The sequence below is a fragment of the Spermophilus citellus genome (assembly GCF_964194105.1).
Source record: "Spermophilus citellus genome assembly, chromosome: 18".
NCBI classification, from domain to species: domain Eukaryota; kingdom Metazoa; phylum Chordata; class Mammalia; order Rodentia; family Sciuridae; genus Spermophilus; species Spermophilus citellus.
This window is the reverse complement of record NC_138200.1, coordinates 41,708,463-41,839,413: the sequence shown is the minus strand read 5'-3', so window position 1 is coordinate 41,839,413 and position 130,951 is coordinate 41,708,463. Positions and strand designations below refer to the sequence as shown.

Sequence of the window (130,951 nt, the reverse complement as noted above, 5' to 3'; positions counted from 1 at the left end):
AATACCAAGGAGTGAGCATTTGCATATATATATATATGATCATGACCACAGATAAAGCAGGTTACTGAACATCACAAGTTGTTGCTATTAAGATAAACCACAAAATTCCTGGGGTGGAAGGGACTTCAGAATTCATCCAAAGCAGCTCTTCTCTCCATGGCCAAAGAGTGGTCATTTACCATGTTCTTGAATGCCTCCGAAGACAGAGCGCTTGCTGCTCCTGAAGGAACCGATTGCGCCCTTCGACGTGTGAGATTGTTAGCAAGTTCTCCAGGTAAAAGGTCTTTCTCCCTCCAGAGTCAACTTTCTGGTCCCAGGTTTAGCAAGGCCTTGGATCTCCCCACAAAGAACAGTGATCCCTACCCTGCTGATACCTGGAGATGAGAATAACGGCTCCCTCCCCATCAGCTCCACCCCCTGCCTGTGTTTTCTCCTCTCCGGGCCCTGCTGCTTCTAGGGATGTCTTAATAAGACACTGGTTCCAAACCAGAGCTCCTGCCATTGCCTTTGGAATTCAGCAGCTGCCAGGGCCATCAAAGCTAATTGCTGAGGAGGCCACGGGGGCACATTTCGTCTTGCCTCAGCCACTCGCTTCCTCGGGTCTCCTGGATCTGGGAAATGTGAACATCTGCGCCCCTTCACCGCCTTGAGAGATGTGCCTCTTCTCTCTCACCAGGGACAGGCCTTCAGCCTTGGGGATCACTGGGGAAGGTGCCTGGGAGTCCCTAAGGCAGCTGTGGCATTGCCCAGCCAGATGTTCAGGGTGGATTGCGGAAGGAGTCACCTCTGTTCCGGGAATCACCAGCCAGTGCCTGGCGGCCAACTGGAGCCCGCTTCCTGTTGTATTTGGTCCGCTCGCTGCTGGGCACGTCAGGAAGATCGACATCAAATGCCAAGTTTCTGGCTTCTCCCAAAGCATCACAAGTCCTGTCTGGACCCCGAGTTTGGAAAGAGCCTGAGTCTCTCCCGTCGACCCTGGACTTCTTACTCCTGCCTGCCTCGCCTTTCCGCCCGGGCGTTTGAGACCTGGCACCCCCTGCCCTTGACACTTCTCCCACTCGGCATCAGCACTTCCCCGAGAAACTTAGCACTTGGCCCTTCCGTGTGCATCCGGAACTTTCCACGCCACCCACTTAGCCATGGCTGGCCGTCCACCTGAGCTTCATGAAACAGGAGCCGCTGTTTCATGAAGTTCCTGCTCCTGGCCTCTCCCTGCCTTCGCACATGCCTCTCTGTCGCCTGAGGCGCCCTCTCCTGCCTGCCACTTTCTTGTCTGCTAAACAAACATCCCTCCCGCATCATCAGCTTCTGGTCCTTCCTCAGGGAACAGGGCTGACCTTTCCTGCCTTGGCCTCCCGCAGCAATGTTTTTTCTCTCTTTCTTTCTTGTTTGCCTTTGCATCTTTTCCACAGAAGATAAGAAGAAGCAAAGCTCCTGCTGAGAGCAGGGGTTGCTATCTAGTTAGGGATCTCCCATCTACACTTGTAAAACCAGAAAACCATCTGATAAAAGGATCCCTGTTAAAGGGTTACTCTGAAAGGACTTTGGGATTTCCATGTGGGCTCACGTTCATGGTGACCTTTAGGTAAAGGACAGAGGTAAAATTGGGAGGCAAATGATAAAAAGTGAGACCGGCTGGACAAACCAGAACTGGACACTTGAGTGACCACTTGGGAGGGGACATTGCACCTCTTGTGGCTGGGCTCCATGTTGGGAGCTTATACAGCTAGATTGGGGCTGGCCCAGCTCAGTGCACCCTGAGTCCAAAAAGCCTGGCCCTAGTGACCCTAGTGACCTGGACAGAATGCACTGAGTTCTCTCCAGGGCCCAGCCCAGGATCTGAGACAGCTACACTTTGGGGCTCAGAACAACCTTGGAAACTTAAGCCCCAGGATATCCAGCTCAGACCCAGGGGGTGCTTAGTAACAGGCAGTTTCTCTACTGTCACAGGCTAGACACCAGCCAGAGACTGGGGACAAGCTCAAACGGATCAGTGGTCTCTTCGTGTTGGTAGAGGAGGAAAGGGGTCCCCTGAAACCACAGCCTTTACCACTCTGGGGGAGCAGTAGTTCTGAGCCCAGGCTGGAGTTGGCATTGCTGCCTCACCGTGACCCACCTCTGTTCTAAGAGGGAAGACTTTGGTCTTATTTCTAAATCTTACAGACATAAAGCAAGTCCTTACCCTTTGTTTGGGGAGTGAACCCATGAAAACCTCAAATGCAGGTACAAATGAGCATATCTTGACCAGATCTTGCCCAGTAGAAGGACTGTTTTCCCCCAAAATATGGAAGAAGAGAAGCTGCTGCTTTTGTAACAGGTTTTCTTCCTTTGATCCTCCCTCCTTCCCTCCCTCCTTATCCTTCTTTCTTTCTTTCCTTCTTTCTCTTCCTTCCGTTCTCTCTTTCATTTGCCTACCATGGATCATAACCTTAGAAAAATATTTCTCCCATACAGCCTCTTGTTAGTCCGTTCACTCTTGCTATAGCAAAATACCTGAGGCTTGATACTTCATTTAAAAATGAGGTGTATTCAGTTTACTTTTGGAGACTGGACATTCAAGATCCGCTGGCCCCATCTGTTCTGTCTCTGGGGAGGGCCTCATGGCGGCTTCATGGCCGGAGCCTTGGTAGCAGGTCAAGTTCTTCCTGGGGTGGCTCCGTCGCTTTGAGGCACAGGCTCATGGAGAAGCTCTTCCTGATTTATCTGAAGCTGGGATACCTGAGCAGTAGAGGGTGGGGTGATGCGGGTGATGACTGAGGAGGGTTTGGGGTTTGATCAGAGCAAGAGGAAGCCTGAAGAACAAAATCTTGATCATCAGGAAAATATGGGCAGAAATAGGCACCTCATTCCTCCTGGTCAAAACCCCGGACAGAGGTCAAAGTCCTGGGGTCTGCATTCTTCACTGTGGAGAACGTGAAAGCTCTTCATCTGTGGGGTAAAGTCTGGAGCTGTCCACCTGGCCGCGAGCCTCCTTCAGGTCAGGCCCGGCATTGTTTCCAGGTGCTTCTCTCCCCTTCCGCCTGCCCACGGCCCTCATCCAGCCGAGCTGGTCCTCCTGACCCCCCCACCAGGCCCAGGCTTGCTCTGCCACCAAAAGTCTTTCTCCTCTGCTTGGAGGATCCCTCTTCCTCGGGTCTCAGTCCCGTGCCTCTGCCCAACAGACTGGATGAGAAGCCCTGGCACGTGTCCCCATGGCACTCGGGAATTCTAGTCCCAGGCTCATCCACGTGTCATTAGGGCCAGATCACCATATACTCCCGGCTGCCAGCCCCCGTCTCTGGGCTTGACTGTCCGCTGGGCGTTCAGGTGTGACCAGAGGTGGTACTAAACAGGAGGACGGAGTAGGGATGGACGCCCTGGGTTACCTGATCCACCTGCACCTTGCCCAGTTGCCCTGAGACAGCAGGGGCACTCACTTCTCCAGGATCCTGAGGACCTGGAGGGCCATGGCTGAAGCTGGTTGCTCTGTTTGGAAATAAAACATCTACTAAAAGTCTGTGCGATCCCTCAGGCTGTTAGAACAGAGCACCACGAACCAGTGGCTTCAAACAATGGCAATGTGTTCCAGAGGCCAAAAGTCTGAAATCAAGGTATTGGCGGGTCATACGCCTCCGAGACCTGTAGGTGAGCCCTTCCTGGCCTCCTCCAGCCTCTAGGTGGAAGGAAATCTTGGGTTTTCTTTGGCTCATAGCTGCGCTGCTCCAATCTCGCCCTCCATCACCATGTGGCCATTTCATTCCTGTGTGGACCTGTGTCAGGATTTCTCTTTTGATGAGGACACCAGTTGTATTGGATTAGAGCCACCCTGAAGGCTCCTCTTATGTTACACCAAGAGCATCCTTATTTCCAAATAAGGTCCCTTTCCTGAGGTGCTGGGGGTGAGGACTTCAACATCACTTTTTGGAGGATACATTTTCACCCATACCCAGCACCAGGATCTCTTTCGCTTCCAGCTATCGCTGTCTCCTAGCTGATGGCCAACGGTTGACCTCAACCACAAAAATCAGCCAAGCTGTTGCCACGAACGGACCAAGGCCAGCAGAGCCCTCAGACCCTTCCGGTCCACCCACAGGTCCATTAAGGGAGGGCTTGACGTGCCATCTGTGCCATCTGCTAATCCTGTTTCATCCGTCTAGCTTGACTCTGGCCAGGATGCCCTAGTACACCAGACCTGCTGGTCCCGGGGGCTGAAAGAGGCTGGGTAGACTCGTTTCAGGGTGCCACATTCTCTTCCCCCCCTTAAGGAAGAGTCACTGGTTCAAGTTGTTCCAAGTGTGAGCCAGAAGCTGTCTGGTGGCTCCTCCTGATCTCAGCTGAAGAACCCTTGACTCAGATGACGTCCTCGGGTGTGGTCATTTCTCATGGGACTCAGCTTCAGCCTGAGACCCCATCCCTTCCGTTCAAGTCATGCTGTGACATTTTATTTTTCTAATATACTAGTTGTGAGGTGCAGGGCAACAAGTTGATTCCTATTGCATTGGATCGATTAGTGGATAAGCCAAACGCTAAAATTTAGGTTTGCTTTGTAACTCAAGGGGAAAAACACCCAACTGGTTCAATTCAAGCTCTAGAAAATGAGCTCCATCCCCCCCTCCCCCGCCCCCCGCCACCAGCCCCAGTTTGGAGCTAGAACTTGCTTCACAGCATATGATTTTCAGACTCCTTAGGATTTGTCAATAGGATGCTGAGCACCCAGAACATGGTAAGCACCCAGTACGCCCCACCCCACCCACTGTCCACACTGCATTAGGGCTATCGATCCAAGGGAGTTCCTTTGTTCCTTTTCTCTGTGGCTGCTGGTTGGAGTTGGGTGAATGAGCACCCATCTCTCCCAGTCTCCTGGTCTACCTCTGCTCCTCACCACACATCTGTAAAATGGGTATTTCAGGATATTAGAAAGTCAACCCGGGCAAGGTCGCCTCTGAGCCCAGAGACCCTCGGGAGAAAACTATCACATTATTCTGGAGTTTCCAAAGCTCAGACAAGGATGTCGGCTTTAAAGGAGAGATTTTACCCGGTGAAGGGGCTTACACCCTCGGCTTTTCTCTCATCGTCTCTTCATTCTCCTCTGTTTCTGATTCTCTGTTTTGTAAGCCAGCTGTGTGTGTGTGTGTGTGCGCGCACACACACACACACACACAGACACACTTGATCTGAAATAACACTCATGAAATTTCAGTAGTGTATGTAGAAAATGTCATATCCCCCATACAGATGGGGAAACTGAGTCCCAGGGAGGGAAGGAGAGGATGAATCAGTGGGTGAACGCAGGGACCAGCACCTCTGGGTCCTGGGCTTTTCTCTGCATCATGGTCTGCTTAGAGGAAGCCGAGCAGAGGTGTAGTGGGATGGGGGACAGCAGAGCTGGGGACCCACTTGCAGCCCTTTTGGGTGCAACCCTACTTCCCAATGTGCACCGACGTCCTGGCCCCAAGCCTGGTGATCGGGCTCTCTGGGATAAACAAGGCTTTTCCTCCTACCCCAGAACACTCATCTCCCCTCTCTGACCCTTGGTGCCAGCCCCACCCGGGGAGCCTGGCGTCACCACAGTCGGGGCGCTGGGGCTTGGTGACCTCTGCAGGAACTCATCCATAAACGTGCAAACAATGGCTCAGGAAGTGCAGCCCTTTGAAGTGCCCACGGGACTGGGGGCTCCTTTAAAGTCAGATGGACCCTTCTCCCCTCCTGTCGGGCTTCAGAGCCCTGTCCGACCTCAGCTCTCGGGTCTCTCCAAGGCCCTGCGGTGGATAAACCATGGTCATCATTTCCTTTTAGAGATGTAGAAACAGACTGAAGTGGCTCTGTGGTGGCTGCTGCTGACCTAGGAATTAGGGACTTGGCCTCCTAGGCCAGCTGTCTCTGGGGCTGTGGAACCTCTGTCCCCGTAGTTGGGACCAAGCAGTCCCTTCTTCTCAGTGGGCTTCGGTTTCCTCATTTGAAGAAGCTATTGCTTCTTGTGAGACACCGCGAGGATCCAGAGAGGTCAGCCTCTTTCCAATGGCACTTTGAGAACCACTCAAACAAAACAGAATGAAGCCAACTTTTGGGCCCCGTTATTCCAATGACCTGGTAAGTTAATGCATGAAAGAAGACAAAGCCCAGGTGTATCCATAGGTATTTTGAATGAGCCTGAGCTTGCCAACAAAATCCTTCTCCTCTGAGGATCAGGGACCATAGAACTGAGCAGAGGACCCACCATTTGTTTCCTTCTCTTCTGAGTCACTCCTGGGTGGTGTTTAAATATTCCACAAGTTCTCTGTTTGCCAAGCTTGTTAATGAGGTCCTCAAAGTGGGCATTACAAGAGGGAGGGAGTCCTGGTAGTTTCAAAGGCAGCCTGCCCAAGATTGGCTTTCTATTTCTGTATCATTTAAATAAACAGCCAAGTTGACATTGGGGAAAGTGACAACATCACTTTTCCTTCAGTATTTTTAGTGTTTTGTCTTTCCACAGTTTTTATGATAAAGTATTTCGTTACTGATTTGTACAGAGCGTGGGTAGGTAAGGTGAGGCCTACAAATTGACAGAATTTGGATAAGAAGGACATGTAATCTGTAAAGACAAAATCAATGTAGCGTAATAGGGTTGATGGATTGTGGAATAAATGTTATATTTTGTTGCAGTGTATTAATCAGTTCTTCCTTACTATGACAAACTACCTGAGAAAATCAACTTACAAGAAAAAAAAATTTTATTTTGGTCATGTTACAGAAATTTCAGTCCATGGCTGCTTGACTCTGTTGTTGCTTTTGGGCCTGGGGTGAGTAGCATATCATGACAGAGGCTCATGACAGAGGAAAACAATATACCCCACCGTGGCCAGGAAACAGAGTGAATGACAGAAAGGGGCCAGGCTGCATCCCAATAGTGCCAAACTGAAGACCAAGCCTTTAACCAAGGGCCTTTGAGGGGAACTCCATAGCCAAACTGTAACAATCAGGTGGAATCTATTTCCTGAGAAAACACCTATTTTCAGAGAAATAAGCTAGACCAGAAATTTCTTACAGCCTTCCGTACTTTTCTATCTTCGTTTTATTGGAGCTTTGACGGGTCGTCTGCTTTTCTCCTGCTTGTGAATTTGAAAGTAATTCTGAGTAAAATGAGAAATGATTTCAACCCCATCCATGCTGTTCACAGGGCCTGTGTTAATGTCTTAAAAGAAACGGAGGCAGCTCTCCTTCTCCTTCTACTTCTTTCATTTTTCTAAAAGTTACACCAAGCACAGAGAGAGTTTGCTCCAGCAATCTCAACTTAATTAGAGCACCTTCCAGCTTGAAGTACCAACAAAGCAGATTATGGAGTCCATGAAATCTAGAAAAATGTTCAAGTTTTTTTTTTATTGACAAAAACTTTATGTGTATATGTGTATAAAATGAATTTAGGGGGAATGCTACCATGGAGAAATGGATTGAAAATTTGTAGTAGGAATTCAAACAAGTCCTCAGCAAGGGGTCCTGGCCTCTCTCAACTCCAGCTCCCTAAATTTATCTTTCTTTGGGGCCCATATATGTGCAATGATTTAGGAAGCTACCTCACTTTTGGAGACTGAGATCCTACAGTAAGCCCCAGCCAACCAGACCAAAAGGGAACCACTCATGATATGCACCATGGCACCAAACTAAAACCTTAAGGGAGTAAAGACATCCTCAAACAGATCAGTGCTTCCTAAAAACAGGAGATTCACAACAACCAATCAAAAGGGTCTCAGACAACCTAGGTTGGCATATTAGTGAAGTTCCCTCTACTTTAATCCTTACAAAGAGAGTTACCTGAAGAAACCTGATATTAACCAATCATTTTATTTTTATATTATTCTGTTTCCTTGTTCCTGCTCAATCTACCTTATAAACACCAACTTCTGCGGTGCCCAAGAGAATGTCTTTCTGTTTTTGTTTTTAATAGACAGGGTGCTGCCTGATTCATGAGTCATTAAGAAAAACCAGTTAGAGATTTGAAGTCAGGTTGTTGAAATCTTTCCTTTCAACAGAAATGTAGAAAGACTTAAAATCAAGACTTTAAATGTCCAGATGAAGTAGCTAGAAAAACTATAAGCAAATGAAAACCCAAACCGGAAGAAAGATAAGAATAAATATAACAAATAGCACAAAATCAATGGGAAAGGAAAAATAAGCAACAGTTATAACTAACAAAGGCAAAAGTTTCATAGAAATAACAAAATGAATAAAGCTATTAATTTTACCTCTTAGCAAAAAATACTCATTAATAAAAACCTGATAAGACCAACAAAGAATGGGAAAATGGATTGCCAACATTAGGAATAAAAGGCTTTCACTAAGACTATATAGAAATCAAAAGGATAAAATCGGAATATTAATGAACATCATTGCAATAAATTCAACCGCTTAGATGAAACTGACAAATTCCTTGAGAAACACGACATATTAAGTTAAAAATACTAACACCACCAAATATTAATGAGACTTTAGAGCAATCAGCGATCTTATCCACAACTGATGGGAACATCCTTCAATATGGCTACTTTGGGGAAAAGTTTGGCAATTTCTTATAAAACAAAACCTACAGCTACTCCATACCCAGCAATTCTGCTTCTCGATATTTGTTCAAAAGAAGTAAACAATCACATTCATGAATATTCAGAGCATGTTTATTTATCATGGTAAAAATTCAGAACAATGTAACCATCTCTCATCAGGAGAATGGGTGAACAACTTGAAGTTTACTTAGTGGAGTGCTACTCTGCAATAGAGGTATTCATCACTGTGTACGAATCCCACACATTTTGCAAAAGAAGCTGGACGACAAAGAGGATCTTTGTGTGTCTACTGTATTGATATGAATTTCTAAAACAGGCAAAGTTCATCTGTGGTGATAGACATTAAAACAGTGGTTCTCTCTGTGGTGATGGGGACTGTGGAATGCAGAGGAACTTGAGGGAAATTGTGGGGGTGTGGTTCTGTAATGTCCACAGCCCACTTAGGCTAGGGCGGCATGATCGAGGGCCAAGAGACCAGAGGATGGGAGATGAGATAGGAGGCTTACTGAGAAATGCTCACTGGCGGGATCCATGGGTAACAGGCTGGACAGGTATTTCACCAGAAAGTCCAGTGGCGATGGACTGGAGAGTTCACCTCCATTTCACACAGTGCCTCCATGCCGCCATGATGCTTTGTCCAGGGGCAGTAGGGGGAGCACTTCTGCCTCCATGATGTTCTGATCTGCCCCACGGGGGGCTTCATAGGTTAGGTTTCAGAAGCAGCACCAGCCAGGCTGGCTTGGTCACCCCCCCCAAGGATGTCAGCCTGCATGTAAGAAAGTAGGTGTCCACAGATGGCCCTCACTTGCCCTGATTCCCAGCACACAGTGTCCTTCATGATAATGTGCGTCTGGACATTCCGTCCCAGACTCCCTCTCACTGTTCCCTTAACTTGGCTGGAAATTTGAGAACAGAAAAGGGCATTTTAGAACACAGTGTTTTACGGTCCTCCTGATCTTCAAGGAGGACGCAAGTTTACATGAGTGCGTCCCGCTAGAGTTGCACATTTCAGTGTGTACAAACTTCTACTTAAAAGAACTATAAAATTAACAAAAAAGCATGAGCAAACTTTTCATTCAGGGTCAAATTTTATAGCATTCCCCTTTGTCTTCATATTTCTATTTCCTAAGCTCATGCTTAAAAACTTTTTATTAACCACCCCGCCACAACATTGTTTCTTGTTTGAGACTTAAAGCTGTGTTAATACTGTTTTCTCTATTGAGTGTGTTGAATCAAATGTATTGTAAATTTTTCACTAATACCAAATATGAAGTTAAACTTTCTTTGGAAATGTGTCTTTTAATGAGAAGGTCAGGATTTCTTTCTAATCAACTCACTTATCTATTCATGAGCATCGCTTATTGCTAAAAAAAAAATGACTGAAGGCCCCTCATCAATAAATATATTTTTATTCATATAGATGTAAACCCTGAACAAAATATTTCCATGTATAAGAGATGGGAATGGAAGGATTTGTTGCAGAAAAAAATTAATTACTACCAAATTATTTGCCAAAAAATCATGCCGTGATCTATTATTTGTAATGACCTACCAGCTACCAAGTTGTCTGTTCTCCTTTAATTTTATTGGAAAGAATCAGAACAATATAATTTACAAAAAAAAATGTTCCTTTGTTCCATACCTAGGAATCTCTTACTCCCCAAGGTAAGGTATGGTCTTAGGCTTCAGGGTAGTTGTGAGGTATGCTTCTTTTTCTGTAAAGAATTAACAGGAGACATAAATGTGGAAAGGGTCTTTTATTGAGACCCCTGAAAGCGAGGCAGATTAATTTTAAGAGGTCATGCTCTCCCTTTTCTCTCTTCCCCAACCAAGCTAGATTTCTGCTGGGTCCATGGCTAAGCCTTGCTTTTTCCTGAATAATTTTGTTCAACCTCAAGAAACGCTCTTCTCCACTCTAGCGGGTATGCATTTCTCCTGCCTCACAGCATAGAGGACACTTCCTCACTTGGCATTAGGCACAGATCCCTTTTTACATCTTAGTACAAAGTGCATCTTATTTTGTTTTTTAATTCATCATTATTTATTGCCGCAGTCCGGCTGCAGCAAAATAACCGGGGGTGGGTGGTGACGAGCAACTTGTGCACATTGATACAGCAGGAGTGGGAGCCGTTTATTGTAGGACAGGAGGGGTATATATACATTCCACACAGCTTATCTTAATTAACATAAACTAGATACAGCAGTCAACCAATAAGGAATCTCCACACTTACTGGCTCGCTGGCGCCACCTCACAAACCACTTCCTCTGGCATTTTGCCAGGCGCCATCCTGACTTGTTTACAGACTCTAACGTTTCTCTGGCAAAATGCCAGGCACCATCCTGATTTGTTTACTGCCACAGTCCAGCTGCAGCAAAATAAGGGGGAGGGGGTGATGAATAACAACTTGTGCACATTGATACAGCAGGAGTGGAAGCTGTTTATTGTAGGACAGGAGGGGTATTTATACATTCCACACAGCTTATCTTAATTAACATAAACTAGATACAACAGTCAACCAATAAGGAATCTCCACACTTAATGGCTCACTGGAGTTACTTCTCAAACCACTCCCTCTGGCAAAATGCCAGGCGCCATCCAGACTTGTTTACAGACTTTAACAATATTCCTCTTTCCCTGTTTTTGCTTCTGAGGCACAGTAAAGTGAGCAACTTTCTCCACCACATGGGCCTTGACATGTGCCACAGGCCCAAAAGCAGTGGGACCAACCAACCATAAACTGTGGAAACTTTAAAACCGTAAACCACAATAAACCTTTTCTCTTTCAAGTTTATTTTCTCAGGTATTTTGTAACAGTAATGAAAAGCTAACTAACACAGTGATGATACTATGGTTTTGCTTTCTAATGTTTATAGAACATTATTATAGGCATAATAATGACCCCCTAAATTTCCATTTCCTATTTCCTGGAGCCATTGAATATGCCACATCACATGGCAAAGAGGAATTAAGATGACAGGTAAAATTAAAGCATGAATCAGCTGGTATCCTGGGTTACTCAAATGGACCCTTGAAAGCAGAAAAATCAGAGAAAAGAATTTAGAATGATATGATATGAGAACAATTTGATCATCTTTGAAATCTTTAAAGATGGAGAAAGGGAGCCATGAGCCAAGGACTGCAGGTAGCCCTAAGAAGATGCAAAAGGTGGCGAAATACATTCTCTTCTAAATCCTCTAGCAGGGAAAAATGCAGCCTTGTTGATACCTTGATTTTAGCCCAGTGAGACCCAGTAACCTCCAAGATTAGATCAATGGGTGTTATTTTCGTCACTAAGCTTGTGAGAATCTGCTATAGATACCACTACAAACTAATACAGCATTCATTTAATTACACAAAATATATTTTCTAATATTAAATCTTCCTTTAAATTCTGGATGAATTCAACATGATCATAAATTAATTTTTATCATACAATTTTGAATTGTATTTAAATCTATATTCACAAATAAAACAAAATAATTATTTGTTATTTTATTATTGCCTTATTGGGTTTTGGTATCAAAGTTATATTCCTATATATTACAATATAATATTAGAATTATCTACTTACTGAATATTTAATACTTGTAACACCACCTGTGTTCTTTTTGAGAGTTGGTTTTTGAGAGTCCAGGAGGTTGGTTTTGACTACTAATTGAATTTCTATAATTATTCAGGTTTTTATTTCTTCTTTTAAAAATATTTTTAATTGATACAGTATAATTATATAGTTGTGAAATACAGTGTGACATTTTAATATATGTATACAATGTATCTCCTTTAGTTTTTTCTTAAAAATATTCATTTGATCTGAATTTTCAGATATATTGACAGAATGTGTCTCACTGTGTTTCCTTATGATTTTTAAAAATTTCTTCTCACTATGAGGTTAGTATTTGTATTCCTAAAGTGGGTTTTCTGTTTGTTGATTTTTCCCAGACATTTTAAACAACTGATTTTTTTATTTGGAGATAACTATAGATTTGCAAGTAGTTGTAAGAAAAACTACAGGGAGATCCTCTGTATGCTTTATCAGTTTCCCCACACTAATGTGATGGGAGGTTACAGCACAAATACAGCCAGGATAACTCATCAACACAAGAAAGAGGCATCAAGGGGAGGACTCTCCCTGATGCTGCATAGCTGCTCTGCTGTCCTTCTACCCCCCTTAGACTCTGAAGCCACCAATCCATTCTCTAGGTCCACCATTTGTCATTCAAGATTATTGCACACATGAAATCATCAGTGTGAAAGTTTGGGGACTGGCTTTTTTCACTTAGCATATACTTCCCTGGAGATTCACCTGGGCTGGTAAATGTATCTATATAGTTGGTTCCTTCTTCCTCCATGGCGCGGAGGTATTGACGGACAGCTGCAGTGTTTCCAGGCTTGTTACACAGGCCCATAATCCCAGCGGCTCAGGAGGCTGAGGCAGGAGGATCACGAGTTATTATGAATTAAGCTGCTGTAAACATGTATAGGTCTTTATGTGAACAGAAGATTTCATTTCCCTAGGATAAATGCTCAGAGTGACTGCTTGGTCATAGAGTAGTTCATGTTTCTTTCTTTCTTTCTTTTTTTTAAAAAAAAAAAAAAAAGAATCTGCCAGTCTGTTCTCTGTAGCAGCTAGACAATTTTACATTCACACCACCAGCATTGTACAAATGATCTAGCTTCTGCACATCCTGTCAGTATTTGGTATGGTCACTTATTTTTATTCTAGCCATTCTGATAGGCATGTAGTGGTATCTCATTATGTTTTAATTTGCATTTTCCTGATGATTAATAATGTTGAATATCTTTTCATGTGCTTATTCATCATCTGTTATATCCTCTGCGGTAAAGAATCTGTCTAGATCTTTTGCACATTTTCTAATTGGATCCTTTCACTTTTACAGTTGTTTTTTGAGAGTTCTTTATGTATTCTGGATACTACTTTTTGTAGTATTGATTTGCAAGTATTTTCTCCCAATGTGTAGCTTATCTTTTCAATTCTTAATGAGGTCTTTCACAGAGCAAAGTATTTTAATTTGGATGATGTCCAATGTATCCATTTTTGTTTTATGAGATCATGCTTGTCTTCTCTTTACCTACTCTTAGAACCCGCTATGGTTTGGTTGTGATTCATCCCACAAGGATTGATGTGGGAATCCTGGTCCCCAGCATGGTGAGGTTAAGGGATGGCAAGACCTTTAAGGGGTGGGCCTGCTGGGAGATTGCAGGTCATTTACTTGCCATCAGAAAGGACTGACGTGCTCTGGGACTCCAGTTCCTCTTGGGATTCCTGTCTTGGATGTGAACTCTCTTCCCGACTTGTGCTCCCTCCACGATGCCGTCTGCCATGAGGTGAGACGGCCAGGGCTCCGTTACCTGAGCTAGCACTATACTGTTGGGACTTTCAGCCTCCAAAACTGTAAGCTAAATAAATCCATTTCTTTCTGAGTATCCCACTGCAAGGATCTAATTATAGTAACAGAAAACAGACAAATATGAAATGAGATGCCCAGACGTTCTTTTGAACACTAATCCACGTGTGTGTGTCTGCGAGGGTATTTCTAGATGAGATTAACATTTGGGTCTGTAGAATAAGTAAAGCAGATTGCCTGCTTTAAGTGTGTGGACCCTATCCAGCCTGTTGAAGGATCGGAGAAAACAAGAAAACTGAACCTGGGCCCAATTAGAAGAAATTTCCTCTTGGCTGGTTGGAACATTGGTTTTCTTTCTTTCTTTTTTTTTTTTTTTCTATTCTTGCCTTCAGACTTGATCTGAAACATTGGCTATACTAAAGTCTCCAAACTGCAGATTATGGGACCTGTCAGGTTTTATAATTATATGAGCTGGCTCTTTATAATAAATCTCTATCTACCTATTACCTATCTATTTGTCTATCAATCATCTATTGTCATCTATCTATCATCTGTCATCTATCATCTGTCATCTGTCTATCATCTATCTCATCCTCTCTCCTCTCTCTCTCTCTCTCTCTCTCTCTCTCTCTCTCTCTCTCTCTCTTTCTGTAGAATCAACTAACATTTTGGCACTGGAAAGATTTTAAAGGAAGAATTTTAAGGATGAGTTTTCTGAAATTATATTTGGGTTTCCGAAATTGACTTTCTGATGTGGTGGCATTTATGATGGTAATGACTATGTTTTCAGTGATAAACAGAGCATGTATAGTTCACAGCTTGATCTAGAAATGGGTATATTGAAATGTCAACACTGGATATTGATAAGAAGCAAGGAGCTGGGTGACTGTGTACGTGATACTTTAGACAATTTTTCCCAAACTGACAAATAGAATGAGAAGAACTGTTTGCTCCTAGTGTCACTGGTCAAAGGATGGAAAGCAGAAGATGATCCCAGAGATTTGCAATCCTGGCTCCATCAACATATAAATGACCTAAAAACTTATGTGTGTGCCCTGAAAGAGACCCGTATCTCATGTAGCTGCAGGACCGAGACTTCTGAAAATTGAACGCAGAGTCTTATTCTGCAACTTGTGGAATTACATCACAAGTTGAACTCCCACCTTTGTTCAGTGTCTACTGTTAAGGTGAAGGCATTCATTGGGAAGGAATGGGGTCCTAAAAGTTAGAATAGGGACATGTGGAAAAACCCCACCAAAAGGGGGACATTTGACCCCTAATTCTGATACATTGCCAAAAATCTGTACTGGAAATCTTTCTCTCAATCTTCTCCACAAGGACTTCTTTTTTTTTTTTTTTAAATCAGGGTGACTGCATTGTGGAAAAGTGACAGACCTATAGAGGATGACTGGGACATTGGCTCTGAAATGAAAATGATTTTAGAAGACTCAGAACATCACTGGGTTCACTAGTCAGAATAGAGGCTTGTTACACATGCCCATAATCCCAGCGGCTCAGGAGGCTGAAGCAGGAAGATCACGAGTTCAAAGCCAGCCTCAGCAAAAGTGAGGTGCTAAGCAACTCAGGGACACCCTGTCTCTAAATAAAATTCAAAATAAGGCTGGGGGTGTGGCTCTGTGGTTGTGTATCCCTGTGTTCAATCCCTGATACCAATAAAAAAAGAATAGAGGCTTATGGAGATCAGGTGATCAGTAGTGAAGTTTAGTTCAGTTCCATCTCCCAGGGGGTCCAGTGAGTCCCCGAGCCGAGCCTGTGGGATGATTCTAGAGTGCATGATCTGAATAGAGGTATCAGCACGGGTAGAAACCTTGCATTGGTTCCCGAACTGTGGAGTGAGAGCTGGCATGGTGAGAAAGGCCAGTGGCTGCCACGGGGAGAATGACCTCTGCCTAGGACAAGAGTGAACCCCAAGCAAGATTGCATTCCTGGAGGAACTGCAGAGATCAGAATCACCGTGAAGGTCTGGAGAGAGGCAGGGGTGGGGATTCCCATCACATCTCCGGTCAACCCACCTTTGGGGCCTGATGGAGGACAGCCGACGATGGTGTCATTAACCAGGAGGGTAACCCTAGTGGCATCTTCTAGACCAGGTGTGATTTCATTACTTGAGCAAATGATCACTGTCACCCATGCCTTGTACACAGCTAACACTCTGACAAATGCTTTTTCCCTGTTCGTAAGAAGTTTGCTTTCAGACGGCAAAGCGGGCAGCTTCTCAGCCCTACCTCGGGGATATGTCACAGTTTAGTTTTCAGGGATCCTTAGCGCCTTTCCCTTCCCTAAGATATCATCTTATGGGTCATCACATTGGTGATATTATCCTGACTGGACTCACTGAGTAAGAAGACACTACTCATGTAAACTTATTTGTAAGAATTGTGCATCGGAGGTAGAAAATAAATCCGACCCCAAAATTCAGGGACCTTCTATCCCAGTGAAATTTCTAGGCGTCTAGTGGTGTGTGGGACATATAAAAATATCACTTCTGGGGTGAGAATAAGTTGTTGTATCTCCCCTACAACCAAGAAAGAGGCTCAACACTTAGTGGGCCTCAGCGGATTTGTAGGAAGCATTCTTTATTTGTCTGTGTTCCGCCGGCCTGTCTACTGAGATCATTGAGAAGCTGCTAGTCCCAGAACAAGAGAAGGTTCTGGATAGGTCCAGGCTAACTGTGCGAGTGGCCGTAACACACAGGCCAAGTGGCCTAGATGGTCCCATGACTTGAGTGGCACTGATAGATAGGGATGTTGGCTGAAGTCTGTGGCAGGGATTGGGTAGACCACGACACATACCTTAGGGTTTTGGAGCAAAGACTGCTATCCTCTGTGGTGACTACTTTTCTTCTGAGAAATAGCTTTTGGCTTCTACTATGCCTCAGTAGAGACTGAATGCTTAACCATGAGCCATAAAATCACCATGTAACCTAAGCTGCTCATCATGAACTGGGTGTTGCTGGACTCACCAAGCCATAATGTTAGGTGAATACAGCAGCAGTTCATCAAGTGGAAGGGCTGTAGGTGGAATCAGGCTCAAGTAGGACCTGAAGACACAAGTAAGGTACAAAACGAGGCCCACATGCCCCGTGGTACCCACCCCAGCCACAGTGTCCTCCCTTTCCAGACTGTACTTCTAGCCTCGTGGGGGGTTCCCTATGGTCAGTGGACAGAGGAGAGATTCAGACCTGGCTTATAAAGGGTCCTGTGTGATCAGCAGGCACCACCTCACAGTGCCAGCCATGGCACTACTGCCCCTTTCTGGAAATGCAGGAAGGATGGTGGTGGGGAAAATTCTTCACAATGGGCAGAACTTTGAGCCGTGCACTGGATTATTTTGTTTTGACCAGACATGTGATTACAGACCATTCCCAGACTGTGGCCCATGCTTCGTCTGGATGACAGTCAGGGACTTGGAAGGAACACAATTGGAATACCAGTCACAAGGAAAACTGGGAAAGAAGTTTGTGGTCAGATCCCTCTGAACAGGCCAAATATGTGAAGGTGTCTGTGTTCCCTGTGATTGCACACTGGAGAGAGAGAGCTCAGCAGAGGAGTGTTTTAATCATCAAGTGGGTAGGATGACCATTTGTGGATTACAGTTAACCACTACACCAGCCATTCCTGACGTTGCCCAGAGGGCTCATGGATAAAGTGGCCAGGTTGGCAGGATACACTTGGGCTCACCAGTATGAACTTCCGCTCACCCAGGACAGTCTGGCTATATCCCATCTGCTAACAGGTGACAAACATTTCGTCTCCAGCATGGCTAATTCGCAAGGTGATCAACCTGGTGAAGGTTTTTAAAAGTGTGTCGCCCACGTCCCCAGCGGGCAACAGAGTCAGGGTCACCCCGCGTGAATTGGGCTGGCAACGAAAAGACCACACAAACACAAAGTACCTTTTTGGGGGGTCAGGGACAGTTCTGCAACCTCAGGGGTCAGCTCCACACTGGGCAGTACTGGAAAGAGCAAGAGAGCAAGCACACACACACACACACACACACACACACACACACACACCCAGCCCCTATTTACTGGGAAGAAGACATTAAGAAGACAATAAGGCAAGGGGTAGATCTAGTGTTTTTCTATTAAGATTTATTTGTTTTAATATAAATACAACAGTTTCCCTTTGTTCAATATTAGCATGGTATATCCCCTAACCTTTGATATTCAACTTTTCTTATAACTGTTGCAAACTGTATAATATTGGATTATTAACTTTAGCCACCTTGATTATTTCTTGTAATTTAAAAGTTTAATCTAATCTATGTTAATTTTATTATTGGCTAATTTGGATTCATTTTTACCATTTTTTTGGTGTGTATGTGATATTTACCCTTTCACCACATTTATCTCTTTTATGCTTTCTAATTTGCTTAATTTTAAAATTCTCACAACACTTTGCATATTTTACCTGCCATTTCTGTTCTTTGAGTGTTTCATTTAACATCTGATATGGACAATTAATAAAATCTTACATAACCCGTATCTCAAACTTCCTCCTGACCAAGATTTAACACTGATCATTCCCTTCTCTTGGTAAATGTTCTGCATGTGGAGGATTTCAGTTTCCCTTTTGATGGATAGCCTGTTGCTGCCTCCACCTGCTTCTCCTCCTTCTTTAAAGTTAACATTTAAAAAAAAAGGTTTATCCACCTGTCTACCATTTCATGTACTTACCATTCATGTTCTTCTGAGCTTGTTTCCCTTTCTCTTCAAGTATATACTTTAGAGGTTGCTTGAAGAAATTCTGTATGTGACAAATTCTGCTTTCATTTATTTGAAAATAACTATTGCTAATCCTTTTAAATAAGCTTAGTAGGTGTGTTAGCTTTTCATTACTGGGATCAAAATAAGCAACAACAACAACAACAAAAACAGCTTAGAAGAGAAAAATGTTATTTTGAGGGGCTCATGGCTTCAGAGGTTCGGTCCATGGTTGCCAATTCCATACTCTGGCCCCAAGGCAAGGCCGAACATCATGGCGGAAGAGGGGGATGGAAGAGAGCTCCCACCTTATGGAGGTCAGCAAGCAGAGAGAGAGAATGGGAAGGGGCTGCAGGACAGATGAACTAAGGCAGGTCCCAAGTGACCCACCTCCTGTGGCCACACCCCACCTGCCTACAGCTTACCAGTCAGTTCATTTAAGATAGATGGACTGGTTGGGGTATAGCTCTCCCCGCTCATCATTTCACCTCTAAATGTCCCTGCGTTTGGAGAACACTCATGTCCAAGCTAGAACAGTAGGACACACATTCTACACTAACAATTATTTTCTCTTAGCCATTTGAAGACACTATTCCAGCCTTCCTGATTCTGCGGTTGCTGCTGACAAGTCTTTCAATGCTGTTCACAAGCCTCTCTCACGGTAAGGAATGTGTCTGCGTCAGGATGCTTTCAGGAGCTTTGTCTTTTGTTTTCTGCAATCTATGATTTTGAATTGAGATTTAAATTTCGTTTTGTAAGTTATCCTTGGGGTCCACTAAGGAACACAAGGGGTTTATATCTATCAGCGGTAGGATATCGTTGCCTTGTAGCTCTTCACATAAAGCCTTTGTCTCATTCTCACTACTCTCCCCTCCAATTCCAACTGCATTTGTGCCAGCTATTTTTATTCTTTTACCTTCCTTTTCACATTTCCTCTTTGCCTCCAAATCCTCCTTTCTAGTTTCTTTATATCTATTATCAGTTTCCTGATTCCTTTTACAGTTGTATCAGTATTTTGAGTTTTACTTATTTATTTAATGTAACATATTTTCCTAAAAACTCTGCTTCTAGAAGTTTCTTTAGATATAGCTGGTGTTCTATGGTAATATGTTGTTAGTTGCTCATATTTTTCATCTTGTATTTCCTTTAAAAAATTTGAAGTCTTATTTCAAATTTTACATTCAATAATTACAAAATCCAAAGATTCTGAGATCTTTTCCTGCTTTTGATTTATGCTGATTCTTGCCTTATTTCCTTGCATGTTCTGTAATTTTAGAGCTTTGGTTTGGCTGGGCTGTACTCAGTCATCCTACACAAGTTAGGTTGAAGATCTGTCCCTCCAGAGAAGACCTGCATTTGCTTCCGTCATGTATCCCAGTGAATTTCTTAATTCTCAGTTTAGGGTTTCACAGACAATGCCAATAATCTAGATTTCAAACCTCAAATATGCATGAGGCTAGGTCTGTTTTAAAATCGTGCGTGAGTGTGTGTGAGTTCCCGCACATGTGCAGGCACGTGTGTGTATGTGGAGGTAGATGGAGTAATTGGTACTGGCCCGGCCCTCCTGCCAGAGCATACCATTTGAATGGACAAGATACACAAAAGGACTATTGTTAGACTCTGGGCAAAGGCAATACCAGATTGTCATCCTTAAGAGAGAAAACAAATGTGGAGAGAAAATGTCTGCAGTGGATCTCTGTCTAGAGAATTTTCTGGACTGTTTTCTGGGGTGGAAGGGCCCACAGAGAAGTATCACTTAGCTAAGCAGACAGAGATGGAGCTTGGGGAGGCTGCCCTGGTTGAAGTGTGGGGTGTGCTGTTTAGATAAAGAGCTCCAGAACCTGCACAGGAATCCCTCCGAGCTTGGTGGACTACTCCTATGGACTGAACCCCTAAGCCCTCCTCCCCAAACTCATATGCTGAAACCCTAACATCCTGCTGACTGTCTTTGGAGATGGGGCTTTTAGGAGGGTCATTAGGGCTAACTAAGGTCATAAGGGTAGGGCCCCATGCAACAGGGCTGCCGTCCTCATGAGGAGGGAAGGACACCTGAGTGTCCTGGTGCTCCTGATGCACTTGCTCTGTCCCTCTCTCTTCCTGCACATAAAGAGAAGCCTCGTGAGGGCACAATGCAAAGGCAGCCATCGACAAGCCAGAAGAGAGGCTTCATCAGGAATCAACCCCGAGGGACCAGAACTATGAGAAAATAAGTTCTTCCTGTTGAGCCATCCAGCCTCGGGTATTTTTGCAGCCTCAGTGGATAAATACAAATACCAAGCTGCAAAGGCTGAAGGCAAGCCTTCCTGAGACCAGACGAAGGACACCTACTGGGGAAAGAAAAGCTACAGAGGTAGCTGTTAGCCAAGTATCTGCGGAGCTCACCCAGGTGGGGCCAGGTTGCACTTTTGAATAGGCAGAGTGGAGAGACCTCGCTAAGTACTTAGGACTTCAAAGAGACCCAGAAAGTCCACACTTTGGGAACAAGGCCAATCTACTCTTACAGTAAGGGACTCTACAGACGCTTTCTAACAGCGGTTTAAACCAAACCGTAGAAGACTCAGACTGATCAGCATATTAACTATCTGGATGAACAAAACTCAACGCCCTCTAAGGATCACAGCCAAACGTGGACACCCAGTAGACAGCATCTATAATGTCCAGGATACAACGTGAAATCATTAGACAGGTGACAAAGGAACTGTGACTCATGAGTAGGAGAATAATCAGCTAATAGAAATAAAACCAGCAGTGAGTGAGAGAGAGAGAGAGAGATGATAAAATAGGAAGCAAGGGCTTTGAAACTATTATTATAAATACATCCAGAAATTAGAAATCTGTGAACATAATGAGGCCAAACAGAAACTATTATTATTAATAATATTATTTATATAATATTATAATATTAATAATATTATAATAATATCATTTATATAATAATATATAATATTAGCCAAACGGAGACTATGAAAATAACCACATGAAAATTCTAGAAGAAATATAGTATTGGAAGGGCAACACTTATACTGCAGAAGAAACCATCAGTGACATTGAAAAAAAAAAGAGTAACAGAAATTACAGAAACCCAGGCACACAGAGAAAGAAAGTTTGGAAAAAACTGACCAGAGATTCGGTGTGTTAACTTTCTTTCTGTTGTTGTGTCAAAATACCCAAGAAAATCAATTTAAAGGAAGACAGATTTTTTTGGCTCATGGTTCTGGAGGGTTCCGTCCATGGTTGGCTCAGTCACTTTTGGGCTGGTGGTGAGGCAGGAGGTCAGGGTGGCTGGAGTGTGTGGTGGAGGGGGCGGCCTCTGGGGGAGGCCAGGGAGTCAAGGGCAGCCTCCAGGGGCCTAGATTCCTTCCAGGAGGCCCCACCTCCTCCCACAGCACCACAGGCTGGGGACCAGGCCTTGACCACATGAGCTTCTGGGGCACATTTAATATCCAAACCATAACACTCAGTGACCTGTGCGATAATCCAGGGGGTTTAATTGTATAATTGGAGGAGATAAATGAGAAATATTAAGGGGAGAAAAACATTATTAAAACAAATAAAAACTGAAGTTTTTTTGTATTTGATGGAAATTCTAAACCTAAAGATTCAAAAAGTTTGGTGGGGGTAAACAAAGGAAATCACACCAAAGCAAGCCATGAGAAATTTCCTAAAGCCAGCAACGAAGAAAGAAGGTTAAAAGTAACCTGGCAATAAAATTATCTACAAGAATGATGAAAAGAATCCTTGTTAATTTCTCCTATGGGCAGATAAGGGAAAGAGTCACTGGAACCTTTTAATTCCTCAAGGGCTATGTGTGAATAATTATGAATTTAAAAAGAAACCTAAAAATAAAGCCAATCTGGAATTATCCAGCAATATTCTTCAGAAGATAAAAATAAAAACACATTTTGACAAAAGAAAGCTGAGAGAATTCATTTTCAGCAGGTTTATGCTCGGAGAATGGTTCAAGGAAGCTTTTCATGCTGAAGAAAAATAATGGAAAAGTGGAATTACACAAAAAAAGAAGTGTGCCAAAACCAGAAAATATGTACATTCTTCTTTTTTTTTTCTCTCAACTTTTTAAATTCTCTTACGGGTAACTGACAGTTTAGCACAAAAATGATAGAAGTGTCTCTTGGGACACAGAGGGAATGTTTGACAACAGCCCAAATAATAGGGTAGGATAAAATCAAAGTACATTGTTGTCAAGATTATACATTATAAGTAAAAAAAAAAAGTCTATTATTATTTGAAAATAAATGTATTAAAATAAAATAAAACCATTGAAACTAAACAAATGAATCATTAAAATAAACAAAGTAAATAAGCCAAAAGAAAATATAAAATGATACCACTCTTAAAAATTAATCCAAAAGAAATAGAAAAAGAGAAGGAAAGTTCCAGGCATAGATACAACTAATAGAAAACAGAAAGCAAGAGAGTAGACTCAAACCCAACCACGTCAATAACTACATTAAATGTGAGTTGGAGAGAAGATGCTCCCATTCAAACACAAAAGCTCTCAGAGAGGATTTAAAAACTCAAGACCTGGCCTGGGGATGTAGCTCAGTTGGTAGAGTGCCTGCCTCATATGCACAAGGCCCTGGGTTCAATCCCCAGCACCACAAACAAACCACAACAGCAAACTCAGGACCCAAATGGGCCACCAAATACCCATTTGAGATGTATATTGCAAATAAAGATACAGACAGGTTAAAAGTAATAAGAATAGAAAAAAAAATCATGCCAACTGTAATCATAACAAAGTTGGCACGACTATGAATGATATGAATTACAGAATAATAATAAGAGAATTAGAGGAACATCTCATGAGGAACATCTCATGATAAGAGAGTTAACTAGTCAAGATTACATAAAAAATAAAGTGATCATAAACCCAATGACAGAGCATCAGAGCAGCTGACAGCTGATAAAACCACAGCATAGTTTGAAACTTCATATTCCTGTGTCCATAATGCTGAACAAGTGGACCAGAGAATTATTAAGAAAATACAAAACTCACATAGCACCATCAACCAACTGCCTCTGTATTTATAGATCACGACATTCAGTAATTGCAGAATACACGTTCTTTTCAAGTGCACACACTCACTCACCAGGATGTAACACAAATGGACCAGAATGAGAGGGTTAAAACTTTAAAAAAAAAAAAAACTGAAATGGAAAAAAATGAATCAGAGGTTTCTGCTCATTCTAGAACTCAGGCCAAGACAGAAAAACTCCCTCATTGTCTTTCTTTGCCAGAAGACAGATCTCTCCAGTTCAGGTTTCTCCACTGTTAGCTCAGCCCCTTTCAGTGTCTGCTTTTCTCCTCTGAAATCTCAGTTCCCAAGTCCCCACCTGATATAAAAACCTCATCTTTTGTCTCCCGTGGCCACAAGACACCAACCCTGTGTTACTGAGGTTGACAAATGGCTACAAGACAACTAGCCTTTACACAGTTTTTGGCTTTCATTTATTTAACAATAATTTTTTCTTTTTAGTTGCCAATGAACCTTTATTTTATTCATGTACGTGCGGTGCTGAGGATCGAACCCAGTGCCCCACACATGCTAGGGAGTGCCTGCCACTGAGCCCCAGCCCCAGCCCTCAGATTTTCTTTTTGTCTGAGGAACATTTCCCTCCATCTTGCAGGCTCATCTGAGCCTTTCAAAATATGCCTGAGATATTTTGTTGACCATTCTAAGGATTTTGTGGCCAGAGGGTTCTCAGATTATCTAGTTTACTTCTTTCTGGAACTGAAATAAAACCTGACATATAATTCTTTAGTTATTTGATGGGTTCAAATTACATTGGCTTAATCAAAAGTTCCCTCGGTTAGTGCCAGACAGCACTGGATTTGAATTCCAGCCCTGGTATTCTCCCATTATGTAATTCTGAAAAAGGAATAAGACTTCTCTGGGCTTTGATTTATAAGAGTTTTAGAAATCATAACTCCAGGTTTTCAAGTTTGCTGTAAAGATTTTCTCTATACTCACACCATAGGACACACAAGAAGCAGAAGCAATGATACTATCATTCATTCATTCATCAAATATTAAGTGCTCACTATATGTTGGGGAACCTTTTACGTACGAGAATGTAATAACTTAAGTTTGCATGCAACCGGAAAATAATTCCAGATAACTTTAAGTACAATAACAAGAAAGGTAATAGGATTGAGAATGTCTGTAGAAACACAGTAGGCTTTTCTGATCCATGATGGGTAATTCCTATTTGATGATATGACATTTGATTTAAAATCTGCAGATGAAAATGTTCTAAAATTAGATAGTGGTGATTGTTAAACAAATACACTAAATTGTATACTATAAATGGGCGAATTATATTCCAATAAAGTTACTGCATAAAAATGAAGGAAGAGAAAGTGGGGTGAAAATCTTGGGGAAAGAGCATGCCTGCTGAGGAACAGAATAGACTGAGGCTGGAATTGGGCTCAGCCAATTTGAGAGAAAGAAAGATCTGATGTTGGGAGTTCCGTGATGGCGGATTTTGAAAAGCAGCCGAGATCTAGTCTGCAAGCTGAAGCCTGACCATACAGGGCTTTGTAGGCCATGGCGAGTATCTGGATGTTATCCAAGTAGCAATGGATAGGCTTTGGGTGGGGGGCTGGGGAACAACCTGACTGAGAAGAGATACCTGGATTATGCTCTGGAATGGTCATTGTGCTTTCTACAAGTCAAGAGAACTGATGAGAGGGGGAAAATTAGAAGCAGCAAATGAAGATATTCCCCAACAGCTGAAGATGAAGGACCTCATGGCAATTTTGACTTTGTCCTCAGCCCTCAAATTCTACTTTATTGATTACATACTTATTCTGAAAGCAGAGGTGTGACTAAAAAAGCCAGGACAGGAAGGGACCATTCATGTTGCACCACAAGGAAAATGATTAGCTTAGTATCCTGAAGTTCATCTTCCTTTGGATTCAGAGTGACCTGGACTTTATCCTTATGGGAAGGTCACGGTATCTTCAGCTGACCTCACCTGGGCCACAGAGGGTCAGGAGTGTCACCCTCACTGGACTGATTTTTCAGTCTTGTTCCCATCTCCACCGCTGATTTCAGAGCCCTCTCAACCACCTCTGCTCTCTTCCATTTAAGAACCAAGTCAACATTTGATATCTGGAACCCTTAAGTAAGAAAATACTTGGCAGATGTAAATCTATAAATTCTATAAAACATGCTGCTTTATAAACTTGGTTAACAGTATTGCCTCTGGAATCAGGCAAAATTTGGTTTAATTCTAAGCTCTTCCATTCAATGAATGACCTAGGAACAGTTCTAAATTTTGTCAAATAAAATTAGGGAGAAAAATATCTATGCTTCACTGAGTGTTCAAGTGAGTTGTTTCTGTAAATCACTTAGCACAATGAGTGATACAGAGCGAGTGCTTCAAATGGTAGCTATTATTACAGTTTGTGTTACTTTTACAAGGGGAAAATAAATATTATAAAAAGATAAAATCCATTTACCTTTAATCCCTACATGAAGTTTAAATCATCATACTCTATGTAATCTAGGATAAAATTCAATTTTTTCCTGTAATAAAATTCATTTAAAATAAATTTTAACAATTACAAAATCTTTAGTAGATTAACTTAACATTGACAAAGTATAAATAAGTCACTTAGCAAACTATTTCTAATTGTGAATTACTATGAAGTATTGACGTGTATGTTTTGAATACTCCCAAAATGAAAATCTAACTCCTGTGTTCAGTGTTAGATGAATGTCACACATAGTTACATATACATATATGTACATGTGTTATAGATTTCTGAAGAAATATTAGGTATTTTTAAGATTTACTTTAGAATTTTTAAAATTCTAAAGAATATGACATTAAAGAATTCTATAGATTTCTGAAGAAATATTAATTTTAGAATTTATTTTATTTATTAATTCTAAAATTTATTTTGGAATTTTAAAGATTTTAAATAATTTTTGTGACATTAAAGAATTTTAATGACATTGAAGTTATTGTACAAGTAAAAAAGAGGACATTATTCAGCACATACAATGTTATTTTGAGAATGCAAGAACATCAAGACAGAGGTGAGATAAAATGTGCTAAACGTATAATAACAATTGATTTAAGGTGGTAGAAGTAAATGTGATTTTTTTTGTTTATTCTTTTCTCCACTTTTTCTCTTTTCTAACATGCATCGATTCTTTTCTAGTAACGATAAGAGAATGATGCAGCTAATATTGCAAAAACCAACAAGCTGAGTATCAAAATGCAATGGAAATAAATTGTTAGAATATATGGATCTCCACACAGATACTTGGAAACTGTGCTGGGAGAGAATGGTTACCTAGACCCAAGACTTAACAATAAATGGGATAAAAAGGACCAGGACTCTTCCAAGTTTTCTACCAGAGTTTGTGATATGTGTAATGAATATGTATCAAGAACTCTGGGAGCGCCTTCATCCCATCAAGCAGTAACAGAGCATTTAATTAATATGCCGATGTAATGATTCAACAAAAACAAATAAGAAAGTTTATCCAAGTGAGTAGGAAAGAGAAAAAGCCCAAGATTGTAAGCAAGTTCGTTTCCTAGGGAATGGTGTTTTAGTATGTTTTGATCTTCTTTGCTGATTGTTATACAAAACACAAATATCCAAGGACCTTTGTAGTAGAGAGCCCATCGATCCCAATAATTACCTTCAACTAACCACCTTGCATTTGAAGAGTCTGAAGAGGAGGGTTCCTGAGTCTGGGAACCTCATGCAGAGAGCAGAGCAGAGCCTTCTGAAAGGGAGGCAGTCTCCTCCCTCAGAGGAACCACCAGGGACTGGCACATGCTGTCTCCAAAATGCCAAAAGTAGCAAAGGAAGTTTAAACATGCATAATACAAGCACCCTGGTCTGTAAGTCTCCAAAGTCATTATCTTTCAATAGAACTGTTTGGACTAGAAATTTTTCTGATTTATAGATTTTAGGGCCTAGTATTTCTCTCTTCAAAGAAAGCAGCACAGGGCATTTCACGCTGCATAATTGTCACCCTGGCATTAAAGTACATTCACAAGTATTCCTTACAATCTAACCTTGCACCAAAGACAGCTTAGTAATAAATGGCTTTTAAGTAATACCAGCATAATTAAAAAAAAAAAAAACTTCACATAATGGTCATGCCTTACTTTTCTGCAAAAAATTTGGCATAAAATCTATGACAATTATGCAGTGAAATACCCTCCCCAAATTAGTATATAAAACCACAGAGCATTTAACAGATTTAATAAACTTAATTCTTCACTTTAAATCTTAAGAGGAGAAAAGTGTTTCTGGAAGAAGTCACTGTTAAGAGGGACATGAGGAGAGGCCTGTCCAGTTGTGATGACTGCTGACCACAGCCTGCGTTGGGGCACATCCAACCCCTGCAAAGCCAAGTTCTGTATGAATAATAAGGATTGCTTCTTGAGGGTAATAAGTTTTTACCGTGTCTGACATTTCATGAAGCTAAAATGCAAATAAAATGACTCATCAACTCCTCCAAGTGCAAACACATCTCACACATGATATTAAGAAGCATAGTACATGGCGACAAAACGGCAAAGTCAAGAATGTTAACTGTGGCAAGTTGGTTTATTCAGCAACAGAATCATAAAATAGAAACATTACATTCAAAAGTGGAAGTAATGAGCATAAACCATTATTTTAAAACAGAAAAATAATAGGATCATTTTAAAAAGCCCTACAGAAAGAAAGCCTTAATTTATAATGCTATTCTTTAATGATTAATAAAAATTAGGTGGTTTTTTTTCCATGATAAAATATCATGGTACCTGAGTATTACATACATTCATCACATATGACAGACACTATTAAAATTATTTAGTAATTATTTTACCTAAGCAATTGTTTCTACTCACCTTAACACCTTTTCTTAATGCTTTCAACATGTAAGTAGTAAATAATTACATTTACTTATAGATGAAATTTTCTGGTGTTCAGTTATCCAAGTACATATTTATCCATCAATTTAGAAAACTAACTTCTTACTATGTAAAAACTAGTTTAAAATCCTGATACTTGATCAAATATAATCTCTGACATTCTCATGATACTTCTCAGCTTCAAAACTGACTTTAAAAAAATAGCTTGGGGTGAATCATTAATACATTCTGAAACATAGCCAAAACAAAGAGTTTGGTGTCAAAGACTGAATTCAGAATAAGAACAAACTATTTATGTACATTATTTTAATAAATTGGTTCTTTGTTCAAAATCTCAAACATAAGTGATATTAGCAATATGCATACATGAGACCTAATACAAATGGCACTTCAGGGAAATTATTGCTTAACCTGGAGGGAGAAATGTGACCATTGGATTCCTGCCTGGGGCATAAACTGTGGTTCTGCATTAATAAAGTAGGTTTTTCAATTCTCTGGCATTTAGTGACACTTTGGAAGCTTCATGCTTTCCATGTAGATATTTCAGACAAGCTCTAAAATTGGAGAAGACACTTAACAAATAAAACTCCCTCTTGGATGATAAAATATATTAATTCTACTATCACATAAATAGAACCAAGCTGATTTATTTATCAGACAAGTGCTACCTTCTGAACCATCCAATCCAAATTAAATTCAACTCTGTGACAAACAATTCATTTTCTCATTAGGCAATCAATGTTCCCTTCAATCACCGCGATTCCCACCTAGCCTCTGGCACAGCAGTCAGCTTTCAAACAAGTCCTAACCCTGTAGATCACGTAAAAAGATATGATTTCCTTAGAAGTGGGTTGAAAGAAATCTGCAGCAGAGATGCATGTTAAAGAGAAAACGAGCCCTCCCTCCCCATAGTCAGTGATCCAAGAAACGAAATTTAGATGAAAAAATGAATCTGTGGAGTGCAAAGATACAACATTTTGCCATGCTTCTCAGACTCTTCTTATTTTCAGAAAGGGAAGGAATTAGAGAAACACAGTATTACTGGTTTTTAGAGGAAACTGGATTAAACAGTGTTTGTATTTTTTAAAACTCTTTCCAGTGTTGATTATTGCTGACCAGTAACTAGGATGGCCAGTGTATTCATTCAGTTATGCTAATGAAATTGACAAATCCATAAAAATATACAGTATTTATCACTGACAAACAAACCAGTAAAGCATAATATAACATAGAAGAGAAGAAATGTCACTTCATATCTGCTGGTTAATAAAAGCATTTTTAGTAAGAAATCTTATCATTTTTATAAAAAAGCTTCCCATTTTAAATATCATTCCTCACATGCACATTGGAAATACTATCAATAAATGCTTTTATACTTTCAATATTCTTCATGGGGCACTGCTTTCAGTCATCTTTTTTGTCCGAGGTCCTATCTTCATGATCTTCGGGACAGACTTTATTACTTGCAACCGAGGCAGCTGTGTGGACTTCCCTGGGCAGTGAGTACACATGGCTTGTCTGGAGGTCTAAGTACGTTGTAAATATCTTAGCATATTCTGGATGTCTTAAGGCAAAACCTTTGAATTCCTCTGGAAGAGGAGGAAAGAAAATCCAATCAATTGGGTGAACCTTCTTTCGATAGGATGTAGATTAACAAAGGACTTTAATCATACAGCTGGAAAACTCTGTCACTCCACTCGCACACATGGCTCAGGGGAACATAATTTATCCATCGCTTTGGAAGACAGCTTCCCATTAGCTACTCAAAGTGAAGATACACGTACTCTGTGATGCATTAATTCTATTCTTAGATACACCGCCCAGAGAAATCTGTGCAAATGGTGTTCTTGGGGACATGTAGGAGAATATTCATAGCAACATTATTCATAAAAGGTAAAAAAAATGGAAATAACTCAAAGGTCTATCAACAGCAGAAACTGATAAATTTTATGTTCATGGAACATAATAAATATTATACAGCAATGAAGAACAGCCATGTGACAAAAACATGTGGGTGAATCATAAAAGGGTAATGCTGATTGAAAAAAGCCAGATACAAAAGAATACATATTGTAAGAGTCCATTTATATGAAGTTCAAAAAACTTAGACAAGACTAAAATACAGCATTTAAAGAAGCACACATCTGTGGTGCAATGGCAAAGCAGGGCAGAGACTTCCTGTCTGTTGTCTCCCTACGCTGCCCAGGCTGATCTCAAGCTCCCAACTCAGGCCATTCTCCTCTCTCAGCCTTCTGAGGAGCAGACTATGGGAACCCAGTGCCCAGCTCAGAGATGCCCCCCTCCTTTTTCTCCTTTTTAGTACTGGGGATTGAACCCAGGGGCACTCAACCACTGAGCCACATCCCCAGCTCTTTTTATGTTGTATTTAGAGACAGGGTCTTGCTAAGTTGCTGAGGCTGGCTTTGAACTCTTGATCCTCCTACCTCGGCCTCCTGTGACACTGCACCATTTTAAAGTCCGGGCAACAGGCCCCTCCTTTACAAGTGAGGAAGGGGTTGTGGTTGGGAAGGGGCACACAGGGTTCCGGGATTCTGGAAAAGCTCTATTTCTTGATCTGAATGGTAATTACATGGGTGTTTGCTTTATAAAACTTCATTTTGTTCTGTTTTATTAGTGGCTTTGAAAGCTATTTTAGCCCTTAACTCTGGTATAGAAAGATCAGTCTTGAAAAGCTGAGCCCTGGCTTATCATTCACAACGGCTTGGAAGGCATATAGAATAAGACCTCTGAGGACTGGACTTTTTTTTTCTTTTTTATCAAATGTTTTAGATTTAAGAGCTGAAACAGAGGTGTGGAAGGCTTACTAAGGTAACTACCAGGATTTGAATCTTAAGTCTCTAGTGAGCTAGGGTTTTGTAAAATACAATATTGCCCTCGAGTTTGAAGTTTCACTACCCTATTTGATGTGAGTCTATTTTGCTGATGGAGAAGAGGACTAAGTGACTTTCAGGGTACCGGAGCTTGACAGTGGATTTACAGAAAGAACTTCAATTTAAGACTTGAACTAAAGTTCAAAAGATTAAGATCATCTGTTGGGACATCAGTGGCCTTAAAGAGGATCTCATTTCCAGTTGGCTATGAGTTGGCTCTAAGCGGAATTTGGGTTTTGACTAATGGAAAACCAAAAAGAGTTTAAGGGATCACATTCATGACACATGTCAACACCTATTTTTAAAATAAAATTATCAAGTACCTCAAACATTCCTTAAAAAAAAAAAAAAAAACTGGACTTGTATAATATTGGGGAAAGAGACATTCTGTGTATTCTGAAAAGAACAAAAAAATGACTGAACTTCATAAAACAAAGCATACTTCCCTAAAAGGACAAATCATTTTTAGTATTATTTTCCTTTGAAATACTTAGGCTGAATAGTTTTTCAAAATTTGGTAATTCAGAGTAATAAAGGATTTTATTTGTGAAAGGAAAACGACCACAGAATTAGTGTCCATGGGTTTACGGAGTTTCACCCTGGTACATAGACTCCCTCCTTTTCATCCTTTCTGTGTTTTTAATGCACTCAATAGATTAAGGGCCCTAGGCACTTAATTACCTAAAAGGAAATGTGGGGCAGCCCAAATAACAGTAGTTAAAAGCCGGTATGAGCTGCTTTCCCATCCCAGGGAGTCAGCAAGCTGAAACTCTGAACATCCTACAGGGAGGTAATGAAGTAATTAAGGAGCCCCCTCTGGCCTGGGGGGGGGGGGAGACTGGGGAAGATAAGCCAGCCCGACTCTTAGGCCACATCAAAGCCTGGGCAGGAATGCAAACGCCAGGGGAGCTAGCTCCCTGTCCTTCAGCCCTCCCTGCATGGCCTTGTGGACCTGGGCTATCAGGAGAAGGCACAGGCATCCACCACAGGCCTTCCTCCATGATGCTCCCCCCCTCACAGGGGCTGCAAAAGAGATGGCGTGAGACACGAATGTGCAGGCTCACACAAGCTGCCATGTCAACATCAGTGGCGGTGACCGTGTGACTCCTATCATTGTTGGTCCCTTGGTCCACACCCTCTACTGGGGATGTAGTTACAACCAGTTTCCTTAACGTGTTCAGGGTTGTCACGCCAGGCTGATGGCTGTCACATGCAGCAGATCTGAGAGGCACCAAGGTACAGTCAATAGTTCAGGCTCTAAGGCCACTCTATCTTGGGTTTTGAATCCAGGCTCTGATGTTCTTTGGCTCGATGATCTTAGAAAATTTACTTATATTCTTTGTCCTCAGTCAAATAAAAGTAATTAAGAACACTGATTAAACAGGCTTGCTGTGAAGATTAATTGAATTAACATATAGAGAATGGTCACAAGATGCCCAGTGGTCAGTAATCAGGTATTGCTTCTGCTGTCACACCACTACCTCCACCACCATCGTGGTCACAGTTATTGCTACTATTAATCTATAAGGTAAGGGAAACACTGCCGTATGAGCCTCGGTTCATGGTCTAGACTCCCTCCGAGTAAACCAGGAGCTCCTACTGCCTACTCACCATAGGAAACAGAGTCTCCTTGGGCAATCTCCTTGAAGAGACCAGAAACATCGAGGTTGGGCAGCCCCAGGGAAGCCTGGAGAATGGTAGAAAACTCTTCCTTTGTTATATAGCCATCCTCATCAATATCAAAGAGCTGGAGGAAAAATGAAATAAAATATAAGACTTTGCTCCTTGAGCCCTTGAGGTATGGAATGATCTTAGAAAATAAACTCTAATAATTCAAACATTCACGGTGCCCGGGCAAGATATATGAATGAAGAAAGTTTGGGCTCAGCTACTCCAACACTTATAGTAGTAGAACCAGAATTAAAATAGAGGCACGGGGACATGTGAATCCTGTGGGGAACCTGATGAATCCACCCAAAGAGGTCCAAGAAGGCTTCCGGAGGAGTTGATATTAGAGCTGACTCTCAGAACATGAGGAGATGTCCCAGAAGATGTTAGGAATGGCAGGTGACTGCCTGGGGCTCAAGTCAAGGGCCCGAGAGGCAGATCGCGATCATGGTAGATATAAAGCGTGTCACCTAATCCTGCAGACGACGATGGAGGGCAGGTGAACGGAAGGCAGACTTGGAAGTGGGGTGTGGCAGGAGGTGAGTGAGGCTACCGACAAGAAAACCAATTAAGTTTGGGGTAGATAAGCAGGAAAGGCAGAAGGGGCAGAGCTGATAAGCAGCAGAGACAGGACCTGCAGAAGAGGTGTGCAGACGGAGAGGAAGGCTCCAAAGACGTCTGAGGCGCTCTAGGCGGGCAAGTGGGTGAATGCAGGTTATGTGACCCCAGAGAGGGAACGCAGAAGAGCAAGGAGCCAGCGAGATCAAGAGCTGGACCTGGGCAGGTTAAATTTGAGCCAGTGAAGCCAGGAGTAAATGAGGGATTCAGATACTGCTTTAGGAGGCTGGTGAGGCATGAGCTATGAATTCAGTGAGAACTGAAGCCGTGGGTGTGTCTGTGCTTACCTGTGGCGAACATGCAGGTGGGCAAAGCCCTGGGACAGCGGCAGGCGAGGTGTGTGAAGAGCAGAGAGACAGACAGATGGAGAAGCAGACATTGGAAGGAGATCAGGAAGAAGAGTGCATAGCCTGGACGCTAAGGGAGGGTTTTCATGCTGGGGAAAGAGGTTCTGATGGTGGTAACGGCCACTAGAGAAAAGTGCTGTAGAAAGATCAAGCAGGAGGTAAAAAGGTTTGCTCGGATTTGGTGATGGGAAGACGGCGATGGCTTCAGTCCACAGTTTCAGGGAACTGGAAGCCACGTGGTCCTGGGAATCAAGGGATGGACAGAAGAGAAAGGCAGCTGGCATGACTGGGTCTTTAGGAAATTAGCAGTAAAGGGTGGAGATAACTAGGTAGCAGCCAGGCACAGAGGGAGGCTGTCTTCAGGAAGTCAGGCACAGGTACATTCATGGTGGAGGGAAAAGGCAGCCGAATGGGAGAGGCTGAAGGTCAGACACAAAAGGGGGCAACTGAGAGGCAATTCACGTCCCAAGGTCCAAATCATCTCCTAAGACTTCAATGGGGCCAGCACCGACTCTTCACAGGCACTGACCAGAAGTTTCCAGATCATTCTGCATGTGTTAGCTCTTAACCGCCCCCCACAGTCCACGTTCCGTGAGGGCCACTGTCAGCCCCAGCTACAGACAGGAGAGAGGGAACCCAAGACACTTAGGCACCTTTTCCCAAGTCACACAACTTGTAAGTGGCAGAGCTGGCTTCAAATCCAGGCAGATAAGTTCCTGCTGTTGAGGCCTAAATAAGGTTGAGGTTAAAAATAAGATCAAAACCAGAGAAAATCAGGAAAAATATGGTATGAAAATTATGAAAAGAACAACAGGCTCACAGCGAGTAGTGTTCTAATCGTTCACACACATGGGGCGGGGCATAACTTCTGGTCCCCAGAGCTGACAGCACTGGATTCTAGGCCGTTTCCCACACTGGGCTCTTGACCAGGCAGGAGATGGTTGGAGAGTGAGAAGTGAATCAGTGCCTGAAGAGCCCCGGTCCTTATGCACCTTGGACTTGGGACGGTAACTGCGGGATGCAGTGAGGCCTTCCACTCCTGAGCAACCCCCACAACTCCTCTCCACAGCCCCACCCCTGTCACATGACGTTGTGGTGACCCTCCCTCTGCGTAGGCTCCCTTCACCTCCTCTGCCTCTCCCACACCTACCCAGGTCCCTCCCTCACCATGGCTCCAGCGTCTCCCTGCTCCAGCTCCCAGACTGATGGGAAACCCGCCATCTGTGCCCTGGTGCAGAGTCTGACACCCTGGTTTCTTCTGGGGGAATGGTACCCCCACACACTGTACAGAACCCTGTAGGACTCTGTATCCACACGTCCCGACTCTCCCACCAAACACGTGGCCCAAGGCCATTCAGACCCTCCCTGGAGGATGAAGTATGAACTGAGCTGCAGCCTGTTCACTTTAACTACGGTGGTGCCCAAGGGAGGGTTCCCCAGGGCCGCAACAGTGATAGCTGCTGGTGCCCAGCTCTGAGCACTCCCTTTCCACTCCCTGACCCTACAGCTAATGCCACTGTGGTGTCGGCCAGCCTCTCTGTCACTCACCATGAAAAATTCCACTAATATTCTATCTCTAAAGGTCACTGTGAAGGTGAAGTAAGGTAAAAGACAGCAGTTACTGTGGAGGCAGCCCAGGAAAGGATGGGAAAGGGTCTTGTGTATAAAAGGATCCTGCTAACTGAGAAACAGGAGTATGTAAAAACATCTCCCAAACAAACACACCTGAAAACAAAGGTTAAAGAAGGATAAAAAACAAACAAACAAAACAACAATGTGAAGCATGACTCCTCCTTACTGGAAAAAAGAGCTAACTATAGCTCTAAGTCTTCCTTTCTTCCCTCCCCCACCTCCAAACCAAAGTCTAGGCTAGACAAAATTCTCACGACTTCTTTAAAAACAGTAATTACTGTACTTAAGGGTCAAATTTTCTATCAGGTCTTTCATTGGTAAACCAAAGGTGACTCTTTGCCCAGCTAGACTTATAATTACACATACAATCCCATAACAGAAACAGAACTCTCTGGATTGGAATAAGTTAGTTATGTGTGTAATTTTAGGGTTTGATGATGCATAAGTCTATAAAAGCTGAAGGTTTTAAACTTTTTCTAAAGTTCTGGCCCTTGCCTTATGACCATCTGCTAAGAATCAACCACTTAGGTTGGTTATAGGCCCCACAGTTAACTGAGTTTAAACCAGCACAGGATAAACAGTAAGCTCAGGGAAGCTGTTATCAATGATGGAGCACATGAAATTCCTGAGGTTTTCCTTGGTGGCCTCCAAGACATGAGAAAGAGCTCTGGGTGGCAGAGCCCTGCCAGGAGTCACCGTGCGACAGCCTTCTCAGATACAGTCAGGAAGAGAAGAGCAGAAAGTGGTCAGAGAAGGTCCACAGCAAAAAGCAAAGAGCATGCGTGAGTGTCCATGCCCACAGCGTGGCCAGCCAGGAGTGAGACGGAGACTATGCTTCACCCACAAGGGGATCACACAAGATTGGGACCCGCAGGAAACATCATGTGCAAATACAAACACTGAAGCACCTTTACTCTCACAACGAAACACACCTCTCAGTTTCTACTTGTGAGTGGAAAATGAAGTCTGGGTCCCCACAATTCATACTTTCATCAAGTCCTTCTGGGGGCCAGGGACACAGATTTTACTCATTTGCTCCAAGTTAGATCCCTTGTCTCCATGAAAATAATGTGCTAACACAGGAAGGTGGGAACATGAAGATCCATGAGGGTGTCTCTGACATCACGACAGCAATGTGAAGTCCACCTCAGCTGCCACTTAACATATTTCTGACATACAGAATGAGAAAATAAGGGCAGGTCAGAATTTTCCAGATAGTGAATCAGAATGACTAGTGACAAATGGTATTTATAAGCCTCACTTGATGGCTTCAAAATGGAAATACTGAAAAGAAATAATCTTTAAAGTTAATTTGTTAAATCACCCATTCTTCCACCTAGATGTTGTTTCCTAGCTGCTTCCATTTTTGCTTAAACGAATGAATACTTGTGTTTTCTTTATTCTCAGGAGCAACTGACTTAATCACATTATTCTCCTGTAGATGTCACAGTAGATCTATAAACTCGCAGGACAGATTCACTGATTTTCAGATAATACACTTAGCGTCAACACTTGTTGACCAAGGTGCTATCAGTGGGGTTGACAGTACCTTAAATGCCACCTGGATGATCTCCTCTGTGTTGGCTGGGTGACACAAGACGGCCAGGCCAATCACGTACTCTCTGAAGTCGATGGTGCCATCATGGTTCTGTGAAAGGACGGAGGAAATCGATTAGGCAGGTCACTGTTGAAATACTGCTAATCATGTCACACGGTGAAATTGAAATATGCCACACATCATCATGGTGCCCTGAGCCTGTCTGGAGGAGAGTGCCCACTTGGGTGGAATGACAAGCACGTGGCCCCGTCATTCCCAATTCAGAAGAAAATTGCATTTCCTATTTATCAATAAATATAAGTATTTTATTAATGAGGCCATTTACTGTGGCCCTCCAGCATCCAGTGTGGGTCCCCAGCTCAGTCTCACCTTGACGGGCTCCCCTGTGGAGGCAAGGTCTAGGACTGCCACACTTAGTGCGAACAAAGCACTAATTTCACCATTACAGGTGCTCCTTTCAGGATGGCCAGCACCAAAGGGTCACCAAAGGGTGTTGTGGGCTACTGAGCAATCTGCCACATCGAGAAAATGGGAAGGGAAGGAAAAGGTAAACGAGGCCTGAGTAGAGGCTATATTCTTCCTCTCCTTCTGCTTTAATTTGCAGTAAACCATCAGCAATTGGAACAAACTTGGGCAAACTGGAAGAAACGGTTCAATAGCCCCTTGGGAGAATCAGGTCCCAGAAGATCCTGTGTTTCCAAGCCAATAAAAATGAGCTGTAACTAGTAATGATACACCCCGGAGGGCAGTTCATGATAGCAACATGAAAGAAGAATTGCTCATTCCATTCCAGGCTGTGTGAACACACAGTCTTCCTTACACTTTCACCTGGACAGGAACTCAGAGAGGGTGAGGACAGAAGAGAAAGCTCAAGACAAAGACAAAGCAAAGAGGGATGAGGCGGAAACCGAGGGAGGACAGACTGGAGAGAGACTGGAGAAGGAAGAGGGCTACGAGAAAGGGAAAATGAGAGCAAGAGAGAAACCTGGAGAGAGGGAGTGAGAAGAGGGGAGAGAGAAAAAACCCGTCAACAAGTGCAGTGATTATGTTTCCAGGTATTAGAATCATTTTGGCAGCAAAACCTTTAAGTAATAAATTCTCAGAAACACTGTGAGCCAGTAAGAACAGGGCTAGAGCCTTACTTCATTTGGTAGATTAATAAATGATGTTTGGCAATGACAAGAAGGTGATGTTGGACTGTGACTAAGTATCTGCACTTCAATCAAGAGCTCCTTAATGGCAAGGACTGTGTTCTTAGTGTGGCAGTGTATTTCCATTGCCTACACACAGACAGTTGCTAAAATTAAAAAAAAAAAAATTACTTTTTTCTCATCTGTCCTTACCTACCACTCTGAGATCAGAAATTCACTTTAAAATGTATGGCAAGCATTCTTCATCGGGGTTTCATGAATGAACTTGAGAAAGGAGGAAGCTGTGGAGCATCTGAAAAGGTGTATGCACATGTTTTTTAAATATGTATTTTTTTAGTTGTAGGTGGACACAATGCCTTTATTTTATTTTTATGTGGTGCTGAGGATCGAACCCAGCACCTCTCGTGTGCCAGGTGAGTGCACTACCACTGAGCCCCAGCCCCAGCCCCAGCCCCAGCCCCAGCCCTGTGTGTACATTTTTCTTAGGGAAAAATCTGGTAGCTTTCATAAGCTTCTCAAAATAACTAAGGCTCAAAATGTCAACAATTGCTTTCACCATATTGCTTTATCTTACTGCAGGGTGGAAACGAAAAGGAATGATAATTTAATTTCACTTTCCTACTAGAGAAGATAGAAACAGAGGTTTCAAGATTTCCCTAAAGTAACAGGGTTTATTCCCAAGATGAAAACTCAGGTCATGTGACTGCCATATTTGTCTGGAAGGTAGACAAGTAGGGAGCTGTCTTTTTTTTCTTTTCTTTAATCAAGTTTATTGAGGTATCTTTTACATTCAGTAAAATGCATCCATTTTAAGTGCGTTGTCTGATTGACACATGGTGCCCCCTGGCAGCCACCAATCAATACTAACATTACATCCCCTGAGAAGTTTCAGGAGGTGGTTCTAGGGAACATAATTTCCTTCTAGGGCCACCACCGTTCAATTTTTTTCTGTGCACCATGGAGGGCTGTTTTTAAGGAGTCTTAGAGATTGAGGGGCTGACCGAGTCATAGCCATATAGCCGAAAGCTTTCGGTGGCTCTTCCCACTAATCAAAACAGAAGTCTTACATAGAAGTTCTGAAGAATAGATCTAAAAATGATGTACAAACGCTTAAATTACAATAATAGATTGCCTGCAGGATTGGAAATACTCCTTTGAATTTACTTTGTACCTCTATTATGAGATATCCAAATTTTTACCCACACTCCCAAACCTTATGCATAACAGAGGTCAAGAATAGGATCTCACTCTGAGGGAGAAGGGGAACAATAATAGGTCCTCGCTATTACCATGAGTCACAGAACAAGGTAAAATTCTAGACCCTTAATTTTCACTAACAGTCTCTTATTTATGAGTAGTTTTGACTGACAAAATTATATTAAGGTAGACCCTTGACTTAGTCACATTAAAAAGTCTATGGAAGTTTTCTTTCTAGCAATGTTCAGGGGAAAAAAAAAAAACAGCCACGTAAATTATTCTAAGGGATCATCTTAGTGTATTATTTTATATAAAATAAGACATTGCAAAGTTTCTAATTTCATAATAAAACTTGGAACTGGAAGGAATTTTACAAATCATCCAATTTCTTCATTTTTACTAATAAAAAAAACCCTGAGATATATATTTCTCTTCAGGTTACAAAACTCACTATTGCTCTAACTTCAACTATAATTTAGGTAGTCTGAATGCCAGTCATTCAAAATAAAGCAAGTGGCTTGATAAAATATATTTAAAAACAGATAAAAAGTTAATAGCAACATACACCGATTTTTATACTTATGAATCAGTTTCATGACACAAATTAATTCATAAATCTATGGCTCTATCTTTTAAATACTTACCAAGTTCCCTTGGAAGAATTATAAACTTAATAAAAACATCTAGACTTGAAAATCTTTTCAGGGCCATATTTCAAAGAAAGAGACCAGCTATTTGGAGGCAGTCCCTAACCCATCTATAATTTGTCCCAACCTGTCGCTCAGGTACAACGCAGAGTTGGAACCAAGGAGTTACTTTGAGTCATTGCAAAAAGATGTGTGACAAAGCTCCAGGACGTGGGCCTCATCCCCTTCCTTCAGGTCAACAAGATCAGATCAGAAATGCCCGTGTGTCACTGTGAGCCCCTCGCCACCCAGCTCCTTCCATCTGCTTAGCTTCCAGGGCCAGAGGAAGGTTCTAGGCTGCTTGTTCATTTACCGCCCCTTCAAGGAGTAAATGGCCTGATTCTCAAGTTTCAATTCTCTAAGGTTATTTCACAGTTGGACTTATTCAACGTTTTTATTCATATGGGATAAGATAATCTTTATAACTTTTTAAGTCTAGCAATATTTAAGGCTATGTTTGGTATACATTTGGCAATGAAAAACTCCAAAGAATAGGGACTATTTTCATTTTATTGTGTTTTTATAATTGATATAAAATTGTGTCTGCATATAGAGATAATCAATGTTCTCAAAGTAAGTTTAAATGTTTATATAAAACAGATTTTACCAGCCAGCAGCCAATAAAAGTCTTCAAGTTGTTGAAGGTAAACTACAATTCAAAGAAATGGTATCATTAAAATACAGTAAATTCTCAGTTATCCAAAGAATCAGAGAAGAGAAGTCTGTTTACTGGGATTGAGTCTGTTTCTACCAATTTTCTTGGAATTAAATATTTTTAATTTACTTAGCATTAAAGCAAACACTTTAAAAAAGTAATTCTGGAAGTTCTTCAAGATCAATACACATTAACATCAGTACCCTGCAGTTGCTTCCACAAATATTTTTTACGTCCCCATTCTGAGTATTTGTGCAATGCTGATAAGATTTCTGACTGAGATTGCTTTGATAGTCAGCTTTCCAAAACACATGCAGTGCTCCTCAAAAATATTTAAAAAGTGACCTTGAGGATGACGTAGGAAATTTAAATGTTTTTGAAAGTTTGCGGCTCTTAACCACAAAGCTCCCTGATCCTTTCCCTGCTTTATCGGGTTGAAGAATTTAGTGGATTACATCAAGACGAAGTTATTGTTTTCAAAATCACATGGGATATTTTGAAATTGAAAGTATAAATGGTACAACTTCACATATTTTATCACTAGTTTCAATTTACTACATTGATTAATATTATAAATTTTAAAATAATGGAATAGATACACCAAAGACCTGCGTCTTAGGCTATAGTAGTCTTCCATATAGAAATGGACAAAGTTTTAAAACACTGTCAATTAATACTTCTTCTAACATTGAAAATATTCCTCCAAAACATAAAAGATTAAATGAAAACTAAGAAATTCAATCACTTAGGTTTGGACTGAAATTTTTAGTAGCCATGCTGGTGACTACATACAAACTTACACAAATTTTACCCAAACTTAGAAAGAACAGAAAATACACTGGGGTTACTTCAGGATGCTTTCCCACCTGCATGCTGGAGAATCATAGGCAATCCCTCAACATGAGGAAGAGGGGAAATAACACCACCACTAATGTGAGATGATTGTCTTACCTTTTAATAAAGCAGTTTACAATGATGTTTGAAGCAAAAATTTAACTACACATTGTCCTTCCCACAATCATCATGTGGGAAAATTCAATTAAAAACTTGAAATATTTTGAGTCCTTAGAAGACATCTTGGCAGCCTTTTCCTTTCCTGGCTGCTCCAGACCTGACATATTCCTGGCTTCTTCTCGAATATTAATGTGTGGTTGCTGGCAGCAGCCTCATGCTTATATAACCACACCTGGTCTAAGTAGCTTACCAGACCAAGTTGAGTTATAAGTCCCTTGAGGAAAGTGGACGTGCTCTCTGTGCTTGGCTCAGCTCAAAATTACATGTGTGTGGTGTTTCATAAATATTAAATGATGGTGATGATGGTGAGCACCCAGGCCCAATGCCAATCTCTCTCAATTTCTTTGGGGATTTCTAATAGGCCAGTTACATCACTGCAACAGTTACAACTTTCTTCTGAATGAGTCAAAGGAGGACCCTGCGAAGAAGCCTGGGATAGAGGGAATGCATTAAAAAACAGCAGCAGAAGGGATGGGAACCCATTCAATAGCAGCCAGGGGAGCTGAGCACTTGCAAATGCAGCCTGTCTTGCTGAGCAGACTCACCAGGGGATCCTGGATTCTGCATACTCCACTCTAACAGCCTGTATCCAAGTTACAAAACCAAACTAAGGGTCATGCTCAAGAAAGGCACAACTATCTCACCTCCTGGGTGGCAATTTGTCAGCATCCTATCTTCCTTCTCCTGGACGTAGGCAACACTGACTTTCCTGTTTGGCCTGTTTTGGCTGAGAAAGATTTGAAAACTATTACAAGGAGACAGCGTACTACAAAGTAGCAGTTAGGGCTGTCAATCTTGGCTGCTCCTCAGAATCCCCAGGGGAGCTTTCAGAATATCCATCTGCACGCCCCACCTCTAAAGAGACTATTTTAAGGTATTTGGAGTTGGGCTCAGGCATTAGTATTCCTAAAGACCTCTCTTAGTGAATCTAAACTTCATTCAGTCAGGGCTGAGAACCACAGCAACATTTGTTCTCTATATTGCTTCATATTCCATTTAGCTAATTACTATTTGTTTTCTTTGTTAGTTTTTCCCCCTGCCTACAGTTTTAAGATAAGCAAAAGAATTTTCCTTGCTCTAAGGTAAGGCAAGACATGACAAGCACTGTCTAAGATCAACTAGGCACGCCTAACTTTGCATGATGTACATTTAAGAATGATCATTTTGATTCATTAAGGCAACTGAAGACATTTTTGAACTATGGGCATATCCTTTTATTCCTCAATGCCCACGACTTTAAAATAAATAAATATATATATATATATATATATATATATATATATATATATATATATATAAAATAACCCTAAATTGCTCTGTTTCTTTTACTAGAAAATAGAACTAAAGAACTCTAGAATTTTAGCATCGTTTTTTTTTAAATCTACCTTTACATAAAATCCCTTAATTTCACATTTCTGAATCTGTTTCTATATAATTAAATAGGGTTCCTGGAAAGTACCTTTTATTTTTGTACATAATGAAAAGACCAGATGTGAAATTATGAGAAAAACAGATTTTAAACTTCTCTCCTTCCATTTTTAAAAGAAAATATACCTCTGGAGTGCTCTGTTAATTTATTTCAGGATTAAAAAGAATTTCATTATTAACAACAGTCACAACAAGGACAAAGTTCCAAATGGCTGGAATTCATTCGCCTAATAAGCAACCACGCCTTAAATTCTACTCCACTAGAACTCCCCCCACTACCTCCCCACTACATACATACATCTGCGTACACCTGCTATCTCCCGGGCTGATATACGAACCACTGAGCAGTTTTCATAAAAAAAAAATCTATTTTAATTAAGGAGCTAAGGGTAGCCCGTTATCAGAAATGTGCAGGGCTCCTAAGAGGGCTCCTCTGGAAGTGACAGCTGTTGGGCAGGGTCACAGCAAGCGTGGACAGAGTGGCAGGACCTTCAGCAGTCCTGTCCTTCAGGGAGCCTCCTGGTTTCTCTGCCCACTTCAGGAATACATGGTCAGCTGCAGCCATTCTTGGATGGACACCTGAATCAGGCCATCTGCATCTCTGTCCAGGGACTTGAAGGCACGGAACATGGCGTCCAGGCGGACCAGGCAGCTGATGAAGTCGTTGAAGTCCATGCCCCCGTCCTCGTCGACATACCGGCGGACGATCATTTGGTAAAGCTGTTCGTTCAGCTGGAAGCCCGCTGCCTGCAGAGCTTCCCGCAGCTGGGACTTCCCCAGGGACCCTGAACCGTCCCTGACGTACTGCAGGTAGACGCACTGCCACTTCTTGATGTTGTTCCACAGATACTTGAACTCCTCGAAGCCCAGCTTCCCCGTGGTGTCGCTGTCCATGACAGACACGATGCTGCGGCAGGTGTCCAGGCTAAATCTGGCGGTCTTCAGATACTTGTGCTTAGCCAGGACTTTGTTGAGAATGTTCATCAGGTCAGTGGCACCCACCTCCATGTCGGGTCCAGCCAGCTGCGCAAACTGGTGCCGAAAACGCCTCACCTCCTCGCTCTCCGAGGCTTCCACGGTGGTGAAGTGCTGCTGGGCGGGAGGCGGCGGCTCCGGGGTATACTGAGCGGCAGCAGCCTCGCTGATCAGGTTCACAATGCCCCCCACGATCCCGCCAAGGCTTCCTCCTCCTCCTCCTCCTCTTCTCTGGACACCTCCTCCAATGAGACCTCCAAGAGCTTCTCCAAGACCTCGATCGGCCCCCTCCAACAAGGCCTTTGCAAGAAACATGCTTTCAACAAGCAAAAGTGTAAAAAGTTCAGCAGCGTTTATCTCCTACACCTGGGAGACGGTATAGGGAGAGCGGGGGTGGAGCGCAGGTAGCTCAGGTGTGGGAGAACTGGCTTTTCAGACCTGCTCCACAGCACCACGCCTCCCCTAGGGAAGTCTCATCCCCACCTGAAGTTGCCTGATGCCACCAGGTCCTAGCACCTGCCATACTTTTAGAGGGCCTCAATAAAATTGTTTTTGACTCTTCCAGATAAATATTGATACATTATAGTACTGCCACACGAGAGTATTTTACAGAAAAAAATGTAAAACTATACATTTCTACCTGCCATTGCTTTCTTAGTTCTTTTTCTCAGCACCTGAAAGGCAGTATGCAGTTTCCCAGGAGGAGAAGGTAAATGACTCAAAGAAATCATCGATTTCTTTTTCTAAGGGATATTTGTTATAAGGGGAGTGTCAAAGAATTATTGAGCATTGGAAAGATACTTACCAATACCCTGACTAGAGCAAAGATTTTCAAAGTCCAATGTTCTTAAGAAAAACCTGGAAGAGGGTTTTTAAAATGCCAGGTGCCCAGGTCCCACCCTCAGACATTCTGATTCTGGAGCCCTGCTTGGGCGGGGTCCATGATTATTTGGGGATTTTAAAAAAGAGTTCCATTGACGGTACATATCTGTCACAGCACCCAGATCCAGAAACGAACCTCACCAGCACCCCAGAAAAAGCTTCTTTCTTCAAAACTTCTTTCTTCTTATTCACCTCTGCCAAGGTAACTGATATCCTGACATCTAGCACTATAAATTAATTTTTGCATCTTAATGAAATAATATAGTATATACTTTTCATCTTCAATTCACTCCTCCTCTCATCCTAATTCTACCTCCTATCTCTATGAATTTGACTACTCTGTATGGCTTATAAAAGTGGAAGTATGTAGCATTTGTGTCCTCTTTGTGACAGGTTTACTCCACTTAATGTCTCTGATGTTCACCCATGTTGTAGTATGTCTCAGGATGTCATTCCTTCCTGGGGATGAATGATATCCCATTGTGTAAACATGCCAAGCTCTGTCTTTCCATTCATCCGCTGGTGGACACGTGGGCTGGTTCCCTCTTTTGGCTATGGTGAAGAATGCAACTAAGAACATGGGTGTACGAACACCTGTTTAAGTCCCCAGTGTCAATTCTTTTGGGTATGTGCCTAGAAGTGGAGTTGCTAGAGGATATGATAATTCTATTTTTATCATTCTAGGGAACTCCCATACTATTTCCCACGTTGGCTGCAACATTCTGTCTCCCCCCAGAAGCTTGATGTTGAACATCTTTTCTCCTGCTTACTGGAAATTCGTTTTATCTTCTTTGGAGAAATGTCTATTCAAATCCTTCGAACATTTTTAAATTTTTTTCTTTGAATTATTATTATTGTTGAATTGTAAAAATTCTTTAATATTGTGGGTACTGATTTCTGATCAAATATATGATTTATAAATATTTTTCTCCCATTCTGGGGGTTACCTTTCTGCTCTGTTGTTCTTAGATGCGTAAAAGTTTTAAATTTTGATGTGGCCTTTTGTTGTCTGTGCTGTTGTTGGTAATATATCCAAAAATCATTGAGAAATCCAGGGTCATGAAACTTTTACAATCTGTTTTCATCTAAGAGATTTATGGTGTCAGTTCTTTTGACTCGTTTTGGGTTAATCTGTTTAACAGTGTTTTAGTCAGTTTGGTTTTTGTTGTTGTTGTTGTTGCAGTGACCAAAAGACCTCACAAAAACAATGTAGAGGAGGAAAAGTTGACTTTGGCTCACGGTTTCTGAGGTCTCAGTCCTTAAATAACTGACTCCATTGCTCTGGGCCCCAGGTGAAGCAAAACATCAGGTAGAGGGCATGGAGGAGAAGAGCAATTCTAGACATGGCAACCAGGAAGCAGAGAGAGCTCTGCTCATCAAGGACAAGATAAAGCCCTAAGGGCACTTCCCCAGTGATACACTTCTCCAACCACGCCCCACCTGCCTGCATTACTGACCACTAATTACTATCATTGGATTAATACACTGATCAGATTAAGGCTCTCACAACCCATTCATTTCACCTCTAAACTTTCTTGCATTTTCTCACACATGAGTTTTTTGGGGATGCCTCATATCTAAACCATAACGTGGTATAAGGTAACTTCATTATTTTGCACATGGATACAGTTGTTGAAACTCCATTTGTTGAAGACTGTCCTTTCCGCATTGAACAGTTTTTGTACCCCTGTTGAAAATCACTCTATCATATATACAAGGGTTTATTTCTGGGATTTCTATTCTATGTTATTGGTTTATATGTCTCTCCTTATGCTTGGACTATTTTGATTACTATAGATTTGTAGTAATCATAGTTTTGATATCAGGAAACGTGAGACCTCCAACCTTGTTCTTCTTTTCAAGATTGTTTTGGTTATTTCTAGATAACTTGAGCTGTAATATGTATTTTATAATTGGTTTTTCTATTTATTTTTCTTTAAGTGCTTCTTCTCCTGTTTTTCCAGTTTCCTGCCTGAACCACTGCTTTCTTCATAACGTCCAGATTCTTCCGTGGAATCTCGCCAGTCTCACAGAAGGACAGCGCTGCTCCTCCACTTGTCCTTGAAGCTTCTTCCCCAATACACTCATGGGAACATAGAGAAACACTCGATCTGTGAGGTGATACTGCATTTGTTTTCCAGGTACAGGAGATACAGCCTTTGTTCCCAGCAGCTGCTGGGCCAATGAAGGTGGAGTGGAAAAGGAGTCCCTATTTTGGTGTGTTACCCCTGGTCTTCAGGGCTCTGGAAATTGGTCCCCTTGCTGGGCCCTGGGAATCACTCAGACACCAGGACTGTGGTTTTTCTATTTCTGTAAAAAAAAAAAATCATTGCTGGAATTTTGTTTTGGTAATACTGGCATCTTAAAATATTAAGTCTTCTAACTCATGAACATGAAACGTCTTCCTATTTATTTGTCTTTAATTTCTTTTAGCAATGCTTTGTAGTTTTCAGTGTACAGGTCTTTTAACTTCTTAGGTTTATTCCTAAATATTTTATTGTTTTTGATGTTACAATAATGAAATTGTTTTCTTAATTTCCTTCTCATATTGTTCATTGTTAGTGTATAGAAATGCAACTGTTTTTATGTAGTGATTTTATATCCTGCAACTTTGCTAATTCATTTCTCAGCTCTAACTTTTGTGTGGAATCTATGAGGTTTCTTCAAATACAATCATGCCACCTGTGAACATGGATAATTTTGCTTCCTCCTTTCTAATTCACATGGCTTTTATTCCTTTTCCTTGTCTAATTGTGTTGGCTATGATTTCTACACTATGTTGAATAGAAAAAGAGAAAGTGGATTTAGTAGTCTTGTTCCTTGTCTCAGAAGAAATACTTTTGATCTTTCTCCGCTGAGTCTGACATTGTCTGTGGGATTTTCATATATGGCATTTATTATGTTGAGGAACATTTTTTTCTATTCCTAGTGTGTTGAGTGTTTTTATACTGAAAGGTATGGGATCCTGTAAATGCGTTTTCTGCATCAGTGAGAAGATAACGTAACAATGTGATTTCCCCCACTTCCTTCTCATAATGTTACGTATTACTTGGGTTGATCTTTACATATTGAACCATTCTTGCATTCTAAGAGTAAATCCTATTTAATCATGGCGTACAATTCTTTTAATATGTTACTGATTCTGTCTGCCAGTATTTTGTTGAGGATTTTTATATCAATAGTCATATGGAACACTGGTCTATAGTTTTCTTTTCTTGTAGTATCTTTCTAGACTATGTTAATCAGGGTAATGCTGGCCTCACAGAATGAGTGAAGGGATCTGGCCCCTAGCTTTTCTTTTGGGGGAAGTTTTTGACTACTGATTCAGTATCCTTTCTAGTTTTACAGGTCTTTTCAGATTTTTTTTTTTTCTTCAGGATTCAGTCTTACTAGATTGTGTATTTCTAGGAATTTGTCAGTCTCATCTAAGTTATCCAATTTGGTAGCATATAGTTGTTCATAGCACTTGCTTATAATCCTTTTTATTTCTATAAAAATTGATATTATGTTTCCTCTTCTATTTCTGATTTTTTGGCTTGCTTCCACACTTGGATGCTTTCTTCAACATTACATGTGAGATTTGATTTTCTATTTTTTTTTATTGATTATTCAAAACATTACAGAGCTCATGATATATCATCTTTCATACATTAGACTCAATTGGGTTTTGAACTCCCATTTTTACCCCAAACACAGATTGCAGAATCACATCTGTTACATACTCACATTATTGCATAATGGCATATTAGTGACTGTTGTATTCTGCTGCCTTTCCTATCCCCTATTATCCCCCCTCCCCTCCCCTCCCCTCCCCTCCCCTCCCATCTTCCCTCTCTACCTCCTCTGCTGTTGTTCAATTCTCTCCCCTTTTTCCCACTCCCCCTTGCCCCTCATAACCTCTTATGATTTTGTGTATCATTGAAGGTCTCCTACCATTTCCATATGCTTTCCCTTCTCTCTCCCTTTCTCTCCCCCCATTCGTCTTTGTTTACTGTTAGTCTTTTCCTCATGCTCTTCCTTCCTGTTCTGTTCTTAGTTGCTCTCTTTATATCAAAGAAGACATTTGGCATTTGTTTTTTAGGGCTTGGCTAGCTTCACTTAGCATAATCTGCTCTAATGCCATCCATTTCCCTGCAAATTCTATGATTTTGTCATTTCTTAGTGCTGCATAATACTCCATTGTGTATAGATGCCACATTTTTTTTTATCCATTCATCTATTGAAGGGCATCTAGGTTGGTTCCACAGTCTAGCTATTGTGAATTGTGCCGCTATAATCATTGATGTGGCCGTATCCCTATAGTGCGCTCTTTTAAGGTCCTCAGGGAATAGTCCGAGAAGGGCAATAGCTGGGTCAAATGGTGGATCCATTCCCAGCTTTCCCAGGAATCTCCATACTGCTTTCCAAATTGGCCTCACCATTTTGCAGTCCCACCAGCAGTGTACAAGTGTACCCTTTTCCCCACATCCCCTCCAACACTTATTGTTGTTTGACTTCATAATGGCTGCCAATCTTACTGGAGTGAGATGGTATCTTAGGGTGGTTTTGATTTGCATTTCTCTGATTGCTAGAGATGGTGAGCATTTTTTCATGTACTTGTTGATTGATTGTATGTCCTCCTCTGAGAAGTGTCTGTTCAGGTCCTTGGCCCATTTGTTGATTGGGTTATTTGTTATTGTTTAATTTTTTGAGTTCTTTGTACATTCTGGATATTAGGGCTCTATCTGAGGTGTGAGGGGTAAAAATTTGTTCCCAGGATGTAGGCTCTCTATTTACCTCTTTTATTGTTTCTCTTGCTGAGAAAAAACTTTTTAGTTTAAGTAAGTCCCATTTGTTTATTCTTGTTATTAACTCTTGGGCTATGGGCGTCCTATTAAGGGATTTGGAGCCCGACCCCACTATATGTAGATCGGAGCCAACTTTTTCTTCTATCAGACGCAGCATCTCTGATTTGATATCTAGCTCCTTGATCTGGAAAGGGGTATATATCCCCCAAAGATAAACTTAAAATAACCCTTTTTACTCTAAACTTTTTAAATTTGGATTCATCAGGGCTTAGTGCTGTGGAAAGACATTTGTACCCAAAAAATGCACATAAGCCTAAGGTACTTTGGAAGGATATTCTAACAGGACAATGGAAAGGTCCGGACCCAGTGATAGTCTGGAGTTGGGGCTCTGTCTGTGTTTTTCCACAGGAAGAACAGCAGCCGATTTGGATTCCAGAGAGATTAACCAAAACAATTTCTACAGAAAAAGAAGATGATTTGACTCAAATCCATAACAGCTGATATCCAGAACTCCAGCTTGGCTATTCTTACATCTGCGACAATGATCAACCAGGATGCTTTTTTCAATATCTATTTTATTATTGCTTTTTCCCACATCATAAAGTTCCATTTTATTTTTGAGCTCATACAGACATAAATTAATGTTTTTCTGATCAGTTTTATTTTTTGACTATGGAGTTTTTAAACATTGCAATGGAGATTTCACCTAGATAAATCTACAAGGCCTTTACTATTGTCTTATATGTTGTATGTTACGTGTGCACATTTCTGTTTTGTGTGGTATGTCTGTATGTACGTATGTCCATATATCATATATGAGGAGCACTCATAAAAATATGGATCCCAATTTTTTTTTATTATTCACGTGATTTTAATGGTTTAATTTAATTTGGGTAAACAGCTGTTGAAGACTGTTTTAAAATGTGTACAAATAAGCAGGTTAACAGATCTGTTTGTCTACTTTCACCTTTCCTTTTCATTATATTTAATAATTCTGTTCAGGATAATGTAAATTGTTCTAAAAATTGTTTTCTTAATACCTGTTGAAATGTTACATTTTTTTCTTTTCTTAACATCATTGTCAATCCCTATTTTCATCCCAGTGCCGGTGAAGACAAAGATGAAACCAAACTACAACTTCTTCAGTAATTATCAGAACAAACTGTATAAACTGATGCATCAATGAATAATAACTCAACAAGTAATGCTCAATCACTGAGTCGATTTATTTTGGGAGGATATGGACATATTGATAGATTCCTCCACTTTGAACTGCTTACAAAACTTGCCTGGACTATGTATCACTTGTATGCATTGTGCTCTATTTGTTGATACAGCGAACTATGGAAGTGCTGGCGTATCTTTGCTGATGTGTCACCAGTGATGCAATTTTTCCTAAAGAGCCGTCTATTGACTTGACTTGATGTCGTGGCATTTCTGTATCCTCCTCCCTTCTACTAGTGATGGTCTAATTTTGGGGGCCAACTGAGGTGAGGCAAAGAACCTCACCCCCCCCACACTGGTGCATAGGCCTATCCACAGGTATGGCTATATACTGGACCAGTAGTCAGTGACGGGTATGATTCAGTTGCAGTGGTATCAAACTAAGACAGGAGGCTGACGCCTAGAGGTCAGTTTTCCGATGACGGGTAAGAACCATATGTTGAATTGGACATACCTAACAGGCACAGTCCCTAGCCACATTGCCTGTTGCTTAATTTAACAGAAGGGGGCAGATGCTAGGAGCCACAACCAAATAATATGATGCATGGCACTTTTGGTTGTAAGGTGACGCCAGCTAGCCATTGAGATGATATGATTATGTTAAGATTTATATTCATATGGAAGTTGGACTCCTGCTGTTCACCTTGGCCTGCTATGGGACTCATGTTACGGGACTCCTGGAGAGTTCCCATTGGTTGGGGAAGGACAGTAGGAGGGAATTCCGGGGGAGGTGCTGGGCTCCGGTTCCGGTAGACGCAACCGCGTGGGTGGACCGGTTTGCTTGCCGGGCACGTACGGAGTATTGGCGGCATTTTCAAAAATAAAGTTTTGTTCCTGCTTGAGTGGCTCGTGATTCTGTGCCCAGCTAGACTGCGGCATTGATCCATTTTCAGTTAACTTTTGTGGATGGCGAGAGAAAGGGATTCAATTTCATTTTGTTGCATATGGATTTCCAATTTTCCCAGCACCATTTGTTGAAGATGCTATCCTTCTTCCATTGCATGTTTTTAGCCCCTTTATCAAATATAAGATAGTTGTAACTTTGTGGATTAGTCTCTGTGTCCTCTATTCTGTACCATTGGTCCACCTGCCTGTTTTGGTACCAGTACCATGCTGTTTTTGTTACTATTGCTTTGTAGTACAGTTTGAACTCTGGTATCGCTATACCTCCAGATTCACACTTCCTGCTTAGAATTCCTTTTGCTATTCTGGGTCTTTTGTTTTTCCATATGAATTTCATGATTGCTTTATCTATTTCTACAAGAAATGCTGTTGGGATTTTGATTGGCATCGCATTAAACCTGTAGAGAACTTTGGGTAATATCACCATTTTGATGATGTTAGTTCTGCCTATCCATGAACAGGGTACATTTTTCCATCTTCTGAGATCTTCTTCTATCTCTCTCTTTAGGGTTCTGTAGTTTTCATTGTATAAATCTTTCACCTCTTTTGTTAGGTTGATTCCCAAGTATCTTATTTTCTTTGAGGATATTGTGAATGGAGTGGTTTTCCTTATTTCCATTTCAGAGGTTTTGTTGCTGATATACAGGAATGCCTTTGATTTATGCGTGTTGATTTTATAACCTGCTACTTTGCTGAATTCATTTATTAACTCTAGCAGCTTTTTTGTAGACCCTTTTGGGTCTGTTAAGTGTATTATCATGTCATCCGCAAATAGCGATAGTTTAATTTCTTCTTTTCCTATTTTTATGCCTTTAATTTCTTTTGTCTGTCTAATTGCTCTGGCTAGTACTTCGAGAACTAAATTGAATAGAAGTGGTGATAGAGGGCATCCCTGTCTTGTTCCAGATGTTAGAGGGAATGCCTTCAGTTTTTCTCCGTTTAGGATGATGCTAGCCTGTGGTTTAGCATATATAGCTTTTACAATGTTGAGGTAAGTTCCTGTTATCCCTAGTTTTTCTAGTGTTTTGAACATAAAGGGATGCTATACTTTGTCAAATGCTTTTTCTGCATCTATCGAGATGATCATATGGTTCTTGTCTTTAAGTCTATTGATGTGGTGAATAGCATTTATTGATTTCCGTATATTGAACCAGCCTTGCATCCCAGGGATGAATCCTACTTGATCATGGTGCACAAGTTTTTTGATGTGTTTTTGTATTTGATTTGCCAGAATTTTATTGAGAATTTTTGCATCCAAGTTCATTAGAGATATTGGTCTGTAGTTTTCTTTCTTTTAAGTGTCTTTGTCTGGTTTTGGGATCAGAGTGATGTTGGCCTCATAGAATGAATTTGGAAGAGCTCCTTCTTTTTCTATTTCTTGAAATAGCTTGAAAAGTATTGGTATTAATTCTTCTTTGAAGGTTTTGTAGAACTCCGCTGTATACCCATCCGGTCCAGGGCTTTTCTTGGTTGGTAGTCTTTTGATGGCTTCTTCTATTTCTTCCTTTGTTATTGGTCTGTTTAAATTGTGTGTGTCTTCCTGTCTCAATCTGGGCAGATCATATGCCTTAAGAAATTTATCGATATCTTCACTATCTTCTATTTTATTGGAATATAGGGTTTCAAAATACTTTCTAATTATCTTCTGTATTTCTGTAGTGTCTGTTGTGATATTGCCTTTTTCATCCCGTATGTTGGTAATTTGAGTTCTCTCTCTTCTTCTCTTCGTTAGCATGGCTAAGGGCCTATCTATCTTATTTATTTTTTCAAAGAACCAACTTTTAGTTTTATCAATTTTTCAATGGTTTTTTTTGTTTCAATTTCGTTGATTTCTGCTCTAATTTTAATTATTTCTTGTCTTCTACTACATTTGCTGTTGTTTTGCTCTTCCTTTTCTAGGTTTTTGAGGTGTAGTGTGAGTTCATTTATTTGTTGGTTTTTTCTTTTTTTGAGGAAAGAACTCCAAGAAATGAATTTTCCTCTTAAAACTGCTTTCATTGTGTCCCATAGATTCCGGTATGTTGTGTCTGTATTATCATTTGTCTCTAAGAATTTTTTCATCTCCTCCTTTATGTCTTCTGTAACCCATTGATCATTCAGTAACATATTGTTCATTTTCCATGTGATGTAGGATTTTTCCTTCCTTCTTTTATCATTGATTTCCAATTTCATTCCATTGTGATCAGCTATGGTGCATGGTATTATCTCCACGCCTTTATACTTACTAAGAGTTGCCTTATGGCATAATATATGGTCTATCTTTGAGTAGGATCCATGTGCTGCTGAGAAGAACGTGTATCCACTTGATGATGGTTGATATATTCTATATATGTCAGTTAAGTCTAGGTTATTGATTGTGCTGTTGAGTTCTATAGTTTCTTTATTCAGTTTTTGTCTAGAGGATCTAATGGCAAGAGCAGTGTGTTGAAGTCACCCATAATTATTGTGTTGTGGTCTATTTGACTCTTGAACTTGAGGAGAGTTTGTTTTATGAACGTTGCAGCTCCATTGTTTGGTGCATACAAATTGATAATTGTTATGTCTTGTTGGTGGATGGTTCCTTTTAACAGTATATAGTGTCCTTCTTTATCCTTCTTGATTAACTTAGGTTTAAAGTTGATTTTATTCAATATGAGAATGGCCACTCCTGCTTGCTTCCGAGGGCCATGTGAGTGGTATGATTTTTCCCAACCTTTTACCTTCAGCCTGTGTATGTCTTTTCCTATCATATGAGTCTCTTGAAGGCAGCATATTGTTGGATTTGTTTTTTTGATCCAGGTTACTAGCTTATGTCTCTTGATTGGTGAGTTTAGGCCATTAACATTTAAGGTTACAATTGAGATATGATTTGTACTTCCAGTCATGCTTCTTTATTTATTTATTTTAGTTTGGCTGGTTTTACTTTTTGGTTATTTTCCTCCCCCTTTACTGAGATACCTCCTGCTGTTAGTTTTGGGCACTGTTTTTCAATTCCTCTTCTTGTAGTATTTTGCTCAAAATGCTTTGCAGTGCTGGTTTTCTTGCTGCGAATTCTTTTAGCTTTTGTTTATCGTGAAAGATTTTAATTTCATTGTCAAATCTGAAGCTTAATTTTGCTGGATACAGTATTCTTGGTTGGAATCCATTATTTTTCAGCATTTGGAATACATTGTTCCAGGATCTTCTCGCTTTCAAAGTCTGTGATGAGAAATCAGTCGTTAACCTAACTGGTTTACCCCTGAATGTAACCTGCCTCCTTTCTCTCGTAGCTTTTAATATTCTCTCCTTGTTCTGTACGTTGGCTATCTTCATAATTATATGTCTTGGAGTTGGTCTATTATGGTTTTGAATGTTTGGGGTCCTGTAGGCTTCCAGGATTTGGCAATCCATTTCATCTTTCATCTCTGGGAAGTTTTCTAGAATTATTTCATTTAATATGCTGTCCATTCCTTTGGTTTGAGTCTCTGTGCCTTCTTCTATCCCGATGACCCTCAAATTTGGTTTTTTTATGACATCCCATATCTCTTGAATAGATTGCTCGTGGGATTTAAGCATCTTTTCTGTGTTGACTATATTCTTTTCAAGTTGATAAACCTTGTCTTCATTATCTGATGTTCTGACTTCTACTTGATCAAGTCTATTTGTAATATTCTCGTTTGAGTTTTTAATTTGGCTTATATTTTCCTGCAATTCTAGGATTATTGTTTGATTTTTTTTTTAAGATCTCTATCTCCTGGTAGAGCTCGTTCTTTGCCATTTGAATTTGTTTGTTTAATTCATTTTCAAAATATACTTTTATTGCTTGGACTTGCTGTCTCATGTCTTCTCTAATATTCCTTTCCATTCGAGTTAGGTATGCCTTGAGTTCTTTCCCTAACCCTGCTTCTGATGTTTCTATGTCCTCCTGTAGAATTAAGTTGTCCTGCATTGTTTGTACTCCATTTTTCCCTTGTTTTCTCATATTGTCCACGTTACTTTCCAGCTCTATTTGATTGCCGTGTTTCTGCTCTCTTCTATAGATTTGTTTTGGTTCTATATTACTCTGTTATTTCTTCTTTGTGTTGTTAAACTGTGCCTGCTAACGTGGATTCTGCTGGGAAGGAATTCCGACGGCCGAGCTCCAGTGACGTCACTGCTCTGCTATTACGGGCCCCAGGCTCCTTGCTGGGGTGTCCTAATGGGGCTGTGTGACTGGACTGACTCTGTTTGGTTTCAGCTCCCGGTCGAGGCAGGCGGGCAGTCTCCAGCCGCCCAGTATCTCAGGCAGTGGGCGGGTGATCGGTCGCCGGCGGGGGGTGGACTCCAGCTGCCCAGTCACGCGGGCAGCGGGCTGGCTGTCGCCGGTGGGCGGGCGATCTCTAGGCATCCAGTCCTGCGGTCGGTAGCCGGCGGGCGGGCGTTCTCCTACCGCCCAGTTACGCGGGCAGTGGGTGAACTGTCGCCGGCGGGCCTGCGGTTTCCAGCCACCCAGTCACGAGGGCCTGGCCTCTAGTCCCCTGGTTTCTCCTGCTAGACCAGATTTCCCCTGAGTGATGGCTCTCGGCAGTTCAAACTGTACTCTGGGCCTGCCGTTTGTTGGGTGTGGAGGGTGTCTATTGGGAACCCCAGCACTCTATTGTTTTGTTTCCGTTGTGGGGGATAGAACTGTATCGCTTCCTTCCCCGTCTGAAATCCCGTACTCAGCCCAGGGGTCAGTGCAGGCTCGGCCGGCGGGGTTCCACCGAATGGCAGCCACTTTTCTCCCTGCTTGCTAATTAATCACTTCTCTGCGGCGCCCCGCCTTCTGTGGCCGCGGGGCAGGCCGCGGGAATCAGTCAGCCCAGGTCTCCGGGGTCACACAATTGCCTATTGGGATCCCCGGTACTCTATCGTTTTGTTTTTTTCTGCTTGCCCCTCCCCTGATTTTCTATTTTTAATTAGCATCTTCAGAAGTCAGTCTGTAACGGAAATCCCATGCATACTTTGAGAAACCCTACCTTTGATATTAGGTAGAGTCAGAGTTCTAGTCTTCCAAGTATTCAAAAATTGTATTCGTGAAATCACGAACTTACAGACTAAACTATTGTAGCACTTTGGGTCTTAATTTCAAGTCTGCAAAATGATGATAATAGCATCTCCCCTGCTTACTCCAAAGTAATTCAAAAGAGACTTTTACATATCTATGAATATGTCACAGTGAAACCCCAACATTCTCTATAAGTACAATGCACCAATAAAAAAAAAATTCAATCTGATTTATTATATCAGGTCTTAGATCCAGTGCTTAGGATACAAATGCAAATACAACAGCATTGCTGTGCTCAGCACGTAGATCCACAGGGACTAGTTGTAGTTATAAGCTGATGACCATGTTCACATTTCTACTATTAATACTAATCTCCTACATTTGTATAAAATATGTTTTGGTATCTAGGTTTCATAAAATTCCTCTTAAAATCATAAAAGTATTCCAGATGAAAAAAAAAGAAAACAGAAAAGTTAAGCAAGTATACATTTTCAAGATCATTCGTCTAATACATTGTAAATTAATTTTTAAGCCATATAGTGCTAGAACTGAGTAATGATGAGTCCTGCTATTATTTGGGAAAGAATAGTAGCTAGGGGACATTGCTATCTTTAGGACACGGGAGAATATCATGCCTCCTTCTGGTATAGCCCGTGGTTTAAATAAAACTCTCCAATGACTAGTTTTATTTTTCATGGGTACAATGAAATGATCTCTGTGAACACCAACAGACAAATGTCTTCCTTAACCACAAAGAAATGTACCACAAAAAGACTGCCTGGCTTTTAGGATTCACAGAGGCCATCTGGCCTTGGACGGATTTAAATGCATGCACAGAAGCTTCTCTCAGAGGAAACTGAATGGGCTTTGTTTTGTAATATTGCAAATTAACTTGATAGCATCCACTATCATACAATGTGCTTCCTTAGGCCCACCTGAAGTGAGTTTTTTTGCTACAATTTAAATTCAGTCCCTCTTATTTATTTTCTGTGAAGAAGGAGGACATTTGGTTAACAGTTTCTCATAAGCCATCAGAGAATAAAAGACAGGTATTAGATTAACAAGCTTTTTCTTCTCTGGACTATCTATCTAATCCCCTAAGGCTATTTATTAGAACATTAATAACAACCAGAGTTCCATCTTGGAGGGAACTCTACGGATCATCCTTGGAGAAAAAGGGTACAAGAAGAGACCACACCTAATGGAGAATTTCACGCAAATTTGTGAAGGAAGAGTTATTGAACTTTAAACAATGACGTGAATGTTATCAAGGACATTATTCACAGTAGCCCAAAGTGGAGATAACCTGAGTTTCTACCAACTGGATAAACAAAACAGAACACATCCATATCAAGGGATACTATTCAGCAATAAATTAGAATGAATTATTGATACATGTTACATAGATGAACCTCAAACATTATGCTAAGTGAAAGAATCAGGGGCTATAGCTCAGTGGTAGAGCTTACCTAGCATGTACAAAGCCCTGGTTCAATTCTCAGTACCATAAAAGAGAAAAATAAATAAATAGAAGGAAAAAAACAAACACAAGACACCATATATTGTAAGATCTCATTTACATGAAATAGCCAGAAAAGAAAGGCAAGATTATAGAAAGATAGATTATAGAAAATAATAAAAAGTAGATTAATGGTTGCCTAGGGCTGGGAGATAAGTAGTTGACAGGAATTTACAGTTAATGCCACAAGAAGTCATACTGAGCTGATGAAAATGTTCTAACACCGATCGTTGGTGATAGCTACACAACTTGGTAAACACATTTTTTAAAAAAATCATTGCATTATATACTTGAAGTAAGGAAATTCTATGGTATGTAAAATATGCTTCGAGGAAGTTTTGTTTTAAGTCAATGCTAACAGCATACAACCCCCTTCCTGGGCTAGCAAATGAAGAGGATGAGCAATGTGCTCCCAAGGCTCCTCTAGCTCTCGAGTTCTACGAGTCTAGATTTCCAGCGACAGCAGTGGCCTTCTCTTACATTCAGTTAAGTGTCCTTTTGGTCCCTGAGCCTTTCCAGGCTACATATCAACTTAATCATTCTGTACCTTGAGTCTGGTTCCATCAATTTTGAAGACAAGCGTATTTACCCTTATTCCCACTTTGACACACTGACTGTTTTTCCAAAGAATTCCTGATCTCAACCCATCAAGTAGGTGGCTCCTTCAAACAGCTCCAAGAAGGGAGAAAAGAACCTGGTTTAGACTAACAGAAGGACCTACGACTCTGAGTTTGGGTCAAACCTCTCGAACAAGTGGGAATTTCACCTCACTGCAATGTGATCAAGACCAGACTCTCCTAATTTGTTGATAAGAATGTCACATTGGATGAAATCAAAAGCCTTTCTAGAATCCATATAGATAATATCTATTTTTCCCTTATCATTTTGGACTGTCACTTTGTCATCAGAGGAAATTAGATGGGTCTGACGCAACCCATTCTTTACAGAGCTCTGTTCTTTACTTCCTTAAGGTCTTGAAGGAGGCCAATCATTGATCATCTGCTTTAGTTCAAAAGTCAAGATTGAGTTTTTTGCAGACTCCTTCACTTCCTCTGTTCATCTTCCTGCTATACAGGCATTGAAAAGCCAAAAATGAAGTACATGATTCTCAGGTCTAAACAGATATTTCAACAGCCCTCAGACAGAGAAAATAGAGTGATGGGCTGATGGGAGTCAAGTCAACCTGAGAACTGAAGAGAAAAGGGCTCAGATATATAGAATGACTTGGCTTTCAGGATGACTGAATAGAAAAGTTCACCTGTTCCACCCAGAAAATCATAGCCTTTACTAAAACAAATTATATAATATGAATTAGAGCGGGTTTCACAATGCAAGTCCCGGCAAACTGAGATTGGAATCAAGATGCGTTCTCATGTGAACTATTTAATACTGTATTACTTATCAAATCTGAACTGCAAATTTAAATGATAGAGATTTTACAGTTTATTTTCAATCACTAAAGCCACCTAGGTATCCTGCCCCAACTTTCAGCATGAGAAAAAAACCTGTAGGAGACAACACCCTCCCTCCCGAACAGGAAGGGGCAGAGGGGACGCCTGTTATTACTGGCACTCCAGACTGACACTTGAACTGATACCAAGAACAGGACAGGCAGGAAGAACTTGGGATAAAGAAACATTCATTCCACATAATGAAACAGTAACAAAAGATTTACAGAAGTTTACAATAGCCCCAAAGCCTGGGTTGCCAAAGTGCTAAAGTAGACACAAACTTTTCCTGTCTAATATTTAAGCAAAGCACACCGCAATGCCAGAAGCAGCGAGCGAGTACTAGCTAGCAGAAACAAGAAACCTCATGGCACTAGTCCAACTGTTTTCACAGACTGGCAATAATAACCGTCTAAATTTTACTAGGCAACGTTCTATTATATCCTAAGAGGACTGGTAAAAACAAGGGACAGTGGCTCAGACTACAGCTGAGGAACTGAAAATCGATCTTCCCCCTTCTTTTCCTCTCATTTGTGAAGATGAAGGATATACCACTAGTTAGAGTTGTGGGAGGATATTAACAAGAGGAACACAGATTAGTCCAGATTAAGATCCACAGTGATCTGCTTTCAATCCAGTGTGAGGATCCCACAGGTTAACAGTGGTCACTGTAAGAACGGACTGGCATCCTTCAATCCATTCCTTAAACCTGCCAGCATGCTTTGTTTGCATCAGCTTAGGCGATACAGCAGGAATCAGCAAATTACAGCTGTTGGCCAGATCCAGACTGGTGCCATTGTGGGAGATAAAGTTTTATTGGGGTGCAGTTATGCCCATTTGTCTGTGCACTTTTTATGGCCGCCTTCATACCTCAGTGGCAGAGATGAATATTTGCAACAGAGACCTTATGGCCTGCAGAGTCAAAAATATTTTGCTTCCAAAATACTTGGCTGACTCTGGAATATAGCTTGGAATATAGGTTGTGAGCAGGGAGCACGCACGTTGTTGTGGCATGGTGTCAGGTGGAACATCAAGCTGGACACGTCCTGAGATGGAGGGTGGAAGGCGTGCTAGTAGCAAGAAGTCAGACAGCATGGTGTGTTGGCAAACTCACAACAACAATTACGTTCTTACTGAAATATTCGAGGGCTATCTCATAGTACACGAGATACTGCTATGAGGGCAGCATACGGGTTTACTCAACTGCACAGTTTAAGAAGAACAAAATGAATGACACAGACACTTTTATAACTGTAAAAATTACTGCTTTGTAATTGCTTCTCATTTAGACTGTGTTATTTCTTAATCTCATTAAATGCTTTTAAGTCCCGTCGTCGAGTGTGCTAGCAAAATATGTGGTACTTAATTTGAATTAGGAATATGAAGACACTGAGAGAAGGTCGTGATTTTAAACCATTTTCCAGTCCTCAACTCTGGCGAATCCCTAATTAGCCTCTGATCTGGAGTGTTCAATACATATTCATGAAGCTAAAGATGCTAACTTGAACCTAAAGATAAAAAGATTTGTTTTTTGTTTTGTTTGTTTTGTTTTCCAAAGAGATTGAATCTTTCTAAAGAAATTATCCCAAACTAGTAAACTCTGCTCTGCTTTGGATCATGAATGCTATATTTTTGTTGGACCTTCAAACGGTCTGTCACCAAATATTTGGGATTCTAAAGAACATGCTAGAAGGAACTAATAACATATTTTTAAGGACAAACTAAGGCAGAAACCATTTTGAAGTTTTTGTAGACTAGCCAAGAACACACTGAGAAGAGTGAGGGAATGATGGAGAGAGAACCAGATCCCTTCTCCATCCCCCAAATCTGAACCACACCTGTAACAGACTTGGGAAAGACTGAGAAAGGAAAATAAAGAGGTGGGGGAGTGGAGAGGAAGGCGATAAAATGGGAAGGGGGTGAGGGAGGGGCTTTGGGAGTTTGGCACTGCAAGAAGTTACAGCTGCTGGAGAGCGACAGGAACTCAGCCCGGTCTCTCCCCCACCCCAGCCCTGGTAAGCACTGAATGCAGCCAGATAGGCTACTCCTACAGAAATCACCACGGAGCGCCCCAGCCTCCTTGCTCTTCCCATCGAATGTTCCTCAGCGAGGTCCCTTTAACAGACTGAACACAGGAGACCGTGTGGAAGCAGGTATGTGCCCAAGGCATGGCAACATTGCATAGCTCAGCTTCTCAAAACAGAGAACTTCACAGGCACAGACATGTAGGTGTGCTAAACAGGGGTAGAGGGAGGGAGAAACAAGAGCCTGAGTCATTATTCTCCCTGATCTTCCAGTAGGTTGAAGATCCACAAGAAAAGCATTTTCTAGATCAGCTTAAGGTTCATCTCTGGGGCTACATCACATAATTTAAAGAAGTGAAGAAAACTCAGTTATAGGGCTGGGGATGTGGCTCAAGCGGTATCGCGCTCGCCTGGCATGCATGCGGCCCAGGTTCGATCCTCAGCACCACATACCAACAAAGATGTTGTGTCCGCCGAAAACTAAAAAAATAAATATTAAAAAATTCTCTCTCCCTCTCTTTAAAAAAATATAATAAAAAATAAAACTCAGTTATAAATGGTATCAGAGCCTATGGAAGCAGCCATGGAGAAGCACGACTGACCAGTGGGCTACACTACTCAAGGGTCTCCAAGCGCCTGGGTCAGCTGACTGCTCCAGTTCAAAGTGAGCCAATGTTTTAATGCTCGCTTTGTGCCCCTCCCCACTCCCAGATCTTCCTAAAATTAACAGTGCCATAGAAACAGTGGGGCTGTTGATAGGTTATCATCCATCATCAGGAGTCAGAGCTAGTGTCCTAACAATTCTGTGACTGCAAACTATGACAGTTTGACACCTCTAGGACAGGGCAACCTCTACAGATACTGTGTTTAATGTTGATTTTTAAATCCCAGTGAGCACAGTGTCTAAGATGTGCTATAAACTCCTCCTCTGTCCCTGTTTAGGGTCCCTCTCATTCCCCCCATCACCACCGTCCTGTCCTTATTTGTATGTCCCTGCCATATTCCTTCCTGACACCAGATTCATACAGAGAAATGCCATTTCAAATTGCATGGGGTCTACAGCCATCATGGTAGCTGCCACATAAATCTTGTAAAAAGACAAGAAAATATACAAAGAAAAAGGTATCTCTAATTTCCCAGTTTACAAAGTTAAATCCAATGACATCCTTCTCCTTTCCCCTAAATCTTCATTACACTTTATAGTCACACTGTAGCATCGAAACATGGTCATTTCATGAGGGAGAACAAATTATTTGTATGCTGTGAGCAAGCAATGAAGTGAGGCCCAGGTCCTACATATAGAAGGAGGTTGCTGAAGAGTACCGCGGTAAAGAATCATTCATCTGTTAGATCACAGAATAAGTCATTAGGCACACTGGCGTACTCTGTAAAACAAAAATACCCTGTCCTATCTGTCATCAAGTTATAATTTCTTTGCAAAGTACCTTTTTCTGGTAGTTAATACAGGGACTTCCAGTACCAGCCAAAATGGAATAAGCCCAGTTTAGCCTCTCTCTCCCAATTACAACGAGAATCACTGAACAAAAGTACAAAAAGTAACTACCTCTGCCCAAGCCACCCCAGCAGCAGGACTGGTGAGGAAATTCAAAACTTGGAGAATAATCAGTAAGGATGTGAAACCATGGAGATCAAAGACAGGAGGACGTCTTTAAATTGTTAGAAGAACAGTCAAGTCGGAATTCTACCTACAACACAAATGTCCCTTAGGAACAATTGCAAAACAGTCATATACTGAGAAGGAAAAATAAAGAGCTCATACTCCTAGATATTTACCCAAATGAAATGAAATTAAAGTCAACATTTATATAAAAACCTATACACAAACATTTAGATTATATCTGTATTCATCATTACCCATGACTAGACACAAAGCAAATGTTCTGCAACAGAGGAACAGATAAACTATGGTACATCCATACAATGGAATATTACTCAGTAATAAAAGGGGAGAAACTATTCAGACATCCAACACTCTGACTGAATTTTAAATGCATTATGCTAAGTGAAAGGAGACAGACTCAAAAGACCATAATAGTGTATGATTCCATTTATAGGGCATCTGGAAAATGTAAAACTACAGGGACGAGAGCTAATTAGTGATCGACAAGCATTACAGGTGGGGCCAAAGCTTATCTACAAATGAGTAGATAACTACAATGGGATTATTATTTTTTTTTGGGGGGGAGCAGGGTATAACTTATGTATTTTAAACATAATGGTAGTTACCCGCCTCTATGCATTTGTTAGAACTCAGAGAATTATAACCCAAAGAGTGCATTTTACTACTGATTTTATATGCTAGAAAACAACTAAAAAGCAGGGAGTTTAAAATCTTGATATATTTTCTAGGAAATTTTTTGACAATTCAATTGCATGTACTAATTACATGTACTTAAAATTAACAAGCAGCCAAGAGTTTAACTAAAACTTTTGTGACAAAATTGAAACCTTTGTTACAAAGCATCATCCAAAAATAAAATCTATTTGATCTTCACATACTTTTGGATAAATCCAGAAACTCTCAGGACAGAACATTATCACATGAGATTGATATGTAAATTTAGATATAAACTTTAAAACTCTTGACAATTATATAAACTTTCCCATTTCCATATTACAAATGTGGCTATATGGTCACAATATTTATTTATCACTCGGTATTTAAAATAAATAGACAATATCATAAATGTTGCACACATACATTATTATTATTGTTGTTGCTAGGAAAAATTAAATCATGTAATTAAACCACAAGCTCAGCCTTGATTCTTTTTTTTTTTCTTTTTTGTTATTGGGGATTGAACTCAGGGGCAAAACCACTGAGCCACATCCCCAGCCCTATTTTGTATTGTATTTAGAGACAGGGTCTCACTGAGTTGCTTAATGCCTTGCTTTTGCTGAGGCTGGCTTTGAACTCTCCTTCCTCCTGCCTCAGGCTCCCAAGCCACTGGGATTACAGGCACATGCCACCACGGCTGGTGTTCAGCTTTGATTCTTCTAACACTGGTCTAAAGTACTCTGAATACCTGCCATATTCCTCATGCTCTGTGGAAACTGGTAGAATAAAATAAGATTGAATTTTAACATACCCTGTCAAAGAGAGCAAAAAGTTGTCTCAAGACATCGGAAACAGGTAATTTTAAATATTCAGCAAATTCTTCAATTCCAATTCTTCCACCTTTTGAGGAACGTGCAATAGACGCATATTCATCCAAATGCTTACGGATGCCATCCCAATCCAATCTAAACAAAAAATATAAATGTTACTAGTTCTTTTCAGTTGACATGGAAATTTTATAGACAGTTCTAGTCATTTGACTGAGGGAAAAATATTTTATGTATTAAATATGAATCTGATACATTTTTTCAAAGGAAATCAAATGGGAGAATCAAATGGGTATTTAAAAGTATGTGTTGAAAAGATATAAAACAGTGTGTTGGAGATTAAGAAAAATTTAAAAAAATACAAATACATGTTGTACATTAGGCAAGCATTTAGTTTTTAAAAGCATATCTGTATAACTCAAAATACACTAAATATCTGACAGAGAAAAAGTAAATAAGACAAACAATGGGGTGGAACAATAAATGACTTATGAGAAGAAAATCAAAAAGCAAATTTTAACCTCAACATTATTAGCACATCAATAGTATTTACTGAGTTTTTACAAAAGGTTATAATTCTTGTTTCAAGGAAATTCCAGGATGATAATGAAATTGTATTTCAGAAAATGTTGTGAGAAGGAGATTTGGTAGACTAGAACTTCCTCAAATGTGAGAAATTCTCAGGGTGATAAAAATACTGGTTTTGAACAACCAATAAAAAAAAACATATACAGAAGCTTACCTCACATCCTGCCTTTGCCTTGTAGAACTCAACAAGTAGCCTAATGCATATTTACAAATCCAATTTCAGTGACTGGCTACATTTATCAAATCGAGGGAACATTGTGAACATAGTAACAAAACATTTTGTTATCTAGAAGGTATTTTTCTATATCTATATACATTTTCTATATCACTTGTTGAAATGTTTTATTTTAATATTGAGCTTTGATATAGTAACAGGTTCTGCAGCTCCTTCCTAGGGAGGATGCCAAGGTCTAGTTGTACAAATTCCTAACAGGGTCGAGAACAGGATGAATTGAACATGAGAGGGTTTGAGGGTTACACCTTTCATACCAGATAGCTCCAAGGGAAGGTTCTAAATGGTTTAAGTTAGATCACAAAAATACAAATTTTTTAAAGGTGCCTTTTAAAAAAGTAATAATAACAAAGACCCAGAGAGAAGAAAAAAGTTGACCTAGGCAAAGTATTGAATGTTCAATGATGGTCAGAATTTCCATTACACAGGTCAATTTATGTTCCCCATGGGAAGTACTGACTACCATATGCCAGTACCACCTAATGATGCTGTCCTCCCTGTAAGCAGAGGGCAAGACTGAGCAACTGTTCTGAGCTATTTGAGTAGAGAGGCAATTTGTCTGGATTCATGCTTACTATCTTTTGGTTTCTTCCTGGGACTGGTGAACAGATCTCCGGAAGGTTTTTTTTTTTCTTTTTTTTTTTTTTTGCATTTGGATCCAGGGCTTCATATACACTAGGCCAACCCTTCACCACTGAGCTGCATTCCCAGTCCTTTTTAAATATTATTTTGAGGCAGGGTCTCACGTTGGCAAGGCTGGTCTCAAACTTATGATCTTCCTGCCTTTGCATCCCAAGTAGCTGGGATTACAGGTGAAGCTAACTATTTTTGAAAAAACAAAACTAGATGAACAAAATAGTCGGTAAATTTACGACCCTGGCTTTCCTGACAAACAACATCTGGTCCTAGAACTGAGCATCAATAAAGGAAAAGAAAATAAGCACACAGGATTTCAGATTCCTTTTGGACACCTTTATGAAAGTACAATAATTTTAAAATGTACTTACTTTAATTTCTGGCTAATTTTAGTAAATTCCACCAACCCGGCTTCCATGGGCAATGTTAGCTGTCCTGCTGAAATCATCAATCTGCAGTCTTCGTAGGTATGATCTGTCACGGGTATCCCCAGAGCTCTAGAAGCATCAAGAATAAAACTGAAATTCAATTTTTTTTTAAGTAGGAATGATTTTTCATCAGCTCTGAACTGTTCAACAAATAATAGCAAAAGGAAAAGTATTTACTACTTTTTAGGCCAGTAGCTGTGGCTTTCTTTGCCAAAGAGATATACTTTTCTACTTCTTCAAAGACTTAACTGGGGCCCCTAAAATGTTAGGTCTGCATGCTTCTGTCCATATAGCTGATAATTTCTGTTTTGTTGACTTGAGTTTCATGGAAAGCAATCAGAAGACTTACGTCAAAGTTTTTTGGGAATCCTTTACTAACTGTGAACTTTCTGACAATTAACCCAAGCTTCATTTTTCTTGGCTGCACATAGGAACAATTACTGTCCAGGTTTAAGGACAAAATAAGAATGCTAGTAGAGACACTGCTGGAACAGATAAACGGCATCTGTGTGCACTGGACGTGGACCGTCCATCTAAACCCTTAGCATCTGTGCTTCTTCATCCTTCATAACCAGAGGTCACCTTCTTCCTGAAAGCAATCTTCTAAATTACTGAAGCAAATTGATACTAAGCTGGTATTTCTTGCAGACCTCACCTCCCTTTCCTCAAAGGAAACCAGAATTCCTCTCTACCTAACCGCTGCTCAATGAGACTGAGGCTGACGGCAGTGAGGTGGATCAGAAAAGATGTGTATTAGTGAGAACTGCAAAGCACACCGAGTAGAAGAAGAAAGGCTGTCCACACATGGTAATCATTTCCTGAAGCTTCTTCTTCACTAAAATTTTATCTGCAAATATTTAATGAAAATCATAGGATTATGTCTTCAATTTTACTTGACTTTGTTAAATCACTGCTAGGAAGACTGACTGAGTACAATTAGAATAAAGCAGTTTTTTCTCTATACATAGTTTTTCTGGGCTGTTTTTGATTAACATATATATTTGGTGTAAGAATACTTAAAAGGGAAAATAAAAATGTTAAATATTTCAGGAATTATAATAATAAACAGTACAGCATAATAATGAAAAGGTTGGGTTTGGGGAACAGGAATGTGGATGTGAGTTCCAGCCCAGGCACCACCTATGATTTGGGGTGACTGACTGTTCCCGGAGTTCACGTCCTCTCTCCCTCACGGGTGGCTAGAGGTGACGCCAGGCAAGCGAAGGTTCCAGCACAGTGCTTGGTGACCCTCTGCCACCACCACTGCAGCCCCCCCCCCCCTCACCTGCTTTGCTCCTTTCCACTTCCAGATGCTCTTATCTCCTCCTTTCCTGCCCAGTCTCACAGCAAACAAAGCCAGGAGACGGGCACTTCCCACAAGGGGAAGGAACTTTGGGGAGGACTTTGTGCAGCTGATCGAGGTTTTTCTTACTCTTTAAATAAGGCCATTATACCCTGCCTCCTCACAAATTAAGAAAAAACTGCCTAAACAAATCCCTTCTCTACTTTGGGGCACATTTTTGGGAAGCCAAAATATCTGGTATAAATTATCTAAATTCCCTGTACTTGTTTTGTAACTTTTGGACAGAAACTGGTATGAAAACATCAGAAACAAAATACAGAAAAGCAGATTTCGTAGCTGGTTTAGAAATTAGATAAAATAAGAATTCTTAAGTACACCTAGAAACAAAAAAATTTTTTGATATACATTTGTTCTATTTTGAATATAAAATTATTATTCTGCTATAAAACATTAAGATATGTATGTGTACATATGTCAGAATTACATTAAGATTGTGTATGCATATATATTTTATATATATATTTTTTATATAATATATATAATATATATCTCAATCAGAATAATCAGGCTATAAGGCCAATTTCAGCTATATTCAGAGTTCCTGTTGAATTCTTACTAAAGAGGAAAAAAATACTGCAGGTCTGTTAGCTCCAAACCTCCTACTGATGACTGAGGGAGGTGGTGCCTGGGCAGGGGTGCACATCTGGAGGGCCAAGGCTGCCTGGGTGGTGTAGCAAAACACATGCTTTCATTACAAGACAGGGTGATTTATCTAATTGGAATACCAGCCAGCTAAAACACCCTTAAGTGCAGGAAAATATATGCCTATGTTTTGCAGTTTCTAAATCCTAAATTTATAGCCATTCCTTCACAAGAGTAACCTTTTTCCTTTTCTGTGCATCTTTTCAAACCTTTGCAAACTTCCCCTTCGTGGTGCTCACAGCCCTGATGACTCTGAAACCCTCAGGGGTGGGCAGCTGCAGGGGAGCTAAGGGGAAGGGTGGAGTGCTTAGCAGGAGCTGCTGAAGCCAAGGCAAGGCGAGGTGCTGCCTGCAGTGACGGGCCAGCTGGGGAGAATCCACCTGTGGACAGTGCAGATTGGTCTCCTCTGGCTGTGCTACCCTGGTCTTGCAGGTAAAGACTCACTTCCATTAGTTTGAGGCTGAAGCTGGGGAAAATATACACATCCCTGGGCACGTTATTTTGCTTAGTACCAAAGTGAGCTGGAGACTGAGGCCCTCAGTGGGGGTGGGGGAGGAATTTGAAAGCTATGTTAAATGACATTTACCAATGATTTTCAAATTATTTACTGCTTGAAATCTTATACAGACACTTACTCTGCCATTAAATTGCGGACTCTATTGGCAAAAAGGACAGGATCGTTTTTTTCTGCATCACTTGGTACTTGAACAGGCATAAACTGAAAGACAAATACAACTTCCATAAAAATCCTTAGGCCTGAGACATTCAAATGATAAGTAAATTAATTTATAAACATCAATGAGTAAGTCAACCAATAACAGCTGCCATCCATTAAGCACCTACTGTGTGCTGGGTACTTTACAATAGGGGCTTTATAAGATTAGCTCTCTCACCAATTCCCTGGGGCCAGCCATACCATTTTCATTTGATGATGAATAATGGGACTTGAAGGGGTTAAGTAATATAGCCACGGCCACAGATAAATGGCAGGGCCATGGTGTGAAAAAAAGAGAAAAGTTTTGTATAAGGAGATGCCACTTCTTCCAGATTGTCCTGTTCTCAAATCTCGTTAATCATGTTGAAGATTATGGGCACTGGTGACTCAGAGATGCTTAAGCAAGACAAGACCAGGTCCCTAGTTTTGAGCAATAACTTCAGCGGTATAGAGAGGAGGCACCCAAGAAGAAGAGGAGGAGAGCAGGGGAAGGCTGGAGGCCCTCACAGTGATCCACGCAAGGCCTGCACCCTGGAATGCAGGAAGCAGAGCACGGCTGGGTGCAAGGCACCTTTAAGAAACACCGTCGAGGACTTACATACTACGTCATTTTACTTTTCAAATTCATTTTACTAATTTGTCCAAAGGAGAGTGGGACATGGTGCACAGAGAGCCCTCAGCCGCTGCTCTGCTATGTGAGCCTGGAACAGTCCTGTAGTCTTCCAGGGCCTCAGGCCCCTCCCCCGTCAGTGAGACTCTCTGACCAGATGATCTAAGGTCCTTTCCTTAGTTTTCAACAGACCATCCAGTTATTGTTCAAGATGGAAAAATAAACTAAGCCACCAGAGGTCCCCCTATCACTTAAGTATCCAGAACAACAAACTCAACGAATAAACGGGACAAAAAATTATCCCCGATCCTGATAGTAAACATTTTTCTATTTGCTTTAGTAGGAAGCTCAAGGAAGGAGAAAGTTGGTTGAAAATCAATGCTCATAAAATCTCCTGCAAAACGGTATAAGGAAGAAAGTTTTCAATGCCAAATAATTCTTCATTTTTTAAAAAAGCCAAGTGACTATTTATAATGTACTTGATTTATAGATCATAAAAGCACACACTGAAAACCCTGAAAAATAAATGGCTGCTACACTGTTAACCAAACATCATACTGTGAACTGTGGGTTTGGTTTCTATGCGTGCAGGCAATATTTTCCATAAAATGATTTTTACTTACTCTCATATTGGCAAGGTATTTTATTTTTTGAGGAAATACATTCCAACTGGAGTATAAAATAACTAAAAGCCTGGGTTGGACCCTCTTGGGCCCTGAGGGCACCATGCCTCCTGAGAAGCAATTCAGTGGAAATTCTTATAAAGAGTCCCCTCTCCTAGGATAAAATCTGGCCCTCCAGACTACATTTCCATTTTGTACCAAGTCATTCAAGATTCACAGCGTGAACACACACCCTTTATTTGGAGAGGAAGATTAGCCAAAAAGAGGGGAACCTGATTGCTACTACCTGGTATGGCCCTTAGTGCACAGTTAAATAAATACCCCAGGACTGCAGGACCCCAACTTTCCCTTCCTCCTCCATCTTCTCTCATCATGCTCAGTACTCACACTGATGGCCCATGTGACATCACAGAGTCACTTCATCTAGTACACTTTTCTCAATTCCACCTCAGCCATGGAAGCAAACGTGACCCTCACCTCTTCCTCGACTCTTCCTCAGTCAGCGTCCCCATCGGCCACGAGCACTGCTTCTCCCCTCATCTGGTCCCGCACAGACTGCGACAATGTCATGGTCACACCAGGCCCTACTCACCCCTCCTTACCCGCCCCCTCGGACAACATCTGCCTGGGCATGGGAATCAGGCACTTCCTAGAGCCTCTCTGTCACCTGGACACTCTCACTTCTGCCCCCCTACAGAGACCACCACAGACCCCCTGGATCCCGCCCTCTCCCTCCTGTTAGAGACAGGGGAGGGAAGCTGAAGGAGGTCCCACCTGCTGCTGCTGCTGCCTCTCAGGTTGCAATCCCACCTTGACCTCACCCTCCCTGGCCAGCAGCAGGCCACTTCCGACTTCTGAAAGACGATGGTCTCTGGGAACTTCTATTCCCTTTGCTACTACACCTGAGACGGCTCCCCGCCCCCACACCCCCGTAACTGTACCACCCTTCCCAGGTGAGGACCAGACTAGCTGACACATTTCCCACAGTAATACCTCTAGATCGTGCTTTTGGCCCCTAGTCCCCCACCTCCTCTTGGGCCTTAAACAGCACAAGATATTTACAGCTCCCACTAACCAGAGCCAGGCCTGGACATCAGTGCTCAGAAAACTCATTTATTCAGTGTGTCTTGACCACATCAAGCACATTCCTCTCTGCTAAATAAATGACGAGCGGGAACAGGCAGATCGATGAGCAATGACACTGTTCAATCTTTTCTTTTTTCTTCTGTTAGAAAAGAAATTAGATCAATCTTAACAAATTTGTGGTTCTAATTCTTCCTGTGATTTTTCTTTAAGTCTTCAAAGACACAAAATGCAAAAGAAGGAAGATATTTATGAATAATTCGATGCTTCTTCCCCCAAAGAAGAGAGACATACATCCAGATGAGAAGGGAAATAAAAGCTAACAGGCACTGAACACTTGCCACACGCAGCACATAAGAAACCTTATTAAGTCCCCACGACCCTACAGAAAGATGCTACTGTAACCACAGTCCTGAGAGAACACAGGCTCAGGGAGGTTGAAGTAATTTTCTTGAGCACAAAACAGGTAGGCAGTAACAGAACCGGAACAGAACTGCCAGCTAATAAATACTCTATTTACAATGCTCCATTCTCTACTAGTATTCATACATTTTAACCAAGTGCAGAAGAAATTAGTTTGGTTAGAACAGTATGTATTAGGGTGGGGAAGGTGGCAGGAAGTGTGTAGTTGTAAGATGGAAGTTGTCTAAAAGGTTTATTTTAGATTCAAAATTACAAATAATTTTTAGTATATCTGGTTATTTTGATAAGTCTACAGCAACCCAATGACTCACCCAGATTTCTACTCCTGTGAGCTCTACTCAAGTGCCTCATAGAGATGTACCTTTTTAAGAAAATCTTTGATACTGTATTTTTATTGCACCTTTTCTGTGTTTAGATTTGCAAGTACTTAGCACTGTTAAACCACCCACTGTGTTCAGCAAAGGAACATGCAACACAAGTCTGTGGTGAGCATGCACCAGCCAATATATTCCCCATCTCTCAGGTGTGTAGTAGGCTCCCATCTAGGTCTGTGCAAGTGCACTCTATGATGTTTGCACATGGACAAAACTGCCCAACAACACCTTCCTCAGAGTGTGTCCTCATTGTTGAGGGAGAGACACAACTGTTTTGACCTTCCTTATGTAACTGGCTCTTTAAAGGCTAAAAAAGTGACATATAGGGCTGGGAATGTGGCTCAGAGGTAGGATGCTTGCCTAGCATGCCGAAGGCCCTGGGTTCAATCTCAGCACTATACTCTTACACAAAAATAAATAAAATAAACAGCTGGACACAGTGGCACACGCCTATAATCCCGCAGCTCAGGAGGCTGAGGCAGGGGGATCTCGAGTTCAAAGCCAGACTCAGCAACAGCAAGGCACTAAGCAACTCAGTGAGACCCTGTCTCTAAATAAAATACAAAATAGGGCTGGGTGTGTGGATCAGTGGTTGAATGCCTTTGAGTTTAATCCCTTATACCCCCAAAAATAAAAAATAAAATAAAATAAATAGAAAAAAGAAAAAAGTGAGTTATCTGTATAGGTGCTGACCATAACACTCATTATTAACTACAGTCCTTTCCTAAATCAGATATGCTTTTCAAATGAGAAAAGAATTCCTTTCTATTACTGAAGGCAATGAATTGCTCAGCAGGATTTTAGGCCTAATGCCAGCCACTATAAGCCCACTAAGAGCTTTGTAAAGGAATTTTACAAAGCCAAATATGTCTACATGCCGACAGATAAATCATTTTAATGCATGTGTAATACACTGAGTGGCTTCTAACATACTTTGAATGCATCCTGAGATATAGTCCATAAGGAAGTCAGCTTGCATTCAGAAACTGGCTGGTGGCCCCATGGTCTGACTTACCACCAACCCTCTCTTGTCAAGTCCTCTAGGAGGCTCTTAGTTTCTGCCATATTTTGCAATGCTTCTTGCTGGCTAACTTATTCCCAATGCCCTGATAAACACTTGGCTTACAGGCACAGAGAACACACGTGGCCGTGAGGTGGCTGCTTGATGAGGTGATCACTTTTCCACTTTGCAGTGTTACCATTCAAAGAGTAATTTTTAGTGAATCATTTCCCACAGTCGTCATTGCTCAAGGATGCCACAGAACGGTTCCACAGGGCATGAGGTTTGGAACTTACCTTTTTAATATCCAAGAGTCAATAAAATAATATCTTTTCCAAAAATAAAACTCTCTGTTGGTGAAGCAGAGAGGGATGGAGAGAAGGAGATAAGAAAATTCCCTGTCTATTATATTCACTAGATTTCAAACAAGTGAAGAGTTTGGTAATCATCATTCCTGACTAGAGACGTGTGAAACTAAAGGACACAGCCGTCGATATTCTGAGATGTCCTGTGACTCACAAAATTAAGAGTGTCTAGAAGAGCTCTTTAATAATCCTCTCAGAGTTCACTGTACGAGCCACAAACCTAAGACTATCTTCCGGAGTGATACACCTTGAATTAGATCTATCTAGTATTCAAGAAGTCCTAAGTGTGTGTCTAAAACAGTAACAAGGATTTCAGTCACTTTTAAAGTAAAAGAGAAAAGAGGGGAGCACTCCCAACCACCAGGACACTGAAACGGGAACAAAAAGAACAGAGACCTCAAACCAACCTCTATGTGGGAGGCTCAAGTTCTGCCTCCACAGACGGGGTGGAAAAGATGGACCTCAGCAGCAGGGCCCAGCTGCTCACAGCCTGAGCCGGGGCGTGGACAGACTCAGGGACTGAAGGGCTACTCAGATACACTTTTTAGTTATATCTGAACAGTGGGGAATTTAAATATTCAGATATCATAAAGTAATTGGAGTTGCCGGGTGAAAGGCAGCATTGTAAAAATAATTACATAATAATTAAAAGAAGATGACTAAAGTGAAGTCCCTAAACTCCCACCCTCTCACCCCGCACCACAATTCAAATACATCAAATCCCCACTGAGTCAACTGTTTTCAACCGGCTGAAAGCCATTTTGTTCCTGAAGTTACAGAACAAAGGGTATATTCTTTTCTTTGGCCAGAAAATATTATCTAAACAGGTCTCAGAAGCAGCTGGAGAATGCAAATATTGTCATTTTAAGAAGAAAGAAAGAAAGCCATGACACAGAAAGGAAATGTGGTAATAGCAGTCAGGGCAAAAATGAGGAATTTACATACCTCTGTTGTAATGTAGTTTGACCGCTGACACTTGTGCGGAACAAAGGGGTATACAGTTCTTGTGCACTTCCACATCTGTTGCTAGGTCTTGTTTTAGCTGGAGAGTGGTCAATTTGGAGGAAAGGACAGAGGTGTGTGTGTGTGTGTGTGTGTGTGTGTGTGTGTGTGTGTGCGCGTGTGTGTGTGTGTATGTGTGACAGAGAGAGAGAGAGAGAGAGAGATCTTTCACATTTGCAGAGAAGACAGCATGGCTGTTTTAACTACGGGCTTTATTGTTTATTTAGAAAAGGAGAACTGGACTAGACTACCTGAGCAGCTATTGCAAAAGAAAGATCTGTGCTCAGGGTGACTAGGAATTGTATGATCTGGGGCTTCCTGAAATATACTCTATGGAACATTGGTTTCAGGTGATATCCAGAGAAAAATGGCTTCTGTGGTCCAATATTTCAAAGGCCCTAAAAAGTACTGAGAAAAGAGACCTAATTCACTTTGTTTACCCTGGTACTTCCTGAAGGGCACGGATTAGTTGTTGTTTTCTCCTAGAAACATCCAAGAGCTGGTGCTATAGTTTTTGGTCATGCTGAGATGCTGAGCTGGTTTTAAAACAAATGGTGTGAAATAAAACTAACAGTTTCAAGGAAGGCAAGCAACATGCAAATCTCAAGGAACATTTCACTGAAGTTAAACTCATTCTGAAATATAAGTTGCTCTCCTATATCATCTGGAATTACTGACAACTTCTAAATGGCTGAGTGGCTAAACCAGCCAACAAAGCAAAGTAGACCTGTTATGAATTGAATTCCACAGATCCGCATCCAGAGCTCTGTATTACATATGCAAATTGAAGGTTTTCATTCTGTTAATACAGGAACGCAATTAGAAACAAGGCGTGTGTCTTCAGACCCAATATTCTAACCCTCTTTAGCAGTTCCCTGAGGGTATCACTTGGTACCTAAAACCAACCTCCAGAGTCTTAAAGATCTGGCCAGAATTTTCCAAATGTACTCCTTACTCTGCAGCTCCCCATCTGCCACTGAAACTCACACCAAGAGACCGCCACCTCCCAGTAGGACTGCCTTAGGCTCCCCATGCTGAACGACTCTGTAAGGGAGAGCTTCTGCCTTCTTAGCTCTCCCCCTGACTTTCACAGGCCTCCTCTTCCAGGACTTGTGGGCTCCACCAGCTACTGTGGGCTCCTTCTCTCCTTTTCTCAGGGAGCAGAAGCACAAGGTTCAGCCTGGTAGACGTCAGCATTGAAGGCATAAGTGATGTGATCAGGGGACGCAGATCTGTCCAGCCAGGGTTGTTACATCTTAGAAGTTTACAGAAGTTAGAGGGTTTCCCTAGCATGATTCCAGGGGTTCAGTTTGACAGTATGGATTTATATACACAATTTATAAGATACCAGGGCTTTTTTTTTTTTTTTTTTTTTGATCCTGGAGATTGAACTAGGGGTGCTTTACTACTGAGCTTCATTCTCCACTTTTTTTTTTTTTTTTGAAGCAGGGCCTGGTTAAGTTGCTGAGGCTGGCCTCAAACTTGCAATGCTCCTACCTCAGTTTCCTGAGTTGCTGAGATTATAAGTGTGCACCACCATGCCCAGAAAGACAGAGCTTATTTTAAAGGTGGTAAAACTTCACATCTGGTCTCTCCAGACTAGAAATTCAAAACTAAAGGAAAAGCCAAATCTCAATGACTTACCTCGATTTCCACCTTTGTGAAGGGCTGGCAGAAAGTCAGCACACAAAGCTGGATGCTGAAAAGAAAAAAAGAGAGGGCTATATCTTCATGTGGTAATACAAGTAGCATCTAATGTTACTCCACAGACTTTCTCTACACACCAATGTCACCAAAGCACACTTAATTCACATGCAAATATATGTATGTATGTGTGTGTGTGTGTGTATATACACACACACACACATCTATGTTTATATACATATATTTACTATAATGCTATAAGTGCATATAAATGCTACACCACAGGTAAAATACTTCTTGGACTGAGACAACCGTTTTAAAGTTAAAATACCAAATGCCATACCAAATATGCATTTGTGAGTCAGAACCACAGCTCAGCAGTGTAAACCCCCAATTTGAAGTTTCCTTCACAACAACAACTCAAAGGCCTAAGCTGCTGGAGAAGCTATCCAAAGATACATTTTTAGGGAAGCTCCTGAATATGGCACTGTTTCTTGAAAGTGGTTAGCTAGCTCTTCAAAGACAATTTTTGGAACCCCTGGGAAAGATTTCTGTAGGGTTTTTTAGTTTAGCCTCATTAGTCAGCTGATCCAGAAATCAGGCAGAGTGGATTAGACTATATGTTTAACAAAATGACCAATCAACCCTTTTCTGCTAGAAAGGAATTTAAATACTGTTTATTTGTAAAAATTACTTTAAGAGACATACTTGAGGAAGTGATGGGTCAAACAAGGACTTCAGTTAAAACAAGAAATTTCGGAAGTAAATTAACCACTTCCATTAAATATGTTATCGTTTTGGGACAGGGTCTCAAAATGTGGCATTTGGAAAACACAAAATTGTGCTTTTTAAAGATTTTGTTTGTTTATAAGTCCTAAGAAATCCCTGATTCTTCAAGTATCTTTTTTCATGGTTTCCTGAATTCACTCTCTTGTTTTCTTTTTTCCTTTATCACGTCTTCCCAGGTTAGAAGACTAGAATAAGCCACTCTATTTTCTATCCCATTCCCTCTGCAGAAAGCAATTTATTTGATTCACATCAGCTTGAACTGTTATGTAACCCACACCCCCCAAAAAAACCATACTGACCACACCATGAACCCAGAGTCATTATCTCTATAGGGAACTAAATTTGGAAAGACCCGAAAGATGACACACATCAGGAAGTATAAATATGTACCCACCCGATTTTTAGGAACATCTATTTCTAAAATGTTCGTGACACTACTTGTTTCTCCTAATTCTCTCTTGCATAAAAACTAAGAACCAGCTACCCAAAATCATGGTGGCATGAAGTCTAATGAATAAACAGATTTCTTACAGAGTAGAGGATAATGTGCTGTCTACACACCCCTTACAGAAGCATAATAGGAATGTAATTGTTTCACATGTGCAAAGGGTTATTCCACTGACCCAATCGTCTCATTAAAGTTGTATTATTTCAAAGAATCTGGCAGAGTCCTTGAAGGCAAATGATGATTTCCTTTTTATCATTTCCAAGTGGTCATCACCTATCAGACTTTACAAGGGGAACTAAACAAAAGATCTTGAAGGAAAGTGCGGTTCTACAGGTTCTGTTCTTTTTCAAGGCCCATTTTTAGCTTGGTTAATAGTGAAACTGTTGCTGTCCTCACTCAAGTGCTTAGAGAAACTGCTGATCCCTGCACTTTCAAAATCCAAGAACGGAACTGAAATCCCAGTGAGCTGGTTTCTCAACTTACATCAAACACATCCCAGCTATCGCAGGACGTGCAACTAATGTGATCTGAACTGCTTAAAACAGGGTGGTAAAGTCTCGACGCAGACCCTAGAGGATGCTCAATCTGCAATGGAAATGAAAGTGCGAAACTCAAGCTAAATATGATGGAAACTGGCCACTGCAATGCTCCTTGCAAGTCAGAAGACAAAAACTTGAGGAAACAGAAAAATAAGAAAATAAAAACCTTGAGGCCCATTGGAACACTGGCGAGAATTCTCCACATGGGAGATACCAGGGGTTACTGGGCGAAGTCATGATGCTCTGCAGACATCAGGTACTTAAGACTCTGGTTCAAATCTTTATTTTTTTTTAAAGAAGAAATAAATGATCTTTTATTTTCTTCCCTGAAGTAAAATGTATTTAAGCTAATCACAGACAGAGATGACTTACAATGTATATCCTTGCCATGTCCAGGTCACAGTATCCTACAATGACAAAAGTATTCAAGCAGTTATTTCAGAAGGAAAATATCGAATAAAATAAAGACCTCATCTTTTTTTTATGATGAACATTTTTATGTAATTTTTAAAAATTTATATATGACAGAAGAATGCATTACACTTCTTATTATACATATAGAGCACAATTTTTCATATTTCTGGTTGAAAGACAATTTTTTAAAAAAATTTAGTTATAGATGTCACAATACCTTTATTTATTTACTTACTTATTTTATGTGGTGCTGAGGGTTGAACCCTCACACATATGAGGAAAGTGCTCTACCACTGAGCTACAACCCCAGCCCCAAAGACCTCATTTTAATATTGAGATTCACGTATACTTTTCCTGAAATTAAAAATAATGCATTGGAAAATGAAACAAGCACATTATTATTAAAAGTGGTGAACTGACCTATGAGATCTTAGAATATGTCTCTACATAGCAAAATACCCATCTTCCTATGTCACTATGGATCTTTTTGTGGAAAAAAATTATTCTGAATTTTTACAAAAACTAGTACACATGCTTAGCTATTTTCTCCCAATATGAACATATCTAGAAAAACGAATTTTCTTACAATAAACAGAATACAGTTTATTTACAATAAACAGTTCAAAAAAAAAAGGAAGGGGTTATTTGGGAGAAAAGATTAAAGTAATACATATTGAAAGAATTTGAGTATACAGAAAAAAAATCAACCTATAAACAGAGGTGCAATGAGCAAAAATTTGATGGTTCTAATTTTGTTTTTTTATTTTAATTTTGTTCATTTTAATTTCATTTTTCCAAGGTTGAGAAAACAGCCACTGAATAGAAAGATGGATTGATGGAGAACTGCTAATCTTTTTAATATTCTTTTTGTAATTGACTCTTTTTAGTTATACACAACATTAGGATTCATTTTGACATAATTATAAAAGTATGGAATATAATTTGCTCTAATTCAGTCCCCAGAATTTTCCCTTTCCCTCTCCTCCTCCTCCTTCCCCTGTTCCCTTCCCTCTACTAATCTTTCTGCTTTTTACCTTTAGGATTTTTCCCAGTGTCTTTGTGGATAGACATGATGGTGAGACTCACTGTGGTATATTCACATATGCACACGGGAAGGTTGGGTCAGATTCACTCCACTCTTGTTCCCTTGCCCCATCCCTTCTCCTGCCTCTTCAATCCCTGTCATCTACTCCACTGATCTTTCTTCTATTTTGATGGTATACCCTATTTCCCTTTCTTTCTCCTTCCCTCACTACCCCCTGCCATCTTGAACCACCTCTCACATATGAGAGAACATTTGACCTTTGAGTACCTGAATCTGGCTTACTCCACTTAGCATGACCGTCCCCAGTTCCATCCATTCACCAGCAAATGCCCTAATTTCATTCTTTCTTAAGGCTGAGTTATACATTTTCTTTATCCATTCATCCATTAAAATGCAGCTAAGTTGGCTCCATAGCTTGCTGTTGTGAACTATGCTGCTATAAATTTTGATGAGGCTGTACCCTATAGTATGCTGATTTTAGGTCTTTTGGATACATACCAAGGAGTGGGACAGCTAGGTCATATGGTGATTCCATTCTCAGTCTTTTGAGAAATCTCATATTGCTTTCCAGAGTGACTGTACTAATTTGCAGTTCCACCAATAATATATGAGTGTACCTTCCCCCCACATTCTTGCCAATACATTATTATTTGTATTCTTGATAACTGCCATTCTGAACGGAGTGAGATGGAATCACAATGCAGTTTTGATTGGTATTGTGAATATTTTTTCATATATTTGTTGGCAAATTGTATTTCTTCTTTTGACACATGTCTGTTTAGTTCTTTTTAAAATTTATTCATTTTTTAAATTTTGGGGGAGGCAGTACCGGGGATTGAACTCAGGGGCACTCGACCACCAAGCCATATCCCCAGCCTTATATTGTATTTTTTATTTAGAGACAGGGTCTCACTGAGTTGCTTAGCACCTTGCTTTTGGTTAGGCTGGCTTTGAACTTGAGATCCTGCCTCAGCCTCCTGAGCCGCTGGGATTTTAGGTGTGCACCACTGAGCCCAGCATGTGTTTAGTTCTTTGGCCAGTTTACTAATTGCGTTATTTATTTGTTTGTATTTTTGAGGTTAAGTTTTTTGGAGAATTCTCAATCTTAAATAGCGTAGATAACTAACAGTTATCTCCTGCTTTTTATATAAATTCTCTAGCAAACAAAGTCCTCTCAGAACCAAAGCATCCCCCCCGCCCCAAAGTCTTTGGGAAACAGTGGCATGATCTACATCCGAAGAACAAGAACATACCCAGCTGTGTGGAAACAGCATTTCCTGAGCTAACTCTGGACTTTGAACAGGGTGTTAAGTGCTTTCATATATTTCCTTATTCCATCAAGCTACCAGCCACGGGTCACACAGCTCATAAGTACTGAGCCAGTAATTAAAGATCAAGCTTCTCTCAAATTTATCCTGCTGTAACAACCCTTCTCCATCAGTAATGACCTCTAAATCAGGAAAAGTCTCCTTCTAGGCTTAATTAAAATTACAAAGTTCTACTATCCTGTCCAGTGAGACCCTACATCTGGGACTTAATCTGGCAGTGACAACAGAGGCTAAGAAATGTCTTCCTGAAGCTTCATAATAATAAAACAATATTTAATATTGGTATCAACAATGTGCCTATCTTGAAAACCAGCCATGGCAAGCAGAATGAACCTGCTGATTCCTTCACCATTCATCTATTCTTTTCCTTATTCACACAGGAAAAGGGGTCTGAGAGCAGAAGTACTGTTTGGAATATTTAAATTGCTCCCACAGAAGAACCCTGTGCTTACCAGCTTGTTGGGGTATCTGAGGAGGATGGGCTGCACGGGGACTCCCGGAATGAAGGCTCCTGGAACCACATTGAAATTTTGTCATATGGTTTCCATATGAATAAAAATTTTACAATAAGAAAAAAATCAATTATAAATGCTATAAGTACGCTGATGGCTTACAAGTACAGATCACAGAATCTATTTGCATGTGTTGGCAAATGCCTAGTGTATACCAAAATGAGGAATATTTAAAATTTAAGAATCATTCAAGCAAAATATTTGATCCTGTGCTGAAGGCACTTACATATTTCGTTCCTCATTTGTGTGCATTTCCCAAATACCTATTATTCAACAAGATTTGTTTACAAAGCAGTAATGACAAAATCAAGATGAAGAGAAATAAGAATATCTAGATAAAGATAAAGACAACTCCTTGAAGTGAAAACTACCACAGTTGCCAGAAGTGAGCTATCACTTCGGCGATGTGCATTCGAGCAGCCAAACCAAACGGTTTAAAAAAGGGTCAAGAGTTATGCTGAGGACCACCTGCCTGGTATTCAAAAGGGAGTGAATCATGGAGGGCATTTGAAAAGCCATGATAAAACAGGGACTCCACTTCACATCAGAGGACCCTGGGGATATGCAAGTGTTCATTGGAGGAAAAGAAAATTATCTACAGTTTGTGTGTGTAGACACACACACACACACACACACACACACACACACACACACACACTCACACAGACCCTATAAGGAAGAAGAGGTTATGATACCAAAAGAGAAAGTGAAGGAGTTAAGTTCTGTGGAATCACATAAAAAACTTTTTTCTGAAAAGAGGAAATGCTCAGAGCAATCTAAAGCATTACTTTGTGTACTGCTATCTATAATCATTTGAGAAATCTTCCACACTACTTTGTTATAATACATAAATTAATTTATCTCACCTGGTTTAAAAGTAATCAAACAGGAACGATTAGTACAAGTACCTTCTGGGAAAACTAGTATCTTGGGAGAAAAGGAATAGATTTAATATTTCAGTCTAATGAATAGATTACCTCTTATTCGCTTTCTTATGACTTCACAAACAGCTGCGAACGCTTCGAAAACAAAAATGAAATAAAAAGCTAACACTTGATTCTACTGAAAGCTCAAACCAGATTATTCAATTTTCTTCTAAGAGAAATACAGTTTGGCCATCTAGGTTCTTAGAAAATGATTTTAAGCTTTGAATGGAGAATATGATTAATTTACAAACATACTACATTTTTCTGAATGATGTTTTTACCAATGATCTGAATAAATTTAAAAGAAATATGGAGGCTGTAAGTCTTGGTCAAAGTATACACTAGGCAAAGCATATTAAATTCCCTCCTTGCAGCTACACATTCTTACCCAAATAACCACCTACTCTGTCTCGGTTTTCCCATTAAATGATGTTCACTCCTACCACAGAGTCCACAGAGGTCTTGAGGACAAAGTAGAAAATGGCTTCATGCTGACCTGACGTAGCCGACGGATGGAATACAACTTGTTATCTATTTTTTGAGGATGTGTTTTAGCTTTTAATGTATCTCTTTATGTTTTCCATGTGGAGAACAAGAAGTATGATTAGTTCCTCCATTAACCGACTAGATGGCAGCTTGGTTTCCTGAAGCTTTTAAAATTTAGTTATGAGCCAAGTGCTAAGAACATCAAATACAAGTAAAATTCTTGCACTCGACACAGTTAGTAATATGTATTTTATAACAGAGAGGGAAAAGATTATTGAGTTAAATTGCTATAATTACAGGTTATTTCTAAAATATAAATTATTATACATGTGGTGTGATTCCATCCTCCAAACTAAAAAATGGGTTTCCTATGAAAGATATAATGTTGTATTCAGTGGAAATTCTACAGCTCCATCACTAACAAGGAGCAGCCATGGAATGAACCATAAAACCTCAGAGCTGGAAGGGGCATTAGGTCACCCAGCAACAGTAATGTTGGAATGTTTTCTACAATACCCCCACCCGCCCACCCCCGCCCTGGAATAGCAGTTGCTCAGCCAATGCCAGAAAACAGTTCTAGAGATCCCAAAGCAAGACTATTCTTCCTCTGGACAGAAAGAAAGTTCTTCCTCAAAACAACCAAAATGAAGTGAAATCTACCTTTCACCTCCCATCTACTTATTGCAGATATACTTTTTGATCCAAAGAGAGAAATCAAACCCTAATTACAAATGCTATTTTTCTCAATCACTATTTAAATCCTTCCTCAGAAGCCTTGGTTTCTAAAGCCTCCTGGTCGGCCACACTCCTTTGGTACTTTAGCATCTGCATGTCCTCTGCAGGACCATCAGTGTGCTAGAGGTCACCTGTTGTCATCTGGACAAAGATCAAGGGACATTACCATGCAATAAATACTGCCCTCCCTAATCCTCAGCCAGCACTGTGAGGAAGGGCTGCAGAGACGGTGAGGGCTGACCAAGCCTTATGGGTGATTTTGATACACCCTCTGAACTGAGAAGCACCACCTCAATATACTTCAGAAAAGATGAAAGAGCTGGCAGGGCGCGGTGGTGCACACCTATAATCCCAGTGACTCTGGAGGCTGAGACAGGAGGATCATGAGTTCAAAGCCAGCCTCAGTAAAAGAGAGGCACTCAGCAACTCAGTGAGACCCTGTCTCTAAATAAAATACAAAACAGGGCTGGGAATGTGGCTCAGTGGTTGAGTGCCCCTGAATTCAATTCCTAGTACCCCAAAAAAGAAAAGATGAAAGATCTGCACCATTTTTTCAGTGAACCCAACATACTGTTGAATATAATGGGGCTTTGGAATTTCATACACTAAATTATATGATATAGTCATATTAATTCATGGTGATTAAATTCAGAGATAGAAAAATCACGTTTTATGATGGGGAAGTAAAAATTTGCTGAAGAGTCTGGCAGATAACAAGGATAACACAGTGAAGTCCCTGAAGGAGCTCACGCAGAGGAGGACTTCTGATTACCCACTAGTTCATTCACTCTGCATCCATCATGCTGAAGATACCTGGTGTGGGTGTCCACAGACGTTAGCACCTGTGGATCCACACAAGAAAGTCTACAGGTGGGGAGTCAACTCAATATGGCTAAATGACCACCGACTGCCTTTTACCTGGGGCCATTCCCCTCCGGAGGTCGCTCGCTTTATTATTTCATTTATTGTGTTCTTTCGGGAATCCGGATCCACACGGGACACCAACACTGGCTGCAGAGCCCGTAAGAGACCTTTAAGATGAACAAAAAATCCAACCAAGCATTTTTTTGACTAAAGCCAGCATAGCAATAGTATAGGATAAAACATAAGACAAATTTTATGGAAAACTAAAATGATAGCAAAGAAAAAACTAAAAAATACTTCAAAGTTTATTAGAACTTAGTTTCTAGTTTCAAAAAGAGAGGTGGACCGTTATGTCTAAAAAGATCTCATGGGCTGGGGCTGTGGCTCAGTGGCAGAGCACTTGCCTAGCAGGTGTGAGGCACTGGGTTCAATTCTCAGCACCACATAAAAAATAAATAAATAAAATAAAGGTATTCTGCCCATCTACAACTACAAAAAAAAAATTTTTTTTTACAGATTTCATTAATGTAACAGAAGTACGCGGAGAGCGGATAATATGAAAAGAGGCAAATACAATTTTTCTCCCCAGTTGTCTTCTGCCTCGACAGACATTAAACCTTTGGAATATTCAAGATTGTTGTGTTGAATTTTAGGAATATTTTGAAAAATGATCATCTAAATTCACAGTGCACATAAGTAGAAGGCAACTTTACACATTTTACTGAAATTTTCAAAAAGTCAGTGTTCTCGACAGCTTCCAACCACATGCAAAATAAGCCTCCGTTTAGCAAAAGCTCATTGCTACACACTTTCCAGGAAGATAAAAACACATTACATAAAGCACGGTGGTTACAGTCAAGAAACAAAGTGCCTGGGCTGAAGGACACCGCTTCTAGGACTGCTACCACTTCTGCAGAGCACAGGGGCCACCCTCACCCCCTCTCCCTTGTCACCTGAGAGAGAATCCTGGACCACTGGGAGCTGTGACTTGGAGACTGATTCCTTAGGGAGGGACCAAAGTATCTGATGGAAAAACACTTCACTTGCTTCATTATTTCCTACGGCAGGAAGCGCTGACTGTTCCTCACCATGATTTTCAGAGGTCCCTCATGGAGACTCCCAGGGTAACCAGGAAGAAAACAGAGTTTGGAGAAAAGACTCTGTAAGCCTATCAGCCTAACACCCTGAACAGAAATTCATGAGAAAGCACGTAAACTGTGCATTGGTTCAATTCTCTCTCAAATAACTAAATAAATAAAACAAAACAAAAAACAAGAATCAGCATGTCCAGTATTTGAACACTGGTCTTCCCCAGCCATAAATAAGAACAAGACAGGATGATGAGATAATAAAAATAGGTATTAAAAAGAATGATGAGGCTATAGATTAATAAAGTCTAGCCTTTTTTCATAAATTCATTCTTTCCATATAGGACCTAATTATAAGAAGAAGAAATATGTTGAAATATTTTAAAGTTTTTTTAAAAAAATTATCAAAAAAAACCCAATATGATTATTTTAATTTCAAGCATAAGCATGAAAATATTTCATCTGTTACCTCTCAAGTACTTACTGCCAATCATAGGGATCTGGACAGTTTCATACCGAGACACCAACGAAGGCAGTCCAGACACAATACAGGCAATCCCATCAAAGAAGGACGAATGAGGGGCGACAACAAAAATGGGTGCTTCCAAGGCGCTCGCAGCCTTTCCTTTCACATTCACTTTAAATCCCATGGAAAAGTATAGGGCGTAACCCAGATACCTCAAAACCGAGTGAGTAGCTGTCCTTTGAAAATAAATGCAGAAAAGACATAATTAGCTTTGCTGATCGAAGTTAAGCAGCATTGCTTCACTCTAAAATACAAGAAAAAAAAAAACGTGTCAAAGAATTGCATTTAAAATATAAGCTCGGGAGACGAATAGCTAACACTTACAGGGAACTCTTACTGTAGGTGCCAGTCACTATCCTTGGCCTAATCTATTGAAAAGTAGGTATTATTTGTTTCTATCCCAGTTTTATAGGTGACAATAGTGAGGCATGGAGAAGTAATTTGCCCCAGGATATGTAGCTATTAAATGTCTCCATTACTCTGTGACTATAAAGTGATAAAAATGAATTTTAGCTGGGTGAGGCAACACACAACTGTAATCCCAGCATCTTGGGAGGCTGAGGCAGGAGGAACATAAGTTGGAGGTTAGCCTCAGAAACTTACCTAGACCCTAAGCAACTTCATGAGATCCTGTCTCAAAATTAAAAAAAAAAAAAAAAAAAATTCAAAACTGAGGAAGTATCTCAGTGGTAAAGTATACCTGGGTTTAATCCCTACTACAAAAAATATAAATAAAATTTATTTTTAATTAACACATGTTCCCCACTGAGACAACCAAATCAGTACTGCCCTTCAAAAGTAGCCAACTTAGGAATCTCTATTTGTGTCATGAAAATGCTGCCATCTCCTCAACACTTTTAGACCCTTCACCTGAATTTGTCCTCAGAATTACTTTAGGAATAATTTTTAGAAGCAAATCTCATCTGCATTGCTTAGCCCTTTGACATCATCATGAATCTTCAGAAGTAGGGGTTGGGGACATAGCTTGTGACAGAGTGCTTGCTGAAGTGTTGGAAGGCCCTGGCTTTGCTCCCCAGCAACCCCCATGCTTCAGGAAATAAATTTGTATCTTGAAAACAACTTCAGAAATGAATTTACCATCTTACTTCCATGGACCAGAGAAGCACCTAAGGGATTCCAGAAATCTAGTTGTTTACTTTTTAAAATTAGCCATTGGAGACTAATTTTCATTAAAATCCTGCCTGGGCCCATGGTGGACACCCAAGACAGGTAAAAGAAATCTCCGACTTGACAAGCTTGCCGGAGGAGGAAACCCAAGCAGATTCCCAGGAGCACAAACACAGACTGGAGATTTTCATAAACGAATTAAGCATACAGCTTTTCATGACAAGTAAAATAAAATATGCACAGTTGTCCCTTGGTATCCATGGGCAACCCTTGTGGATAAAAAGTCTTCAAATGCTCATGCCTTTTAAATAATATGGTGTATAATAATATCTGCGTATAACCTTGACTTTAAATTGCCTCGGCCTATTTGTAAGATCTAATCCATGTAATTGCTACATAAATAGGTAGTAAACTGCATTGTATAGGGAATAATAACAAGCAAAAGAGTCTGCACTTGTTCAGTACAGATGTGTTTTTCCAATATCTTTGATCCACAGTTGGTTGAATCTGCAGATGTGGAGGGGTGACTGCATACTGCTTGCAAGGTATCTAAGGAGAGCAATCAAAAATGGGCTTCTGACCCTACGCCAACTTTCTGGTAATAATACAGTGAGGAATTATCAGCAGCTAGCCTCTGGGGAAGTCTGTGACTTTTATTTCCTAGCAAGAAGTGAGACACTGAAAACCAAAGCACTGGGCTGGGGATGTGGCTCAAGCGGTAGCGCGCTCGCCTGGCATGCGTGCGGCCCGGGTTCGATCCTCAGCACCACATACCAACAAAGATGTTGTGTCCGCCGAGAACTAAAAAATAAATATTAAAAATTCTCTCTCTCTCTCTCTCTCTCTCTCTCTCTCTCTCTCTCTCTCTCTCCTCTCTCCTCTCTCACTTTAAAAAAAGAAAAAAAAAAAAAAAACCAAAGCACTTTTCCAAAGAGCTCCAGAAATAACACAGCTCTCCTCTTCCCCTTTAGTTTGGACAGGAAATCTCTATTCACACATGGGTATGAAGTGCACCCCTTCACCAACTTTCAAACATTTCCAAGTATTCCTATTCAGCGCCATTAGACACTGACATTTAAATGTTTTAAACATTAAAGTCTGAGGCCACATAGTAACTTCAACATTGCCTATTTGAGGGGAGTTAGTGAAAACTATTTTCACAGAGAAAGGTAAAACTTTATTTTCTACTATTTTTTATATTTTCTTTCTGGATTCTGAAGGCTACTTCTCCCATCCTCCTAGGCTTACATAAGCCACTAACAATAGAAACCAAAGAGATAATCTGAAAAAAAAATTGGAGAGTCATGAAAAACATCCCTTGAAGTGTTGTCTTCTCCTGCACAACCTTGAGTTATGACACGGAGCATCATGATCTGCCAGCACGGGGTTCATCTCCACTTCAAACCAGCCTCGTGTTTGCTATTGACATTAGTTCACTAGAACATGCACTGAACAGAAAACTGCACATCCTTAAAAGTTTCTAGAACAGTAATTCTCAAAATTTTTGGAGGACGTATCCACATTTGAGATTTGGATTAAGGAACATATCCTTGTGTGATGGGGAAGGAAAATCGGTGCAAAATTTCAAGAGAGTTCGCTAGTGTCCTAAAACAGATCTATGGATTTGGAATCCACATCAGGAAGCCCCATGTTGATGACACACAGGTGGCGACCATTTGGCTCTGCCCAACACAAATGAACGTTCATCAGCAGCTTCATTCATTAGGATTAGTCTGTTCTCTGATGCCAACCTAACTGTGGCAGAATGGAAGTCTAACATAAAATGTTAACATCTGGAAGAGTTAGACTGCATTAATGATTAAGCTGTATTAATGATAATCACTAAAGAAATTAAGGAAAAATAATATAATTGATACACTTATATGTCCCTGCAGAAAGCATTTTGTTACTGTGGGGAGACCAAAGCAATTGTGAAAATAGGAAAAGCAAAATATAGCAAACTATTTTACAGTTGCAATATTGCAGGTATACTGGTGCTGGGGTTGTAGCTCAGGTGGTAGAGTGCTCACCTGCACATGTAAGGCACTGGGTTTGATCCTCAGCACTGTATAAAAATTAAAAATAAAGAAATATATGCAGGTATACTGATTGACTATCAGAAACAGGGATCTCTCTCTCTCTCTCTCTCTCTCTTTTTGTACCAGGGATTGAGCTCAGGAGGGCTTAATCACTAAGCCACATCATCCCCAGTACCACCCCGGCCCTTTTTTTCCCCATTTTATTTAGAGACAGGATTTCATTAAGTAGCTTAGGGCCTTTGTAAATTGCTGAGGCTAGCTTTAAACTTGCAATCCTCCTGCCTCAGCCTCCCAAACCACTAGGATTATTACAGCATGTGCCACTAGGATTATCATTCCGGCAATAATTTAGAAAACAAAGTTTTTTAACATAAGAAAATTATAACGTCAACAGATGATTAACAGAAATGTGTTTGGGCAGTAATTTCTACATAAATTAAGGTCCGTTTTATCAAAGAAATGAATTATTAAATTTGGGTAAGTTAAATAAAAATACTCATCAGTGATTTTTTTGTCATCTGGATCTACCTGATATCTGGACTACGTGTTTCTTACCGTCTCCAGTCGGTCACTGGGTAAGTCGGCTTCTCGGGACAGCAAGCTATGAAGGCGGCGGCAAATGGCCAAGATAATAAGAAAAGCAATCCAATCAAAATGACCCGAAGTGGGAGCAGGATGATTCCAAGAAGGAAACTCTGAAAGTCAAAGTGGATGAAAACAGATCGAATGACGTCATTTTAACATGTTGCTATGGAGCTGAAACATGCAATAGGAGAGCTTAATGCTATTCATGCATCTACCCACAGATGAACTGGGTACTGTGCTGCCCACATTAGAATGTAAGAACAGAGAAGAACAAGCCATGGCGTTTGACCTCACAAAGCCAATCATGTACTAAAGAAATAGTGATGAAAACCTGAAGAGAGCTTGATCTGTACACTGACCAGAGTGAATGGAGAGGCTGAGGGGACAAAGAAAGGGGTGTCTGGGTTGGCAGTCAAGGAAAGCTTCCTGGAGGAGGTGCTGAATGGTCTTGCAAGACAAGCAAGTACTAGCAAGATAAGAGGGAGAAAGTGTTATCTGACAGCTACAGGTTGAAAGAAGAATGTGAATGGAGGCACCCGAGTACGAGAAAGTGAGTGTGCTATTGAATATGCCTGCCGGCCCTAACAATAAGGAGATGGAGGAGGAGAAAATAAAAGAAAAAATAAGTAATGCAAATAAGAACAGCAAATCATACATGAATGCTTCCTACAGGCTTGGGCTGTAAACACTGGCATGTAGTAATTCATTTAACTGCAATCTGATGTCAAAGACAGAAGTGGTACAGAGGGTTAAATTAAATTACTTAATAAGATCATATAGTTAGTAAATGGCAGAACCAGGATCTGAACCCAGTTTGGTGGCCTTTGCTTATACCACACTGCCTTTCAAGGGAAATAAATTCTCCTTAGGTATAATGCACTGTCTTTTTTTTCACATAAAAAATTACACTATCTAACAGTGCCTCTTTCTATCTCTACTAGCTCTTATGTCATCAAATAACTTATAAAAAATGCAAAAAGTATTCTGGTTACCCGATCTCTGCCAAGCTTTTTGAGTGCATGTGTATGTCTGCTTCAAACATACATAAAAGAAAAAGGTCAGGTCTTCACTGTGTAATTCAGTGACCCTGATCTTGATCGGCATGTACTCATGTAATTGCCACCCAAGTCAACACATGGAACATACCTACCACTCTGGAAAGCCAGCTTGTGCCTCTTCCAGAGGATGAATTTCTGTCACCACAGCTTAGATGGATGTATTGTTGAGTGTCACACAAATGGAATCATGTGACGTACCCTTATATGGCATTCTCCCTCCACTTAACATATTTCTTGGTTCAACTCTGTTGTTTTGCATAACAATAATTCATTCTTTTGGACTGCAGAGTATTATCCCACTGTATAACCCTTTGATGATCTGTTCACTGATAAAGCCACTGTGAACACTCTGATACACACCTTTCTGTAAATATATGTCTTCAGTTTTCTAGGAGTGGAATTGCTGAGCCATAGATGTTAATTAACTTTATAAGGAACTAACAGTTTTCCAAAGTAGTTGTATCATTTTAAAGTATCACTGGCAGTGTGTGAGAATTACATTGCTGTATATCCTGGCCAATCATTGTTGTTAGTAGTTTTTTGAAAAATCAACTTGTTAAGGGACAATTTACATAAAATAAAAGACATCTCTTTTAAACTCTATATATTATGAGTTTATCAAGAGCATAGACCTATGAGTATGAATTAATATAATCTATTCATTCATCTATCCTTCTGTCGACACCCAGCTGTCTAATTAGTGTTATTTTGAAATAAATCTTGAAATCAGGTTGTATGTGACATACAACTTTTTCTGCTTCAACATTTTTTGGGGAGTAAGGTGCTCTAGATCCTTTACACTTCCACATAAATTTCAGGATTAATTTATCAGCTTGCCAGACAAAATCAAATCTGTTAGGATTTTTATTGGGATTTCAATAAATCTATAGACAAATCTGGAAGGAACTGTCCTCTTAATAACATTGGTTCTGACGGTTCATAAACATGATTTATTTTTCCACTTACATGAGTCTTCATTAATTTCTTACAGCAATATTTTGTTGTTTTCAGTGTAGTAGTCTTACAAGGTCTTGGTTAAAAGCATTAAGTATGTAAGGTCATTTTATTGTTATTATTGTTATTGTTATTATACATTCGATTATTTAATTTCATTTTACAACTGTATCCTCATAGGGTATAGACATAAAATTGATTTTAAGTTCTGATCTTACTTCCTATGACCTAGCCAACTTGATTTATTAGTTCTAGTAGTTAGTTGTTTTGTAGATTCCTTAGAAAAATTCTTCATACACAACCATGTGCTCATCTCTGAATAAAGACAGGTGTACACTTTTCTTTCTGGTCTATATGCTTTCTTTACTTTTTCTTGTCTTATTACACTGACTTGCATCCCTAGTTCAGTGCTAAATAGAAATGGTGAACAAGATAATTGCCTTGTTCCCAACCTTTGGGGAAACCATTATATTAACAGGAAGTACTTCATAAATATCCTGTATCAGGTTAAAAGTTTCCTTTTATTCCTCCTTTATTGAGAACATTTTTTATTATCATCAGTGGGTGTTGAATTTTATCAAGTGAGCAACAAAATTTCTGTATCTGAGAAGATCATAGATTTTTCCTATATATTCTGCTAACAAGGTAAATTACACTGAAATTGAAATTTTGGTACGTTAAATTAACCTTGGATTACTGAGACAAATCAAACTTGGAATATATGTGATATATTATACTTCCCAAATATTGTTGTATTTGACCTGATTTTGTTAAGAGATCTTATATCTAAAACCATGAGAGATATTGGTCTATAATTTTCTTTTCTTGTAATATCTTTTTCAGATTTTGGTACTGAGGTGATGCTAACCACATAAAACTTGTTGGGAAGTATTCCACCCTTCTCTACTTTCTGAAAGAACTTGTGTAAGTGTTTTATTGTGCTCTTAAAAGTCTGACAGAATTTATAAAGTGAAATAATCTTGGCAAGGAGTTTTCTTTAAATGTGTGTGTGTGTAATTCAAATTCTTTCATAAAGATCTAGTCATATTTTCTAGTTCTTCTATTAATTTTGTTGTACTGGATGGATTCTCGTCCTTTCCTACATGTTTCAAGTTTTGATAATAATCTCTTAATAGTCATTTAATCTGTAATGAAATATGTTTTTTTCATTCCTGATACTGGTAATTTGTATTTTCGCATTTATCAGTCTTGGTGGGGATATAACAATTATCTTAACTTATTCTATTTTATTAGTATACCAACCAAACATTTGAATTAGTTGACTTTCTTTGTGGTTTGCTTTCAATTTCATCTCTTGTATTCATGTTCTTGCTTTGAGTTACTTCTTGTGTAATTTATCATCCTTCTAGCTTCTGGAAATGAGAACTTAAAATCATTACTTTTAAAACTGTAATTTTATTTAAATCTGTTCATTTACCTCTATACATTGCTTTCCCTGAAACCCATAATTTTGGTATTTTGGATTTTCATTTTCTATTTAGTTTAAAACATTTTAAAATTTTCATTGGTGATTTCTTTTTTGACCCAGGAACTCTTTTAAAGTGTTCAGTTCGATGTCTAAATATGTGGGCAGCTGTAATGTTAAACAAGTGCTTCTGATGGTTTTTCAAAACGCACTGAGAAAAGGCTGTGCTGGATGAGCCCCACTGCAGGTCCAAAGAAGCCTTGCAAATGTAGTCATGCAGGCAGCCACCAGCCAGGGCAGATGATGACATTTCTCTGGGAATGGTTCTCTGATGGAGTCCCAACCTTATTCTTTTCCCTGTAACCACCACAGGGGAGGCATGGTTAGCATGTAGATCAGCTTCTTTAACCCTCTAGCTTTTCCTTCCTTCCAGAATCCCTGAAGGCTCTTGTGCAAATACAGTTTAGGGATTTGCTGAGAATGTAGGAGGAATTTACATGCCAATTAAGGGGCTCCTTCCTCTCTAGCTTCCTCCTTTCTGGTACTTCCTTCCTCAATTTCCAGTCACTCTGACTGCCATGAACTCTGTTCTCTGTCCTCTCTCACAAAAGACCTATAAGACTGAAGCTTTCTACCAATCCCTCCCATGGTATCAAGAGAGAATCCTGGGGAAAAAAAGAGGGGACACAGGGAAATTTCACACAGTATAGGAACAAATCTCCTCCAGTTTCTGTCTTTTTTTTTTTTTTCCTCCAGAGTACCTTCATATAGTTTCTTATAGTCTGATCAGGACTAATCATTGTAATCTATGAGAAGATTTGTCCAGTTTAAGCTACTACTACTCCACCATCCCTGGGACCAGAACTAACCCTGTTAAATTTCTTCACCTGAAAAACTGACTTATGAATACAGTAAAACTTAGCTATCATTCTATTTTCTGTAAGATAAATTATGAATAAGCAAGACGTGGAGGAGCTCCAGAACTATTACTAGGAGAGATCTTGTTTGGCCTTTATTGCACTAACACATGGAATTATATATTTTGTACTTGTTTTTTTAACTTTCTCAGTGAAACATAAGCGTTAGATGAGCAGGCCCTATTTCTGTAGCTCACTGCTATATCCTCAGATATTAGTACTGCACCTAGTAGAGGCATTCAACAAATATTTTTGGTCTGAATGAATGGCCCCCAAATTACAACCAAAAACTCATTTCAATTCTGCTCTCAATTGAGGACATAAAAAGGAAGCTACTTTTTTTCCATGCCACAAAATAACAAACTCTTAAGTAGTCAAAAATGGACCAGGGATGAAATTAAGCCCTATAATGAGTTCCAAAAGTGACAACAGTTCTTAAGTAAGACACTAGTCATCATTCATTGTCTGATTTGAATCTGAGTGAATCCTCTAAGTATTAATTTGTCATTCTTGAATGAAAGTATGTCCATCCTTTAAAATAAATAATACAGACAACACTGTTCTCAGTCATTACTCTTTACTGGCTAAGGTTGTGGCTCAGTGGTTAAGTGTCTCCGGGTTCAATCTCCCACACCAAAAAAATTAAATAAAAATAAAAATAATTTTTTTCATCCTTTACCCAGAACATTCAAGCCATTCCAACATCTTTGGTATCATTCATCAAGAGAGATTTAAAAAATATAATAATCAGACCATGTTCAACTCATTCAATCTAAGCAAATTTTAATAATATATATAATTTATAGACAACTAATAGCATAATGATCAATATTAAGATCAGCATACATTACGTCACTTAATTCTAACCTTCCTTTGAGGTTTATTATTTCAATTTAATAGAAGAGTAGTTCAGGGAGATTAAGTGACTTGGCCAAGTCACAAATACCGAAGTCTTCTAAGACTAGTGCCTCTCAATCTACCACAGCTCTTATAAGAGTCCTTTCAAAGCACTCTAAACAGTCACAGACCAGGTGATTAAAAACAGACAACAACAACAACAACACACACCAAAATTAGTAATCTACTGTAGGTGCTATACAAATATTTATAAGTATGCCACATTGAATCTTGCTCCAAAATAGGAAGCCAACAGGTGAACATACTTTCCATTTACACATGACTGATCTGACTAAATTTAATCCTGAATGGTCAATATATTTAGAAGTGCTACAGTCATGTCAAGCTACCAAGGGAACATCTGTCCATTTAAAGACACAGATCAACTTTTCAAACTAGTTTCTTTACAAGGAGGTATTACTATGACTCTTCCTTTCTCTTCCTCTCTCATACTCTTTTCAACCAAACATCTACCTCCCATTATCCTACCATCCCATACTGCTTAGCTCAGCACTAAACCTGCCCTCACAGGACAGCACAATAGTCTCAGCTGTGCATACAAAAAGAATTCAAAATTACACTCCTTCAATCCAAAATAATGAAATCTGTGAGACAGACAGGGAAAGAAAATAAAAATAAAAAAACTGTTCCCCTGCAGGATACACAGGACAAGTATATCTTGCAGAGTCTATCTTATTCTTCAATCAATAATTTCATCAAGAGGAAGTCCAAAAAGCGAGACTGCATAAAAGCAGTCCTTTTTCAGATAAGGGAAGGAAAGCAAACTTCCTTTGTGGGAACAGCTACTTTTAACAGTGGCTCCCCCTCATCCTCGAATCTAGGAAAAATGTTTGGGCGAAAGCTGATGGAAGATGGGAAACCCTCAAACGCCCTAAACGGATACGTCTAATAAGTCACCCCTCTTTCTCGATTCTGAATTTCTAGCCAGGATGTCCCAGCTCAGCTAGATCATTCCAGCCTTACCTGTTCTAACTCCACACCTGTTCTAACCCCCAGCCTTCTCCCTCCTTACTCATCCCAAGGCAAAAGGAAAAAAAAAAAAAAAAAAAAAAAAACAACAACAACCTCCCCCAAGCCCACTCTCCCGAGGTAGGTCTGCCTCCACCACCTCCCGGGACTCAAGTCCAATCCAGCCGGATCGCCCAGCTCGGGCAAGGTGGGTCTCCGCCGGCTCAGCCTCTTGGCCTCCAGAGGCTCCACTCAGTCCTGCCTCCTCCGCACCTGCGCTTCTCCCGCCCCCAGCGTCCTCCACCCCCAGACCCGCGGCCCTCGGACGCCCCCGGGGGGCTGCCCCCTTTCCCGCAGGCCGCCCGCCTCGGTCACCCGCGCCCCGCCGCTCACCTGCAGCAGCCTGGCCTTGCCGAGCCCCGTCTGCTGCACGAAGGGGTTGGGCACCGGCGGCGGGATGAAGGACGCCTGGCGGGGCACCATGGGCGGCCGATGCTCTGCGGCCCCGACGCCCGAGCCTGGCACGGTGGCCGCCACCGCCGCCGCCTCGGAGCACCGGTTCATGGCCGAGCTGGACGTGGGACCCGAGCGCAGAGAAGGAAGCCGAGCGCGCAGGCCAGCGCCCCAGCCCAGACCCAGCCGCAGCACCTCAGGAGTCCCAGCCCGAGGCGCCGCTCGGGGCCCTCTGCGCACGCGCCAAAATTACCTAGGCGCCGGCCGCCCCGCCCCTGGGCTGTGGCCCCGCCTCCCTTAGGTACCTGGCTCCTCCCCTTCAATAATCTAGCCCCGCCCCCTCGGAGATGACTGCTTTCTTTCAGCAAGATGACTGTGAAGGGTAGCTTTGTAACCTTAATGCTCCAACCAGGGACACTTGAGGCGGAGTTCTCTGCTTTAGGGTCAGGCAAATCTGGGGTTTCACTTTGTCTTACTGTTCTGGCCATGAGCTGTGTTCATGATCCTCACTGCCTCCTGTAAATCCAACAATGCTAGGAGCAACACCTTCCCCTGGGCTGTTCCAGCAAGTGAACTGAAATCACTAGGGTGCTTAGCTCTTGTGTAAACCAGTTTGAGTTCCAAGTTTGTTGGCTAATATAGACATTCATACCAGGGAAGGAAAATGCTCCTCATAAATCTTATGGAATGACTGGGGAATGGTTCCCCAGAGGATGTAACGGAGCTGCTACTAGAAAAGGCAAAAACAAGTTGACTTCCACAGTAGATGAGGAACCTGACTGAGAAAAAGGGAACGATTTGGGCGTGACTCCATTTCAACCTGAGGAAGTACAGGGACCTGTCTGGATCTTGATGGGTGAGGGCCTGGGGACACAGGGGTTGTTCCAGGACCTGAGACCAATGGATTGATCTCCGAGCGGCTAGAGTGAAAGAATGAAGATGGCTCTTCTGGGTCTCTTATTTTTCCAAATAAATTTCATGATTGCTTTTTCTATTTCTATGAAGAATGTCATTGGCATTTTAATAGAAATTGCATTAAATATGTATAATGCTTTTGGGAATAGGCCACTTTGACAATATTAATTCTGCCTATCCAGGAACATGGGAGATCTTTTCACCTTCTGAGGTTTTCTTCAATTTCTTTCTTTAGGGTTCTGTAGTTTTCATTGTAGAGGTCTTTCACCTCTTTTGTTAGATTGATTCCCAGGTATTTTATTTTATTTGAGGCTATTGTGGATGGGGTAGTTTTTTCTGATTTCTCTTTCAGTGGATTCATTACTAATATATAGGAATGCATTTGATTTATAGCTGTTGATTTTATATCCTGCTCTTTCTTTGCTGAATTCACTTATTAGTTCTAGAAGTTTTCTGGTGGAATTTTTTGGGTCTTCTAGATATTGAATCATGTCATCAGCAAATAGTGATAGTTTGAGTTCTTTACCTATTTGTATTCCTTTAATTTCTTTCTTCTGTCTAAATGCTCTGGCTAGAGTTTCCTTTTTTTTTTTTTTTAAGAGAGAGTGAGAGAGGAGAAAGAGCGCGAGAGAGAGAGAGAATTTTTTTAATATTTATTTTTTAGTTCTCGGCGGACACAACATCTTCGTTGGTATGTGGTGCTGAGGATCGAACCCGGGCCACACGCATGCCAGGCGAGTGCGCTACCGCTTGAGCCACATCCCCAGCCCTCTGGCTAGAGTTTCAAGGGTGATGTTGAATAGAAGTTGTAAAAAAGGATATCCTTTCCTTATTCCAGTTTTTAGAGGGAATGCTTTCAATTTTTCTCCATTTAGAATGATGCTGGCCTTGGGGTTAGCATAAATAACTTTTACAATGTTGAGTTATGTTCCTACTATCCCTAGTTTTTCTAGTGTTTTAAACATGAAAGTGTACTGTATTTTGTTAAACACTTTTTTCTGCATCTATTGAGATGATGATATGATTCTTGTTTTTACATCTATTAATATGATGAATTACATTTATTGATTTCCATATGTTGAACCAACCCTACATCCCTGGGATGAATCCCACTTGATCATGGTGCACTATCTTTTTGATATGTTTTTGTATTTGATTTGCCAGAATTTTATTGAGAACTTTTGCATCTATGTTCATCAGGAATATTGGTCTGCAGTTTTCTTTCCTTGATGTATCTTTGTCTGGTTTTGTATCAGAGTGATATTAGCCTTATAGAATAAGTTGGAAGGGTTCCCTCCTTTTCTATTTCATGGAATACTTTGAGGTGTACTGGTGTTAATTCTTCTTCGAATGTCTTATAGAACTTGGCTGAGAGCTATAGAAACAAAAACAGCATGGTATTGGCACCAAAATGAACTTATAGACAAATGGGACAGAATAGGGGACACAGAGAATAACCCACATAGATACGGTTATCTCATACTAGACAAAGGTGCCAAAAACATTCACTGGAGAAAAGATAGTCTCTTCAACAAACGGTGCTGGCAAAACTGGAAATTCATATGTAGCAAAATGAAATTAAACCTCTCTCTCTCTCACCCCGCACAAAAATCAACTCAAAGTAGATCAAAGACTTATGCACTAGAACAGAGACCCTGTTAATAGGGGAAAAAATAGGCCCAAATCTTCACCATGTAGGCCTAGGATCTGACTTCCTTAACAAAACCCCTAAAACACAAGAAGTAAAGTCAAGGATCAATAAATGGGATGGATTCAAACTAAAAAGCTTCTTCTCAGCAAAGCAAACAATCAATAATGTGAGAAGAGAGCCTACAGATTAGGAGAAAATCTTTACCACTTGCACCTCTGATAAAGCATTAATCATTAAGATATATAAAGAACTCAAAAAACTTAACACCAAAAAAATAAATAACCCAATCAATAAATAGGCTAAGGAATTGAACAGACACTTCACAGAAGAAATACAATCAGTTGACAAATATATGAAAAAGTGTTCAACATGTCTGGCAATTAGAACAATGCAAATCAAAGCTACACTAAAATTTCATCTCAATCCAGTCAGAATGGCAATCATCAAGAATATAGGCAACAATAAATGTTGGCAAGGATGTGGGGGAAAAGGCACACTCATACATTGCTGGTGGGACTGCAATTTGGTGCAACCACTATGGAAAGCAGTATGGAGATTCCTCAGAAAACTTGGAATGGAACCACCATTTGACCCAGCTATTCCATGCCTCGGCTTATACCCAAAGGACTTAAAATCAGCATACTACAGTAATATATCCATGTCAATGTTTATAGCAGCTCAATTCACAATAGCCAAACTTTGGAACCAACCTAGTGTCTTTCAATAGATGAATGGATAAAGAAAATGTGGTATATATATTCAATGGAATATTACTCAGCTGTAGAGGAGAATGGAATTATGGCATTTGCCAGTAAATGGATGGAGTTGGAGACTATCATGCTAAGTGAAATAAGCCAATCCCAAATAACCAAAGGCCGAATGTTTTCTCCAATATGCAGATGCTAATACACAACAAGGGGGACTGGGCACTAGAGAAGAATAGAGTTACCTTAGATTAGGTAGAGGGAAGTGAAGGGAGGGGAGGGGAGAGGATGTGGGGATAGGAAAGGTAGTAGAATGAAACAGACATTATTACTGTATGTAATTATGTGACTACATGACCAATGTGATTCCACTACATGTACACTCATAAAAATGAGAAATTATATCCCATCTCTGTATGATATATCAAAGTGCATAAATGCATTCTACTGTCATGTATAACTAATTAAGACAAATTTAAAAATTAAAAAAAAAAAAGAATGAAGATGGCAAACCACTTATCCCTACTGATAAACTCTGCTTGCAGCAGGCAAGGAACCAAGAAAAAATCAGTCTGGGCATTGGTATAGCTCCTCCTCTAAATGTATCCACTTTTGAATCTCAGAATCATCTAACCCTATCAGAGAGCTGTGCAGCCTTGAGTTAGTCATTTAACCTCTCTGAGCTCCTTGCCTCATCAAAGGGATTAATTCCTGCCCCCATAGGATTATAGTAAGGATTAAATCAGGTGTAATGTTCATAGAAAACCACTCAAGAAATGGCATGTTGAGGATCAGCTGAAATTTCTCTCAATGTAACAGAGATCCTGAATAGCAGTGTATTAGAGTTATGATGTAAGCTTCCCAGGCTAGGTGGTCTTCAAGTAGGACTTCCTAATACCTTCAATGGCTGCATATGCTGGGGCTCTTTAGTCAGATACCTGCAGAAAGTGTGTCTGTTTGGGGCGATCAAGAACACAAATCAGTAGGCAGGCTTTGATAAAAGAAAAGATCACTTTCGGTCCACTGAGGTCACCCCCGAGCTGTCCTGAGCACTGCTCAGCTGTTTACCCACCAGCCCAACCAGGAAAGGCCTGAAGGCATCAGACTATCAGACTATCAGACAGCTGGAGCTGGCAGGCACCTCTGAAAAGAATCCAGGCCTTGGTTGCTGTTTGGCAGCAGCTGGGGTACTTCTATAGGAGGTGAGCAGGGGCGGGTAGCCTGGCCAGAAGGCGGAGTGAGCTCACCTGGTTCTGACCACAGCATCTGTGTTCAGAAAGCAAGCACGTTACTGTCCTTCAGGGTGACCAGGGAAGGTCTTGTGGGGTAAGTGGAGGGCCAGGTTGCTGTTGGAGATTCTGGGCTGAGGGTCAAGTTCCTCCTCAAGGTCATCCTCTGGCCTTGCCTCCATTCTGTTACCTGACAGCTACAGGACCTTGGGCAGACCACTTGTCTCTGGCCCTAGTTTCAACTCGTTAAAATAGTCTCTCCCTCTTGAGATGGTTGCAAAGGTCAAATTAAATGATGCATGTAGAGTATCTGGCAGGCAGCAGGTTGCTAATGAAGCAGAGTGACATGGCTGCTGCTCACTGTCAGCGCCAGCATTGGGACAGGTATCACTATTAAGAAACAGACCGAGAGAGAAAACCGACCCCGGAGCCTCAGGTATCATTCAGCCTGCAGCTGGGTGGAGCGCTTTGCGCATGCGCATCAGAGACCGCCCCAGCCCCGCCCACCCTGAGGTTGGCTCCCGCGGTTTCTTTTGGCAGCTTTGATGTCGCCGGCACGCACCATCCCTACCCCTCCCGGGGCACACTGGCTCTTTTTGTTTCCTCTTCTGGCTTGGGCTGCAGCCCCCTCTGGGGGCTGAGAAAGCAGACGGCGACACGGCCACTCATTTGGTGTCTTTATTTATACTGGTCACCACTTCCCATGGGGAACTGTTGAAAGGGGAGGCAGAGGGGCGGAGCGGGAAGCCAAGGCTGGGTTGGCCTCCATCCAGTGGAGGCTGCGGGTGGGGAGGGCGTCCTAAATGGAGTGACCTGAATGGGCCAGCAGCGCTGGTGGGCTGGCATGTGTCACTCAGTGACTTCAGACCACCTGAGCCCTTGTGTCCTGGAATGCCATAAGGTGGAAATAAAAAAATCACAAGAACAAAGTGCACACAAAGCAAACTGCTGATGTAGGGAAGGTTCTAAGGCAGCCGGCAGTGAGAAGCCAGGTGTCTAGGGTGGCCACCTGGCCACATCCCTACCCCATGGCCCCATGCCAGGCTGTCAGGCCACCAGTGCCCTCTGAAGACAGTCTCTGTTGGCTCTGAGGGTGCTGGGAGCCACAGACGTTTGTGGGGGGAGAAGAGCCCAAAGTGACGCAGCACCAGGTCAGCCCAAGGCAAGGCTGCATGGACAGTATCAGGGCATCTCTTTGGGGGGGGGGGGCTCTGAGGGGTGTGAGACTCTAGGGAAGGGACACTGGGAGGGGTACAATCCAGCACCTTTCTTTGGGCAAGGATGAAGGCTCTCTCTGGACTCTTAAATTACCAGGTGAGGGTGAGAATGCTGATGAGCAACAGAGCTGAGGGCATGGGCACAGGCCCCTCGGTCCCTCCCTGGTGCTCAGGCCCCGTGTGTGGAAGGGACCCACAGGAAGGGCCTGCAGAGCCTGAGCAGCTCAGCAGCCTAGCCAGTCGGATTTGATGCTTCCAACTTTCACGCTCTTCAGACTTTGGTTCTCCAGCTTCAGGTAATAAGCACCCTTGAAGAAATAGCTGTGACCTGGGACAGAGAGGGAAAAGAGGCTGTGACCACCCATCCTGAAATTCTGGCACTCCCAGAGGATTCCTGGGAACTGGAATGTCTGCCTGGCACAGGGAAGAAGGTTTTGAGCCAGAGAAAACCCTTCTGGGGCCGAAGGAAGGGAAATGCCTATGGGAGTAAGGTCTATGATGGGGACAGAGACACCAACCTCTTAGAGCGTGAGATGGATTAAATTAGATGATATGCTGTTAGGAATAGTGTGAGTACTCCCCTTGGCACAAGCATCCAACCAAGCACTTTCCTACACCCGAAGAGGGCAACCAGGAAGCGTCCAGCCCTCCCAGGCCCACAGATGGCTTTTATGCGGCTCACATGAGCTTCTTTGTTTTTATCTTTCATTCTGAGTAAGTTGCCAACATGGAAACATCTGGAAATGTCACAGGAGTATAGACTTCTGGCTTCTTTCTAAAATAACTAGAATATCTAAGAACATGAGATCTCAATCTGTGCAGGCTGACCACTGTCAGAAGCTGCAAAGCAACTGGGCCCTCCTGCACACTCGCTGGTTCCCTACAGACCTCACTACTCCCTACTGTCTCTGCCTCCTCGTCTCACCTGTGCTGTGTGGCCCATCCAGGCTTCAGAGTCTGTCAACTCCCTCTCGTATATATGATCCTACTTACTTTGTTTCAAACTCTAGCACACAGTAGGTGCTCAACAGATGTTCAGTTGAAGATAATCCTTAGCCTCACACCTGACCGCACACTTAGCCTTGCACCTGATGGTACAGTCCTTCTACTTGCTCACGTAGGACCTCTGGCCGCTGGAGTTCAGACTCTGTGCTGAGCATATAGTAGGGACTCCAAAGGATCTTGAGGAATTGAGTGGAAATTGCCTCTCCAAAGCCAACTTGAACTCATTTCCAGGGCCCTAGAGAGCTCACAGGGAGCCTTCTCAGGATACAGCTTTCAATTCTCAGTTCTATCCCTTGCTGATGATGCTGGTTCTATCTGGCTCAGCAAAGGAATGAACAGAGAGCCTGGCAGAGTTGGCCTTGTCCCCAGTGGAGCGCCCTTCTGCTGATGGGAGGCAATCGCAGGCCTCTTGCAAAACCCCAAAGGGCCTGGGCCAAGCCCCAGAATGAATCCAGGGCACCAGGCCATGTTGCTGGCCCCCTCAGGCCTCCCTCCCTGCCCCCACCCTGGCTGGAGGCCCTGCAGCTGTGTGAGGGGCCTTTTTAGGTCTCACTGCCTGGAGCCTGGCTGGGGGAACAGAGGTCAGGGGTCTGGACGCCTTCCCAGCACTGGGCTGAAGGGGCTGGTTTGTTTCCTGGGGCCCAGCATGCCGGCCCTGCACAATGAAGGAGTGTGTGCTGGAGCGGAACGCCCCCCCCCATGGGGGTGGGGAGTCCTCGAAAGCGGACAGAGGCCTGGGAGCTCACCACCGCCCTGCAGGTCCACAACGGCATCCAGGTTGTCCGAGATGGCGTTCCAAGCATCGGCGATGAGCTTGGGAAAGCCGGGATCCATTTTCTTCTTTACCTCATTGTATCTGTCAGGAAAGAGAACGAGACACGGTGGACCAGTAGGCCTCTCGGAAGGCCACCTCCCCGAGATCTGAAAGGGAGAGAGGACCCAGAGGATGGCTCCTGAGGGGGCCTGGGAAACCCGAACTGGCCCTTCCAAGAGGCACCCAGAAAGAGGACATGTGCCAGGAGTCGGGCCAGGGTCTGAAGCCCAACACCACCACTCGCTGAGGACATAAAAACAATCTTGTGATCGCTGCCAGGCATGCAAAGTGTCTGCCTGTCCCTGAGCCTAGGACTTGGTAGGTGTTTGAGAAATGTTAGCCCCTTACAAATCCCTGCCGCAGTCTGAGGAGCACTGGCCCGGGGCCCATGGAAGGGGACCCTCGCCCCATCATTCTGTCACTGTGCAGTTTGAACAAATTGCCGCTGCCTCATCTGTCAGGAGGTGATGACAACCCATGTCCTGGGAGATGACAGTGGCCGGGAGGGTGAGGCTATAATGCAAGGTGGCTAGGCCTGTTAGTCACAGGGCGGACTACATGCCACCTCCGTCCCACCTGAGGCTGTCGGGGTGCGTACTTACTCAGGGCCCCGCCTTTAATTCAGGTAAATACCTGGAGCCTTAGCTGGCTGGCTCTTCTCCCTGACTCTGTCTTCTTAAATTTTTTGGAAAACTTTTTAAATGTTGCAGTCATTTTGACTTCTTTGTTTCTCCACCCTCTCTCAATCTGTTTATTACACTCTAAATATTTAACTAGCTCCCACTCTATGCCTGTGGGTATCTCAGTCAACAAGGTCAAGTTGTCCCTCAAGGAGAAAATCTTCTAGACCCCTCTGTGTTTGAGTCCCATCCTGGAGGGAGCCACGCTCTCCTCTGTGGAGCTCTGAGCCAGTTCCTTTCTTCACATGGCCAGCTCCCCTGGGGTCCCAACTTCTCCTGTGGCTCCCTACGACAGGGCCCATCCCCCTCAGCCCATCACCCCCAGAACTGCCAGCATTCCAGCCACATCATGGACCTTCCCTCTTGCAAAACCTACTTCTTCATGACTTGGGTTACCAAAAGCAAGCTCCCTAGCTCAAATCCCAGCACTCCCCGCTGCCACCCCTCCACTGACCCCTCCAGTGACATCACCAGGGGGTTATGATGGCTCCAAGGTTGTGGCCCATGCTTGAACTTGCCCTCATTTCTCTCATTCTCCCCCAGCAAACGGGAAGAGCAGGAGTCAACCCCACTGTATAGATGAGGAAACTGAGGCTGAGAGAAGTGAACCCATTTCTTCTCCTCCAGGAAGAACACAGTGGGATGGCATGCCATGTTGGCTTGGAAGGGGACTCTGTGTCTTCTTCCCTTTTCCCCTCTGCGCCCGCCATCTTGAACAGTGCTGCTCATGGGCTGGCACACTGCTTGGAGAGGTTTCACGGGTGGTTCTCCTCTGCAGCGTAGAGCAGGTATGAGGATATTTGTGTTCCAGCTTCCTAACCTGTGTGTCTTCGACCTTCTTGAGCATCATAGCGTGGGGCTGAAAATAGCACTTACCTAAAATGAGAAATCCGGGTGCCATGCACAGCTTCAGGCCAGGGCTGGGCACTAGCCCATAAGGACAGACACCATCATTTGCCTCCAGTGTATTCCAGTCACTTTCACTCTGTTGTAAAACTCCGCAAGGACAGGAGGTGAATGTTCCCTGAACACTACCTCCCGGCACCTTGCTAAGTGCCTGGCACATAGAAGAGGTTGCATATGTATCTGTGGGCTCAGAGGAAGCTTCACAGTATTCTGGAAGCTGCTTCTCACCTTCCATCACTCAGGGGGTCTCTTTCTGTCTCCAGTAAGTTCTGCCTCTGCAGTCTCAAGCTCATCAATGACCTCTTCTGGGAGAGATGTGTCCTTTGGAAGCCCAGCCCAGGGCCTCTGAGCAGCCCTTGGGCTCCATCCCTTCCACAGAGAGCTCAGGGAGCTACCTGGGTAGTGCAGGTGGTCCACCTTGGCCCCTGGCTTTAGGAAGAGGTGGGCTTGATATGGAGAAGGCCTGGGAGGCAGATAACTTTGCCTGGAAACCCAGCCGGGCACTGCCACAGCCTGTGAGTCAGCGTGTGCGCATGCACACTCACGCTTACACATCTGTTCTCGTGTGTGGCCACATATACGGTGCATGGGAGGGGTGACTGTGAAAGTCCTTCCAACACTTGCCAGGAAGACTGCAGGGCTTCCCGATTCTAAGATTCCTGTTTGTGTGATCCTGTGCCTCTCGCGATCCAGGGTTCTCAGATCTGAGACTGGAGCACCTGTGCAGCTGAGATGCCACTCGTAGCAGGTGGGTGTGGTTGGGAGTATCCCAGGGCCTGTGGGCGGAAGGCCCACTCTGTGGCTGTGGGCGGAAGGCCCACTCTGTGGCTTCCTGGCAGACTGTTTTCCTTTTGATGCCTGAGATATCAATCAGCTTAGGTCGCTAAGTGTCTTAGCATTCCACCCCGACACTGGCAGGCTGGGGACATAAGCAGCTTTTAAATCAGGGCAGCTGGGGCAGGGAAGGGGGCCTTGGAGGAAGCAGGATTGTTTGGGGGTTGGCAGATAACATGTCCCTCTGAGGAGCTCCTGGGTAGGAGCCAGATGTAGTGACAGCCACAGAAGAATGGGGCACTAGTGGGGACAGGATGGAAAGTCACCCCCATAACCTTCGTGCACCAGTCTGGCCTTCCTAAATGACCAAATGAACCAGAAGTCACAGCGGAGAAAGCAAGGGGCGGGCAGAGAGGAGAAGCCGCCACCCTGGCTCTGTCCTGGTGTATCCATGGAGAAGCAACTTCCAGCTTATTTCTTTGGGCCTCAGTTGTTAAGTGTCAACAATTGTCATCAAACTCCTAAGACCTGGGCTGCCTCTTGCCAACCAGTCCTGGGCATGGGGATGTCCAGCTCCTTAGTCCTGATAGTGGCTTCTCAGAACTGGACCCTTCTCTTCAAATGACCTGGAGCAGAGACAGAGCCACCTGCCTCCAAACTGTTCCCCTGCCAGTCGGCTCCCACAGCCACTGGGCCCATGGTGGACACTCCAGAGAGTTCCTGCTGCTTCTGCAGGTTCCACTGTGGATCCTGGCTCCTGTGAGCGGCGGCTGCCTTTGCATGTCCCTTCTGCCACCCCTGCACTCTTGTGCCCACCTTTTGAGACTCCACTACATCAGGGGCAATGTAGACTAACTAGTATGGTCTCTGGGAGAGCCAGGGTTCGAAGCTTCACCTGTCACCACATGGCAATGGGACTTTAAGCTAGGTGTTTAGCCTTTCTGCAAAATTTCCTCATCTGCAAAATGGGAATAATATCAATCAGTGTCTCCCAGAGCCCCTAGAACAGTGTGGGGCGCACAGTGTTGACAGGAGCAGCTGTTATCTTGTCTTCATTTTATTCCCTCCTTCAGTGAGTCATCCGAAGAGACGGGCTCCAGACTAGAAGTGGACCCAAATAGAAGGCAGCTACGAAGGCCAGGAGACTCTGACCAGCGTTATGCCAACCGTGTGCACAAGGATGCTTCACTCCTTGGTGACTTCTTAGAAGGGATGCAGCCCTGGCAGGTCAGAGGCCAGAGAGGGGCATTCACGGCCCACTGATCTCTGAACTTGACCCAGGAGGCATTGAGCCACAGTGTCTTCTCCCACGCAGTCAGCTGCGCTGCTCCCCTGCCCACAGCCTCCCTTACCTCCAGAATTTGTCTCCAGCAAAGATGTAAGTCTTCTTGTTCTTGCTCCAGTTGAAGGCGGCGTCCACTTTCTGCACATCAGGGGGCAATCCCAGGCTGGTCAGCGGCTTGGGGTAGCCTCGCTCCAGGGTGCTGGCAGAATAGACCCAGTACTCATTCCCTGGGGAGGAAGAGAGGGTGCGTTGGTGGCTGGTGCCAAGTCCCCCAGGCCAGGCTGTCCCTCCCATCATCTGTCTGGCACGGGACCCCACGACAGCCATTTTCAGTGGGGGACAGCTTCCTGCTCACATAGGGGTTCAGTGCTGAAATTGGACCCCACACACAGGGTTTTGTAAGTCAATCACAGAATATAGAAAGTGTCAGGCTGAAAAGGTAAGTGTGAGTCGGTGGGTGAGATGGAGCCCACAGAGTGTCATGCCTGCCACAAAAAGGCACATGCCCTGACGGCCAGCAGCTGCCCTGGTCAGGACCCAGGGTTGCCGTGGATGGAGAGGGGAGTTGGCTGGGGGAAGAGAACAGCTACACATGGTCTTGATGAGCCTCCCACACTCTAGAAAGCCTTTGCTGAGCCCCACCTCAGGCCAAAGCAGGGACCCATTTGGTGGCCCCATCAGAGCCCGAACCTTATCCCCTCCTAGCAGCCTGGGGATCTGTCTCCCTGAGCAAAAAGGAAGAAGCTGCATTCCCAGAGCCCAGCAAAACCCAGGACATAGTACCTGCTCAAATAAATATCGTAGGAACCAGGCTTCCCACACTTCAGCCGTGTGCACCGACCTGGAAGATTTTTCTATTTCCAGAGACTCCTTCATGCTGCTATTTACTTATAATTTTTGCTTTCAGTGAATTCCACTGGAAATCTTTAAAAATAAATTTCTTTCAAAAACTTTAGGGGACTGCCTCAGTGTCATGTATCAAATATTCTATTCCTATACTAACTACTTCTGTTTAAAAAAACAAACAACAACAACAACAACAACAAAAACGTGTAAGCTAAAAATGAAAACCAGCAGTTTCTAAAAATTCGAACTCAAGCACCCGCCTGCCAAAGGTTCAAAGAAAGATGTCAGAGACGCACGGGCTCTAAAATGAGATTTCTTCCTTCTTGAAAAGGAAGCAGAAAGATTGAAAGATAATTCAAAAGAAAGGAGACGTTTCTATGGGGGTGAAGTTCTCTGGTGTCAGGTGACAGATGAATCCCACGCTCTGGGACGCGTTGCTGAAAGAAGGAGCAGAGGCACACACAGGCACCCGGGGACTGTGGTCTGGGCCGAGGAGAGGGCCTGGGCCATCCCACACACCTGCGAAGAACACGGCCTTCTCCTCCTGAGGGGCCTCGTACACAGCGTCGATCTTTTCCGGGAGCTCAGGCCAGAATGTGGCCACCAGCAGGGGCCCCATAGGCTTGTCCCGTGGATTCACTGTCCGCCAGATGAACCTGGGGACAGGAAGAGGACACATCTTAGGAAACCACACCTCCAGTCACCCAGGAGCAGCTCTGACCACATGTGCCTCCCCAGGCCCACCAGAAGCACCCCAGTAATGCTCCTATGGTGCGAGGGGGAGACAAGATCAAAGGAAGGCTGGAGGAGGAGGGAGGTTTGGTGGAGTCCCTCCGCAAGGTGCTGGGGCTGAGAACAGCCCCTTTGCTCCCTGCCCCCACTTCCTCCTCCGGCAAGCCTCCTCTGGCTACCTCAGCGGACACCATGTTCTTCTTTTTTCTCAGCTTCTCAGAATCACCAGTTCTAAGAGTCTGGCGTAATTGTCTTATCTCTCCACCGAGTATCAAACACTTTACGTGCCTTGTAAAATTTAATTCTGAAAAAGAGTCAGTCTAGTTTGCACACTTGATGGTCTATCCGGCATCTGCTATCTATTTCCCCCTCACCCTTTCTCTGAAAATTCACATGTATGCCCCACCCTTCTCCACCACCACCAGCAGCAGCCCCCACTGCCTGTGACCCAGGCCCTATTCTAGGAGTAGATGCTGATTCGTCTAAGCCAATGGTCCTCAGAGTGTGGGCCCTGGGCCAGCAGCAGAAGTATCACCTGTGGATTTTTTAGAAATGCAAATTATTAAGTCCCCCCCCCCCCCACCATGAGATCTATAAAGCAGACTCTCTGGACTTGTGGCCGAGAATTTGCATTTCTGTAACCCTTCCAGATGATTTTAATGCACACCAAAGTTTGCAAAGTTCGGGTCTCAGCCAATCAGAGCCCACCGTTCCCTGGCGATGGTTACTGACTCAGCAGCTACCATGACTCATGTTGGCACAAGACACAACAGATAACTTGTATCTTATCATCTCACTTCTAGATGTGGTGTGTGTGTGTGTGTGTGTGTGTGTGTGTGTGTGTGTGTATCTCTGCTGGATTTGGGGACCCTTTCACCCCAATTGCACTGGCACTGTTCTCTTAACCAAGGGAAGCCCCAGCCTTGGGATAAAAGTCAATGTCAAGAATGACACTGCATCAATACCTCGAGTCAATGACCCTCTTCTGCCCCTGGAAGCAGCCTTACCCCTGGACACTATATCACATAAAACCAATTTCTCTCCACTGCTTAAGCCCTCATGAGTTCACAACCCGAGTGGAGGGTAATTTGGTTCCTTGCAGCAAAGCCTCCTGATACAGGAAGGTGTCATGACCCTTATTTGGCCAATGAAGCACAGAGAGGTTTTGGACTCTAAAAGCCAAGTTGAATCACCCTGCAGCACCATCTTCCTGCCCTCCCAGCGTCTAGCACTGATTTTTGCATATGTTCAGTGTGTAAGTATTTACTCATTAATTCAATGAGTCGCATCAAAGTCCTTTTGGAAGAAAGTGTGATATGGCAGGTTGGGATGGCTCTGGCTGGGCCCCTCTGACCTCTGCACGCTGCGCAGGGCTTCCTGAGCAAGAGCCCAGGCTAAGGGCACTGCAGGAGGGCAAGGTTCCCACTCACCTCTTCCCCTCCCACCAGGGGGCTGCAGGCTGGCCCTGGGGCCTGCTGATGCTTGATTCATCATTGCATTTTGGACCTCGGTTCTCTTTGCCTCTGCCATCTCCTTCCTGGCGAGGCAGGGAGCGAGGGCATCTGCACCCTGGCACCTGGCCCTGTGCCTGGAGCAGAGGAGGCTCTTCACAAGTTCACGCTCCCTGTTCCTCCCTGCGTAAGTCAGGAGCTTTCACATGTCCGTGGAGAGACTTTGCAATTTTTTCTGTCTCTTGCAATAACCAACCGGTCACCCCATCGCCACCCATCAGAATCCTGCTTCCCCTTAACGCCTGTTCAAAGGCTGGCTCCCCTGTGAAGCTTCCTAGGTTGTCAACAAAAGCATTTGCTAATGCCTCTGCAGTCTCGTTCCTTTCATTCTGTTGCATATGACTATCAGTTTTTTTATGCCTCTGTTTCCCAAACCAGACTGGTGAGGCACAGGTTTTAATGTGCATCAGAACTATTGCAGGACTTTGCTACCATGCAGATTCCAGGGGGGGGGCCTGCCTTCAGAGGGTGCAGCCAAAGGGCTGGGGGTAGAAGCCCACCTTTTTAAAAAAAATAGTTTTGTGGATGCATAATGGTCTTTCAATAATTGCATATATTTAAAGCATAGAATTTGATAAGTTTGGAATTATGTTTACCCTGGGAGGCCATCACCATAATCAGAAGTAGAAATATATTGATCACCTTGTGCCCACTTAGCCTCGCATCTTTCCACAGTTGACCTCTGATCTGCCTTCTGTCACTGTAGGTTAGTTTGCATTTTCTAGAATTCTATATAAATGAGTTATATAGCATGTACTCTTTTTTTTTCAGGGGGGGGCAGTTACTGGGGATTGAACTCAGGGGCACTCGACCACTGAGCCACATCCCCAGCCCTATTTTGTATTTGATTTAGAGACAGGGTCTCACTGGGTTGCTTAGCACCTCGCTTTTGCTGAGGCTGGCTTTGAACTCTCGATCCTCCTGCCTCGGCCTCCCGAACCGCTGGGATTACAGGTGTGCACCACCGCACCCAACTACCGCATCTACTCTTGCCTAGCTTTTTTCACTCAGGATAATCATTTTGAGATTCATCCACACGGTAGTGGACATCACCTCTTGTTAATAGATTCTTTCTCATTTCTTTTAATTTAATTTCAATTACTTTCTTTTAATTTCTGAGGAGTAATCCACTGTGTGGGTGTGGCATGATTTCAGACACCCACACATTTAGCACTCATGCCCCAGGTGACTCTGGTGCAGGAGGCCTATGAACCTCCTTTTAAGAGCACTCATCTAGACACGGAGCAGGGCCTCCGTCCCCAATGCAGTCCTTCCCCGCCCTCCAGCTACCAAAGCCTCCAAAGTAACTGGCATAACAGATGCCGAGTAATTAGTGGTCAGTAGTAATAGCTAATGTGACTGAATACACTCACTCCATGTCAGGCATTGTTCTAAGCACTAAGCCCACTGAATCCCTATGAGATATGTTGGAATATTATCATTTTATAGATGAAGAAACTGAGGTACAAAGAAGGTACTTAATTAAGTTGCTATGATTAGGCAGCCGGCATGTGGGGGGTCTAGTGTTCTAATGCCAGAGTTCATCATCACTTCACCCTATGAATGGGTGAATAGATAGAGCCATCCATGGGTGGAAGGAGAGGGGATAAGGAGTAGGTGGTTGGCTGGATGAGTGGGTGAATGCATAGATGAATGAGTGCAGGTGAGTACGGGTGGGTGGATGGATGATGGAAAGCTAGATGGACTCTCTAGTGAGGACGTAGACACTGCTAGCCATCATCCAGGGCTGGAGGGCATTAGGGCAATGCTCAGACCTTAGACAAGTGAGAGGGGGCTTTACACATAGCATGAGGGATCTGGTCCCTCTCTGCCACACCCAGAGCAATTAGGGCATTGGAGATCAAGGCCATTCAAGGAGGCCAGTGGTAGCCTGGCTTGATCTCAGTTCTCCCCTCCATTTTACTTTGGGATGACCCCGTACACGGCCATCCATGCAGCTTTGCCACCATCCTTTAGAACAGACGTTGGGTGTGGCCACGGGATTTGCATCAGTGAAATATTCTCAGACATGATGTAAATGGAAGCTTTCAATGTCCTTGTGTGGTGGGATTTAGCCTCTTGCACCCTGTCATCTGCCATGAGTAGCCACTGACCCCAGAAGAACGAGTGACATACAGAGTCTACCTGACCCCCAACTGCACCTGGAAGTCTAGACACCCAGGACACCCACAGAGCTGAGGGTGCCAGCTACAGACGTGCGTGTTGTGACACAAGGCAAAGACTGGTCATCCTGGGTCCTCAGTAAAGGATGGGGACACAAGAATAAAGGTAAGGGGCAGAGGACAGAGGGCAAGAGAGAACAGACGCAGATCCTACACTCACCGGTCCTTGAAGAAGAAGATCTCACCACGGATCTGAGCTATGCCATCAAAGACAATGTCCTGTTTGCAGATCTCAGGAGTGACAGGTCCCAGTGTAGGGGTGGGGCCGGTGCCAGTATCAATGTCAGTGTCAGGGGAGACCCCTAGGGGTGGGAGGGACACCTGGATTTAGATTCTCCCCAGCTCCAAGGGTTGTCCCCAACAGGCTGGACCCTAAGGCTGCCCACGCATCTGGCTAAGGCTCAGAAAGAAATGTCCTCTGGTCTAGTGTTGGCCCAGGACTGAGAGGGGAGTGGAAAGAAACAAAGCTCACATACACCATCAGTGCTCTTCGTTAACGTCACCTGAGTGGGTTCTCGCTGCATCCCCAGGTGGGGGTCATCCCTATTCCCAGTTCACAGATGGGGGAACGGGGGCCCAGGAAGGTCGAGACACGGGGGCCGGAATTCAAACCTAAGGCTCAGGTTCTTATGCCGCCAAGAGTCAGGGCAGTCAGGGGGCTGCGTGGGTGTCCAGCAGCAGGGGTGTGGCCACTTCCTCAAGGGCAATGCCTTTACTCTCATGATAAGCAGCCACATTGGAGGACACTGAGTCCAGAGCGGTAAAGACTTGCTAGATCTCCTGCAGTTGGTCACTGACAGAGGCAGCTCGGGACCCTGCACCTCTGGGTCCAGATCTTGGGTTCTTTTCCAATTGGATGTTCCCCAGGCTTTTCCCCAAGCACCACTGCACAATTATGGCCTGGTCCAAATTTTATATACATACATATTTATATATCTATATCTATATCCATATATATATATATTTTCCTCCCCAGTACCGGTGATTAAACTCAGGAGTGCTTATCCACTGAGCCACATCCCCAGCCCCTTTTTATATTTTATTTAGAGACAGGGTCTCACTGAGTTGCTTATCGCCTCACTAAGTTGCTGGGGCTGCCTTTGAACTCAGGATCCTCCTGCCCCAGCCTCCCCAGACGCTGGGATTCCAGGTGTGCACCAAGGTCCACTATATTTTAAATTTCTTTTTGTAAAGAAATGCAGTGACTTTTTAAACTCTAGTTAAATTTACTGTGAGCAGATAATTAAAAATGAATCATTGATATCAGGGACTTGTGGTTATACTTCTATTAAATAAAAGCATATTAAGAAGACTAGAAACTTCCACTCCTATCTCATGAAGGTCTCTCCACACAATGGGAAACTCCAACTTGTGGCCAACCAACTCTCCTGGATTCTAACCACCCGGGTGACCCGGGGCCTGAAAGTTTACCATTCTCAGGTCACAGTTTACTCACTTAGAACATGGAAAGACCTGGAAATAGGGAGTCCGAGGCATCACAGGGAAGCACTACTCTGACACTCGCCAGGACCAGGTCCCCACCGCTCCCGCCTCCAGCCCTTGTCACCAACAGTCCTGGCCAGATGGGCCCTCCTGCTTCTCACACCCTGGGCCCCCTCCCAGATCATGTGACTCCCCAGGTCCCTGCACAAGCTCCCAAGCTGAGAGTTACCGTAGAGTTCCTGAATGCCCTTGATGTCGTCCTGTGACAGGCGGAAGTTCTTGGTGTAGGTGTAAATGGGGGCCATCAGGGCCCCAGGGTCCTGTGAGTGCTCCAGCCCCATGGCGTGGCCGAACTCGTGAGCTGCCACGAGGAACAGGCTGTACCCTGAGGGCCAAGGCAGGGAGAGAGGGACAAACAAGGAAAGATGAGACCGGGCCCAGCCAGGGGGACTGGGGCAGACATCCTCAGGGAGGGGCGGAGAGCCCTGGAAGCTGCACTCTACTGACTTCTCATGTCCTCAGAAGGCCTCTTGCTTTTTAGTAGAGTCAGCCAAAGTCCCCATGGCCCACTCCAGAGGGGGCTGCAGTGTCCTACAGAAGGGAAGCTTGAAGCACCTGCAAATCCCCTTTGTTAAAGTTCAAAGTCCCATGTGTTAAAAATTGTGCTTCCTGTCTCTTTGTGTCTCTATAAAGAGGAGGAACAAAACCTGCTCCTAAGCTAGGGTCTCCAGAGAGGTAGGAGGGGGGGCTGCCTGGCCAGCCCGGGGCTCTCCAACTCCTGCCCCAGGGAGAGCAGCGAGCGCCATTTCCACTTGGCCAGGCTCAGCAGACACGCCCCAGGGTGGGTTCACTGATGCCCCACCCCCCCAAAAAAAAGATATGTTCAGGTCTTAACCCTGGGAACCTGTGAAAGTGACCTTATTTAGAAATGGGGTCTGTGCAAATAAGGTCACACAATATTATGGTGATCAGACACCAGAGTGGAGTGGCCCTGGGTGCAGTAGGGCCCACGCCACCACAAGAAGAGAGAGATGGAGACGGCACGGAGCAGAGGGGAGACGGCCACGTGATGAGGGAGCAGAGAGTGGAGAGGGGCAGCCCTGGGGGACCCCTTGGGCATCCTGAGTTTAGACTTCTAGCCTTCCAGAAGCATGAAAAAATCCACTTATGTGGGTGGAAGTGGTATAGCCACTTTGTTGTGGCAGCCCAAGGAAACAAATTCAAAGTCACAGTCCAGGCAACGGAGAAGCCCACCCTCGGGTGCACAGCAGGTGAATCAGGCATGTCCACAGGCTGGTTTGGGCCAGCCTGTGGCCCTCGCCAAGCTCCCTCTCATTGTGAGGAAACAACATCAAGACATGCTGACTGAACCCAGCAGGCCCTGGGCCAGCCCTCTCACTGGTCATCGTAGGCCCTGCAGCCCAGAGTGGACACAGGGCCCAAGCACACTGTTCCACGGGGGGGCCAGGGGCTGTTCCTGGTCACTCTCTCACCCCCGCCTGAGGCCTGGAGGGTGGGGTTATCCCAGCTGGCTGTGTCCCCAGCACAGACGGGGACCACCATTCACAACCTGGCAGAGGACAGCTGATGGGTCAGGACAGTCTGGCGGCTCAGGGAGGGGCTCCTTTTCCCTGCGGTCTGCTGCCTGCCCAGCCCCTTGAGGCCTCTCCTGTCAGAGTGGGGATGTGTCCAGGGAGAATCGCCCTCTGGGACTCCACATGCTGCGGCAGCCTCAGCCCTGGAGGTGTGGCCGAGGTGGCAGGCAAGGTCTGGAACAGAGGCCAGCTCGGGGGTGCGAGGGGCCCTGCCTGGAGGCTGCGTCTGCCCACCTGGGTGAGGGGCTGGCTGGGCAGGGTCTCTGCTCTAGGTGCAGGCCTGGGGTATGTGTCCCTTACGGGGGCAGGTGGGTGTCCGGGGGCAGTGTCGATGCTGAGGTGTGGAGGGAATGTCCATCTGCCCAGTGAAGGGCCTCCTACCTTGGTCGGGGCAGAAGCCCCACTTGCGGTCATCGTCGTAGTTGGCCGAGGTCGCACACCACATCTTTCCGTCACTGCGGCCGGCGCTGGTGCAGCTCTCGTGCTTGTTGCCCAGGAAGGTGAAGGGGAAGACACAGGGGGCCCCTTCGGAATTCCCTCCAACAGTGGACATGGCTGTGGGCAAGGTGCGTGGGTCAAGGTCACCAGGGGAGGACAGCATGATGCCGATGTCCACAGACCACGCTGAGACACCCCAGGCGCGGCAGCCAGCGCTCCCCCATCCCTCCACCAATCACCCTCTGCTGGGGAACACGTGCTGCCCCCTAGGGGACCCAGGCCCTAGGGAACTTGGAGAGATTAAGAGCTTGGCCAGGACAGGTCCTGCTAGGAAGTGGCACAGGCTCCACCCCGGCTGCCAGATCCCGGAGCTGCATTAGCTTCCTGGGGCTGTGAACCCAGGGGCAAGACACCAGGAGGCGGGGCAGGGCTCAGGGTCCCAACACACTCAACTAGAGAGCGACCAGCAGAGTCCCACAGGGGAGGAGGGCAGGATGGAGATGGGGGTGCTCCGTGGCACAGAGATACTGAGGGGAAGCAGGCCAGGAGGGGCCGGGCGGACAGAGGCAGAAAGAAACACCCAACGTGACCGCTGGTGTCACCAATTTGGCTGAACTGTGGTGACATTTGGGTGACACCAATTCTGCTGGACAACGTGAATGCCTCACGTGGGCTCTGACTTCTGCATCAGAGCCACCAAGGAGGTTGGGGTGGTCAGGCGGGTTTCTGAGAGCCAGCAGGGTGCTGGGCCCTGTGGGCAGGGGAGGCGGGGACACCCACCAGTCTCAGGGCAGAAGCCATACTTCTTGTCGCGGTCGTAGTCCTCGGTGGTGCCACACCAGCGGTAGCCGTCCGTGCGGCCCTCGGTGGTGCAGCTGTTGTAGGAGGTGCCCTGGAAGCGGAAGGGGAACTTGCAGGGCTGTCCATCGGCGTTGCCACCCATGGTGAACAGGGCTGCGAGTGGAGGAGAGAGGATGACTGAGAGAGAGTCCCCTGCCGGGGCACTAGCCGGCTGGCTGCCACCTGCCAGGTCACACCAGTGAAGTCGCTGTGTGGTTAAAATTCAAATATCACCTCTGCTGACTGGTAAGGAGCCGCTTCTCCAAGCTCCTGGAGAGAACCCCTGGCCCCCTGGCCACCTCGTCCCTGCCCTGGGACCTTGTGGACACCAGCCAGGAAACACATGTCACTCAACAGGGCCTCCAGAACCCTTCCCCAGTCCTGAGTCACCATCCATTCTGCCTGGTCAACACCCACTCCAGGTGGACTGCTAAATATGCCACCCATGGAGGGTGCGTCCCCATGAGTCTCTCCATCTGACAGACAGGGACACTGAGGCTCAGAGAACACTGGGTTCCAGAAGTGTTCCTGGTCACAGGAATAAGGACACGGATGGAGACTGACAACTACCAACACACTCATCTCCACTCCTCTCACACACCATCACAGGCAGGGGTGACCCTATGTGGCTTCACCTCCTGTCAATCAGAGGCCCTCTCCTGGACAGTCCCTCTGTGGTCCCTGCAGGAGGGAGAGGAGGGTCAGGAGGAGGAGGCTCTGCCCTTGGGAACTTTTCAATACACCCTCCAGGCTCCCGCTCCGGCCTCCCCGGGGCAGCCCTGCTGGAGAGCTGGGGAAGAAGGTGGGATCCAGGATGTGGCCTCTCTCTCTCTCTCTCTCTCTCTTAGGTTCTTCTCCTGCTCCCCCGTCCTCTCCTCTGTCCCAAAGCTACGAAATGGTGTGTCTCTGGAATTGCCAACTAGCAAAACCACAAGTGCGTAACAAGGACCATCTGTGCACAACGGCGCCAGCGGTGACCTCACCAGTCCCAGTTAACTCCAGCATGGCCAGGAAGGAGCCCAGGCCTCCTCCCACCACGGGACCCAGGACCCTGTCCTCTCTGTTCCACTCTCCCCTGAACAGGAGACACTGTCCCGTCATGCCAGAAACCATGGCACCTCAGGAAGAGAAACAGAGTCCAGAAACTGGTGGCCTCCGATGGGGAAAGGTGAAGTGTTAACTTCAACTAGGTCCAGCCCCGGGCCTCTGCCACCCAGAAAGCCCTTGCCTCTGCTCAGATCCTCCCTCCTGGGTCCAGTCCCCAGTGAGGCGGGCGGGAAGCAGACACTGAGTCAGCAGTCAGGAGGGTCTGAGTAACAGGAACCCCAAACAGGCACGTGGCGCAGGCCCACACCTGGCCACAGACCAAGTCGATGGCTCGTGTCCAAGGCAGGGAAAACCCTCCCCAAATTATGAAATACAGCAGCTTCGCCTCCTCTTCTTGGGGACCCCCTGTTCCAATTAGAACAGCTGACTCAGGGAAGGTTAGTGTCACCTGCATGTCCCCCCAGGAAATACAAGATAAAGAAAATGTCTTCTTTAACAATTTCTGGCTTTTTATGGTCGATGGCTTGAACACTTACTTAACGCAGAGTTTAGCTTTGGTAATAAAGTGTAAACAGGAAGACAACTCGCAAACTGTTTGCTTCTTCTGTCAAGATGGACGCTGTCCAGTGCAAGTCACAATGGGGACAGACACTCCTGGACATGTACAATTATAGCCCCAAATGATAAAGACACTTTATAGGAACTGAAGATACTTTATCAGATGGAGAAGAAGGTAGCATTTAGACCCCCATTTTCAGATTTTTCTCCCATTTTCCCCAAATCTTCTGGGCTTTTGATCACGAGAATCATGGAGCATGTTGACTCGATCCAATATAGAAGACTATAGACTTTTTTTTTATAATTTATGATTGTAAGGTGTGTCAAGGATGGTTTTAGAAAGGATTGAGTCAATATCATTACCCTTTTTTTGATCCCACTCCTTCTCGATGGCTTCAAAGATCTCTGAAAATGTTATTTCAAATGCTGACAAAAACACACCCAGAAATATCAAGTCAAGCTTGATGTCTTCGTCAAAACAGAGATAGAGGATGGACAACCCAGATGAACAGAAGGACAGAGTCCACAAGAACCAGACAGCGGACTGCGAGCCTGCATACACACACACACACACACACACACACTGCAGCTCTGTCAGCGGGACCTGTACAGGAACAGTGGTCGATAGTCCCAGGGTTACAGTCCCCAGCCACGTCAGGTTCCAGCTTGGTCTGAGACCTGCCTCCCATCCAACAGCGAGACTCTCTACCCCATCCCAAGCCTCTTTCCACCCTTGGAGCCCTCAGTCCTGACTGGAGTGTAGAAATGGTCCCACAGAGAACCACTGGCCACTTTAGTGGTTCTAACGTTGTTCTCTCGTATGTTAGAAAGAATAATCAACACACTAAACCAGCCACTTCACAAACAGTGATGCTAACCGTGGCCTTGAAACACCTGCACTGACTGAACCAAACTGGGAAGGAAACCCGGTCTCAAGCCACCTAATGTCTCAGCCGACCACAGATCGTGACATCGTCGCCACCGTAGCACAGGGAGGTACAGCTTGCGATTTCACACAACAGTGGAGTCGCCCAACAATGCACCTCTTAGAACGTGTCCCCATCATCACGGGACACCAGGCTATAATGAATGACACAGGTGAGAGAGACACAGCAATGGCTCAAGACGGGACGGCCTGGGCTGGGGTCCTGGGGGGACCCTGGTTGACGGGCCTGTAGCGTTTGGAGATGGGGCTGTAGCAGGGAGCCCCCAAGGCTGGGGCCTGCGGTGGAGAGCGGGCTGCTCACCTTCGTGGGGGCAGAAGCCGTACTTGCCGTCCTTCTCGAAGTTGTAGGTGGTGGAGCACCAGAGGAAGCCGTCGCTGCGGCCCGCGTCCGTGCAGCTGGTGTACTCGCGGCCGTTGAAGAGGAAGGGGAACTTGCAGTACTCCCCGTCGGCGTTCCCGTACTTGACGCGGACCACTGGGGGTGACACGGGGCAGGGTGGGGGGTTCGACCTCCTGGACTTTCTTTGGACACCAGGCTTCCGAGTCCCCAGGGCTGTGACTTCCCTTCCCTTCCATCCGCCTGGTCCCACGGAAGCAGAGGGGAAGCCCCAGGTTGCTAGGGAAGCCATGGTCCTGTTGCCAGGTGACAGGAAGCTGCGGGGGGACTGGCGAGGAGGCCTGGGGCAGGCCGAGGGCCACCATCTTACCTTGCCCTTCTCCCAGGGTCCACAGCTCGTCGTCGTCGAAGTGGGAGTCTCCCCCGACCCCCGTGCCCGGGGCGAAGGCATGAGCCAGGAGCCCGTCCTTGCCATCGAAGGGGTAGCCGTCGCCATGCTCTGGAACACACAGGCCTCAGCTTCTGCTTACCCCGTGGACCCGGGGGCTGTCCCTACCCCAGTCTGCACTCCTGCACCATCTGCCATCTGTCCCCAGCCCCTGACCCACTGGGGTGACCCAAGGATGGTGAACACAGGGCGTGAACGGAGAGTCTGTGACCTGACTCTCACCATCGTCTGGTCCACACGACCCCCTTCCGGGCACCACCTGCCTTCGCTGACTGTGCCAACCCAGGGACGCTGCACCCACCCACAGGCCTACAAAGCCACACCCATGTCCTCACCACTGACTCTTGCTGTCCTCAGGGTCTACCCTCCTGTCCACACTGCCCTCTTCACGGTGTCCCTTCCTTCATGTCACATTGTCACCCACATTCACTGCACTCACCCCCAGGCCTGCCTTGCTTCTGAGGTCTAGCCCTCCTAGCCCGTCTACACTGACTTTGTGCCTGTCCCCTGGACCCATTGCCACACCACCCACCTTCACGTCTATGTGCTGCCAGTGCCCACACCACCAGCCCAGCGGTGGCCTTGACCCCAGCTTCCAGCTGCTGACTCCCATGTCTACACTGCTCCAGTGTCTGACCTACTCTCCTATCCACAGCTCCTTACAGGGCCAACCGCCAGGATAGCCACTAGCCTTATGGGGACCTTGAACTCTTGAAATGGGACCTGTGTGGCCAAGAAACTGAATTTTCATTAAAAAAAAAAAAAGCCTTTAGTCATTTCAATTTAAATAGCCACGCGCACTTAGAGCTGCCCTTTGCTCAACAGAGCAGCCACTCAGGGCTTCCCCGGCTCCAGCACGTCCGTCCCCTGCGCTCCCGGCCACGGGGCTCTGGCGTCTGCCTGTGCTGTGCTGCCCCCGCTAGACCACCCCCGTGTCTACACCTGCTACTGCGCCCCTGAGTTGCCCAGGATCCCGGGTCTCTCTGACGTCCATGCAGCCCCCTTGTCTCTACCCACCCCCCAGCCCCCGCCAGCCCCTCTTCTGCCTACCCCAGCGGCCGAAGTTGATCATGATGTCAGCCTCTCCGTCATGGATGCGAGAAAACCGGAGCGGAGTCACAGAGCTCCAGACCTGGAAGGCGCGTGCGAAGGCATCGTCCACTGTCTCCGGGTCCAGATCAGGAGTGTAGCCAATGATCCTGGAGGGGTGGACGGGCAGGTGAGCACGCAGGCGTGTGTGGGAGGGTGTGAGGGTGTGAAGTGTGCTTGTGTGCGAGGGTGTGCATATGTGAAGTATGCTCGTGGGCAGGTGTGTGTGTCCGTGAGCATGCAAGTGCATGCATGAGCACAGAGGCTTCCCTCTGAGCTGTGTGATCTTAGGCAAGTTTTCTAACTTCTCTGTGCTTTATTTCTTTCCTTTGGGATGAAGGGATCTGGCACCAGAGCCCACACTGGAACACAGCCTTGCTACCCCAGGGCCCCTCCAATAAGAGTAGCAACTAATACCTATTACACTCTTGCCACACGTCAAACTCTGGAAGACCTTTATTTATACTCCATCTAGCTTAGTCCCACAATTAACCCTATGAGGAAGAGTTTTTAATGCCCCATTTTATGGAGTAGAAAACCAACATTTGGAGCCTCCAAAATTAAGAAGACCAGCCTGGTGCAGTGGTGCACGCCTGTAATCCCAGTGGCTCGGGAGGCTGAGGCAAGAGGATGGTGAGTTCAAAGCCAGCCTCAGCAAAAGCAAGGCACTAAGCAACGCAGTGAGACCCTGTCTCTAAATACAGTACAAAATAGGGCTGGGGATATGGCTCAGTGGTCGAGTGCCCCTGAGGTCAATCCCTGGTACTCCCCCCCCAAAAAAAGCCCAACACCCCCTGGTTAGTGAGTGTGTGATCTGGGTCCAGGTCTGTCTGACTCCATTTACCAAGAGCCTCGCATGCAATCCCCCTGAGATGGTCAGTCCTGACTAAAGAGACCTTGTGGGTCCCCTGAGCGGAGAAAGCCAGGCCCAAGGACACCTGTGTCCCTCAGCCCCATGGCCCTGCCTCCCCCGCCCTGCCCTGGCACCTGTAGGTGATCTGGTTCTTGTCCCACTTGGGCTTCCGGGGGAAGAAGTTGTAGTTGGCCACGTCGGGGTTGCCACAGCGCGGCTTCCTCATGGTCTCGATGGTGCTCTGGTCCAGCTCGCCTGTCTGGGGCAGCCCAAAGAACTTCTGCATCTTCTTCAGGGTGTCTTTCAGCACAAACAGGTTGCAACTCTCCTTAGGGCAGCCGTAGAAGGTGTTCAGGTATTGCTGGAGGAAATGAAGAGTCAGGGGAGAAGAAGCCATGGTCAGGTTGGTATCACTGACCAAATCAGGCTCCAGGGACCCGCCTCCAGCACTGAACCAGAGCTGTCACTCACTTGCTGAGTGACATAACAGCTGTAGAAAGCACAGCCCCACTACTGTGCAGGGAGCTTCTATGTGCTCTAGCATTGAAGTCATTAAACATTGACACATTCAATGCTCACAGGAATTGCAGATATTATTATCCTCAGCATAAAGAGAGGGAAAAAATAAAGCACAGAGAAGAAAGTTGCCTACAATCACACAGCTCAAAAATGGCAGATCTGGATTCAGGACCAAGCCATCTGACTCCAGAGCTCACAGTAGAGCAAAACCTTCCAGCACCTGTCCTTTACCCCTGTCATCTCAGCTAGCCACCTACAGCTGGTGATTTAGGGATTGTTCTCCTCCCTTTTCTTCACCAAGAGCTTCAAGGCTTATGAGTTTGAGCTCCAGCAGCAGATAGAACCTGGGTTCAAATCCTGGATCTGACATTTTCAAAAACAAAGTGGTCCTCTTCTTCAGTGGCTCTTGCCAAAGGAAACCCCAAACCAAGCAGTCCCCTGTAGAGGTTCAGGGACCAGCTGATTCATTTATCAAATGAATGCATGAGGGTGTCTATCATTTGCCACTCCTCAACTGCTGCTAGGGACAAGCCAATAAACAAGACAGGCATTTCTGGTCTCTAAAGTTCAAATCCCAGTGCAAGGTAGGGGAGGGGGGCTGATGGATCACACACAGATAAATGTGAAATTGAGTAAGTGCTAAGGGCCATGTTGGAGAGGTGAAAGGAGCCAGGAGATCTTACAACATGGCCCTAACCTCATTGTGGGTAGTCAGGAAAGGGGTAAAGAGAGTCTAACAACAATCACCGTAGGAGAGCAGCAAGGGTTACTGTTTACTGAGTGTTCACCAAGTGCCAGGTACCCTTGGAAGTGTCTACAGTAAGTGTCTACACCATGACTTCTCTTTTCACCCCGAGATGGGTACCATTATTACCCTTAGTTTGCAGGTGAAGAAACTGAGACTCTAGAAGTTAAATCAGCTGCTTGAGATTATCAGGCTATCCTGGTCCAGAGGTGCACGCCTGTAATCCCAGGCGCTGGGCAGGCTGAGGCAGGAGGATCTCCAATTCAAAGCCAGCCTCAGCAAAAGGGAGGCACTAAACAACTCAGTGAGACCCTGTCTCTAAATAAAACACAAAACAGGGCTGGGGATGGGGCTCAGTGGTCGAGTGCCCCTGAGTTCAATTCCCAGTACCCCCCACCCCGCAAAAAAAAAAAGAAAAAATGATTATCAGGGCATTTGGTTAATGTACTCCTTGACTTGAGGCCAGGGAGGCTAAGCCCAGAGCCCCTCTTCTTAAGCACTGCTCTGGGCAATCCAGACGTCTACTTGACGTGGAAGGTGTGAACTCAGAGACCACTGTCATGGTCCACAGTCCCACTCAGGCTAACCAATGGGGACAACACTATGCCAACCTGAAAAAAGTAGACCTCTAAACATTTAAGATCTCCCACTGCACCCATCCAGGGGACAGACGGTGTGTGTGTGTGGGGGGGGGTCAGGGGTGGAGTCACATCCTGAAGGTGCTTGGAGTGGGCAGAGGGCATTGGATTCCTGTTCTGCACAGATTGGGGCAGGGGCTGGCTGGAGGGTAAGGGATTTCGAGGGTGACAGAGGCAACGGGGAGACAGATGTCCAGTGGTCCCTGAGTGGGCCACGGCCCGCGGTGCTTTCAGGGCGAAGTGAGATGCTTTTCTGCTGCCTGGCCCAGGGCTTATGCAACGCTGAGGCCAGGATGCTCCGGGAGCCAAGAGCGCGCTCACAAAACAACATCTGAGCTGCAGCTCGGGAGCTCCTCCAGGAGGGAGGCTCCTGGCCGCTCTCCGACCCCGGCAGGGCTCAGTCCGCCCCCGCCCCACGCGCCGGGCTCACCCGCGCCTGCCACTCCCTCCCCCCACCCCGCCCGCCCGGGCTGCCTGGTCCTCGCCATCGGTCTCCTGACCCTTGGAGAAGTTCGAGGAAACTTTCCGTGGCTCACCCCTTGACCTTTCTTGCCAACTTACTCAGTAAACCAGGAGAAAAAAGACGTGCCCGGTTTCCCTCCTGCCCCAGTTATGTGCCTAAGGGTCCCCTGGAGTCCAGCGGGGACCAAAGATCCCTCTCCAGAAGTGTGCCCAAGTTCCCAGGAGTTTGCGAAGCCCCATTCTGGTCATCCTCCTGTGTGCAAAAGTTCACGCAAATGATCCGCCAAAGCACCACCTTTCCAAAGTCCCCCGTTTGCAAAAGGGACCTCTTAGGCTGTTTGCCAAAGGCCTACCAAGATGCTTGCCAAGGTTCTGATGCCGGCTCTCCAGATGGGTCCAAGGGTGGTGTGGGAGGCCTGCCCCTACCCGCCCCCCAGACACCCAAGCACTCCTTATTTGCAAAAAGAGTCCTTTCCAAACCTTTGTCAAAGCACCCACCCGTCTCCCCTGGTCCCTCCGCCTGGATGTTGTCCTTACTGCCCCCCCACGCCCCCATGTGTCCTGAAGGTTGCCAAGTTGCTGCTCGGGGCGTGTCCACTCACAAAGCTCCGCACTGTTTACAAAGCCCAGCCCTCCCTCAGCTCGCCCAGGACCCCCGAGCTGCTTCTGGGACCCTCCCCCGCGCCCGTGACCCCCACGGGGGACTCCCATCCTCTGCTTCCGAAGTTGGTCTAAACTTGGCTCCTGAGGCCAGCGCAGCGACTCACCACCGCCAACTCTTTGTCCGTCTTGGGGGCGACATCGCCGGGGAACTTGATGATGGGGGACGGCGCGGCGGCGGCGCGGCCCAGCAGGCAGCCCAGGACGCAGAGCGCCCGCAGCGGGCGGGCGAGCGCGACCCAGGCCCCTCGCGCCGGCATCCTTCAGCTCCCGGGTCCCACGCGTCGCCCGGGGGTTGCTGGCTCCGTGCGTGTGGCCGCGTCGCCGCGGGGCTGGAGCTCGCAGCTGCAGCGCAGTCCCGCGTGCAGGGGGCTCGCTGGCTGGGTCGCCTGGGCGTCGCGTGGCTCAGCCTCTCATGGTCCGGTGCCCGCGCCCTCAGCCCGCGCCGCGGCCCCTGGTCTCGCAGGTCCCGGCGGCCTCCCTTTTGTATGTTTAAAGCCCCAGAGGCCCGGCCTCCAGCCGCCGCCGGAGGGAAGTCTGGATTGCAGCGGAAACAAGGGAGGGCAGCGGCCAGATGTGGCCGGCTGGGCTGGGAGGGCTCTGGCGGCGCGGCTGGGGGAGGGGGCGCGCCGGGCCCGCCCCTCCGCCCCGCCCCCACTCCCTGGGCTTTTCTCTTTTTTTCCAGCCTCCGGTTACCCCAGGTCTAGGACTTGGCTACCAGGGCAACCTCCCCACCGTATAGCTCCAGAGCACAGCTGAGGACCCCCTGCCCATAAACATCTGGCGGGATGGCTCTGGGCCCTCGGTGTCCTGAGGTTGAAGGGCAGCAATGCTGGGGAGGACTGGAGGGATGCCCGGAGGTCAGGACACCCTGCAGGCCTCTGCGGGCAGGGATGAGATGGAGCGGTCAGATGACCAGGGGCATTGAATGATGAGCAGATGTTTGGAGATTTCAGATGTTTAGAGAGGGAGGCAGAGGTGAGAGGGAAAGAGAGGGGATTCAGGTGGGAGGTCCCAGCTAGTCTCCTTCTCTCTCTCCCTCCCTGCCTCCCCCCCCCCCATTTTTTCATCCCCCAACAGGTAAGTGCTGGCTTGGCCTCAATCCTAGTGGTAGAGGCTACATAGACCTAGAGGAACCAACACCCACAGTCTCCCAACATATGTCCTCTCCCTCTCGCAGAGAAAGACAATTCAGTAGGTGACAACTGTGTGGGAACTCCAGCAGGCTGGGGTGTGCCTGACCTCAGCCCCTAAACTAGTTAAGACAGTCAGGGAAGGCTTCCTGGAGGAAGCAGCCCCTGAGCTGGCACCTGCATTGCTAAGGGGTGGGGGTGCTGCGTGGGACTGGGGGAGGTGTCTTCAGCAAGAGGTACAGAGAAGGACCTCCCCTCTATCTGAAGGGAGAGGAGATCTGGCTGGAACCCTTCAACAAGGACCAGACTGAGAAGAAGGGGGTGGCACTGGGGTCAGTCAGCAGGAACCAGTTGGAGGTCACTGGATGGAAGGGTGAGGGGGCTCTGCCATGAAGAGGGTGTTCTGGGACAGCCTCTGCAGCTTGGGTCTCAGGGGGCTTGCAACAAGCACAGGCTTGCCCGGCAGGCAGGGCTGCTGGCTGGCCAGAGTCCACCTTCGAGGAGCCTCTGGGGAGGGACCTGGTCCCACAGGAGGAAGCAGCCAGTGAGCAGCCTGGGTTGTGGGGGATGGCAAGGCTAAGGTCAGCTGGGGAGGGGGATTGCTTCCAGCTCAGCCCCATTTGGCTGGCGTCCATGTCCTGCGGATAGCCGGAGAGCCAAGTGGGAGAGCCTGGCGCAGGCAGGGAAATGGAAAAAGTTGTCTCACGAAGGCAAGGGTTGCAGACTCGCGGCCTGTGTGCGCAGCCGGAGCTGCATCTGGTTCTCTTTTCCCCCCAAAAAGACTGGGGATTAAACCCAGGGCTTGGCACATGCCCTCTGCCACTGACCCGCATCCTCAGCCTCCAAATAGTATTTTGAAATTTGGAAGACTTTATGTTAAAAAAAAATCAGGATTCCCGTTTTTCTTTTTAAAATGCCCCCCAATCTGGCAATACTGGGAGCCAGTTTCCACGGGGGAGTCGTCAGCGGCAGCAGAGCCGTGGCCCCCTCTTACGACAGATGGGGTCGGGTTTGCCGCAGTCCACACCACTCTCTGTTGCTCTGCGCGTGACCCACTTCTCAGTTTTGCTCATGACGTTACTCATGGGTGTGAGGTTCTGAATGGTCTCTGGAAGTCCTGGAGCCTGTGCTTTGGGGCTCCTCTGGCGGGGACAGCTGGCTTTGACTGTATTGATTCCCTGCCTTGCTGGTTTGGGCATTCCAAGGACACTGGTGTCCACTGAAGGTGCTTGGTGCCCATTTAGTGCTGCCAGAAGTACAGAAGCCGCTCCCTGGAGAGAGGCCTTGGTGCCCAGCAGAGCAGCAACAGAGCCCAGTGGCTTGGGAGAGCAGGGGCAGGATCAAGCGGTAATGCATGTGGTGTTGGGCGTGGTGCCCACTCCCTGTGGCCCCCTGGGAGTCTCTTCCCATGCCTGGTAACCCTGCGAGCCTCAAGTGGATGTGGCAAGGTCACAAAACGAGAGCAGCCAGATCCACTGCTGAGTTAATATGCGAAAAACAAATCTTACCTGATAAACCTCCGAGCTTGAGGGGCACATTTCCTACAGCCACGTCTTTCAGCCAATCCTAATATAGATGTATAAGGGGCTGTGTGCCAGGTAGATTGTATCCCAAAGAAAGATAACGCTCAAGTCCCAACCAGTGGTGCACACCTGTAATCCCAGTGTCTTGGGAGGCTGAGGCAGGAGGATGGCAAATTGGAGGCCAGCCTCAGTAACTTAGCAAGGCCCAGAACAACTTAGCAAGACTCTGTCTCATAATAAAAAAATAAAAAGGGCTGGGGATGTAGCTCTGGTAATGGGCCCCTGGGTTCAATATATATGTATGCAGTGTGTGTGTGTGTGTGTGTGTGTGTGTGTGTGTATTCAAGTCTTAACGCCCACGAGTGTGTATCCTCCTAGGAAATAGGATCTTTGTAGATATAATGACATTGAGACCATACTGGATGCCGGATGGCATTACTGCAGTAATGGTGTCTTTATAACAGGGTGGAATTCCAGGCACAGAGACGCACAGGGAGAACCCCATGTGACCCCTGAGATCTGAGCAGTTCTCTTGAAAGACAAAGAATGCTGAGGACCTCCAGAGGCTGGGAGAGGGGAGGGAGGGTCTTTCTAGAGACTTCCATGGGCTTTGGCCCTGCAGGTCCCTCGGCTTTGAACTTCCAGACTGCAGAACCATCAGAAAATAAAGGCAGTTGTTCTAAGCCACCTGTGACTCAGTGCTTTGTCACAGCCATCCTAGTCTCCAGTGAGGTTAGGACAGGATGTAGGGATTTCTCAAGCTACGGCATGACTTTCCCTCACCATCCTTCATCCATCCATCTGGGAATTCCTTAAACAGCACGGCTCTGGGTGCCAAGGTTCAACAGCGTTAGGATGACGCTGGGGTTTTTTTTGGGGGGGAGAGGGGGTTTCAGGATTGAACTCAGGGGCACTCAACCACTGAGCCCCACCCCCAGCCCTGTTTGGTCTTTTATTTAGAGACAGGGTCTCACTGAGTGGTTTAGCGCCTTGCCTTTGCTGAGGCTGGCTTTGAACTTGCGATGATCCTCCTGCCTCAGCCTCCCGAGCTGCTGGGATCCCAGGTGGGCGACTGCGCCCGGCTTAGGATGGAATTTTGCTGCAGAGACAGAAACAGCCCTGCAGGACACTCGCCCAGGACGACAGGGATCTGGGGGAGCGAGTGGCCATCAGCTTTCCGTAGCTGCCCCTTAATTTTCCTTTGGGGGACTTCCTTTCCCCCAACTCCAGGTCTGTGGGGTCCAGCTTCTCTCCTCCTGTCCCCACAGTGCTGTGCCGCCCAGGCCTGGGTGACCACAGGCCAACCCCCTGCAGTGGTGATGATCCTGAGCTGGGCTGTGGGTTCACTGGAGGCAGAGGACATGGGTTCCGAGGCCCTGGCTGGGGTTTGTGGGGGGCCCCTGCATGGGCAGGGTCCAGGCTTCCTGAGGTCAGAGCCACATGCAAGAGGGTAGAGCCAGGTAGTGGAGAGAGAGAGAGAGACAGACAGACAGACAGACACACTCCTGGGCTCCTGCCTGCCCACGGCCAGGAGCAGACAGGCTTGTCACTGTGTGATCCAGTGAGTCCCCTCCTTACAACTTGGGGTTTTGTTGTGATTTTGCTTAAGCTGCTTGGATCAAGTTTCTGTCACTTAATCTTGACTGACGCCATGAGAAACGGTAGCCGTGCAGCCAGGGCGCTGCCCGCCGGGTTCTGCCTCCGCGGTGGGCCCCAGGCCCGTGGGTGGACCAGGACACAAGGCCCGCAGGAGGGGAGAAGGGAAGACCCTCTTGGGGCCACTGGGAGCCCCCGCTCCCCGTCCCTGGCCCGGGCCCTGGACTCCAGCCACCAGGAGCACCAAAGGTCACGGCTCAGAGCCTTTCACCAGCTTCGACTTCCTCAGAATAAAACCTGGAATTGTCCCCAGGAGCAGCAGGACGTCCACCACCTGCGGGGACCTGTGGCAGCCGCCAGGAGGCAGGGGATGGCCGCCAGATAACGTGTAGGGACCTTGGTGACAGAAGGACCACTCCAACGCCCAAGGTGACAAACAAGGATGATGCGAGAACAGGACCAGCAGCACAAGGCTGTCACCACCCGGGGCCTGGAGGGGACAGTCACTGGAACCAGGAAGGAGGGAGAGGAGCACCGAG

At 43.9% G+C, this 130,951-nt stretch overlaps 3 protein-coding genes across 5 annotated transcripts; all 3 read right to left on the bottom strand.

Annotated features, from left to right (window-relative positions):
• Window positions 1-28,204: 28,204 nt before the first annotated feature.
• On the bottom strand, window positions 28,205-97,340 carry LPCAT2 (lysophosphatidylcholine acyltransferase 2). Of its 3 annotated transcripts, XM_081274611.1 has the most exons (14): window positions 97,031-97,340; window positions 90,387-90,526; window positions 86,623-86,840; window positions 85,105-85,217; window positions 82,906-82,966; window positions 81,980-82,038; window positions 79,113-79,147; window positions 76,965-77,019; window positions 69,761-69,843; window positions 67,064-67,189; window positions 65,221-65,374; window positions 37,225-37,323; window positions 33,022-33,157; window positions 28,205-30,108 (listed from the first exon to the last, which is right to left on the bottom strand). In XM_081274611.1, the coding sequence occupies exons 1-14, from the start codon at window positions 97,199-97,201 to the stop codon at window positions 29,924-29,926; spliced, it is 1,635 nt and encodes a 544-aa protein (XP_081130737.1). In that variant the 5' UTR covers window positions 97,202-97,340; the 3' UTR covers window positions 28,205-29,923. The 3 variants fall into 3 exon arrangements, with proteins under 3 accessions (XP_081130737.1, XP_081130738.1, XP_081130739.1); XM_081274612.1 differs by lacking the exons at window positions 81,980-82,038; window positions 82,906-82,966; XM_081274613.1 differs by lacking the exons at window positions 82,906-82,966; window positions 85,105-85,217.
• On the bottom strand, window positions 43,794-44,654 carry CAPNS2 (calpain small subunit 2; the record flags this gene model as incomplete). Its single annotated transcript, XM_081274615.1, has 1 exon — window positions 43,794-44,654. The coding sequence occupies one exon, from the start codon at window positions 44,652-44,654 to the stop codon at window positions 43,902-43,904; it is 753 nt and encodes a 250-aa protein (XP_081130741.1). The 3' UTR covers window positions 43,794-43,901.
• Window positions 97,341-102,253: 4,913 nt separating the features above from the next.
• MMP2 (matrix metallopeptidase 2) lies at window positions 102,254-126,721 on the bottom strand. Its single transcript, XM_081274610.1, has 13 exons — window positions 126,268-126,721; window positions 123,271-123,497; window positions 122,245-122,393; window positions 121,117-121,245; window positions 120,711-120,884; window positions 117,799-117,972; window positions 116,962-117,135; window positions 115,215-115,370; window positions 113,703-113,844; window positions 109,636-109,772; window positions 108,338-108,497; window positions 104,558-104,667; window positions 102,254-103,134 (listed from the first exon to the last, which is right to left on the bottom strand). Exons 1-13 carry the CDS (start codon window positions 126,418-126,420, stop codon window positions 103,031-103,033), a joined length of 1,989 nt encoding a protein of 662 aa, XP_081130736.1. The 5' UTR covers window positions 126,421-126,721; the 3' UTR covers window positions 102,254-103,030.
• Window positions 126,722-130,951: the final 4,230 nt, after the last annotated feature.

Bases quoted from the DNA above. Each gene is read 5' to 3' on its own strand.
- LPCAT2 (XM_081274611.1), bottom strand. From the start codon at position 97,201: ATGAACCGGTGCTCCGAGGCGGCGGCGGTGGCGGCCACCGTGCCAGGC. The intron at 82,967-85,104 runs GTAAAAGGCAGT...TTTTCTCCCAAG, and splicing joins CCGGAGGGGAATGGCCCCAG to ATACTAGTTTTCCCAGAAGG. The intron at 65,375-67,063 runs GTAAGTACATTT...TTTTTTGTTTAG, and splicing joins AAAATTAGCCAGAAATTAAA to ATTGGATTGGGATGGCATCC.
- MMP2 (XM_081274610.1), bottom strand. From the start codon at position 126,420: ATGCCGGCGCGAGGGGCCTGGGTCGCGCTCGCCCGCCCGCTGCGGGCG. The intron at 117,136-117,798 runs GTGGGTGTCCCC...CCTTGCCCACAG, and splicing joins TGGCTTCTGCCCTGAGACTG to CCATGTCCACTGTTGGAGGG. The intron at 103,135-104,557 runs GTGAGCTCCCAG...TCTCTGTCCCAG, and splicing joins TGTGGACCTGCAGGGCGGTG to GTCACAGCTATTTCTTCAAG.